At 37.8% G+C, this 144,179-nt stretch overlaps 5 long non-coding RNA genes across 8 annotated transcripts; 3 read left to right on the top strand and 2 right to left on the bottom strand.

Moving 5' to 3' along the window:
- Window positions 1-49,449: 49,449 nt before the first annotated feature.
- LOC127968772 (uncharacterized) lies at window positions 49,450-51,632 on the top strand. 3 transcript variants are annotated; one of them, XR_008156124.1, is made up of 7 exons: window positions 49,450-49,671; window positions 50,185-50,356; window positions 50,443-50,895; window positions 50,992-51,042; window positions 51,208-51,252; window positions 51,326-51,387; window positions 51,609-51,632. It is a non-coding gene; the product is annotated as an uncharacterized LOC127968772 (long non-coding RNA). The 3 variants fall into 3 exon arrangements; XR_008156125.1 differs by lacking the exon at window positions 51,609-51,632 and having other exon boundaries at window positions 50,641-50,895; window positions 51,326-51,602; XR_008156123.1 differs by lacking the exon at window positions 51,609-51,632 and having other exon boundaries at window positions 51,326-51,602.
- Window positions 51,633-51,753: 121 nt separating this feature from the next.
- Window positions 51,754-53,013, top strand: LOC127968773 (uncharacterized). Its single transcript, XR_008156126.1, has 3 exons — window positions 51,754-51,788; window positions 51,886-52,039; window positions 52,665-53,013. It is a non-coding gene; the product is annotated as an uncharacterized LOC127968773 (long non-coding RNA).
- A 28,857-nt stretch (window positions 53,014-81,870) lies between these two features.
- On the bottom strand, window positions 81,871-82,600 carry LOC127969033 (uncharacterized). Its single transcript, XR_008156211.1, has 3 exons — window positions 82,472-82,600; window positions 82,169-82,374; window positions 81,871-82,036 (listed from the first exon to the last, which is right to left on the bottom strand). It is a non-coding gene; the product is annotated as an uncharacterized LOC127969033 (long non-coding RNA).
- A 504-nt stretch (window positions 82,601-83,104) lies between these two features.
- Window positions 83,105-83,683, bottom strand: LOC127969027 (uncharacterized). Its single transcript, XR_008156210.1, has 3 exons — window positions 83,603-83,683; window positions 83,348-83,430; window positions 83,105-83,164 (listed from the first exon to the last, which is right to left on the bottom strand). It is a non-coding gene; the product is annotated as an uncharacterized LOC127969027 (long non-coding RNA).
- A 19,652-nt stretch (window positions 83,684-103,335) lies between these two features.
- Window positions 103,336-127,669, top strand: LOC127969349 (uncharacterized). 2 transcript variants are annotated; one of them, XR_008156251.1, is made up of 3 exons: window positions 103,336-103,729; window positions 113,968-114,355; window positions 126,751-127,669. It is a non-coding gene; the product is annotated as an uncharacterized LOC127969349 (long non-coding RNA). The 2 variants fall into 2 exon arrangements; XR_008156252.1 differs by lacking the exon at window positions 103,336-103,729 and adding an exon at window positions 108,528-108,808 and having other exon boundaries at window positions 113,841-114,355.
- Window positions 127,670-144,179: the final 16,510 nt, after the last annotated feature.

Raw genomic sequence — 144,179 nt, 5'->3', positions numbered from 1 at the left:
AGTTATTTAAAAAAATAAGGTTAATTTTGGAAATGCAATTCCCTTTTTTACCAGTTTGGGTAAAAAGAAAGGTTGTGAAAATGTCCACTCTCCCCCTCTATTGATTGACAGTGGTTTCATGTCTCTGTCTCCGTGCAGTAGAAAGTTATTACAAAAATAAGGTAATTTTGGACATGCAGTTCCCTAATCAGCCACTTGGAGTAAAATGAAAGGTTGTGAAAAATGTCCACTCTCCCCCTCTATTGATTGACACTGGTTTCATGTCTCTGTCTCCCTGCTGTAGAAAGTTATTACAAAAATAAGGTTAATTTTGGACATGCAATTCCCTAATAAGCCACTTGGGGTAAAACGAAAGGTTGTGAACAATGTCCACTCTCCCCCTCTAGTGATTGACACTGGTTTCGTGTCTATTTCTCCCTGATGTAGAAAGTTATTACAAAAAGAATGTCAATTTTGGACATGCAATTCCCTTTTCTACCAGTAGGGGTAAAATTCAGGGTTGTGAAAAATGTCCACTCTCTCCCTCTATTGATTGACACTGGTTTCATGTCTCTGTCTCCCTGCTGTAGAAAGTTATTGCAAAAATAATGTTAATTTTGGACATGCAATTCCCTTTTTTACCAGTAGGGGTAAAAAGAAAGGTTGTGAAAATGTCCATTCTCCCCCTCTATTGATTGACAGTGGTTTCATGTCTCTGTCTCCCTGCTGTAGAAAGTTATTACAAAAATAAGGTTAATTTTGGACATGCAGTACCCTAATCAGCCACTTGGGGTAAAACGAAAGGTTGTGAAAAATGTCCACTCTCGCCCTCTATTGATTGACACTGGTTTCATGTCTCTGTCTCTCTGCTGTAGAAAGTTATTACAAAAAGAAGGTTAGTTTTGGACATGCAATTCCCTTTTTTACCAGTAGGGGTAAAAGGAAAGGTTGTGAAAAATGTCCACTGACCCCTCTATTGAATGACAGTGGTTTCATGTCTCTGTCTCCCTGCTTTAGAAAGTTATTATAAAAAGAAGGTTAATTTTGGACATGCAATTCCCTTTTCTACCTGTAGGGGTAAAATTCAGGGTTGTGAAAAATGTCCACTCTCTCCCGCTACTGACTGACACTGGTTTCATGTACCTGTCTCACTGCTGTAGAAAGTTATTACAAAAACGAAAGGTTGTGAAAAATGTCCACTCTCCCCCTCTATTGATTGACACTGGTTTCATGTCTCTGACTCCCTGCTGTAGAAAGTTATTACAAAAATAAGGTTAATTTTGGACATGCAATTCCCTAATAAGCCACTTGGGGTAAAACGAAAGGTTGTGAAAAATGTCCACTCTCTCCCTCTATTGATTGACACTGGTTTCGTGTCTATTTCTCCCTGATGTAGAAAGTTATTACAAAAAGAGTGTCAATTTTGGACATTCAATTCCCTTTTCTACCAGTAGGGGTAAAAAGATAGGTTGTGAAAAATGTCCACTGTCCCCCTCTATTGATTGACAGTGGTTTCATGTCTCTGTCTCCCTGCTGTAGAAAGTTATTATAAAAAGAAGGTTAATTTTGGACATGCAATTCCCTTTTCTACCATTAGGGGTAAAAAGAAAGGTTGTAAAAATGTCCACTCTCCCCCTCTATTGATTGACAGTGGTTTCATGTCTCTGTCTCCCTGCTGTAGAAAGTTATTACAAAAATAAGTTTAATTTTGGACATGCAGTTCCCTAATCAGCCACTTGGAGTAAAATGAAAGGTTGTGAAAAATGTCCACTCTCTCCCTCTATTGATTGACACTGGTTTCATGTCTCTGTCTCCCTGCTGTAGAAAGTTATTACAAAAACGAAAGGTTGTGAAAAATGTCCACTCTCCCCCTCTATTGATTGACACTGGTTTCATGTCTCTGTCTCCCTGCTGTAGAAAGTTATTACAAAAAGAAGGATTATTTTAGACATGCAGTTCCCTAATCAGCCACTTGGATTAAAATTAAAGGTTGTGAAAAATGTCCACTCTCTCCCTCTATTGACTGACACTGGTTTCATGTCTCTGTCTCCCTGCTGTAGAAAGTTATTACAAAAATAAGGTTAATTTTGGACATGCAATTCCCTAATAAGCCACTTGGGGTAAAACGAAAGGTTGTGAAAAAATGTCCACTCTCCCCCTCTATTGATTGACACTGGTTTGGTGTATATTTCTCCCTGATGTAGAAAGCTATTACAAAAAGAATGTAAATTTTGGACATGCAATTCTCTTTTCTAGCAGTAGGGGTAAAAAGAAAGGTTGTGAAAAATGTCCACTGTCCCCGTCTATTGATTGATAGTGGTTTCATGTCTCTGTCTCCCTGTTGTAGAAAGTTATATCAAAAAGAAGGTTAATTTTGGACATGCAATTCCCTAATAAGCCACTTGGGGTAAAACGAAAGGTTGTGAAAAATGTCCACTCTCTCCCTCTATTGATTGACACTGGTTTCGTGTCTATTTCTCCCTGATGTAGAAAGTTATTACAAAAAGAATGTCAATTTTGGACATTCAATTCCCTTTTCTACCAGTAGGGGTAAAAAGATAGGTTGTGAAAAATGTCCACTGTCCCCCTCTATTGATTGACAGTGGTTTCATGTCTCTGTCTCCCTGCTTTAGAAAGTTATTATAAAAAGAAGGTTAATTTTGGACATGCAATTCCCTTTTCTACCAGTTGGGGTAAAAAGAAAGGTTGTGAAAATGTCCACTCTCCCCCTCTATTGATTGACAGTGGTTTCATGTCTCTGTCTCCCTGCTGTAGAAAGTTATTACAAAAATAAGTTTAATTTTGGACATGCAGTTCCCTAATCAGCCACTTGGAGTAAAATGAAAGGTTGTGAAAAATGTCCACTCTCTCCCTCTATTGATTGACACTGGTTTCATGTCTCTGTCTCACTGCTGTAGAAAGTTATTACAAATAGAAGGTTAATTTTGGACATGCAGTTCCCTAATCAGCCACTTGGGGTAAAACGAAAGGTTGTGAAAAATGTCCACTCTCCCCCTATATTGATTGACAATGGTTTTGTGTCTATGTCTCCCTACTGTAAAAAAAAGTTATTACAAAAAGAAGGTTAATTATGGACATGCAATTCCCTAATAAGCCATTTGGAGTAAAACGAAAGGTTGTGAAAAATGTCCAATGTCCCCTTCTATTGATTGACAGTGGTTTCATGTCTCTGTCTCCTTGCTGTAGAAAGTTATTACAAAAATAAGGTTAATTTTGGACATGCAATTCCCTTTTATACCAGTAGGGGTAAAAAGAAAGGTTGTGAAAAATGTCCACTGTCTCCCTCTATTGAATGACAGTGGTTTCATGTCTCTGTCTCTCTGCTGTAGAAAGTTATTACAAAAAGAAGGTTCATTTTGGACATGCAATTCCCTTTTCTACCAGTAGGGGTAAAAAGAAAGGTTGTGAAAAATGTCCACTCTCTCCCTCTACTGATTGACACAGGTTTCATGTACCTGTCTCACTGCTGTAGAAAGTTATTACAAAAACGATAGGTTGTGAAAAATGTCCACTCTCCCCCTCTATTGATTGACACTGGTTTCATGTCTCTGTCTCCCTGCTGTAGAAAGTTATTACAAAAAGAAGGTTTATTTTGGACATGCAATTCGCTTTTTTACCAGTAGGGGTAAAAAGAAAGGTTGTAAAAAATGTCCACTGTCCCCCTCTATTGATTTTATCAGTGGTTTCATGTCTCTGTCTCCCTGCTGTAGAAAGTTATTACAAAAATAAGGTTAATTTTGGACATGCAATTTCCTTTTCTACCAGTAGGGGTAAAATTCAGGGTTGTGAAAAATGTCCACTCTCTCCCTCTACTGATTGACACTGGTTTCATGTACCTGTCTCCCTGCTGTAGAAAGTTATTACAAAAATAAGGTTAATTTTGGACATGCAATTCCCTAATAAGCCACTTGGGGTAAAATTCAGGGTTGTGAAAAATGTCCACTCTCTCCCTCTATTGATTGACACTGGTTTCGTGTCTATTTCTCCCTGATGTAGAAAGTTATTACAAAAAGAAGGTTTATTTTGGACATGCAATTCGCTTTTTTACCAGTAGGGGTAAAAAGAAAGGTTGTAAAAAATGTCCACTGTCCCCCTCTATTGATTGACAGTGGTTTCATGTCTCTGTCTCCCTGCTGTAGAAAGTTATTTAAAAAAATAAGGTTAATTTTGGACATGCAATTCCCTTTTTTACCAGTTTGGGTAAAAAGAAAGGTTGTGAAAATGTCCACTCTCCCCCTCTATTGATTGACAGTGGTTTCATGTCTCTGTCTCCGTGCAGTAGAAAGTTATTACAAAAATAAGGTAATTTTGGACATGCAGTTCCCTAATCAGCCACTTGGAGTAAAATGAAAGGTTGAGAAAAATGTCCACTCTCCCCCTCTATTGATTGACACTGGTTTCATGTCTCTGTCTCCCTGCTGTAGAAAGTTATTACAAAAAGAAGGTTAGTTTTGGACATGCAATTCCCTTTTTTACCAGTAGGGGTAAAAGGAAAGGTTGTGAAAAATGTCCACTGTCCCCCTCTATTGAATGACAGTGGTTTCATGTCTCTGTCTCCCTGCTTTAGAAAGTTATTATAAAAAGAAGGTTAATTTTGGACATGCAATTCCCTTTTCTACCTGTAGGGGTAAAATTCAGGGTTGTGAAAAATGTCCACTCTCTCCCGCTACTGACTGACACTGGTTTCATGTACCTGTCTCACTGCTGTAGAAAGTTATTACAAAAACGAAAGGTTGTGAAAAATGTCCACTCTCCCCCTCTATTGATTGACACTGGTTTCATGTCTCTGACTCCCTGCTGTAGAAAGTTATTACAAAAATAAGGTTAATTTTGGACATGTAATTCCCTAATAAGCCACTTGGGGTAAAACGAAAGGTTGTGAAAAATGTCCACTCTCTCCCTCTATTGATTGACACTGGTTTCGTGTCTATTTCTCCCTGATGTAGAAAGTTATTACAAAAAGAGTGTCAATTTTGGACATTCAATTCCCTTTTCTACCAGTAGGGGTAAAAAGATAGGTTGTGAAAAATGTCCACTGTCCCCCTCTATTGATTGACAGTGGTTTCATGTCTCTGTCTCCCTGCTGTAGAAAGTTATTATAAAAAGAAGGTTAATTTTGGACATGCAATTCCCTTTTCTACCATTAGGGGTAAAAAGAAAGGTTGTAAAAATGTCCACTCTCCCACTCTATTGATTGACAGTGGTTTCATGTCTCTGTCTCCCTGCTGTAGAAAGTTATTACAAAAATAAGTTTAATTTTGGACATGCAGTTCCCTAATCAGCCACTTGGAGTAAAATGAAAGGTTGTGAAAAATGTCCACTCTCTCCCTCTATTGATTGACACTGGTTTCATGTCTCTGTCTCCCTGCTGTAGAAAGTTATTACAAAAACGAAAGGTTGTGAAAAATGTCCACTCTCCCCCTCTATTGATTGACACTGGTTTCATGTCTCTGTCTCCCTGCTGTAGAAAGTTATTACAAAAAGAAGGATTATTTTAGACATGCAGTTCCCTAATCAGCCACTTGGATTAAAATTAAAGGTTGTGAAAAATGTCCACTCTCTCCCTCTATTGACTGACACTGGTTTCATGTCTCTGTCTCCCTGCTGTAGAAAGTTATTACAAAAATAAGGTTAATTTTGGACATGCAATTCCCTAATAAGCCACTTGGGGTAAAACGAAAGGTTGTGAAAAAATGTCCACTCTCCCCCTCTATTGATTGACACTGGTTTGGTGTATATTTCTCCCTGATGTAGAAAGCTATTACAAAAAGAATGTAAATTTTGGACATGCAATTCTCTTTTCTAGCAGTAGGGGTAAAAAGAAAGGTTGTGAAAAATGTCCACTGTCCCCGTCTATTGATTGATAGTGGTTTCATGTCTCTGTCTCCCTGTTGTAGAAAGTTATATCAAAAAGAAGGTTAATTTTGGACATGCAATTCCCTAATAAGCCACTTGGGGTAAAACGAAAGGTTGTGAAAAATGTCCACTCTCTCCCTCTATTGATTGACACTGGTTTCGTGTCTATTTCTCCCTGATGTAGAAAGTTATTACAAAAAGAATGTCAATTTTGGACATTCAATTCCCTTTTCTACCAGTAGGGGTAAAAAGATAGGTTGTGAAAAATGTCCACTGTCCCCCTCTATTGATTGACAGTGGTTTCATGTCTCTGTCTCCCTGCTTTAGAAAGTTATTATAAAAAGAAGGTTAATTTTGGACATGCAATTCCCTTTTCTACCAGTTGGGGTAAAAAGAAAGGTTGTGAAAATGTCCACTCTCCCCCTCTATTGATTGACAGTGGTTTCATGTCTCTGTCTCCCTGCTGTAGAAAGTTATTACAAAAATAAGTTTAATTTTGGACATGCAGTTCCCTAATCAGCCACTTGGAGTAAAATGAAAGGTTGTGAAAAATGTCCACTCTCTCCCTCTATTGATTGACACTGGTTTCATGTCTCTGTCTCACTGCTGTAGAAAGTTATTACAAATAGAAGGTTAATTTTGGACATGCAGTTCCCTAATCAGCCACTTGGGGTAAAACGAAAGGTTGTGAAAAATGTCCACTCTCCCCCTATATTGATTGACAATGGTTTTGTGTCTATGTCTCCCTACTGTAAAAAAAAGTTATTACAAAAAGAAGGTTAATTATGGACATGCAATTCCCTAATAAGCCATTTGGAGTAAAACGAAAGGTTGTGAAAAATGTCCAATGTCCCCTTCTATTGATTGACAGTGGTTTCATGTCTCTGTCTCCTTGCTGTAGAAAGTTATTACAAAAATAAGGTTAATTTTGGACATGCAATTCCCTTTTATACCAGTAGGGGTAAAAAGAAAGGTTGTGAAAAATGTCCACTGTCTCCCTCTATTGAATGACAGTGGTTTCATGTCTCTGTCTCTCTGCTGTAGAAAGTTATTACAAAAAGAAGGTTCATTTTGGACATGCAATTCCCTTTTCTACCAGTAGGGGTAAAAAGAAAGGTTGTGAAAAATGTCCACTCTCTCCCTCTATTGATTGACACAGGTTTCATGTACCTGTCTCACTGCTGTAGAAAGTTATTACAAAAACGATAGGTTGTGAAAAATGTCCACTCTCCCCCTCTATTGATTGACACTGGTTTCATGTCTCTGTCTCCCTGCTGTAGAAAGTTATTACAAAAAGAAGGTTTATTTTGGACATGCAATTCGCTTTTTTACCAGTAGGGGTAAAAAGAAAGGTTGTAAAAAATGTCCACTGTCCCCCTCTATTGATTTTATCAGTGGTTTCATGTCTCTGTCTCCCTGCTGTAGAAAGTTATTACAAAAATAAGGTTAATTTTGGACATGCAATTTCCTTTTCTACCAGTAGGGGTAAAATTCAGGGTTGTGAAAAATGTCCACTCTCTCCCTCTACTGATTGACACTGGTTTCATGTACCTGTCTCCCTGCTGTAGAAAGTTATTACAAAATTAAAATTAATTTTGGACATGCAATTCCCTAATAAGCCACTTGGGGTAAAATTCAGGGTTGTGAAAAATGTCCACTCTCTCCCTCTATTGATTGACACTGGTTTCGTGTCTATTTCTCCCTGATGTAGAAAGTTATTACAAAAAGAAGGTTTATTTTGGACATGCAATTCGCTTTTTTACCAGTAGGGGTAAAAAGAAAGGTTGTAAAAAATGTCCACTGTCCCCCTCTATTGATTGACAGTGGTTTCATGTCTCTGTCTCCCTGCTGTAGAAAGTTATTTAAAAAAATAAGGTTAATTTTGGACATGCAATTCCCTTTTTTACCAGTTTGGGTAAAAAGAAAGGTTGTGAAAATGTCCACTCTCCCCCTCTATTGATTGACAGTGGTTTCATGTCTCTGTCTCCGTGCAGTAGAAAGTTATTACAAAAATAAGGTAATTTTGGACATGCAGTTCCCTAATCAGCCACTTGGAGTAAAATGAAAGGTTGAGAAAAATGTCCACTCTCCCCCTCTATTGATTGACACTGGTTTCATGTCTCTGTCTCCCTGCTGTAGAAAGTTATTACAAAAATAAGGTTAATTTTGGACATGCAATTCCCTAATAAGCCACTTGGGGTAAAACGAAAGGTTGTGAAAAATGTCCACTCTCCCCCTCTAGTGATTGACACTGGTTTCGTGTCTATTTCTCCCTGATGTAGAAAGTTATTACAAAAAGAATGTCAATTTTGGACATGCAATTCCCTTTTCTACCAGTAGGGGTAAAATTCAGGGTTGTGAAAAATGTCCACTCTCTCCCTCTACTGATTGACACTGGTTTCATATACCTGTCTCACTGCTGTAGAAAGTTATTACAAAAAGAAGGTTTATTTTGGACATGCAATTCCCTTTTTTACCAGTAGGGGTAAAAAAAAAGGTTGTGAAAAATGTCCACTCTCCCCCTCTATTGATTAACAGTGGTTTCATGTCTCTGTCTCCCTGCTGTAGAAAGTTATTACAAAAAGAAGGATAATTTTGGACATGCAGTTCCCTAATCAGCCACTTGGAGTAAAATGAAAGGTTGTGAAAAATGTCCACTCTCTCCCTCTATTGATTGACACTGGTTTCATGTCTCTGTCTCCCTGCTGTAGAAAGTTATTGCAAAAATAATGTTAATTTTGGACATGCAATTCCCTTTTTTACCAGTAGGGGTAAAAAGAAAGGTTGTGAAAATGTCCATTCTCCCCCTCTATTGATTGACAGTGGTTTCATGTCTCTGTCTCCCTGCTGTAGAAAGTTATTACAAAAATAAGGTTAATTTTGGACATGCAATTCCCTTTTTTACCAGTAGGGGTAAAAGGAAAGGTTGTGAAAAATGTCCACTGTCCCCCTCTATTGAATGACAGTGGTTTCATGTCTCTGTCTCCCTGCTGTAGAAAGTTATTACAAAAAGAAGGTTCATTTTGGACATGCAATTCCCTTTTCTACCTGTAGGGGTAAAATTCAGGGTTGTGAAAAATGTCCACTCTCTCCCGCTACTGACTGACACTGGTTTCATGTACCTGTCTCACTGCTGTAGAAAGTTATTACAAAAACGAAAGGTTGTGAAAAATGTCCACTCTCCCCCTCTATTGATTGACACTGGTTTCATGTCTCTGTCTCCCTGCTGTAGAAAGTTATTACAAAAATAAGGTTAATTTTGGACATGCAATTCCCTAATAAGCCACTTGGGGTAAAACGAAAGGTTGTGAAAAATGTCCACTCTCTCCCTCTATTGATTGACACTGGTTTCGTGTCTATTTCTCCCTGATGTAGAAAGTTATTACAAAAAGAATGTCAATTTTGGACATTCAATTCCCTTTTCTACCAGTAGGGGTAAAAAGATAGGTTGTGAAAAATGTCCACTGTCCCCCTCTATTGATTGACAGTGGTTTCATGTCTCTGTCTCCCTGCTGTAGAAAGTTATTATAAAAAGAAGGTTAATTTTGGACATGCAATTCCCTTTTCTACCAGTAGGGGTAAAAAGAAAGGTTGTAAAAATGTCCACTCTCCCCCTCTATTGATTGACAGTGGTTTCATGTCTCTGTCTCCCTGCTGTAGAAAGTTATTACAAAAATAAGTTTAATTTTGGACATGCAGTTCCCTAATCAGCCACTTGGAGTAAAATGAAAGGTTGTGAAAAATGTCCACTCTCTCCCTCTATTGATTGACACTGGTTTCATGTCTCTGTCTCCCTGCTGTAGAAAGTTATTACAAAAACGAAAGGTTGTGAAAAATGTCCACTCTCCCCCTCTATTGATTGACACTGGTTTCATGTCTCTGTCTCCCTGCTGTAGAAAGTTATTACAAAAAGAAGGATTATTTTAGACATGCAGTTCCCTAATCAGCCACTTGGATTAAAATTAAAGGTTGTGAAAAATGTCCACTCTCTCCCTCTATTGACTGACACTGGTTTCATGTCTCTGTCTCCCTGCTGTAGAAAGTTATTACAAAAATAAGGTTAATTTTGGACATGCAATTCCCTAATAAGCCACTTGGGGTAAAACGAAAGGTTGTGAAAAAATGTCCACTCTCCCCCTCTATTGATTCACACTGGTTTGGTGTATATTTCTCCCTGATGTAGAAAGCTATTACAAAAAGAATGTAAATTTTGGACATGCAATTCTCTTTTCTAGCAGTAGGGGTAAAAAGAAAGGTTGTGAAAAATGTCCACTGTCCCCGTCTATTGATTGATAGTGGTTTCATGTGTCTGTCTCCCTGCTGTAGAAAGTTATATCAAAAAGAAGGTTAATTTTGGACATGCAATTCCCTAATAAGCCACTTGGGGTAAAACGAAAGGTTGTGAAAAATGTCCACTCTCTCCCTCTATTGATTGACACTGGTTTCGTGTCTATTTCTCCCTGATGTAGAAAGTTATTACAAAAAGAATGTCAATTTTGGACATGCAATTCCCTTTTCTACCAGTTGGGGTAAAAAGAAAGGTTGTGAAAATGTCCACTCTCCCCCTCTATTGATTGACAGTGGTTTCATGTCTCTGTCTCCCTGCTGTAGAAAGTTATTACAAAAATAAGTTTAATTTTGGACATGCAGTTCCCTAATCAGCCACTTGGAGTAAAATGAAAGGTTGTGAAAAATGTCCACTCTCTCCCTCTATTGATTGACACTGGTTTCATGTCTCTGTCTCCCTGCTGTAGAAAGTTATTACAAAAACGAAAGGTTGTGAAAAATGTCCACTCTCCCCCTCTATTGATTGACACTGGTTTCATGTCTCTGTCTCCCTGCTGTAGAAAGTTATTACAAAAAGAAGGATTATTTTAGACATGCAGTTCCCTAATCAGCCACTTGGATTAAAATTAAAGGTTGTGAAAAATGTCCACTCTCTCCCTCTATTGACTGACACTGGTTTCATGTCTCTGTCTCCCTGCTGTAGAAAGTTATTACAAAAATAAGGTTAATTTTGGACATGCAATTCCCTAATAAGCCACTTGGGGTAAAACGAAAGGTTGTGAAAAAATGTCCACTCTCCCCCTCTATTGATTGACACTGGTTTGGTGTATATTTCTCCCTGATGTAGAAAGCTATTACAAAAAGAATGTAAATTTTGGACATGCAATTCTCTTTTCTAGCAGTAGGGGTAAAAAGAAAGGTTGTGAAAAATGTCCACTGTCCCCGTCTATTGATTGATAGTGGTTTCATGTCTCTGTCTCCCTGCTGTAGAAAGTTATATCAAAAAGAAGGTTAATTTTGGACATGCAATTCCCTAATAAGCCACTTGGGGTAAAACGAAAGGTTGTGAAAAATGTCCACTCTCTCCCTCTATTGATTGACACTGGTTTCGTGTCTATTTCTCCCTGATGTAGAAAGTTATTACAAAAAGAATTTCAATTTTGGACATTCAATTCCCTTTTCTACCAGTAGGGGTAAAAAGATAGGTTGTGAAAAATGTCCACTGTCCCCCTCTATTGATTGACAGTGGTTTCATGTCTCTGTCTCCCTGCTGTAGAAAGTTATTATAAAAAGAAGGTTAATTTTGGACATGCAATTCCCTTTTCTACCAGTTGGGGTAAAAAGAAAGGTTGTGAAAATGTCCACTCTCCCCCTCTATTGATTGACAGTGGTTTCATGTCTCTGTCTCCCTGCTGTAGAAAGTTATTACAAAAATAAGTTTAATTTAGGACATGCAGTTCCCTAATCAGCCACTTGGAGTAAAATGAAAGGTTGTGAAAAATGTCCACTCTCTCCCTCTATTTATTGACACTGGTTTCATGTCTCTGTCTCACTGCTGTAAAAAGTTATTACAAATAGAAGGTTAATTTTGGACATGCAGTTCCCTAATCAGCCACTTGGGGTAAAACGAAAGGTTGTGAAAAATGTCCACTCTCCCCCTGTATTGATTGACACTGGTTTTGTGTCTATGTCTCCCTACTGTAAAAAAAAGTTATTACAAAAAGAAGGTTAATTTTGGACATGCAATTCCCTAATAAGCCATTTGGAGTAAAACGAAAGGTTGTGAAAAATGTCCAATGTCCCCTTCTATTGATTGACAGTGGTTTCATGTCTCTGTCTCCTTGCTGTAGAAAGTTATTACAAAAAGAAGGTTAATTTTGGACATGCAATTCCCTTTTTTACCAGTAGGGGTAAAAAGAAAGGTTGTGAAAAATGTCCACTGTCCCCCTCTATTGATTGACACTGGTTTCATGTCTCTGTCTCCTTGCTGTAGAAAGTTATTACAAAAAGAAGGTTCATTTTGGACATGCAATTCCCTTTTCTACCAGTAGGGGTAAAAAGAAAGGTTGTGAAAAATGTCCCCTCTCCCCCTCTATTGATTGACACTGGTTTCGTGTCTCTGTCTCCCTGCTGTAGAAAGTTATTACAAAAAGAATGTCAATTTTGGACATGCAATTCCCTTTTCTACCAGTAGGGGTAAAATTCAGGGTTGTGAAAAATGTCCACTCTCTCCCTCTACTGATTGACACTGGTTTCATGTACCTGTCTCACTGCTGTAGAAAGTTATTACAAAAAGAAGGTTTATTTTGGACATGCAATTTCCTTTTTTTACCAGTAGGGGTAAAAAGAAAGGTTGTGAAAAATGTCCACTCTCCCCCTCTATTGATTAACAGTGGTTTCATGTCTCTGTCTCCCTGCTGTAGAAAGTTATTACAAAAAGAAAGTTAAATTTGGACATGCAATTCCCTTATCAGCCACTTGGGGTAAAATGAAAGGATGTGAAAAATGTCCATTGTCCGCCATTATTGATTGACACTCGTTTCATGTCTCTGTCTCACTGCTGTAGAAAGTTATTACAAAAAGAAGGTTAAATTTGTACATGCAATTCCCTTCTCAGCTACTTGGGGTAAAACGAAAAGGATGTGAAAAATATCCACTCTCTCCCTCTATTGATTGAAATTGGTTTCATCTCTCTATCTTCCTTCTGTAGAAAGTTATTACAAAAAGAAGGTTAATTTTGGACATGGTTTACCAGTAGGGGTAAAAAAAAAGGTTGTGAAAAATGTCCACTGTCCCCCTCTATTGATTGACAGTGGTTTCATGTCTCTGTCTCCCTGCTGTAGAAAGTTATTACAAAAACAAGGTTCATTTTGGACATGCAATTCCCTTTTTTACCAGTAGGGGTAAATAGAAAGGCTGTGAGAAATGTCCACTGTCTACCACTATTGATTGACACTCGTTTCATGTCTCTGTCTCACTGCTGTAGAAAGTTATTACAAAAAGAATGTTAAATTTGGACATGCAATTCCCTTATCAGCCACTTGGGGTAAAATGAAGCGATGTGAAAAATATCCACTCTCTCCCTCTATTGATTGAAATTGGTTTCATCTCTCTATCTTCCTTCTGTAGAAAGTTATTACAAAAAGAAGGTTAATTTTGGACATGCAATTCCCTTTTCTACCAGTAGTGGTAAAAAGAAAGGTTGTTAAAAATGTCCACTGTCCCCCACTATTGATTGACACTGGTTTCATGTCTATATGCCCTTTATCTAAAAAGCTATTACAAAAACACCTACTGAGCTATAGCAAAATACGAAGAAAGTTTGCACTTTCCCCACTGTCCCTAACTGAAGGCTCTGCTGAGAGCGTTCTCACCTGGCTTTTTGCACATTGCGAAGGCTTGCACGGGGCCGTGCTTATTATATCGAGGGAAAATATAGAAAAAGAAGGATGTGAAACATGATTTTGGCGGTCACACTGCTTAGATTTTTTTATGGCAATTCGTTTTGGAGTTATTGGCGTTTACCGCTGAATGTGTCACGAATATCGAAAACAAAACCAACTTGACCCCGCTTCTTTAGCGGGGTCAAGTTGGTTTTGTTTTCGATATTCGTGACACATTCAGCGGTAAACGCCAATAACTCCAAAACGAATTGCCCTAAAAAAATCTAAGCAGTGTGAACGCCAAAAGGGCAAAGCTGAACATGTTTCACATCCTTCTTTTTTTATATTTTCCCTCGATATAATAAGCACGGCCCCATGCAAGCCGTAGCAATGTGCAAAAAGCCGGGAGAGAACGCTCTCAGCAGAGCCTTCAGTTAGGGACCGTGGGGAAAGTGCAAACTTTCTTCGTTTTTTGCTATAGCTCAGTAGGTGTTTTTGTAATAGCTTTTTAGAAAAAGGGCATATAGACATGAAACCAGTGTCAATCAATAGTGGGGGACAGTGGACATTTTTAACAACCTTTCTTTTTACCACTACTGGTAGAAAAGGGAATTGCATGTCCAAAATTAACCTTCTTTTTGTAATAACTTTCTACAGAAGGAAGATAGAGAGATGAAACCAGTGTCAATCAATAGAGGGAGAGAGTGGATATTTTTCACATCCTTTCATTTTACCCCAAGTGGCTGATAAGGGAATTGCATGTCCAAATTTAACCTTCTTTTTGTAATAACTTTCTACAGCAGTGAAACAGAGACTTGAAACGAGTGTCAATCAATAGTGGCGGACAGTGGACATTTTTCACATCCTTTCATTTTACCCCAAGTGGCTGATAAGGGAATTGCATGTCCAAAATAAACCTTCTTTTTGTAATAACTTTCTACAGCAGTGAGACAGATACATGAAACCAGTGTCAATCAGTAGAAGGAGAGAGTGGACATTTTTCACAACCCTGAATTTTACCCCTACTGGTAAAAAAGGGAATTGCATGTCCAAAATGAACCTTCTTTTTGTAATAACTTTCTACAGCAGGGAGACAGAGACATGAAACCACTGTCAATCAATAGAGCGGGACAGTGGACATTTTTCACAACCTTTATTTTTACCCCTACTGGTAAAAAAGCGAATTACATGTCCAAAATTAACATTCTTTTTGTAATAACTTTCTACAGCAGAGAGACAGAGACATGAAACCACTGTCAATCAATAGAGGGGGAGAGTGGACATTTTTCACAACCTTTCGTTTTACCCCAAGTGGCTTATTAGGGAACTGCATGTCCAAAATTAACCTTATTTTTGTAATAACTTTCTACAGCAGGGAGACAGAGACATGAAACCACTGTCAATCAATAGAGGGGGAGAGTGGACATTTTTCACAACCTTTCTTTTTACCCCTACTGGTAAAAAAGGGAATTGCATGTCTAAAATTAACATTCTTTTTGTAATAACTTTCTACAGCAGGGAGACAGAGACATGAAACCAGTGTCAATCAATAGAGGGGGACAGTGGACATTTTTCTCAAACTTTCATTTTACCCCAAGTGGCTTATTAAGTAATTGCATGTCCAAAATTAACCTTATTTTTGTAATAACTTTCTACAGCAGGGAGACAGAGACATGAAACCAGTGTCAGTCAATAGAGGGAGAGAGTGGACATTTTTCACAACCTTTCATTTTACTCCAAGTGACTGATTAGGGAATTGCATGTACAAAATTAACGTTCTTTTTGTAATAACTTTCTACAGCAAGGAGACAGAGACATGAAACCAGTGTCAATCAATAGCGGGGGACAGTGGACATTTTTCACAACCCTGAATTTTACCCCTACTGGTAGAAAAGGGAATTGCATGTACAAAATTAACCTTCTTTTTGTAATAACTTTCTACAGCAGGGAGACAGAGACATGAAACCAGTGTCAATCAATAGAGGGGGACAGTGGACATTTTTCACAACATTTCATTTTACCCTTACTGGTAGAAAAGGGAATTGCATGTCCAAAATTGACATTCTTTTTGTAATAACTTTCTACAGCAGGGAGACATAGACACGAAACCAGTGTCAGTCAATAGAGGGGGAGAGTGGACATTTTTCACAACCTTTCTTTTTACCCCTACTGGTAAAAAAAGGGAATTGCATGTCCAAAATAAATCTTCTTTTTGTAATAACTTTCTACAGCAGTGAGACAGAGACATGAAACCACTGTCAATCAATAGAGGGGGACAGTGGACATTTTTCACAACCTTTTTTATTACCCCTACTGGTAAAAAAGGGAATTGCATGTCCAAAATTAACATTCTTTTTGTAATAACTTTCTACAGCAGTAAGACAGGTACATGAAACCAGTGTCAATCATTAGAGGGAGAGAGTGGACATTTTTCACATCCCTGAATTTTACTCCTACTGGTAGAAAAGGGAATTGTATGTCCAAAATGAACCTTCATTTTGTAATAACTTTCTACAGCAGGGAGACATAGACACGAAACCAGTGTCAATCAATAGAGGGGGAGAGTGGACATTTTTCACAACCTTTCATTTTACCCCAAGTGGCTTATTAGGGAATTGCATGTCCAAAATAAACATTCTTTTTGTAATAACTTTCTACAGCAGGGAGACATAGACACGAAACCAGTGTCAATCAATAGAGGGGGAGAGTGGACATTTTTCACAACCTTTCTTTTTACCCCTACTGGTAAAAAAGGGAATTGCATGTCCAAAATAAACCTTCTTTTTGTAATAACTTTCTACAGCAGTGAGACAGAGACATGAAACCACTGTCAATCAATAGAGGGGGACAGTGGACATTTTTCACAACCTTTCTTTATACCCCTACTGGTAAAAAAGGGAATTGCATGTCCAAAATAAACATTCTTTTTGTAATAACTTTCTACAGCAGGGAGACAGAGACATGAAACCACTGTCAATCAATAGAGGGGGACAGTGGACATTTTTCACAACCTTTCCTTTTATCCCTACTGGTAGAAAAGGGAATTGTATGTCCAAAATGAACCTTCATTTTGTAATAACTTTCTACAGCAGGGAGACATAGACACGAAACCAGTGTCAATCAATAGAGGGGGAGAGTGGACATTTTTCACAACCTTTCATTTTACCCCAAGTGGCTTATTAGGGAATTGCATGTCCAAAATAAACATTCTTTTTGTAATAACTTTCTACAGCAGGGAGACAGAGACATGAAACCAGTGTCAATCATTAGAGGGAGAGAGTGGACATTTTTCACATCCCTGAATTTTACCCCTACTGGTAGAAAAGGGAATTGTATGTCCAAAATGAACCTTCTTCTTGTAATAACTTTCTACAGCAGGGAGACATAGACACGAAACCAGTGTCAATCAATAAAGGGGGAGAGTGGACCTTTTTCACAACCTTTCATTTTACCCCAAGTGGCTTATTAGGGAATTGCATGTCCAAAATAAACATTCTTTTTGAAATAACTTTCTACAGCAGGGAGACATAGACATGAAACCAGTGTCAATCAATAGAGGGGGAGAGTGGACATTTTTCACAACCTTTCTTTTTACCCCTACTGGTAAAAAAGGGAATTGCATGTCCAAAATAAACCTTCTTTTTGTAATAACTTTCTACAGCAGTGAGACAGAGACATGAAACCACTGTCAATCAATAGAGGGGGACAGTGGACATTTTTCACAACCTTTCTTTTTACCCCTACTGGTAAAAAATGGAATTGCATGTCCAAAATAAACCTTCTTTTTGTAATAACTTTCTACAGCAGTGAGACAGAGACATGAAACCACTGTCAATCAATAGAGGGGGACAGTGGACATTTTTCACAACCTTTCTTTTTACCCCTACTGGTAAAAAAGGGAATTGCATGTCCAAAATAAACCTTCTTTTTGTAATAACTTTCTACAGCAGTGAGACAGAGACATGAAACCACTGTCAATCAATAGAGGGGGACAGTGGACATTTTTCACAACCTTTCTTTATACCCCTACTGGTAAAAAAGGGAATTGCATGTCCAAAATAAACATTCTTTTTGTAATAACTTTCTACAGCAGGGAGACAGAGACATGAAACCACTGTCAATCAATAGAGGGGGACAGTGGACATTTTTCACAACCTTTCCTTTTATCCCTACTGGTAGCAAAGGGAATTGCATGTCCAAAATTGACATTCTTTTTGTAATAACTTTCTACAGCAGGGAGACATAGACACAAAACCAGTGTCAATCAATAGAGGGAGAGAGTGGACATTTTTCACAACCTTTCATTTTACCCCTACTGGTAAAAAAGGGAATTGCATGTCCAAAATATTTTTTTTTTTTTGTAATAACTTTCTACAGCAGTGAGACAGAGACATGAAACCACTGTCAATCAATAGAGGGGGACAGTGGACATTTTTCACAACCTTTCTTTTTACCCCTACTGGTAAAAAAGGGAATTGCATGTCCAAAATAAACCTTCTTTTTGTAATAACTTTCTACAGCAGGGAGACATAGACACGAAACCAGTGTCAATCAATAGAGGGGGCGAGTGGACATTTTTCACAACCTTTCTTTTTACCCCTACTGGTAAAAAAGGGAATTGCATGTCCAAAATAAATCTTCTTTTTGTAATAACTTTCTACAGCAGGGAGACATAGACACGAAACCAGTGTCAATCAATAGAGGGGGAGAGTGGACATTTTTCACAACCTTTCTTTTTACCCTTACTGGTAAAAAAGGGAATTGCATGTCCAAAATAAACCTTCTTTTTGTAATAACTTTCTACAGCAGGGAGACAGAGACATGAAACCAGTGTCAATCAATAGAGGGCGTCAGTGCACATTTTTTACAACCTTTCATTTTACCCCTACTGGTAGAAAAGGCAATTGCATGTCCAAAATTGACATTCTTTTTGTAATAACTTTCTACAGCAGGGAGACATAGACACGAAACCAGTGTCAATCAATAGAGAGGGCGAGTGGACATTTTTCACAACCTTTCTTTTTACCCCTACTGGTAAAAAAGGGAATTGCATGTCCAAAATAAATCTTCTTTTTGTAATAACTTTCTACAGCAGGGAGACATAGACACGAAACCAGTGTCAATCAATAGAGGGGGAGAGTGGACATTTTTCGCAACCTTTCTTTTTACCCTTACTGGTAAAAAAGGAAATTGCATGTCCAAAATAAACCTTCTTTTTGTAATAACTTTCTACAGCAGGGAGACAGAGACATGAAACCAGTGTCAATCAATAGAGGGGGACAGTGCACATTTTTTACAACCTTTCTTTTTACCCCTACTGGTAGAAAAGGGAATTACATGTCCAAAATTGACATTCTTTTTGTAATAACTTTCTACAGCAGGGAGACATAGACACGAAACCAGTGTCAATCAATAGAGGGAGAGAGTGGACATTTTTCACAACCTTTGGTTTTACCCCAAGTGGCTTATTAGGGAATTGCATGTCCAAAATTAACCTTATTTTTGTAATAACTTTCTGCAGCAGGGAGACAGAGACATGAAACCAGTGTCAATCAATAGAGGGAGAGAGTGGACATTTTTCACAACCTTTCATTTTACCCCTACTGGTAGAAAAGGGAATTGCATGTCCAAAATTGACATTCTTTTTGTAATAACTTTCTACAGCAGGGAGACATAGACACGAAACCAGTGTCAATCAATAGAGGGGGAGAGTGGACATTTTTCACAACCTTTCGTTTTGCCCCAAGTGGCTTATTAGGGAATTACATGTCCAAAATTATCCTCCTTTTTGCAATAACTTTCTACAGCAGGGAGACAGAGACATGAAACCAGTGTCAATCAATAGAGGGGGAGAGTGGACATTTTTCACAACCTTTATTTTTACCCCTTAATGACTTTTCTTCAACAGTTTTGATTCAACATACTGGTTGATCAAAACATACTTTAACATTACGACAGAAATTTTTATTTAGTTATATTCATTAACTTTCAGTAGTTTTTTTTTTTTTTTTGCAACACATTATTTGTATTTATTAATTTATTCTCTGGAAAATTGAATTTGTGTGTATGTGTGTGTGTATATGTACATGATAAGATTTCTTTATGTATATGTTTTAAGATTTAAGAGAGAGGGACACATTAATATTTCCTGTTCATAAATGTAGGGGTGTAGTTAAAATCAATCTCGGCCAATACAGGAAAACATTTGCAAATTTACAAATAAAATATAAAAGATAAACACACACACACACATCCACATATTTATATATATTTGAACATCACTATTAAAAGAAAAAAATACAAAATTTGTTTTTAAAATAAAACATTAATTAACATTTAAAATTTATTTTATAATATGAAATTTAGAGGTAACGGTTCGGGGCAGCCACCAGCCATTGGAAAGCACCCAAAAAATTATAATTATGATTATGTTATAATATATGTTTTAAGCTTACTAATATTTTACATTTTATGGGGGGTTTAAATAAATAACACAAGGATCTTGGTAAATATCTAATGTTTGAATACTTAAATGCATTTTTCAATTGTTTTTTGGTTGTGGGACATTACTTGGCACCAATTCTGTGCTGCTCATATTCATATCAGACATTTTAGTTGACAGATGAAGGCTGTGATACTGTAGGTGTTCACTAGATGAATAGGATAAGAAATGTGAGCAAGGTCCTGCTAAATTCAAGAAGATACAATGACCAAAAAATACATAAATTATGTTAGTATGTACTGTAAGTATAGTATTATTCCTGCACTACTAGATCATTAAAATAATTTAAATAATATTTTTACATAATTACAAGTTTTGGTAGTATTTTAAAAATAAGTCTAATTTGTTAACGCTATTTAATGCATTACTATACATTAACTGAATATGAACAATATATATTTTTAGAGCATTTATCAATCTTTTAATGTTTTAATGTTACTTGATTTATTTTTGTTCATGTTGATTCACGGTACATTAACTTATGTTAACAGATACACAAATGAAAATTAATAATGTATTTTTAGTATGTAATTATATAATTAATGCTATAAAACATATTGTTCAAGTTAACATGCACAGTTAAGTACTGTTAACATATTAAAGGAACATTCCACTTTTTTGGAAATAGGCTCATTCTCAAACTCCCAGTTTATACCATTTTTGAATCCATTCAGCCAATATCAGGTTTTGAGACCAGCAGCATGGCATTCAGAAATGACCAAAGAGTATGGGTATTTTTCCTATTTAAAACTTTCCTCTTTTGTAGTTCTATTTTGTACTAAGACCGGTGGAAAATGTAAAGTTGTGATTTTCTAGGGTGATATGATTAAAAACTATACTCATTCTGGTGTAATAATCAAGGAACGGTGCAGCCATAACATGAGTGCAGCCATTGCAGTGATATCACTGCAGTAAAACTCAACTCATTAACTCTGGGGGAGTTGGAGAATGAGCATATTTCCAAAAAAGGGGAGTGTTCCTTTAAACCTTATTGTAAACCATTATCAAAGGTTTATATTTTGTTGTCTGTGTGCATGGTGTTTAACCATTTCATTGCTGTAACCCTTAAAACCAGACTGCCAAACGGTTAATATCAATGCATGCACACCTCTTTCCCAATGACACTAGAGGATGGTGGTTGCACTAGTGACTTGGGCTCGTCATTGCAGCTTGAAGCATTTTGTACTTTAATTTAGTAATGGCATTTTCCACCAGGGAGATGTAAAAGCAGTGTCAGTTAATAGAGGGAGACAGTGATCAACTTACACAACCTCACATTTAATCCTTACTGTTGCACAAGGTAGTTGCATTTACAAATTGTACCTTATTTACATCCTGACAATTACGAAATTTATGTAATGCAGAATGATCCTGTTAATACTGTAAACTAATTTGAAACGACAACAGCCAACAGTACAATAGCCTTTTTGACTGAACTGGTATTTAATACACTGATCATAAATTTATACTGATTTTAAAATTGACTGATTTTAACATTTGTAAGGAGCTGATCAAAACAAAAAACAACAACAACAAAAAAAAAAAACATTCAAGAGTAAACAATATATTTTAACACCTACACTTGTAAAGTACTTTTTACTTATAGAAAACACACAATCACTTTCTCGTCTTCCATTTTTGTACTTTTTTAATCATTCCGAGACAGACAGAGTGGTACCATTTTTCACAGTTGCTGCACTGAATCTAGTGGAAATAAAAATTGTCACAAGTAAACTTAATTTTTAATTATATTGAACATATGTTACGTTCGGGAACCCAGGGAAACACAGGAGACGAGAGATCCAAACACACTGTGAGTTTAATGGGTAATCCAAATTCAGAATCCAACAAGCAGGGGGACAAAACCAAAAATCCATCCAAACAAACAAACAGGAATAGGAACAGGAATAGAACTTGAAACTCGTAAGGCGAGGAAACTGGGTGACAGAAAGAAAGGACTCCATGAAAACAAACAGAAACAGACCGGTTAATATAGGCAGGGTAATGACTATCAAGTGAAGACACCTGAGTGCAATTAACAGAAGTGCAATTACTGTGATGAAGGGACAAGGCTTTGTGGGAATTGTAGTGCCTGCGGTGAGGTGCCTATGGGGAAGTGAGACCACTAGTGGAGACTCAGGGAAACAGAGACCAGACAGCCTGACAACATATTAAGTTAAAAATAAACTGTAATTCATTCTTTTATTACTACATTATTAAGATATTAATAGTAATTTCAGCTTAAAATCATCAAATTGAAATATAGACAATTGAACAAACAGTAAAAATAATAAAACCTTTTGATCTATATTGACCTAATACAAAATACTACTTAATATTTGATTTAGAGTCATTTCTGTATTAACTGCATACTAATTATCGGCATAATAATTATCTATTTAGTTGAAATAATTTAACATTTCAGCTCTACAGATTGTATAATACCTCATCTTCATGGGGAAGTTGTGGCCTAGTCCCAACTGCTCCCCGGGCGCTGCAGCATAAATGGCTGCCCACTGCTCCGGTGTGTGTTCATGGTTTGTGTGTGTGCACCTTGGATGGGTTAAATGCAGAGCACAAATTCTGAGTATGGGTCACCATACTTGGCTGAATGTCATGTCACTTTACTAATTACTAATTTCTCAATGAAGGAGCCATGCTTCCAACTGGACACTCTTTTCCACACAGGGAGCAATGCTGTTCGGGTTGAATACTGAAAATACAATATCACAAATCAAAGTTTTATTTTAACCATTTGGTCAGAAAGACAGACCGACCGACCAGTGTATCGACAAACAGATAGACAGACAGACAGACACTAACCTAAAGGATTATTAGGAACACCATACTAATAATGTGTTTGACCCCCTTTCATCTTCAGAACTGCCTTAATTCTATGTGGCATTGATTCAATAAGGTGCTGAAAGCATTCTTTATAAATGTTGGCCCATATTGATAGGATAGCATCTTACAGTTGATAGAGATTTGTGGGATGCACATCCAGGGCACGAAGCTCTCGTTCCACCACATCCCAAAGATGCTCTATTGGGTTGAGATATGGTGACTGTGGGGGCCATTTTAGTACAGTGAACTCATTTGTCATGTTCAAGAAACCAATTTGAAATGATTCAAGCTTTGTGATATGGTGCATTATCCTGCTGGAAGTAACCAGCAGAGGATGGGTACATGGTGGTCATAAAAGGATGGACATGGTCAGAAACAATGCTCAGGTAGGGCGTGGCATTTAAACGATGCCCAATTGGCACTAAGGGGCCTAAAGTGTGCCAAGAAAACATCCCCCACACCATTACACCACCACCACAAATTGTAGCTTATTTTTTCTATTTGTAGTGGAGATGCGTGGTACCCGGTTGGGTCTTCTGCTGTTGTAGCCCATCCGCCTCAAGGTTGTGCGTGTTGTGGCTTCACCAATGCTTTGCTGCATACCTCGGTTGTAACAAGTCGTTATTTCAGTCAAAGTTGCTCTTCTATCAGCTTGAATCAGTCAGCCCATTCTCCTCTGACCTCTAGCATCAACAAGGCATTTTCGCCCACAGGACAGCCGCATACTGGATGTTTTTCCCTTTTCACACCATTCTTTGTAAACCCTAGAAATGGTTGAACGTGAAAATCCCAGTAACTGACTGGCCCGTCAACAACCATGCCACGCTCAAAATTGCTTAAATCACCTTTCTTTCCCATTCTGACATTCAGTTTGGAGTTCAGGAGATTGTCTTGACCAGGACTACACCCCTAAATGCATTGAAGCAACTGCCATGTGTTTGGTGATTGGATTGTACGCTGAAATTTTCTACTGACAGCTACAGATAAAGACATACTGTAGATTACTGTCTTTAAACAATTTAAAGCTTCTGACAATTATAGTGTTCTAATAATTTTTTCCACCACTGTATAGATGAGCGTATGGTTACAGTAACAGAGGTAGATGGATAGATTTACTAGCAGGAAGATCATAATTCATAAAAAAATGTGCACAGACAGTCAGGTGCCAAATACATCTTTGATCTCAGACAAATACTTTTTTTTAGGTTCTTATAGACCGTTCATTCATTAATCTGTCATGAGAAAATAATTATTAAAACAATGTAGAATTTTAAGCATCAGGAAGTTACTAGTTAATTAAATGGCGATGCGGGATTGCAAGTTGACCTATATGTGCGGAATGCAAAATCCAGGCTTTTAAACATACACCAAAAAACACCACAGTTCTGCCAAAAAGGGAGTGCTAAAAAAATAAATAAATAAATCACTGTAATTTTGCTTCAGTATGATCCATGAACTTTGCAATTATGTCCGCATGAATGCATCTTTTCATCAAACTGAAATGGCCATTAATGACAAGAATACAAAGATTGTCATATCATGATCAAAATAATATCAATAATAAGCTATTTCTTGTCATATATTCTATACCCAGTACTTGAGGAAATAAAATTTTGTAAATAATTGTAATAAGACAATACAGTAATATAGTGATTCGAAATCAATTGCAATATTTAATTTATGATAAAATAGTATCTTAACTGTTAATACGTTAAAAGTGTTCATACAAATAGTGCACAGCAAATCAAAATAGTTCAGTATTCAGTTCAAAGTAGATATATCTTGACATACAGCACGATCTAAGTTAGGTTATGGTTAAGTAGTACTGTTATTTTTAATCTCTACATTGTTAATACATCAAATAAATGTATGAATATATACTTACAGTACAGACCAAAAGTTTGGACACACCTTCTCATTAGAAGAGTTTTCTTTATTTTCATGACTATGAAAATTGTAGAGTCACACTGAAGGCATCAAGGGCTATTTGACCAAGAAGGAGAGTGATGGGGTGCTGCGCCAGATGACCTGGCCTCCACAGTCACCGGACCTGAACCCAATTGAGATGGTTTAGGGGTGAGCTGGACCGCAGACAGAAGGCAAAAGGCCCAACAAGTGCTAAGCATCTCTCGGGGAACTCCTTCAAGACTGTTGGAAGACCATTTCAGGTGACTACCTCTTGAAGCTCATCAAGAGAATGCCAAGAGTGTGCAAAGCAGTAATCAAAGCAAAAGGTGGCTACTTTGAAGAACCTAGAATATGACATATTTTCAGTTGTTTCACAATATTTTGTTATGTATATAATTCCATATATAATTCCACATTTGTTAATTCATAGTTTTGATGCCTTCAGTGTGAATCTTCAATTATCATGAAAATAAAGAAAACTCGTTGAATGAGAAGGTGTGTCCAAACTTTTGGTCTGTACTGTACATTAAATAGATATAAAAATAATTAAAGCTGCAAGCAGCGATGAACGGGCCCTCGCACCCGGGCTCACCGCCATCGTGTTGCTTTAGTAAAAAGGTGAACGTTGAGAAATATGCATTTAATGTCCTAAATATAAGTGGAATATATCAAAGTATATCCCATATATGCGCCAATCTTACCGTTGCCAGCAGGTGGCGCTATCATTATAATGGAATATTGGCCTTCAGATGTGTTCAGGCCAGGACTCTTATCGAACATGTGAAGTTTGGGGAAGATTGAACATTTTATGCTTGAGTTACAACAACTTCTCTTGCTGTGGCAAGACATCAAATTTTGTCATGTCGCCATGGAAATGCCCTTTAACAAAAACTCAAGATCTCCAAAAGTTAACATTGCACAGGCCTTTAGATTAGACTGACCACAAAATATATGTTAATCTCAAAAAAATTATAGGAGTAGTTTGTCGCATTGTAAAACATGTCACTTCCTGTTGCCAATAGGTGGCGCTATGACTATAACTGAATGTGGGCATTTAGATCTGTTAAGGGCAGAAGTTTTATCTAACATGTGAAGTTTGGGGCAGATTGGACATTGTATGTCTGAGTTACAGCAACTTCCTTTTTCATGGCGAAACATCGAAATTTGTCAGGCCGCCATGGACCCGCCCTTTAACGAAACCTCAAGTCCTTCGCAATTTATTATCGCAAAGGGCTTTAGATTACACTGACCAAGTTTGGTGTTGATCTGAATAAATGTCTAGGAGGAGTTCGTTAAAGTACAACCCCTGAAAATGGCAAAAACAACAGCAATTTTGAAGGGAAAATTCAAAATAACCGACTTCCTGTTGGGATCCGGATTTCGTACCAAGAGACTTTTTTGTAGGTATTGGAGTGTTACATGTGTGTACCAATTTTTGTACATGTACGTGAAACATAGCTCGAGGCGCACTCCGTTTAAAGTGTATACGCACTCCGTTGAAAGTGTATAGGTGGCGCTATTGAGCCATTTTGCCACACTCGATGGAATATTGGCCTTCAGATCTGTCCAGGCCAGGACCCTTATCACACAAGTGAAGTTTGGGCAAGATCGGACATTTTATGCCTGAGTTATAACATCTTTTATTCCCATGGCGAGACATTGAACTTCATCACGGCGCCATGGACACACCTTTTAACAAAAACTCAAGATCTTCACAACTAAACATCACACAGGTCTTTAGATTAGACTGACCACAAAAAAGACATTGATGTCATAAAATTTCAAGGAGTAGTTTGTCGCAGTGTAAAATATGTAACTTCCTGTTGCCAATAGGTGGCGCTATGACTATAACTGAATATTGGCATGTAGATCTGTTCAGGTCAAGAGTCTTATCCAACATGTGAAGTTTGGGGCAGATTGGACATTGTATGTCTGAGTTACAGCAACTTCCTTTTTCATGGCGAAACATCGAAATTTGTCAGGCCGCCATGGACCCGCCCTTTAACGAAACCTCAAGTCCTTCGCAATTTATTGTCGCAAAGGGCTTTAGATTACACTGACCAAGTTTGGTGTTGATCTGAATAAATGTCTAGGAGGAGTTCGTTAAAGTACAACCCCTGAAAATGGCAAAAACAACAGAAATTTTGAAGGGGAAATTCAAAATAACCGACTTCCTGTTGGGATCCGGATTTCGTACTTAGAGACTTTTTTGTAGGTATTGGAGTGTTACATGTGTGTACCAATTTTTGTACATGTACGTGAAACATAGCTCGAGGCGCACTCCGTTGAAAGTGTATAGGTGGCGCTATAGAGCCATTCTGCCACACCCGGTGGAATATTGGCCTGAAGATCTGTTCAGGCCAGGACTCTTATCACACATGTGAAGTTTGGGGAAGATCGGACATCTTATGCCTGAGTTATAACATCTTTTATTCGCATGGCGAGACATCGAACTTCGTCGCGGCGCCATGAACAAGCCTTTTAACGAAAACTCAAGATCTTCACAACTGAACATCGCACAGGCCTTTAGATTAGACTGACCACAAAAAAGACATTGATGTCATAAAATTTCTAGGAGTAGTTCGTCGCAGCGTAAAATATGTCACTTCCTGTTGCCAATAGGTGGCGCTATGACTATAACTGAATATGGGCATGTCAATCTGTTCAGGTTCGGAGTCTCATCAAACATGTGAAGTTTGGGGCAGATTGGTCATTGTATGTGTGAGTTATAGCAACTTCATTTTTCATGGCGAATCATCGAAATTCGCCAGGCCGCCACGGACACGCCCTTCAACGAAAAGTCAGGATCTTCGCAATTTAACATCGCAAAGGCCTTTAGATTAGGCATACCAAATTTGGTGTTGATATGAAGAACTCTCTAGGAGGAGTTCGTTAAAATACAACACATGGAAATGACCAAAATTACACAAAATATGCTCATAATATTAAAAATAACCGACTTCCTGTTGGGTTTAGAATTTCGCTCCAAGAGTCTTTTTTGTAGGTATTGGTGTGTTACATATGTGTGCCAATTTTCGTGCATGTACGTGAAACATAGCTGGAAGGCTGTTGATTTTCTTGGTATAGGTGGCGCTGTCGAGCCATTTTGCCACACCCTCTTCTGAATCCTATATCAGACGAAAATTTTCACCAGGTTTGACGAGTGTGCAAAGTTTCATGACTTTTTGAGCATGTTAAAGCCCTCAAAAATGCGATTCATTCGGGAGAAGAAGAAGAAGAAGAAGAAGAAGAATAATAATAATAAAAAACAAAGCAGATACAAGAGGGTCCTCGCACCTCGGTGCTCGGGCCCTAAATATAAAATAGGTACATATAAATAGTGTTCTTTATAAGTGGATAGCATGTTCTATCTACTAAATCAGAAAGATGTATTTTAATGTTGTCTCATAACATTTTTTTCAGGTACCTTTATTTGTAATTGCATAGACATAAAACCATACATTGTTGACAAGGATTGTGCTATATGTAGTGAAGTGAAGTAAAGCAACATGATGGTGAAGTATAATAATAACAAATACTTGGAATTTGTGGAGTTTATCCCATCCACATGCACCTGGCATATACTTTGTATATTTACACATTACTCCTGTCATTGTGTCAACAGTGTATGGTTTATATCTATCCTTTATGTTTTTGTAAGCATAATGAACTCTTAACTCTACTTATCACAGTTTTGTTAGTTTGGACTAAGTCTGTCTTTCATACTTTGTCATTTGACCTATATTTTGTCTCACATTTTGATTACATAAGTTCACCTGTGGTGTTGCTAATTATTTCATTTGTTCTGTCTACGTTACGTTCTTGTCCTTTTAGTTTGACTTTGTCGGGTAATGTTTTAGACCTCATGACTGCTATCTGTGGATACCCTTTTCCTATGTCATGTGGAATAAATACCTTCTGAATCTTCTCCTATTTGCACCTTTTTCTACAACCTAGCTTCAGTGTGAAACTACAAAATATAAGGTTCTTTAAAAGTTTAAGATCTTAAGAACTACCATCACCATGTTTCAAGTAAAACACTTTATTAGTAATATGTAGTAACCAAACCACAATAAAATAAATATTCACTCATGCAAATTAAATACATGCAATTAATTAAAATAATTAGTAACACTATATTTCAGAGTCTATTAATTAACTAGTTGCTTATAAGTATGCATATTTATAGAATATTAGCCATTTATTAGTAGTAAGCACATATTAACAGAGGTGTAAAATACTTGAGTAATTTTACTTGAGGCAGCAAAAGTTTCGTTTCACCCGCAAAAAAAAAAAAAGTTTATTTCTTATTTGTTCCGTTTTGATAGAGCCATTAGCTATGATAAACTATTTGCACAAAATAGTGCAAATAAAATCTGTGATGAAAATTAAAATACTATTAATATTTTTGTGGGACTTTTTTCTCATGAATCTAATTAGTCACAAATAACAATTTATCAATATTTGCTAGGAAAAAACTATAAATGCCCAAAATAAAAATTGAAAAGATTAATTGTCCTTTTAGACAGTGACGCTGAATAGACAACACAAATAAAATGGACTTTAAAAACGTTAACGTTTTTTTGTATTAATTCTATGACTCTACTCATTAATTGAACACATTCTAGTATTCTGTTTCGAATATATTTCTAGCCTCTCCATCACATCTTGCTCTTCTGTCACAGTCTTATGTCTTTCTGTCACTGTCTTCTGTGAGTGTTGTGTTTGTTTGGTGCCATGTGCTCTATCCTGTCTTTTTCTGATCCCACCCACCTTGTTACCTCATTATTGTTTAGTTGCTCCACCTGTGTTTCTCAATTGCTCCCGGACTCATTACCTTCACTCCGCACAGCTGTTTCATCCACTCACACACTTACACAATGTAGCAGAAATGAGTCGAACCAGACAAATTAAAGAGTCTATCAGAGCTGTGTGCATTGAAACGAGAGCCGAACTCCTCAGGAAGTCATAAATCAGTTCTAGTGCCACAAGAACCAAGCAAGATAACCAACCAACCAACTTGTTTCAACATTAACACCAATAGAACAATTATTGACAATTTTAATTCGAAGAAGAGATTGTCAAATTTATTGTTCGTGATTGAAATGCAACGCTGGACATCACATGTAAACCCAGGAAATCATTTTAAATACTTGCATTGACTTCCCCCCACCCAGCAGAACCAGACTGAAATTCCTAAGGGGGAAGGGCTTTAAACCTTTGTCTTCACAGAAAAGTCCCTTTGCCAGAGAATGGCAAAGAAACTGCTTTTTGTACATTATATATGGACCAGAATGAACTCAAAAAGACTTATAAATGAATCGTTCCATTGCTTAACTCCATATTCATTTATGTGTAACCCACACCTTTGACTATCATGTATAATCACTTATTGTGTATGTCTTTTGATAACTATAGGATACATAGTCATGTCTAGAATTGATATAATCAAATTTTCTTGCTTGATATTGTCCTGACAATCATTTATTTGTAAAATATATCATAATCATGTTATAGGAATCATGTCCAAAATTAGACCCTGTGAGGCAAGAACCACATGCTTGGTAAGATAAACAAATGATTTATGATACCCCAGAGCCAAGACCATATCTGATTGGTCAAGGCAACATTTGAGGGGTGGCCAACAAGGAAGTTTAAATACTTTGGACACCATGAAATTTTGCTTTTAGTCTGCTTTTAGTCCCTTGCTGCTGCTATTAGCCATGTCTGTTTCTAGTCTCTAGCTATGCTTCTGCTAGCTTGTAGCTTCTAGCCATGCGGTTTAGTCATCACTGTTTGAGCGCGGTTCCTGCGTGCTTCGGCCTGCCTGCTGCTACTATGCCACGATAAGAAGGAACACAACCTAGTCTCGTCAAACTTTATTTCTTTTCTTTTTCCGTTTGAGAGTTTCATGTTCTGAGTTAAGTTTTGTAACGTCGAGTCTCCGAAGCCTGACCTCGGATGCCCGTTCAACTTCGACCAGCGCACACGACTCTGCACTTTCAGCCAACGCCCAACAACCACGGGCTTCCCAAGACGTCACTTCACTACTGAACTTCCAGCCAATCAGCGACACCGGGATACCCCTTTCAACGGGAGTCCCTTTCACAGAAAACGAAGGCAACGTATCCCCAGATATTTGTTGTGCTGGTGTATCTAATATAATTTTAGTCACATTGAGGAACTCAATGTAAGGGCTAATTACGTGATTGATGGTTGTTCATGTCTATGCAATTTAACGTATTGCTGTAAACTTGGAATTCCATATTTCCATTCTCTTAAACTCCTCTTTTCCTAACTTTCGATCTTCCTGCAACTTGTGTGAAAGTGTGAGTGCGTGCGTTTATGTGTTAGATTAATTTATATGTCTTAGATTTATCTAATAAAGCCTTATTCATATTGAAAAGAGAAGTATCTTGTGTTTTGTGCTTACAAGTTAATGTCTTAAACTGCCGATCTTGTTACTGTTCTAATTAATAGTGTTTTAACTATAGTTTGGATATTAGTATCCAGCGCAGATTTGATGTTAAACGGCTAGTTCACTGAATCGCAGGGCGTCTCCGTGAACAGCCGTGAAACAGTGATTCTGTTCAAATTCCCTTTAAAATCTTAAATGATTCCCTTTGAGCTAAATTGACCTGTTTCCGTTACAACAAACACACCTGGTGCCCATTGTCAATGAGTATATATTCTCCACTCTCTAACCACTCTGTCAGGCTGTATTAATTGTGTAATGTAAATTGTGATTTGTAAATGTTCCTGGATACTCGTGTTTTTGCATCTTGGCTGCGTCTGCTCTTGTCTCCGTGATTTGTTTCTGTTTTGTTTTGCCTTGTTGGCCTTTTTGTTCTCATTTATTAAAAAGTAATTTATTCCCTGCACTTGGACCCAGATCCTGTTTTTTCCACTGCTCCGTTTCTACCACGCCCTGACATCTTCAAAGGGATAGTTCACCCATAAATGAAAATTCTTTCACCATTTACTGACCTCTGTCATCCCAGATGTTTATGACTTTCTTTCTTCACATGAACACAAGCAAATAATTTTTATTTTTATTTTGAAAATGCAATTCTCTGATCAGCCACTAGGGTTAGAATGAAAGGTTGTGAAAAATGTCCACTCTCTCCCTCTATTGATTGACACTGGTTTCATGTCTCTATCTTCCTGCTGTAGAATGTTATTACAGAAAGGAGGTTAATTTTGGACATACAATTCCCTTTCCTAGCAGTAGGGGTAAAAAGAAAGGTTGTGAAAAATTTCAACTGTCCCCCTCTATTGATTGACACTGGTTTCATGTATCTGTCTCTTTGCTGTAGAAAGTTATTACAAAACGAAGGTTAATTTTGGACATGCAATTCCCTTTTTTACCAGTAGGTGTAAAAAGAAAGGTTGTGAAAAATGTCCACTCTCCCCCTCTATTGATTGACACTGGTTTCGCGTCTATGTCTCCCTGCTGTAGAAAGTTATTACAAAAAGAATGTTTATTTTGGACATGCAATTCCCTAATAAGCCACTTGGGGTAAAATGAAAGGTTGTAAAAAATGTCCACTGTCCCCCTCTATTGATTGACAGTGGTTTCATGTCTCTGTCTCACTGCTGTAGAAAGTTATTATAAAAAGGAGGTTAATTTTGGACATGCAATTCCCTTTCCTACCAGTAAGGGTAAAATTCAGGGTTGTGAAAAATGTCCACTCTCTCCCTCTACTGATTGACATTGGTTTCATGTCTCTGTCTCCCTGCTGTAGAAAGTTATTACAAAAATAAGGTTAATTTTGGACATGCAGTTCCCTAATAAGCCACTTGGGGTAAAACGAAAGGTTGTGAAAAACTTCCACTCTCTCCCTCTATTGACTGACACTGGTTTCATGTCTCTGTCTCTCTGCTGTAGAAAGTTATTACAAAAAGAAGGTTCATTTTGTACATGCAATTCCCTTTTCTACCAGTAGGGGTAAAATTAAGGGTTGTGAAAAATGTCCACTGTCCCCTTCTATTGATTGACACTGGTTTCATGTCTCTGTCTCCCTGCTGTAGAAAGTTATTACAAAAAGGTTAATTTTGGACATGCAATTCCCTAATAAGCCACTTGGGGTAAAACGAAAGGTTGTGAAAACTGTCCACTGTCTCCTTCTATTGATTGACAGTGGTTTCATGTCTCTGTCTCCCTGCTGTATAAAGTTATTACAAAAAGAAGGTTAATTTTGGACATGCAATTCCCTTTTTTACCAGTAGGGGTAAAAAGAAAGGTTGTGAAAAATGTCCACTGTCCCCCTCTATTGCTTGACACTGGTTTCATGTCTCTGTCTCACTGCTGTATAAAGTTATTACAAATAGAAAGTTACTTTTGGACATGCAGTTCCCTAATCAGCCACTTGAGGTAAAACGAAAGGTTGTGAAAAATGTCCACTCTCTCTCTCTACTAATTGACACTGGTTTCATGTATCTGTCTCACTGCTGTAGAAAGTTATTACAAAAAGGTTAATTTTGGACATGTAATTCCCTAATAAGCCACTTGGGGTAAAACGAAAGGTTGTGAAAAATGTCCACTCTCCCCCTCTATTGATTGACACTGGTTTTGTGTCGTTGTCTCCCTGCTGTAGAAAGTTATTACAAAAAAAAGGTTAATTTTGGACATGCAATTCCCTTTTCTACCAGTAGGGGTAAAAAGAAATGTTGTGAAAAATGTCCACTCTCTCCCTCTACTGATTGACACTGGTTTCATGTACCTGTCTCACTGCTGTAGAAAGTTATTATAAAAAGAAAGTTTATTTTGAACATGCAATTCCCTTTTTTACCAGTAGGGGTAAAAAGAAATGTTGTGAAAAATGTCCACTCTCCCCCTCTATTGATTGACACTGGTTTCATGTATCTGTCTCTTTGCTGTAGAAAGTTATTACAAAACGAAGGTTAATTTTGGACATGCAATTCCCTTTTTTACCAGTAGGTGTAAAAAGAAAGGTTGTGAAAAATGTCCACTGTCCCCCTCTATTGATTGACACTGGTTTCATGTCTCTGTCTCACTGCTGTAGAAAGTTATTATAAAAAGGAGGTTAATTTTGGACATGCAATTCCCTTTCCTACCAGTAAGGGTAAAATGAAATGTTGTGAAAAATGTCCACTGTCCCCCTCTATTGATTGACACTGGTTTCATGTCTCTGTCTCCCTGCTGTAGAAAGTTATTACAAAAATAAAGTTAATTTTGGACATGCAATTCACTTTTTTTACAAGTAGGGGTAAAAAGAAAGGTTGTGAAAAATGTCCACTCTCCCCCTCTATTGATTGACAGTGGTTTCATGTCTCTGTCTCTCTGCTGTAGAAAGTTATTACAAAAAGAAGGTTCATTTTGTACATGCAATTCCCTTTTCTACCAGTAGGGGTAAAATTCAGGGTTGTGAAAAATGTCCACTGTCCCCTTCTATTGATTGACCGTGGTTTCATGTCTCTGTCTCCCTGCTGTAGAAAGTTATTACAAAAAGGTTAATTTTGGACATGCAATTCCCTAATAAGCCACTTGGGGTAAAACGAAAGGTTGTGAAAACTGTCCACTGTCCCCTTCTATTGATTGACAGTGGTTTCATGTCTCTGTCTCCCTGCTGTAGAATGTTATTACAAAAAGAAGGCTAATTTTGGACATGCAATTCCCTTTTTTACCAGTAGGGGTAAAAAGAAAGGTTGTGAAAAATGTCCACTGTCCCCCTCTATTGCTTGACACTGGTTTCATGTCTCTGTCTCACTGCTGTATAAAGTTATTACAAATAGAAAGTTACTTTTGGACATGCAGTTCCCTAATCAGCCACTTGGGGTAAAATGAAAGGTTGTGAAAAATGTCCACTCTCTCTCTCTACTAATTGACACTGGTTTCATGTATCTGTCTCACTGCTGTAGAAAGTTATTACAAAAAGGTTAATTTTGGACATGTAATTCCCTAATAAGCCACTTGGGGTAAAACGAAAGGTTGTGAAAAATGTCCACTCTCCCCCTCTATTGATTGACACTGGTTTCATGTCTTTGTCTCCCTGCTGTAGAAACTTATTACAAAAAAAAAGGTTAATTTTGGACATGCAATTCCCTTTTCTACCAGTAGGGGTAAAATTCAGGGTTGTGAAAAATGTCCACTCTCTCCCTCTACTGATTGACACTGGTTTCATGTACCTGTCTGACTGCTGTAGAAAGTTATAAAAAGAAAGTTTATTTTGGACATGCAATTCCCTTTTTTAACAGTAGGGGTAAAAAGAAAGGTTGTGAAAAATGTCCACTCTCCCCCTCTATTTATTGACACTGGTTTCATGTCTCTGTCTCCCTGCTGTATAAAGTTATTACAAAAAGAAGGATAATTTTGGACATGCAGTTCCCTAATCAGCCACTTGGGGTGAAATGAAAGGTTGTGAAAAATGTCCACTCTCTCCCTCTATTGATTGACACTGGTTTCATGTCTCTGTCTCACTGCTGTAGAAAGTTATTACAAAAAAGAATGTTAATTTTGGACATGCAATTCCCTTTTTTACCAGTAGGGGTAAAAAAGAAAGGTTGTGAAAAATGTCCACTGTCCCCCTCTATTGATTGACAGTGGTTTCATGTCTCTGTCTCACTGCTGTAGAAAGTTATTACAAAAAGAAGGTTTATTTTGGACATGCAATTCCCTTTTTTACCAGTAGGGGTAAAAAGAAAGGTTGTGAAAAATGTCCACTCTCTCCCTCTATTGATTGACACTGGTTTCGTGTCTATGTCTCCCTGCTGTAGAAAGTTATTACAAAAAGAATGTTTATTTTGGACATGCAATTCCCTAGTAAGCCACTTGGGGTAAAACGAAAGGTTGTGAAAAATGTCCACTGTCCCCCTCTATTGATTGACACTGGTTTCATGTCTATGTCTCCCTGCTGTAGAAAGTTATTACAAAAAGAAGATTTATTTTGGACATGCAATTACCTAATAAGCCACTTGGGGTAAAATGAAAGTTTGAGAAAAATGTCCACTGTCCCCCTCTATTGATTGACACTGGTTTCATGTCTCTGTCTCCCTGCTGTAGAAAGTTATTACAAAAAGAATGTTAATTTTGGACATGCAATTCCCTTTTTTACCAGTAGGGGTAATAAGAAAGGTTGTGAAAAATGTCCACTGTCCCCCTCTATTGATTGACAGTGGTTTTTTGTCTCTGTCTCCCTGCTGTAGAAAGTTATTACAAAAAGAAGGTTCATTTTGGACATACAATTCCCTTTTCTACCAGTAGGGGTAAAATTCAGGGATGTGAAAAATGTCCACTCTCTCCCTCTAATGATTGACACTGGTTTCATGTACCTGTCTTACTGCTGTAGAAAGTTATTACAAAAAGAAGGTTAATTTTGGACATGCAATTCCCTTTTTTACCAGTAGGGGTAAAAAAAAGGTTGTGAAAAATGTCCACTGTCCCCCTCTATTGATTGACAGTGGTTTCATGTCTCTGTCTTACTGCTGTAGAAAGTTATTACAAAAAGAAGGTTCATTTGGACATGCAGTTCCCTTTTTTACCAGTAGGGGTAAAAAGAAAGGTTGTGAAAAATGTCCACTCTCTCCCTCTACTGATTGACACTGGTTTCATGCACCTGTCTCACTGCTGTAGAAAGTTATTACAAAAATAAGGTTAATTTTGGACATGCAATTCCCTAATAAGCCACTTGGGGTAAAACGAAAGGTTGTGAAAAATGTCCACTCTCCCCCTCTATTGATTGACACTGGTTTCATGTCTATGTCTCCCTGCTGTAGAAAGTTATTACAAAAAGGTTAATTTTGGACATGCAATTCCCTAATAAGCCACTTGGGGTAAAAAGAAAGGTTGTGAAAAATGTCCACTGTCCCCCTCTATTGACTGACAGTGGTTTTTTGTCTCTGTCTCCCTGGTGTAGAAAGTTATTACAAAAAGAAGGTTCATTTTGGACATGCAATTCCCTTTTCTACCAGTAAGGGGAAAAAGTAAGGTTGTGAAAAATGTCCACTCTCCTCCTATCTTGATTGACAGTGGTTTCATGTCTCTGTCTCCCTGCTGTAGAAAGTTATTACAAAAAGAAGGATAATTTTGGACATGCAGTTCCCTAATCAGCCACTTGGGGTAAAATGAAAGGTTGTGAAAAATGTCCACTCCTCTCCTTCTACTGATTGACACTTGTTTCATGTCTCTGTCTCCCTGCTGTAGAAAGTTATTACAAAAAGGAGGCTAATTTTGGACATGTAATTCCCTTTTCTACCAGTAGGGGTAAAAAGAAAGGTTGTGAAAAATGTGCACTGTCCCCCTCTATTGATTGACACTGGTTTCATGTCTCTGTCTCACTGCTGTAGAAAGTTATTACAAATAGAAAGTTAATTTTGGACATGCATTTCCCTAATCAGCCACTTGGGGTAAAAAGAGAATATTGTGAAAAATACCCATTGCCCCCCTCTATTGATGGACACTGTCTTTATGTCTCTGTCTCCTTGCTGTAGAAAGTTATTACAAAAAGAATGTTAATTTTGGACATGCAATTCCCGTTTCTGCCCGTAGGGGCAAAAAAAGAGGTTGTGAAAAATGTCCACGGTTCCCCACTATTGATTGACACTGTTATCATGTCTATATGCCCTTTAACTAAAAAGCTATTACAAAAACAACGCCTACTGAGCTATAGCAAAAAACGAAAAAAGTTTGCACTTCCCCCACGGTCCCTAACTGAATGCTCTGCTGAGAGCGTTCTCTCCCGGCTTTCTGCACATTGCGACGGCTTGCACGGGGCCATGCTTATTATATCGAGGGAAAATATAGTAAAAGAAGGCTGTGGAACATGATCAGCTCTTCCCTTTTGGAGGTCACACTGTTTAGATTTTTGTAGGGCAATTCGTTTTGGAGTTATTGGCGTTTACTGCTGAATGTGTCACGAATATCGAAAACAAAACCAACTTAACCCCGCTTAATTCTTTTCGGCTGGACGAAGTGAGCGATAGCGGAGTGGGGGAGGAGTATTATTTTCGATGTTTTTTAAAAACTGGCTTTTCAAAAATATATATTTTCAGCGGTTTTCTAGTTAGGCATTTTGTTTTAGCGTTAAGCTATTTTTTTTTTTTACATTTGTACTTGTATATGTAAAAAAAAAAGCAGTCTTCCTTACTGCTTGTCTGAATATCCCCTTACACAGCTTATTTGTTAGTGATTGAAGCTGTTTTTAACGCTTCTAAGGACGAAAGAGCAGACCGAAGTGTTAATAAAGCTCCAGGGAGAGAACGATGAGCTCTTCACCCGCGTCTTGCTTAGCGCTGTCACGGTTGCTAGGCGACAGGATATGAGCAACGGGTAAGGGAGGGAACTGAAAGAAGGGTAGGCTGTCCAAATTCACAAACACCGACTTCCGGTTTTTGCGGTCGTCGGAGGACCCATCCTCCTTCAACCGGGTAGGAAGGATCCTAAGGAGGATGCAGACCCTGAATTTGGACACAGCTTGCGTTTCCACCATGGTGTAAAGTACCGGGAAGATTAAGCAAATGACTGGTGACGTAGGTCCATGCGCGTTTCTCAATACAAAGTACCGCTGATTTAAAAAGCAAGGACTTTGCAGTTTTTAGTTTTTATGCGTTTTGCACCTCTGCCGTAGACCAAAGCGACCCTTTCCCTGCCATGTTGGTTTTGGAGCGTCGCAAAAACCGTGATGCAAAGCACCCTTTTCCGTAATCCTGCACGGTTAGCGCTCACACTGCATGCGAACCGCGCCCGAGTCCAACTGAACCGTGCCCTGGCCCACCTCTTCCAAGCGGGCCAGGGCCGGCCAATCGAGCCGCACCCGGGCACGATTCGGAGCACTCGCACTAGTCAAACGAACCGCGCTTTGGTGGTCAAACGCACTCGGGCACGGTTCAAACTGGCAGTGTGAGTACACCCTTAGTTCAGGGATATGTGTATATGCAGCCACTACAATGAAACGAAATATTATATAAATTTGCCTTTTTTATTTTCATTTTAACATATGGATAAATTGAATACAGACCAAAGAAAACCTGTTAGATTGACCCCGAAGCTGAATTATATTTTATGTTTAACCACTAAAGACACATCAGAGCCAGCGGCACACATCAGAAGGTCTATCCCAGGAGAGGCTGCTCTCTGCGGATACATGAGGACTGAGCTCCCGCTGATCGAGTCTCTAAGAGAACGACGAAACACATTTTTAAATAGGCGCTGTCTTTATAAATAAACCCCAGATTTGAGTTTTAAACAACTACATTCTCGCCTGAAATACTTTTAAAATTACATTTCATGACACAATAACAGTAGTATTTTGAAAATGTTGATCTGAATAAATGGTGGTTGAACTCAACCAATGCTGCGTGTACTCAACCAATCAGGATGTTTAGCGCCAAAGTCCCGCCCCCGAAAGTTCCTGAACTTTGAAAAAGTACCACCTCGCCAGCAGGGACTTTCTGAGGGGCATTTTTTTTTACCCAGAACTTTATTTAGTTCCTGGTTCCTGCGGTGGAAACACACCAAGTACCAGGCCAAAGTCCCTAGTTCCTGGGTAAAGTTCCTGCGGTGGAAACGCGGATATAGATCCTGTTCTGACTATTATTAATTCCTCATTGTCATTTAGGATATGTCCCCAAAACCTTCAAACTGGCTGTTATTAAGCCTCTCATCAAAAAACAACAACTTGACCCCAAAGAACTAGTTAATTATAGACCATTCTCGAATCTCCCTTTTCTGTCCAAGATACTAGAAAAGGTGGTATCCGCACAATTATATTCCTTCTCAGAGAAAAATGGTATATGTGAGGTTTTCCAGTCAGGATTTAGACCGTATCATAGTACTGAGACTGCTCTGCTTAGAGTTACAAATGATCTGCTCTTATCATCTGATTGTGGTTATATCTCTCTATTAGAAAAGTAATCTATCCTACAGAAAAGCATTAAAAACTGCTAGATCTGATTACTTTTCTTCTCTTTTAGAAGAAAACAAAAATAACACCAGGTATTTATTCAATACAGTGGCTAAATTAATGAAAAATAAAGCCTCAACAAGTGTTGACATTTCCCAACACCACAGCAGTAATGACTTTATGAACTACTTTACTTCTAAAATCGATACTATTAGAGATAAAATTGCAACCATTCAGCCGTCAGCTACAGTATCACACCAGACAGTGCACTATAGACCCTCTGAGGAACAGTTCCATTCATTCTCTACTATAGGAAAGGAAGAATTATATAAACTTTTTAAATCATCTAAACCAACAACATGTATTAGACCCTATATCATCTAAGCTCCTAAAAGAGATGCTTCCAGAAGTCATAGATCCTATTCTTACTATTATTAATTCCTCATTGTCATTAGGACATGTCCCCAAAACCTTCAAACTGGCTGTTATTAAGCCTCTCATCAAAAAACCACAACATGACCCCAAAGAACTAGTTAATTATAGACCAATCTCGAATCTCCCTTTTCTGTCCAAGAAACTAGAAAAGGTGGTATCCTCACAATTATATTCCTTCTTAGAGAAAAATGGTATATGTGAGGATTTCCAGTCAGCATTTAGACCGTATCATAATACTGAGACTGCTCTCCTTAGAGTTACAAATAATTTGCTCTTATCATCTGATCGTGGGTGTATCTCTCTATTAGTTTTATTGGATCTTAGTGCTGCGTTTGACACAATTGACCACAACATTCTTTTGCATAGACATGAACACTTTGTTGGCATTAATGGAAGTGCATTAGCATGGTTTAAATCGTACTTATATGACCACCATAAGTTCGTAGCAGTGAATGAAGATGTATCATATCGATCACAAGTGCAGTATGGAGTACCTCAAGGCTCAGTACTAGGGCGCAGATTCATTCACTGTGAGGAACTGGGACTTTTTTTCTTTTGATTATGACGGGCTATCGGTTTTTCACTGTCAAGTGTTCTTTTAACTGTGAGGAACTGGGACTTTTTTTCTTTTGATTATGACGGGCTATCGGTAAGCTCACATGGACTCTTGTTTCACAGATTCTCGTTTGAATCCTTTGTCTGTTCATCTGTTTTGTATTTAATGTGGTAAATGTGTTAATATTACAAGTGAAGTTTGAAAGCAAATAATACTGCATGGTTTAAAAAAGAGAAACTGTTAACTAAGACTAAAATGCTAGATTGCTATAGTGTTGCTTGTTGCTTGTAAAATGCAAAGTAAAAGACCAAGCTGTGTTGCCTGTTAAATGTATTTGACCTTTCCTGTGTTATTTAAAATTTTTGTATTTTCTTTTTCTTTTATGTATTGAAAGGTTTTTCACCTGTTACATCTGATCCTACTACATCAACTGATCAGAATAAATATTCTTCTGAGTGAAATCCCAAGTCTTGTCCTTTTCAAGTGTGGGCACCTCACAGTTAAAAGAACACTTGACAGTGAAAAACCGCTTGCAAAGCGAAGACTCCACAAAAGCCTGCTACAAAAGGGGAAGATTCCACCTGGGGGCCTGGAGGAAAGCCAACTATCTGCCGTCCAACCGTCCAGCTACCTGTTCGTGTAACAGCCAGAAAAGCAACATGGCTGAGTCCAAGTCACTCGAAGAGCTGAAAATGGAGCGAACAACAATGACGAGACTTCTTTCTCGACTTACCAACCATATAATGAGGACCCACATGGAGATGTCTGTGGAGGAGCTACAAGGGAGTTTCAAAAGACTCACAGCAGAGGGCTCCAAAGTGATGAATGTAAATGAGGAAATTGAGGCTGCATACATTGCACAGTGCGAGGAGACTGATGCAAAGGGCGCACTTGAGTTAAGCGACCAGCAGAGAGCCGACCTTGAGAAGACCGAGAAAGAATGTGAGCAGAAGTTAAAAGAGGTAAAGCATCTAATCCAAGAGACACTATGGGCCTCATTTGGTGAGAGGGAACTGACCCTCGCTCTAGAAACTGCAGAGGCAGAGTGCGAGAATGCCTCTTTCATTCAGCCTGACACACCCCTGGAGGCATATGACTTTATGCTCCATCATGTAGAGAAGCTGGTGCATAAAGCCAAAGAAGCGCACCAGACCTGGAACCGTTGGGCTCCACTAGCCGAGAAGCAAGACTTAAATTGTCGCCTAACGAAGCTAGAAACCCTGCTTCCCAAGCTGGTTTCAGGAAAAGCCACCCTGATTAAAGCAGCAAGAATTAAAGAGGACAGCAACAGAGTACCTGTCACAGCCCATAACACAGCCCCTGTCACTGCCATAAAGCTCAAAGCCACAGCTTTACCAAAGTTTACCGGCAGCCAACGTGAGTATTACAGATGGAGGAAAGAATGGGAGGCTCTGCAGAAGCAAGGCGAACCAACTGGGTCCATGGAGGTGAAGAAATTCCAACTGCTTGATAGTCTCGATGAAAGAGTGGCCAAAGATCTACGCCTGTCTATTTACACCTCAGCAGATGAGATCTTCAGAGCCCTGGAAAACCGTTATGGGAACCAAGCTACTATCGCCATTGAGGTTGTAGAGGAGCTGTACGCTATCCCACCTGTCCATGGTAACCAGCCGAGAAGAATCGTTCTCAAGCTGTTGGAAAAGCCCTCTATGATTTAAATGAATTGAACAATGCAGATGCCATAAAAACCCACTAGTAATAAAATCTATCGAGAGCAAATTGCCAGAGTCCCTGAAAAAAGACTGGCTTACCCACGCTGCTGACCTGAACAATGCTGTAAACCACCAGAACCGTTTTGACAAGTTACTTGCATATCTTCAATCCCAAGAGTCCATCTATGAGCAGTTAGAGCAGTTGAGAGAGATCGAACCTGCCAAGTAGAAGCCCCGGTTTCAAACAAAGTATGCCAGAACAAAGACAACCAACTCCAGCAGTGGATCAGCAGGCTGCATTATCTGTGGAGACCCAAAGCATAAGAGAAAACTCTACTTCTGCAGAAGGTTTAGAACTACCACAAAGCTTCAGGAGAAGAAGGATGCAGTGCAACAGCTCGGAGCTTGCAAGAGGTTCCTCGAAGTCCATGACGAACCCTGCAGAAATACTACTTACCTGTGTGGGAATCCAGAGTGCAGAGACCAACACCACTACCTTCTCTGTCCCTTGCCCAGACAGCTGTCCCAAAGACCCAAGTTCGGTCCAGTGAGAGCTGAGGGGAGAAGATGCACCGAGGCCCAAGAAGAATTCCTCTCTAAACTTCCACCTGAGCTCGCGCAGCAGGGTCGCAATGCCTTTTGCAACATTGCATCCCGAGCATACAACTCCACTGCAGCAAAGAGAGGCCTTCTGGAGGAAATTGGTCTGCATGAGTACCCCGTGATCCTGATGCTCCTTGATGTCACCGCCAATGACGGGCAAAGAATCGGGACATTAATTGATCTGGCATCTGACACGAATAATATAACTCATAAAGCTGAAAGCAAACTGAACCTTCGCAGTGAAGATGTCACACTGGTCGTCCATGGCGTCGGAGGGATGAAGGTGTCTGTTGAAACCAAGCGCTACCTCCTCAAGATCCGTGTCAGCACTTTAAGAGGGACCCTCAAGTCTCACCAACTGATCTGCTACGGACTTGACAGAATTGCAGAAGTGCACAAGCATGTTCCACCTAATGAGCTGCAGGAGATCTTCCCTGATATTCCCCTCAAAGACCTCATTAGACCTAAAGAGATCCAGTTTCTGATCCGCCACAAAGAAGGCCAGCTGGTGCCCCAAAAAGTCCGCTCTATTGGCGACCTGGTGCTCTGGGATGGTCCACTCGGGAAGACAGTCGGGGGCACGCATCCAGATCTCTTCGAAGAAGTCATCCTGATGGCCCACACATCCAAGACTCATTTCGCGAGATCTATTAGAACCGCATCAGTCAAGTATCGAGAGTTTGCAATAGACCCAGCTCCCTGCCATTATCCAGGTCACTCCAAAACTCAGTCTAGCACAGCTATCAGCAGCAGAGACTTTCTGAAGTGGTGGAGGTGGGAAAGTATTGGAGCCCCCTGCCAGCCAAGATGTGGAGGTTGTCGCTGCGGGAAGTGCCAGCCAGCAAGACTTAAATTGTCGCCTAACGAAGCTAGAAACCCTGCTTCCCAAGCTGGTTTCAGGAAAGGCCACCCTGATTAAAGCAGCAAGAATTAAAGAGGACAGCAACAGAGTACCTGTCACAGCCCATAACACAGCCCCTGTCACTGCCATAAAGCTCAAAGCCACAGCTTTACCAAAGTTTACCGGCAGCCAACGTGAGTATTACAGATGGAGGAAAGAATGGGAGGCTCTGCAGAAGCAAGGCGAACCAACTGGGTCCATGGAGGTGAAGAAATTCCAACTGCTTGATAGTCTCGATGAAAGAGTGGCCAAAGATCTACGCCTGTCTATTTACACCTCAGCAGATGAGATCTTCAGAGCCCTGGAAAACCGTTATGGGAACCAAGCTACTATCGCCATTGAGGTTGTCGAGGAGCTGTACGCTATCCCACCTGTCCATGGTAACCAGCCGAGAAGAATCGTTCTCAAGCTGTTGGAAAAGCCCTCTATGATTTAAATGAATTGAACAATGCAGATGCCATAAAAACCCACTAGTAATAAAATCTATCGAGAGCAAATTGCCAGAGTCCCTGAAAAAAGACTGGCTTACCCACGCTGCTGACCTGAACAATGCTGTAAACCACCAGAACCGTTTTGACAAGTTACTTGCATATCTTCAATCCCAAGAGTCCATCTATGAGCAGTTAGAGCAGTTGAGAGAGATCGAACCTGCCAAGTAGAAGCCCCGGTTTCAAACAAAGTATGCCAGAACAAAGACAACCAACTCCAGCAGTGGATCAGCAGGCTGCATTATCTGTGGAGACCCAAAGCATAAGAGAAAACTCTACTTCTGCAGAAGGTTTAGAACTACCACAAAGCTCCAGGAGAAGAAGGATGCAGTGCAACAGCTCGGAGCTTGCAAGAGGTTCCTCGAAGTCCATGACGAACCCTGCAGAAATACTACTTACCTGTGTGGGAATCCAGAGTGCAGAGACCAACACCACTACCTTCTCTGTCCCTTGCCCAGACAGCTGTCCCAAAGACCCAAGTTTGGTCCAGTGAGAGCTGAGGGGAGAAGATGCACCGAGGCCCAAGAAGAGTTCCTCTCTAAACTTCCACCTGAGCTCGCGCAGCAGGGTCGCAATGCCTTTTGCAACATTGCATCCCGAGCATACAACTCCACTGCAGCAAAGAGAGGCCTTCTGGAGGAAATTGGTCTGCATGAGTACCCCGTGATCCTGATGCTCCTTGATGTCACCGCCAATGACGGGCAAAGAATCGGGACATTAATTGATCTGGCATCTGACACGAATAATATAACTCATAAAGCTGAAAGCAAACTGAACCTTCGCAGTGAAGATGTCACACTGGTCGTCCATGGCGTCGGAGGGATGAAGGTGTCTGTTGAAACCAAGCGCTACCTCCTCAAGATCCGTGTCAGCACTTTAAGAGGGACCCTCAAGTCTCACCAACTGATCTGCTACGGACTTGACAGAATTGCAGAAGTGCACAAGCATGTTCCACCTAATGAGCTGCAGGAGATCTTCCCTGATATTCCCCTCAAAGACCTCATTAGACCTAAAGAGATCCAGTTTCTGATCCGCCACAAAGAAGGCCAGCTGGTGCCCCAAAAAGTCCGCTCTATTGGCGACCTGGTGCTCTGGGATGGTCCACTCGGGAAGACAGTCGGGGGCACGCATCCAGATCTCTTCGAAGAAGTCATCCTGATGGCCCACACATCCAAGACTCATTTCGCGAGATCTATTAGAACCGCATCAGTCAAGTATCGAGAGTTTGCAATAGACCCAGCTCCCTGCCATTATCCAGATCACTCCAAAACTCAGTCTAGCACAGCTATCAGCAGCAGAGACTTTCTGAAGTGGTGGAGGTGGGAAAGTATTGGAGCCGCCTGCCAGCCAAGATGAGGAGGTTGTCGCTGCGGGAAGTGCCAGCCAGGAGATAAAGAAATGACGCTTGCAGAGGAGAGGGAGATGGAGCTCGTGAGAAATGGCTTGACATATACAACTGGAGATGATCACAGCACTGAACCACACTGGCACGCCAAGTATCCGTGGACAGAAGATCCAGTAACTCTACCAAAGAACAACAAAGCAGTAGAAGCAACATTCCTCAGAACTGAAAGGCAGCTGTCTAAAGAACCTGAGTGGAAGAAGGCCTATACTGCGCAAATCCATGAGATGGTGAATAACAGGGCTGCAATAAAGCTGTCCGAAGATGTCCTGCAGAATTGGACTGGGCCATTGTGGTACATAAGCCATCTCATTGCGCCAAATCCACACTCAGTCTCCACCTCAGTCAGACTAGTGTGGAACAGCAGCCAAAAGTACAAATGTCTCAGTCTAAACGATATCCTCATCAAAGGTCCTGATGTCCTGAACCCGATCAGAGCTGTCCTGCTGAGGTTCCGAACTGGTGTCTATGCTGCCCTTGGTGACATCCACAAAATGTATAACTCCGTCTGGCTGGAAGATCAAGAGGTCCACCTGCACAGGTTTCTGTGGCGTAACAGTGAAGATAGTAAAATAGAGGATTATGCCATCACACGAGTTAACATCGGAGACAAACCTGCTGGTTGCATAGCCCAAGTCGCCATGCGAGAGACTGCAAACTTGCCTTCATTCAGTTACTTCAAAGGAGAGAGACGCGTGCTGGAAGAAGATGCCTACGTCGATGACATTCTGACTTCACACAACGACCTTGACCATCTGAAATGCCTCACAGCCAACATCGAGCACATCCTGAAAGCTGGAGGATTCTACATGAAGCCCTGGGTCTACTCTTTTCGAAGTGAGAGGAGAGAGCCAAAGAGTGAAATGCCCAGAACAGAGCCAAAGACTATGATCCTGCCAAACCAGCTGATGGAAGATGAAAACAAAGCCCTTGGCCTTGGTTACACCGTCGATGATGACAAGCTTCATGTCATGGTTGCAGTTAACTTTTCAAAGAAAAGGAGGAAGATGCGCCTTAGTCAAAATCTGCTGAGAGAAGAAGTTCGAAATCAAACTCCAGATCCACTCACTAGAAGAGAGCTTCTAAGCCAAGTTTCTGGCCTGTACGACCCACTCGGCCTTGTGACTCCTGTCAAGCAAAAGGGTGCCATTCTGGTTAGGAGAGCTTTCCAAGAATCCAAAGTAAGGTACTGCTTAGAAGACACGTGGGACGCTGCCTTGTCTGAAGGTCTCAGAGAAGACGCCATAAAGCTATTAGAAGAATATGCTGACCTGAGCCAATATCGCTTCACCAGATCTTTGACTCCGCCAGATCTCTGCGCAAAGCCCAGTGCCATCACTTTCTCCGATGGCAGCGAAAACGTGTACGGCGCTGTGATGTATCTTCGCTGGAGCTGCAGCCATGGTGTTGTTGTGAGACTGGTCGAATCCAAAGCCAAGTTGACCCCTCTCGACCACAGTATTTGCAGCCCGTCTCAAGACCTACTTCCAGAGACACTGCCGACTCCAGGTCGAGAAATGGTACCATCTTGTCGACAGTCGGACCATCCTGGGCGCAATACAGCATGAGAGTTATGGCTACCAGACCTTCTTCGCAAACCGTGTTGGCGAGATTCAGAGCAGCACCGACGTCCAGGACTGGTGGTGGATTCCAGGGCTAGCAAACATCGCAGACATCATCACCAGAGGTGCCAATCCAGATGCCCTAACTGAGGACTCCGAGTGGCAGTCGGGTCCAAAGTTCCTACAACTTCCTGATGATGAGTGGCCGAAAAAATCCGCTAAAGACGTTGCAGCCCAAACCCGAGACAAAGTCACAAAGATCCAGAAAAAGACATTTGTAGCAGTACTTACCAGAAGTCGCCTGAAGACTGCACATGATCCAGCCTGGGTAGAGTCCAGAAGACCAGCAGGATTAGCAGTCCGACAGCTCGTCGATAAAAGGCGCTTCAGCAACCTGAGAAAGTTGGTCGGGACTGTGGCGTGGATCTGGAGAGCAGCTAAAAATTTCCTGAGTGCTAAGATCAGAGACCAAGAAAAGTGGGAAGCAGTACCATCCTCCGGTGTCTTTACAGTCAGCGAAAGACGAGACGTGTTCCGAGACCTTTGCCTAGCAGCTCAAGAGGGTGTCAACTTCCCAAGTGCCACAATAAACAGACTAGTCGTTTACAGGGATCAGACAAGTGGACTTCTGGTTTGTGGTGGCAGAGTCCAGACCTTTGGAGATGACCGCAGAGCTGTTCCTCTTCTACCATTCCAAGCTTGGTTATCCACCCTACTAGCCAGAGAAGCACACAGTGAGGGACATGGAGTGGCGGGAACTCTATTGCGGATGAGAAGGAAGGCGTGGGTCATAAGAGGAAGAATTATTGCCCGAAAAGTTGTTGACAAGTGTATCTTCTGCAGGAAAGCAAAAGCAAGAACCTGCAAGCAGATAATGGGAAACTTACCTGAAGAGAGGTCAAGTCCTGCTGCACCATTCGAGTTCACGTCTGTTGACCTATTTAGACCTTACTATGTGAAGGATGATGTCAAGAAGAGAGTAACTATGAAAGTATGGGGTGTCGTATTTTGCTGTATGTCCAGCCGAGCCATCCATGTTGAGTTAGCAAACACATTATCAACAGAGAGCTTTCTGCTTACCTATCAGAGTTTCACCACTGTCCGAGGCCATCCTCGGAAAATCTGGTCTAATCCTGGTACAAACTTTGTCGGAGCAAAACCTGTCCTAAAAGAAATGTATACTTACCTGAATCAACAGGACAAAGAGTAGCTTGAAGAGTATGCTGCCAGAAATGAGACCACCTGGACATGGAAAATCCTCCCTGCCGATTCCCCTCACCGAAACGGGGATGCTGAAGCTGCTGTCAGAGTCACTAAAAGAGCCCTCCAAAGTCTTACCAATGTGGAAGGCCTTACCTTCAGTGAGTTCCTGACTGTGCTCCAGCTAGCTGCTAATCTTGCTAATGAGAGACCCATCGACGCCAGAGTTCAGAGCCGAGAAGAGCGCATACAGTAAATCACGCCGAACAACCTGTTGCTTGGTCGAGCCACACAAAGTGGAGACTTCAAAACTGTTGACTACACCATTTATCCATTCAAAAGACTCGAAGTACAAACTATAGTCAACAATTTCTGGAAGTCCTGGAGCCAACTTGCTGGCCTGAACCTGTTCATTCGCAGTAAGTGGCATACTGCTGAAAGGAACGTTGCCTTTGGAGACATAGTTTGGCTCTGTGACCAGAGCAGAGGGCAGTTCAGACTTGCAAGAGTCGTCGGCGTTAATCCTGATTCCAGAAGTGTTGTTCGAGATGTTGATGTGAGGGTCTCTTTATGCTCCAGCATTTCGGTGAGAAATCCAAAACCGGGTACCAGAGATCCTGAGTTGAGCACTATTCTTCATCGGGACGTCTGGCGCCTTGTGGTCCTCGTGCCGGTGGAAGATCAGGTCGGAGACCAGCCCACTTGAGAGTGCGATCTTTCCAGGCATGGCCATGTAAAAGATCGAGTGGGAGGTGTCGCGCTAACCCGGTGGAGGTATGGCTGTCTTCCGTGTACACTTCTGTAGTTGTGGTTCAACATGTCATTTTCTTTCTCTTGCATGCCACCTTCCCTGTGCGCGATCTGTATACCGGCCCGCACGTGACTGGGCGCGCTCTGGTGCAGGCTCAACCAGGTGATTTTAATTGGGGAAATTAGAAGCTCGCGCCTGGTTTAGTGTTTCAAATAGGCGCATTAGTCATTTGATGAGACACCCGTCGCTGCAGACTGTAGCGCGGTGACGTCACGTACGTACGTCACGTATGTGTTTACTGCGCATGCGCAATGTGACATAAGGTATATGTTTAACACGCATGCGCGTCGTACATATTGGCGTTACCAAGGAGTATAGAAGCGCTATATACCTAGGGTTACTGCGCATGTACAGGTTCATTCACTTCCGGATGTATGGTGGATTCGAGATTCGTTGGCAGTAAGTCAAAAAAATATTAACTTACTTATGTTTTCTTAAAAACAATGTGTGTTTGTGTTAACGGCTTTTAATTGCAACGATGCTTTGGTCATAATCGTATATTGCAATTGCGATTTCAGACATTTATGACATGTGTTATGATATATGTTAGGATTCAAAGTGACAGGGATTCTGCAGCTGGTCTGTTAAAGGGTCTTTAAAAGTATTTTTTCGCCGACAAATTTGCCTTTAGAGATGTATTTAAATAGAGCAGAAAGACTTGCATTAATAAAGTAGGCTAATGTCACTGATTGTTGCATGTGTTGTTTTTGTATTTGTCATCCTTTTCATTAACTAACATTATCAAAGATTAATAGATACTGTAACATCTATTGTTCATTGTTAACTAATATTAACCATTGACAGCTTATTGTAAAGTGTTACCTCTTCAATTTACCTTTGTGTGACTGACAGAGTTCATTTAAATCTGACATATAGAAACCTTAACTTGACTGTAAATGTTCTTTTGTTTAGATGCATACTACAGTCCTCAGAAAAGGAGAAAAGATAACAATAGAACAGTGCATCTCATGCTGTGATAAATATCACTGCCCATTTTGTGAGACCTGGGTCTACAAACCAGTGGACTTGTACAGTGTCACGAAGCATGTGCAGGATCATCTGAAAACAGCTGTTTGTGAAGAAGGTGTGTAGTGTTAGAACATCCATAAACATGGTTTTGTGAGTGGATATGTGTTTTACACTGTTTTTTTTTTTTTTTGTAAATTTCAGATTTTATTATCATAAGATGCAGCTTAAAATGCAGAGATGTTTCTCATTTTCATTGCTGCTATTGTTCTGCTACAATCATACGAAAAGCACAATTTAACATCCATCTTACAAAATGCAAGCAAAAGAAACAAAAGTTTCCATCTCCACAAAGAACTCCATCACCCATGGTTCTGATTGGTAATACACCTCTGCCTGCAGCTTCTGCTCAGACAGCACCCCTTCTTCAACCTCAGCCTTCTCCAAGTGAACCACGCACGTCTGTGTCTCCCACGCCCAGTACTCCACTGTATCAACCCAAAGTATGTAAGGGACCACCACTTCCATCTCCTTTGAGTACCTTCACATCTCTGCCTGCAGCTTCTGCTCAGACAGCACCCCTACTTCAAGCTCAGCCTTCTCCAAGTGAACCACGCACGTCTGTCTGTCAGGGAGTACAGCTGTGATGACATTACAGTAAGCACCACTTATACTAAAGCCTTCCAGTTTTTGATGTTTGAATTTCTTTATACATGTGTAAATTGTTTTTTGTTTTTTTCTTGTAATTTTCAGGGCATACCCAGACAGCACAATTCAAATAACTGCAGAGTGTTTGTGTTGATGGTAAGCCATGCAGTGTTGTAACCTAAGTCACACCAGAAAGTATTATAAATAAAGATTTTGCATTTGATTTTTTTTTTTTAAATTGGTATTATTGAATAGAAAACAAACATTGTGTTTATTTGTATGATTGTACATTGCTAAAATGAGCTTTAATTCATATTGTAGTATGCACTCTACATGGTATTGGAGGGGCATTTTGATTTCAACGAAGTAAGTCTTAAATTCCGAAGTCATTTTAGTAATCCTTAGTTACCATTAGCTTATCAGTGCTCTGTTTTTACAGTGTGACATGCCAACAATTAGAAGGTGGTGGTGTATGCTTCTGCTGAGTAATTACCCATTGACGTAAGTCAAGATCAAGTTGTACTGTATTTGAAATGTTGCCAACTTATCTGTAAACATAAATTTAACAGTTCAAATTAAATGGTACAAAGAAGTGTTTTTATGTGTGCAAATAATTTCATTACATATATCGGATGTAAACCTGTGAATTTCAAGTATTCTTCTGGGGGTGTCATTAAGATCAAACTCTCTTCATAAGCTCTTTATATTTTAAACATTTGAAGGTCAGACACGGAATGAAAACAACTAGAAAGACTAGAAAGAGCAGGTATGGGTTCAGCTTTAATTCTTGTACAGCACAATTAACAGGGTTTTGACATTGATGCTACTCTTATTACTCTCCAATTTAGAGGCAATGGAAGCCCCCCCCCCCCCCCCCCCCACCTGTTGATAACTTGACCAAGGTAAGCACAGTATAAAATCCTGTCAATCCAGCAGTTTCCTTTTTTAATGTCTTATCTACAGTCACATTTTAGACTGACTGTTGGTTATTTTGGACAGATGCCACTGGAGATACTCAGGCAGATCCTTTTGAGAGTGGTCTCAGATGACGGAGACATCGGCTTTATGAGACTTTCTCTCACGTGCAAGCTTTTTAGGGACATTGTCAGAGAGACAAAATTCAAAGAAGAGGCCCACTTCATGTGGCTAGACAGTAAGTTCTTTAACTGTAACGTGTAGTGAGTACTGTAAAAAGTATTTGAGTGTCTGTCTGTTTTTTTTTTTTTTCCTGATAACTGTGTTGCCCATTCTATGATCTTTCTCAAGCCAAACCAACATAAATTTTGACTTGACAAACTTTTTAAAGGTAACTCTTTATTAATTTATTTTACATTTTTCAGTCTAAACCTCTTTTTTGGCTCATTTTATCAGTAAAAGAAAACATGCCTTATAATTCTGCACACCTAAATGTAAGTTTATTTAGAAAAAATTCACTTCCAGCCTTCATGGACAATTATATATCACTTATGAATTATTAAATAAAAAATCAATAGTTGTTATTAAGATTTATGTGGTTTAGAATTAGTAAATAATAATAAAAATAAAATAAAAATCAGCTTGCCTAATAATTATGCACACAGTGTAGTTGATGTTAATGTTGATTTATAAATTAAATCTCTTAGGTACTTTACAGACAAAGCAAATAACACCTTTTGCTAAGACCATCCTATAATACATTTCAAACTATATTAAAAATCTTTACCTTGTATGACTCTTTTGCCTTTCTTCAAAATGATTTGATTTTGTTTAAATATTGTTTTTTCTTTTATGTAAATTAGGTGTCGTGAACTGGAGTGCATTTTCTGTAGGATACAGACAGGAGTTCCGGGTGCCGTATTCACTGACCCAGTGCCTATGGTGCCATGAAACATTCAAAGACTGCCCACCTGGCTATGTTGGGAATGGCAGGAGGGGAGTCCTGCGTGGATTTTATTCCTACAAAGACTTTGAGGGCTACTGCTCAGTTGATTGTTTTATTAAAGATGGAGGTGAATTTTAGAATGTGTAGGTGCAGATGCAGTTTCTTTTTTCTTTCTCATGTGTCATGTTTATAGTTGTAATCTCTCTTTCTCTCTTTCTCTCTCTCTCTCTCTCTCTCTCTCTCTCTCTCAATCATATATGTACACACACACACACACACAATTATATTTTGTTTTGTACTTTGCAATAAAAAAAAGATTACTGTTATCAGTTTGGTTTTTGGAGGCAAGATGCATAAAATGGGAAGCAGACACTGAAAATATAAAGTATGTTGTCAATTTAACTGAAAAATACTTTATTGGCATAAATATTTCACATGCAGAATTGTCAAAGTAACAGAAGCATGTATAAAATTATACTAAATAAATAAACAAGAACCAGGACAGAGGACAGATTAAAAGAAATAAAGAAAGGTTCAATTAAAGTGTAGTGTAATGTTACAATATAGCTACACAGTGAAGTACTGCTCAACAGAATGTATATATGTATATGTATATATATATTACTACACAGATATTAGGCTACAGAATAAACACCGTATATTTTTACCTCAGATGAGACATGATTAAAATCATGGATATGCCCTGTACTACATTTTACTGTTTAGAGTTTTTAAATACTTATCTATTTTATTGGTATGGGCTATTCTGTTAAGAATGCGCATGCGTTTTACTGATGTATTAAGTCACACGACGCGAAAACACCTAACGTCACCACGCAATGCAAATTACACACGCATGCGTGTTAGAGACATACCTGGCCTCACTTTGCGCATGCGCGGGAAACACATACGTGACGTCGATACGTGACGTCACCGCGCTACAATCTGCAGCGAGGACTTCTTGCATTTGGGGGGGGGAGCTGCCAAGATGGCCGCGTGAAATGACGCGTTTACCGAGCTCTTCATCACGAAAGTTAAATAAGTAAGCCCAATTAGTTTAAAATTCTATTCCATCTTTTATAGTGATCTTTATATCACTTGGGAATGGCTGAAAGGAAAAGAAATCGAAATCTGAATGCTGTGTTGAACGAGATGTCTGCTGATAAAGTGCTACTTAACAGTGATCACGATTACAGTCAGTGTTGTACTGAAGGAAGAGATTTGGAAATGATGATATTGGATGAGAAGGAATTCCCAGCATTACCGGTAACCCCGAGTGAACCTGCGGCGAAAAAGAAAACTACTAAATCCGTTAAGGATTCTGATTCTGACATCATTGGCACGTTGTCTCGACTTATCAACGAAAGATCTGATAGCATCGAAAAATTGGTGAGCGGCAACACAGAGAGAATTGATGAGCTGAACAAAAAGATTGACATTGCTTTTGCCGATATCAAAGAGATCGAAGTCAAGATATGTAAAGTGGAGAGCCGTGTGTTAGAACTGGAACAGCCCGTCAAAATACTTGAACGGAGGATGGATGAGTTTGAATCATATTCGAGACGGTGGAACTTGAGATTGTACGGTGTCCCGGAGAATAAGGATGAAAACGTGCGTTTGCAGACCATAAAGATATGTCAATCCATCTTGCCAGAAGAGTCATCGCGGCTGTCCGAAGTAATTGATATCGCACATCGGCTGGGTCAAAAAAGCACAACCGATTCCCGTCCACGGCCTATCATCCTTCAGTTCACTTCACGTATGCTGAGAAATGAAGTGTGGAAGCGAGCTAAGACCTCTACATATCTCAAATCTAATGGATTTCTCTTCAAGGAGGACTTCTCTAAAGGTGATCGAGAGAGGCGCTCCAAGCTCTGGCCGTTCGTGAAGCAGGCGCGGGATGCGGGGAAAACGGCTTTCTTCGCCGGAGCTCGAGCATTTATTCAGGGAGAAGGTGAAATCAAGTTATGAATCTCTCTGGATGTTGCTATTTTTCTTTTCCAGAGCAGGTGCTCGTTCTCTGGGTTTTTTCCTCATTTTGTTTTTTCTTTCGTATTTAGTGATTTAGATTCCAGACTGTTCAAACTGTTACTGCAGTTTTAAGCTGCTGGTTGCATCTTTTTGAGTTTACAACACGATCTATCCAAAGAACTTGTGTGGGCTCGAACTTTACTGTTTCACGTGATGTGGCTCGGGCAAACTACGTGCATCGTTCTCGTTTACACTTTACACTCTAATCTGTTCCATATTTTTTGTGTTATTTTGTTATATGTCGTTGTCTGTAGTTTCACTTAATACTAGGGGATTAAGAGAAAATGTTAAAAGGAAAGCTTTATTTTTATTCGCAAAACAGTTCAAAACTGATTTTGTTTTCTTTCAAGAAACACATTCTGTAGGTAATGATGTGAAATTCTGGAGGTCGCAATGGAATAATGACTTATGGTTTGCTCATGGCTCTGAGAGGTCTGCAGGGGTCGCTACGTTAAAGAACACTTTTTCTGGAAATGTTCTGGAGGTTTTTTCAGATCACTTTGGGCACTTTCTTTCTTTACTTTTAAGTTGGAATAATTCAGTATTTATTTTGGTTAACATTTATGGATATAACCTTAACACTGAAAACACTAAACTGTTTGAATCTTTAGAGGAAAGAATTCTACTCTGGTTTCGTAAACACCCACAGGCATTTTTATTGATTGGTGGGGATTTTAATATTACTATAAATGACTTGGTTGATAGATGGCCCCCAAAGCAGCCATGTTCGTCCAGTGTTACTTTGAAGACTTTTATGCAAAAATATAATCTGATTGATGCATGGAGGGAATTATATCCTAATAAGTGCTCTTACACTTGGAGTAACAAAAACGGCACAAGGCAGTCCCGCATAGATTTCTTTTTGGTTTCTAGGAGCATTTTAATAGAGAATATGTCAGTAAACATAATAATTACTCCCTTAACAGATCACAAGGCAATTTCTATAAATATTAGATCTTCTTCTTTTCTAACTCCATGCCGTACTTCTTTTTGGAAGATGAATATTTCTCATCTAAGGCATGAGGCAGTTAAATCGGAACTTACAAAATTAATTTCCTTTCACTGGGATCTGGCACAAAAGGAAGGTTCTTTCAGTAGGTATTGGGAACTTCTAAAATATGAAGTTGGTAAATATTTAAGGTCTTATGGGAGTTTTCTTTCTAAGCTTAACAGAATTTTGGAGGAACAAGTTGTTTCTGATATTACCTGTCTTTCTATGGTTTCGCCTGATAAACTTTTACCTGAGGAAAAAATTAAACTAAGTGATTTACAGAATAAATTGGATGAGATATACAAACGTAAAACAGAAGGTGCATTTGTCAGGTCTAGAATTAAATGGTTAGAACAGGGGGAACAAAACTCCTCCTACTTCTTTAACCTTGAAAGACAGCGAGGTAAACGTAATACAATTCACCACCTTAATATTAATGGTACTGTTACTAATGACCCAAAAGCTATCTCTCTTTTTTGCTATAATTTTTATGCCAATCTTTATAGATCTAACTATTGTTCTGATTCTGCTACGTCTCTTCTTAACTCTCTTAAAAATACTAATACAATTAGTGATCTGGAGAAAGAATGCTGTGATAAAAATCTGGTTTTAGATGAAGTAATAGATGCTATCAAACTTCTTAAATGTAACAAATCACCTGGCTGTGATGGCATTGCATCAGAATTTTATAAACAATTCTCAGATATTCTTGCCCCTTTTCTTTTAAATGTCTTTACTGAGAGTATCAAAAATCATGAACTCCCTCCTAGTCTATCTCAAGGAATAATAAACCTCATACCTAAACCAAAAAAAGACTTACTTCTGATTGAAAACTGGCGCCCAATAAGTTTATTAAATAACGATTATAAAATTCTGGCTATTATACTGTCTAAAAGAATTAAAAATGTTTTAAATTCTATAATAGATGAGACGCAATCTGGTTTTCTTAACAATAGACACATTTCAAATAATATACGTTTAGTTCTTGATATTATAGATTACTCTAATATGATTAGTGATGATAGCTTTCTTCTATTTCTGGATTTCTACAAAGCGTTCGACACACTGGAACATCATTTTATTTTTCAGTGTCTTGAAAAGTTTGGCTTTGGAACATTTTTTTGTAGTGCCATTAAAACTTTATATATGAACGGTAGTAGTTCAGTTATTTTAAAAAATGGAACAACTCGTCGTTTTGAATTACTGAGGGGCATTCGGCAGGGGTGTCCTATTTCCCCCTACCTTTTTCTTCTTGCTGCTCAGATTCTTTGTTCTCATATAAAAGCCAGCAGTTTAAAAGGGGTGACTATTGCTGAAAGACAGGTCATTATCAGCCAGCTCGCTGACGACACAACCCTTTTTCTTAAAGATGAAAGTCAGATTTCACTTGCAATAAATATTATTGATTCATTCTCTAAAGCCTCAGGTTTATACTTAAATATTAAGAAATGTGAACTTTTTGCTATTAAAGACTGTAATGAATCATCTGTCCAGAATATCCCAGTAAAAGAAAGAATTTGTTATCTAGGTGTTTTAATTACTAAGGATCCAAAAGAAAGATGTAATCTTAATTACCAACCTCTTATTGATAAAACAGAGAAAAGATTTAACCAATGGCTACAAAGGGACCTGTCCTTAAAAGGTAGGGTACTTCTCACAAAAGCTGAAGGTCTTTCAAGGCTTATTTATGTTGCTCAGTCTGTTCCTATGGACCCAAAATTAGGTACTCGTGTTGACAAGCTCCTCTTTAATTTTGTATGGAAGCGATCAATACACTATATAAGGAAATCTGTTGTGATGAACACATATGATAAAGGGGGTCTTAATTTTCTGGATTTCTGTACTTTAAGTTACACCCTCAAGATTAATTGGCTTAAACAATTTAGAAAGAAGCCAGGATCTATATGGAACTTCATTTCCAATTATATTTTCTCTCAGTTTGGTGGCCTTGAATTTCTTCTAATGTGTAACTATAAAATCGATAAACTACCAGCTGCATTATCTGATTTTCATAGGCAAGTTCTCTTGGCTTGGTCACTAATATTCAAGCACAACTTTTCACCTCATAGATCTTTCATTTGGAATAACTGTAATGTTTTATACAAGAATAAGTCCATATTTTTTCAGAGTTGGTTTGATAAAAACATACTGTTGATCAGTCAGTTGATGAACTCTCAAGGGTTGTTATTGTCATATAAAGAGTTTTTAGATTACTTTCAATTTCCTGTTTCTCCAAGAGAATTTTCCATAGTTATGGACTCTATACCATCAGGTGTTATTGCTTTACTGAGAGGTACTCACTCTCTGTCTCAGGTCTCTCTTAATTTGGTTGATACCTTTATTGGTAGATTATGTTTTGCCGCTCCATGCAAAAATAATAATAGGATAATTCGTTCAATATTTCAGCAGAATATTGTTACTCTACCAGCTGTAACTGCGTATTGGAATAATGCAATGGGTGATATTTGCTGGAAGAAAGTGTGGTTGCTTCCTCATACGTATCTACTAACTAACAAAATAAAGGAGATTTCCTACAAAATAATTCATAAGTTCTATCCAGCAAAGCATTATATGAAAAAATTCAAAAGTGATATTTCCTCTAACTGCTCTTTTTGTGATGACTCTGTTGAAACTGTTGTTCATCTATTTTGGTACTGTTCATTTACAAAGAAATTTTGGCAAGAAGTTTTAAGCTTCATTAGGAGTAACATTTATAATGAATGTACTCTTTTCTGGAAGAATGTTGTATTGGGTTTTTTTGAGTATGAACAGTCTAAAAGGAAACAGTTTTATGTGATAAATCTGATTTTGCTTCTTGCAAAATTCCACATCCACAGATGCAAATATTCAAATTCAAGACCTCTTTTTCTTGTCTTTATAAAAGAATTTGAGCAATATCTTTTATTAATCCAGTTATCAAAAAACAAAAAAGCTTCTAAAACCTTATCTGTTTGTAACTCCTTTCCTATTTTTAATGCTATGTAAACCTCGATTTTACTATATTTTTTGTTTGTATTGTTTTAATCCCCCTGCTGTTTTATTTGTATAATTTATTTTTTGTTATTATTGTTCATTTTTATGTTGTTGATTTATATTTTTTGTATACTTTTTGTGAACTGTGAGCTGCAATAAAAAAAAAAAAAAAAAAAAAAAAAAAAACTTCTTGCATTTGGGTTGGTCCAAGATGGCGACCGGTGCGGATGTCTTATTCTGAGCTCCGAGACTCTGATCGAGTACTAATGATTTAGATTAAATTTTTGAGACTCTATTATCGACAAATGAAGGAGTGGAGTGTTGCTCTTGCATCCAGTAAGTTTTTTCACTCGAATAAAAGACCCTTTGCCTAACCAAAGTCTTGCTAAACGAGGACACGTGCCCACTGTGTTGTAAGCTAAAGTTTTGCTAATGAGCCAGGACAAGTGTGCTACGATGTCAAAGAGAGATGCTAAGAAGGTGAGAAAGGAAGGCTTGCTAATGGACATAGATGCTGAAAGTTCGTTCTCGGTTTTATGTAAACCTCTTCCTGATACTCCAACAAAAAGCCCAAATCCTAAAAAAGTCTGCACTAAAGAGGAGGAAGCAGTTTCAAATGCTGATATCCTAAAAGCCATTAACGGCTTAAACGACCGTTTTTTGAAGTTTGAAGAAATGATTATGAAAAATACAGCAGAGATTGCTAAAGTGCAAGAAAAGGTGACAGGGTTGGAGATTCAGTGTAAAGGTACTGAGGATGCAGTAAAAAAGATGAGTGACGAGATGACTATCCTGAGGGAGAAACAAGAAGAGTCGGAGCGGTACAGTAGGAGATGGAATCTTCGTCTTCTGAATCTTCCAGAGAGCAGCAACGAGGACGTGAGGAAGGAGGTGCTGGAGATTATTGCGGAAATCATCCCAGAGGAAAAGAGCAAGCTTGGGTTCATGGTGGACACTGTGCACAGGGTTGGACGCCCGAGAGAGGATAAAAGCACACGTTCAATCATCATTCAGTTCACCATGCGCACCTTCAGATTCAGACTATGGAGAGCTTCTCTCAACGCTGATGTCATGAAGAGAAAGAATCTTCGAATGACGGAAGATCTAACCCAACTGGAGAGACAATGCAGAAATAAACTCTGGCCTCTTGTTCAGAAAGCGCGTGCTGACGGAAAGAAAACGAAATGGCAGGGGTCTGCTGTCATTATTAACGGTGTGAGACACACCGCATAATTTGTTAAACTTACCTTAATGTAAGGTAAAATGTTCAAGTTAATGTCACACGATTAGCTCTTTTGGTAGACAGTTAAAAGAGCAATATGTTCACTCCAATAGTTAAATAAGAATGTTAAGGAGTTTATTGAGGTACTCATGTTCAGAGTTTTCTACTTGGCGGTAAGCTAATACTTTATATTTTCTATCTCAGGTCTTTTTTTTCTCTTTTCCTTTAACTAACTTAGTTCTTATAACTTGAACAGACATCCAGTTCATTATTCTTCTTTTTTTGTATTATGACAGACTTCTGTTTTAGTTCCTTAAAAATAATATCTTTGAATGTAAGAGGTATTCGCGATAGCACCAAGAGGAAATCAATCTTTTTATTCAGTAGACGAAAAGATGCTGATTTAATTTTTTTACAAGAGACTCATTCGGTGGACGATGATGTGAAGTTTTGGAAAGCACAATGGGGAGATATATGTTATTTCTGTCATGCCTCACAACAATCTGCAGGTGTCGCCATTTTACTTAATAAATTTAAAGGAGATATCATTGAATCAATGACCTCAAACGAGGGTAGATGGATAATCTTGGTTCTCAAATTAGACAACTCTTTTTTTATAATTTGTAATTTATACAACTATAACAATACAGCTCAAGCAAAAATAATGTTTTTACAACTTTGTTTGAAACTTGAAGCCTTTAAAAACAAATACAAAGGGGCACATTTAATTATTGGAGGTGACTATAATGATGCTCCAGATGATCTTGTAGATAGAGTACCTGTAAGATTAACTCCACATTCAAGATTCAAAAGTACTGCATATATTTGTGAACAACTAGCAATTATAGATGTTTGGCGTTTTCTAAACCCTGATATTAACGGATTTACCTGGAGCAATGTTAGTAGATCCTCTCAGTCTAGAATTGATCTTTGGCTTATATCTCCCTCTTGTCTGCAATTTGTGGCAGAATCATCACATAGTTATGCTCCATTTTCTGATCATAAATTAATTGCAATCCATTTAGCAGGAACAAAACAACAAAATGGTAATATACGTGGTTATTGGAAACTAAATAATAATTTATTAAAAGATAATGAGTTTTGTGATTTAGTCAAAATAACAGCAAAAAGCATATTTGATAATAAAGATGTGAATCACATACAAAAATGGGAATTTTTCAAATTTAAAATTAGAGAAATAGCAATTAAACGAAGTAAAGCAATTAAAAAAAATAATATAGCAAAAGAAATAAGCATTATGGATAATTTAAATATTTTAATGATGAAGAATAATCTTTCAGAGGAAGAAGAAACTATAATGAAAAAATTAAAAGAGGAAATAGATGATATGTATATTGATATGGCTAAAGGAGCTTTTGTAAGGTCGCGAGCAAAATGGCTAGAGCAAGGAGAAAAAAATTTGAGTTATTTCTTTGCTTTAGAGAAACGAAATCGCAAGAGAAATAATTTAACTACTCTTAAAATTGATAATAACATTACTTCTAATTCTTTAGATATTTCAAGATATGTTGGTACATTTTATAGCAATATATATAAGTCTAATATTCAATTTATTGAGTGTGATAAATTCATTGATTCAGTTAAAGCATTTACACCAACTATATCTGAACAATTTAAGTTAGACTGTGATCGTCCTATTACTAAAGCGGAAATGTCAGAGGCTGTTTGTTCAATGAAAAAAGGTAAATCACCAGGTAATGATGGGCTTTCAGTTGAATTTTATTTGCATTTTTGGGAGATTATTGAAAATCCTTTATTTGAGTTATTTAAAGAATGTATGTTAAAAAAGGAAATGTCTTCGAGCATGAAGCAAGGTTTAATATGTCTTCTCCCTAAGCCTGATAAAGATCATTTATTGATAGAAAATTGGAGACCTATTACACTCTTAAATATTGACTACAAAATTGTATCATTAATTTTTGCTAAAAGATTAAAAAGAGGTCTTCATGAGATAATAAGTGAAACACAAACAGGTTTTATGTCTAAACGTCACATTAGCTCCAATATAAGACTTGTTCTAGACCTGCTGGATTATTCTGATAACATTAATACTGATGCACTAATAGTATTTCTTGATTTTTATAAAGCATTTGATACGGTAGAACACTATTTTTTATTTAAAGCAGATTTTTGATTTTGGACAAAATTTTATATCTATGGTTGAAATGCTTTATAAAAATATTGATAGTTCTGTGATGATATATCCCAACACAACCAAAAGGTTCCCTGTACTGAGATCAGTTCGCCAGGGTTGCCCTATTTCACCATTTTTGTTCCTGCTGGTGGTTGAATTACTATCATTACATATTAAACACAGTCCTATTATTAAGGGATTGTCTATTTTCGGTAAGGAAATTAGAGTAACTCAACTAGCGGATGATACAGCTCTCTTTTTGAATGACAAACATCAAATTGATAAAGCTATAACCCTAATTGACCAATTCTCTGCTGCTTCGGGTTTAATGCTTAACAAATCTAAATGTGAAGTCCTATGCCTGTATCAGACTGAAGAGGAAAAAATGTTTAATTTACCTGTTAAAAAATGTGTAAAATATTTAGGTATTCATATCTGCAAGGATCACAAACAACGTCAACGACTAAATTTTTCATCTAAATTGAAGAAATCCAAAACAATTTTAAATTTATGGCTTCAAAGAGATATTTCTATTCTAGGAAGGATTCTTTTGACTAAAGCAGAAGGGATATCAAGATTTGTTTATCCTGCTCTCTCTCTTAATGTTCATGATTCAATATGTAAAGATATAAATACCATATTTACAAATTTTGTGTGGAAAAACAGACACCATCACCTTAAAAAAGCAGTGCTCTCTGGTTCGAAGGATGAAGGCGGATTTGAATTTTTGGACTTCTGTGACTTAAATTATACCTTTAAGGTGAAATGGTTGAAGGAATGTTTGAGGACACCTGAATCATTATGGTACTTTATCCCCAATAACATCTTTAATAATGTAGGAGGCCTAAAATTTTTATTGAAATGTAACTACAATATTACAAGATTGCCACTAAAACTATCCCAATTTTATCAACAAGCTCTTTTGGCTTGGAAGCTCTGTCATTCTCACAACTTCTCTCCACACAAGTCCATCATTTGGAATAATGAATGCATTACTAAGGGGAACAAGTCACTCTATTTGCAGAAATGGATCGATTGAGATATTATATTTTTAAAAGATCTTTTTGACGATAATAATCAATTATGTAAATATGAAACTTTTCTCAGAGAGAAGGCATTTCCAATAACATTCAAAGAATATAACTCTGTTTTCAAGTCTATACCTAATGGCATATTAGAACTAATGAAAAGTTATAAAAAACAAAACAAAGTTTCTGGTTTAAATACTTCTCTTTATATAAATGGTATGGATATTATGAGTAGCAATTGTACTAATAAGCACATTAAAAAAGGTTTTTCAAGTTTAAAGAAAATAACACCTCGTGGAAAATTTTTCTGGAATTCTCATTTTCCTGAGATCAACTGGCATGAGGCGTGGCTTGTTCCTTTTAAATTTTGTATCACAAATAAAGTTAGGGAATTACATTTGAAAATATTACACAATATATATCCCACAAATTTGTTTATTTCAAAATTCAAACCTGTTGATGATCTTTGTAGTTTTTGTAAGAATGAACAAGAATCTTTATCTCATCTCTTTTATGGTTGTTCATTTTGTATTACATTTTGGAAAAATGTTGAAAGTTATGTGGCATTTAAAACAAAACATACAATAACGCTTGAAGGGAAACAGATTATTACATATTTTGATTGTAGTAATAGAAGTTTATGTAATATTGTAAATCTCTTTATTTTACTAGGTAAATTCCATATTCATAAAGCTAAATTTTCCAAATCAAGACCATGTTTTAAATTTTTCCAAATTGAAATTGATATATATTTTCAGTCTCTTAAATTTGTAAAAAATAAGAAAGCTGTGTCAGTAATTGATATATACTCAAAACTTTTTAATTGAAAATAGAAATTTATTTTATGCATTTTTATTAAAAATGAAGTCTGTAAGTCTCTCTCTCTTTTTATTTATTTATTTTTTTTTTTTTTTTTTTTTTTTTTTTGTATTTATATTATTTATTTATTTATTTTTGTGTAATATTTGTTTACGAACTGTGATGCCTGTATTTTTGTAATTTGAATTACTGTGATCTTTGTATGATGTTTAATTGAACTTTAATAATTAATAAAAAAAAAAAAAAAAAAAAAAAAAAAAAAAAGACTTCTTGCATTTGATTGGGATACAACGGGAAGAGCGGTCGGCAGAGGCGCAAATTAATTCACTGTGAGGAACTGGGACTTTTTTCCTTTTGATTATTACGGGCTATCGGTAAGCTCACATGGACTCTTGTTTCACAGATTCTTGTTTTGTATTTAATGTGGTAAATGTGTTAATATTACAAGTGAAGTTTGAAAGCAAATAATACTGCATGGTTTAAAAAAGAGAAACTGTTAACTAAGACTAAAATGCTACATTGGTATAGTGTTGCTTGTTGCTTGTAAAATGCAAAGTAAAAGACCAAGCTGTGTTGCCTGTAAAATGTATTTGACCTTTCCTGTGTTAGGAAAAATACCTGGTTATTTAAAATGTTTGTATTTTCTTTTTCTTTTATGTATTGAAAGGTTTTTCACCTGTTACATCTGATCCTACTACATCAACTGATCAGAATAAATATTCTTCTGAGTGAAATCCCAAGTCTTGTCCTTTTCAAGTGTGGGCACCTCACAGTTAAAAGAACACTTGACAACAATACTGTACAATACAATACGGTCAGAAGACAAATATACATGTCTAGCGCGGAAAAAATCTCCCGCCTCGTCCCCGCAATGAACATTCCGACCCCTGCAAACATTGTTCACACCTCTTGACATTTGGGAAAGGACCATTTACATTGGGCAAAGGATTCACCGTTTGTGCTTGGTGTAGGGTTATACTTTCACTTTCAGTATCACCGTCATCTTCTGAATACAGTTATTCCCCTTCAGAATCAGTGTCCGCGAATAGAAGTCCCAACACTTAATTGCGGGTTTATTGAAGCTTTATTGATGCCATTAGATAATAATAATAATAATAATAATAATAATAATGATAATAATAATATTCTAATGCCAATACTCGCTGACGTTGACAATATTGGTCAGATAAAATGGCTCACTCTCACACTAGCTCCGCTTTTTTCACACTGATTCAATGCGCTCTAGCTTGAAGATTTTGTACAGGAGCATGAGGTTTTTTTGAGTCAGAGATGAAGTATTACATGTCTGCTATCTGGTGCAGGGGAGGTCGCGTGAAATTTGACATCCTATTTGACAAAATCGGCCGTTTTATTCAGTGCCGCATCTTGTCGAGTAAACTCAACCATGGCACCAAGACGGTTAGAGCTCCTGCCATGAAAACCAAAATGAATCCACACGCTTGCTTTGAGCCCAGATGGAGCTGGGTGGATCGGTTGGTTGCTCGTTCCTGGTTTTTCCATTTTACACACCTGCTCTAGCTGCTTGCTAACTGGAACTGGGCGTGTTCGTGATGTTCAACTCCCGGTATAAAATTTTTTACAAAATAAAATTATGCAAAAAAAAAAAAAAAGATTTTTGAAAATGTATTAATCGATTCATACTCGTCCATAACATACTCGCGATTAATCAATAATCGATTTTTTTCACCACTCCTAGAGCGAGCCAACCAAGATTTAGAGAGGACGTTGCGATGTTTGGTCTCCAAGAATCCTTCTTCCTGGAGTCAACAACTCTCTATGGTGGAGTACGCCCACAATTTGTTGCCAGTGTCAGGTACGGGTCTCTCTCCGTTTCAGTGTAGTGTAGGGTACCAGCCACCAGCGTTTCCCAGTCTGGAATCTGAAGCGAGACTCTGCTCCGGGTGAGGGTGCACAAAGGCCAAGGCCGATCGTCACCGGTCAAAGCCTCCCGTCTACATCGTGGGTCAAAAAGTGTGGCTTTCTACCAGTAACATTCCTCTGCGATCCGTTTCTAATAAATTAGCTCCCAAATTTATCGGCCCGTTCACTATCACCAAAATCATTAGTCTGGTGACAGTCCGCCTCAAACTACCTCCTGTGTACAAGAGGATACACCCTGCCTTTCATGTGTCCAAAATTAAACCCGTGTTTTATGCACGTATTAATCCGCCTACTCCGGTTCCCCTGCCGCCGCGTCTCATAGATGGGGAACCGACATATTCGGTTAATCGTATTCTGGACTCGAGACGAAGGGGACGAGGATTCCAGTATCTGGTGGACTGGGAAGGTTAAGGTCTGGAGGAGAGGAGTTGGGTACCTGCTAGGGACATATTGGATCACTCCCTTATTGATGACTACAATCAGCAGGTAGGCCCTTCTGGGAACTCCAGGAGGAGTTCTTGGGGGCGGGGGGGTACTGTCACGGTTGGTAAACCGTGATCTCGGGGTGTTTACACTTTGTGGTGAATTCTGTATGTCCCACATCTGCACTGATTAATTGTGGGCGTCTCCGTTAATTGTATCAGCAACAGCTAACACTCATTACTCATCCACTATATAATGGCTTGTCTCACGTCTTGTGTTTGAGAGATCGTTGTCTAATGTTTTGATGTGGTTCCCCTGTTCGTTTGGCTCTCAGTGTTGTTTGCGTTTGGATGTCTGTGTTTCCCTAGAACCTCATCCTCTCTCTGCACATTCACTCAGCCACGGACACTTACCTTCGGCTCTATTCCCCGCAGTTCCTGTGCCATCCTCTCCTGCTGCCTCATGCCGTCATCATCCGGATTACTCACCTTCACTCCGCCATCAGCTGGATTCCTCACCTCTTCACCATCCCCTCGGAGTGTTGCTGTCTCATCGTCATTGTTTATGTACTCATTCAATATCTTCTCATTAAATTGCACTGAATGGAGCAACGAGCCAACATGCCCAACAGAGAAACCTTTACCAACACAACTAAGGCAAGCTCAAGTCGTTGCTGCCACAAGAGCAAATCGACACCGCAAACATCAGATTTCTATTGACATCCAGCAAAACAGAGGGCTAACAACCTCCTGCTGCTCTCCTGCCATCATCACTAGGTCAGTCTGAAATTCTCTGCACACTACAGAATCTCCATAGCAAATTCCCTGCAACCCCTGGAACCATCTGCACTCTCACCAGTTAGAGTATAACCGACTGTTCCACATCTCAAGTACCACGGATAGCCTACAGGCTAACAACTTCGACAATGAATAACATGATTTTTCATACTTAACAATTGAGAACCATTTCTGTCGGACGCGTCTGATTTGAGAACCGATGAGCTGATTCTCGTTCTTGAGTCAAGAACCGGTTGCATCACTTTACAAGAGACAGGAGACAGGAGGTAAAACTTACCTTTCGGACACGTCCGATTTGAGAACTGATGAACTGATGATACTGCGCATGCATGTAATTTTGCAAGTATTTTGTTAAACATCGGAAAGTGTGATAAAATAATGTTTTATTTTGCTTTTTTTTTTTTTTAAGATGAATGTTTCTAATCTGTATATTGTAGATTATGTGTAGGCCTAAGGGGTTTTCAGGGAAGTTGGACAATAATTAAGACTCTAGACTCTGTTTAATAGGAATAAGGGATGATTTATGAAATATCTGTACTGTATTTATAGTTAATGATAACACATTCACAAACTGAGTTTGTCGTAAACAGAACATGAACATGAGTAGAGCAGCAGATTAATTGCAAAACTTAATTGTAAACTTTTCATGATTATGAGGTTTTTAACTGACTAAAGTTATGATTACTGACTTTATATATTTGAATGTTTGATAGATTTGAAGCCATTACATCATCGCCAATGACGTCATTACATTGACCCGTTGAACCGTTTTTTGCAATCGGTTTACTGAATCGAAGCGTCCAAAAGAACAGGTTCACGGAAAAGAATCGAACTTCCCATCACTATCTCGTGGTACTTTGATGCCACACGTGATAGTCATGTAGCGTCGGCGCCATCTAATGTCGGACAAAATTTCTAACCAGCATGCTGCTTCAAGTCAGATTGCGATCGGTTTGCGCAGTGCTGCGTCAGGTTGTCAGGAAGAGTTGTACAGTCATGCCCACAATTATTGGCACTCTTGGCAAATATGATCAAATAAGGCTGTGAAAATTAATCTGCATTGTTAATCCTTTTGATGTTTTATTTGAAAAATTCACATTTAAATTGGGGGGAAATATCATTATGAAATAAATGTTTTTTCTCTAATACACATTGGCCACAATTAAGGACAGCCTTTTATTGAATTATTTTTTAAACCTCCATTTGCCAGTTTAACAGCTCAAAAATGTCTCCTATAATGCCTGATGAGGTTAGAGAACACCTGACAAGAGATCAGAGACCATTCCTTCATCCAGAATCACTCCAGACTCATCAGATTCCCAGCTTCTCCTCTTCAGTTCACTCCTCTCATTTCCTGTAAGGTTCAGGTCAGAGGACTGGAATGGCTATAGCAGAAGCTTGGTTTTGAGTTCAGTGACCCATTTCGGTGTTGTTTTTGAGGTTTGTGTTTGTATTATTGTACGGTTGAATGGTCCAAACATGGCCCATTATAAGATTTCTAACAGAGTCAGTCACTTTTTGATTTTTTTATCTGTTGGTATTTAATAGAATCCATGATGCCATGTGTCTAAACAAGATGTCCAGGACCTCCAGCAGAAATATAGGCCCACAACATCAAAAATACAGCTGTATATGTCATTGTACACATGGGTTACATTTTATCCCTGTTTTCACCAAACCCATCTTGAGTGTTTACTGCTAAAAAGCTCATTTTTAGTTTCATCTGATCATAGAAGCCAGTCCCATTTGAAGTTCCAGTCATGTCTGATAACTGAATATGCTTTAGTTTGTTTTTGGATGAGCTTGGAGAATTTTTCTTGAAACCCTCCCAAACAACATGTGTTGATGTAGGTTCTGTTTGACAATTTTTTTTAAAGGTTTTCTGAACCAGAAACTCAACTATTTTCTGCAATTCTCCAGCTGTGATCCTTGGAGAGTCTTAAGCCACTCAAACTGATCTCCTCACCATGCATTAGGACGATATAGACACACGACCTCTTCCAGGCAGTTTTCTAACCTTTTCTGTTGATTGGAAATTCTTAATTATTGTCCTGATGGTGGAAATGGGAATTTTCACTGCTCTAGCTCTTTTCTTAAAGCCACTTCACCAATTTGTGAAGCTCAGTCATCTTTTGCTGCACATCAGAAATATATTCTTTGGTTTTTCTGATTGTGATGGGTGATTAAGGGCATTTGGGCTTTGTTTTCCCTCCACTTTATATTTCTGTGAAACAGGAAGCAATGGCTGGATAATTTCATGTTTATAATCATGCTGGAGCCATCACGGGACTTTGGTTAGGCTAACTGAAACAAACTGAATTTGTCATTATGGCATTTGATGTTGGAAAAGAAACAAATACTTCAAATGTTGCATTTCCAAATGAGAAAGCACATCCGTTGAGCGAGTTCTGTACTCCGTCATTGAAACGGGTATTCGTGTGAGGACCATGAAAGGTCAGTGTCATTGACTTGCGTTGGAGAAATATCCGTGGCCGCGTCACGGAATTTGGGGCAATTCCGTGATGGTTTCACAGATTTTGAGTTAAGGGCCCATGGACATTTCACGGAATTCTGTGAGACCAGGTTGGCAGTCCAGATCTTTCACCCATAGAAGACATTTGGTGCATCATAAAGAGGAAGATGTGACAAAGAAGACCTAAAACTGTAACTTGTCTCCTCAGTCCCAGACGTTTGCAGGCTGTTATAAAAAGAATAGGGGATGCCACACAGTGGTAAACATGGCCTTGTCCCAACTTTTTTGAGATCTGTTAATGCCATGAGATTTAAAGTCAACTTATTTTCCCCATAAAATGATACATTTTCTCAGTTTAAACATTTGATATGTCATCTATTGTTGTATTCTGAATAAAATATTGAAATTTGAAACTTCCACAATTTGTACAGTGTCCTAACTTTTCTGGAATCTGGTTTTTATTTTAATAATAATCAAAACATTACCTCTTTGGAAGTCTCTGACACTTCTTGTGTGAGGTCAGTAGTGTGGTTATTTAAATCAGTAGTGTGGTTATTTTAAACAGTCTGGCTCTGAAGCTCTGACTTTAAAAATATTATCTGAATGCATTGAAAGAATGGTCAGTCTGAGCTTTGATTCTGATTGTAATGTTAAAACAAAAACTTGATTGGCTTTAAACTTAGAAAGAACCAGAGAGATAAAATTTTTTGTTTAAATATGTGTGCTGATTTGTTAAAAATTATCCCAGAAGTGATTCTTTGTGAATAGGTTTAAATGACAAAGAATGATACCATAAGATCTGTTCTAGTTCCATAATTGTTGAAAGAAAAACTGTATAGGCACACAGATTGGCAGTAGCATTTTCGAAAAACTTAGAAGCTTATGTTTTGCTTTAAAAGATAAGATTGCTTTGACTGCAATGAAGCAATTGTTTTTATCTCATGCTGGCCCCCACCATGACTCTGGCTTAAGCAGTAAAAATACCAGAGACATGTTCTGAGTGGAAAATTTGTAATTCCTATATTTACTAATGTTTGGCCAAAAGAGTAATTTTATTGTTGGATTGCAAAATTGTAGCCACGCAGCATCAAAAAAAAAAGAAAAGAAAAAAGAAGATGAGAAAAGAAAATTATTGTTTGTTTATGAGATGATAAAGTTGTTAACAAGTAACATAAACAGGGGTTTCAAAGTAACTTTGAAGACAGCATGCTAGCAAGACCCGAAGTAATATACCTGGGTCAGATAACCTAAGACAGATTTAAAACCAATGTTGAGTTGCGAAAATAAAGTAAAAATACAAATAAAAAAGATGTTTATTTTTAAAATGCATATAATTTCTGACAAGTTTTAAACTGGACTAGAGTAAAATGATAGTACGATGAAATTATGTTAAAAATGAATGAAAATGCATTGTTACGAGTCCTGAATCCCTCAGAGTTCTCTCTCTCATTCAAAGTAAGCTAAAATGTATGGAGTTAGAAATGTGTCTTTATTACATGCGAGGAAATAAAAGATCTGAGAGAAAAAAAAAAGTTTGAGAGAAAAAGTTATCACACTGATAGCAAAAAAACATTTCATGAGAGAAAAAATAATATTTGAGAGAAAAAGTTTTCATGCCAATAGCAAAAAATAATAATATTTGAGACTAAAAAAAGTTTTGAGAGAAAGTATTTTCTCATAGAACATAAAAAAATATACATTTGAAAATTTTGTAATTATTTCTGAAAAAAAAATCTCTCTCAAAATAATTTGAAAAAAACTCTCAAATATATATTTTTTGCTATCAGTGTGAAAATATTTTCTCTAAAAAAAAGTGTTTCTCTCGAAACGCTTTTCTTTGCTCTTGATGCAATTTCTTGCTCTCGTGTCAGGATTTTGCTTTCACTGTGAGAATTGTGTCATGGGCGGGGCCACGTTCCTATTGGCCAGTCAGGTGAGCATCGTCTTGTTTTGGGAGTCGAACTGAATCATTACACCATTATTCGGTTCACCTGCATAGATGCCGCCTCTGCCTTATGGCTAGTTAAATTGAGCACGGACACTCCAATGTTTGGGTAAGATGATGACACACAGCTGGCTGAGCAAGTTCAGTATCACTGAAGATTAAACATAAAAAAATAGCACTCATATTCATGAATGAATGTGTATTATATTATTTGCTTGCTAATCTCTAGTAAAGCGATTAGCAAGCCATCATGCTAGGTAAACTTGCAAACTCACCTGGTTTATACTGTTTAAATCAAATGCCATATTAATGTTTTGATTTAGATAGTTTAACTGCAAGTTAAGTTTTCACTAGTTTCGTAGTTCACTGACAACCGGGACCCTCTTGCGTTCCCCTGAACTGAGGTCCAACCATCATTGTATCTGAAAGTTCTGAGGGAAACACTGCTTACATAGTTACATTATAATTATAATCAACGTTAATGGCAGATCTGGGACTAAATGGTTCCCATAAATAGAGGAAATGTACATGTTTACATAAAATAAAAAGTTACTTTCAATGTGCATTCATGCTGCTTTTTATTTCCAGCATGGAAAATCACCGCAGTGACCGCACACAACCTCCGGTAGTGCCTGGTTCAGATTTTTTGTCCAGGCTCTGCTTTCCAACACTCCCGTCACCCCTTTAGTTGACAATGTAGCTGTAGTCGAGTGGAATGGAAGTGTGGGGCAACCTAGACTGAGTATCAGTAGGGATGTTATTGAAAGTCTTTTAAGCACCAACCTACCATTGACCACTCTGGCTAATGCTCATGGTATTTCAAGATCCACCCTGTGTAGGAGGATGAGAGAGTATGGTCTGTCAGTCAGAAGCAGCTACTCTGACATTCCCGATTCTGTCCTTGATATGAAGGCAAGTATGACAGCAAATTTCATGATGTCATAAAAAACAATCTTTGTCATTGATCCATTAGGCCAGTTACATTTTTACTTTAAAGATGGATAAATCTTCAACCAGAGCTTTTGCCACCATGTCTCCTAAATGGGCATGGTCAAAATAATAAGACAATGGCAACATTTTCCAAAGTGGGTGTGTCATGATATGAGACTATGGATTGGGGCTGCCTTGTTTGAAATTCCACCATCTTTGCTTAGGCCCCACTAGAATCTGTGATGGTGTTTATCTACTGAGCATCTCCCGTCTGGCAGTATTTTGTTATTCATTCTTGTTATCAACAGTTCTTCTGTGGGGTAGGGATGGAGGATGGAATTGGATAAACCAATCACAGAGTGGCCATATGTGACTTAATATCTTTTAAACTCTATCTTTAAGGTGAGATCCATAAAGGCCAGAATGCCTGATGCTGGATATAGGCTGGTGAAAGGGGCTCTACTGGCCATGGGACACCGTGTCACATGGAGTAGAGTCAAGTCATCCTTGCAGCGTGTTGATGGAGCAGGCATCATCTCAAGAATAATCCAGTTGACATGCATTGCCAGACGGACATACTCTGTCCCAGCTCCATTGTCTCTTGTCCACGTTGACACCAATCACAAGTTGATCAGGTAGTGTTTTGTTTATGAGGTTGTCTCCATTTTTACTGCACAAATATGATTTCAAGCCTTATGAAGTTAATGTTCGGTTTATGAGGGTTATGTCAGTGTTCCCCACAGAACAGGTAGCAATTTGTGGTGCCCCTCTGGCACTGGTGGGGGAATCGAGTGTCATGGTGTCATGGCAGTCAATGGAGTCTGTCATCAGGGTCAGAGTGTGTGCAGCAGACGGCATTCAAACACATACTTTCTGAAGCTGCCACGTTAAATATACACCTGTATGCTTATCTATTGTTCTTCAGTCACCTGCTGAGACAATTTTAAAGCTGCAAGAAGCATTTGGAATTACTCAGCTCAATCTTAGTTCTTTAAATAAGTTATTTAAGAGAAGACAACTAAAAACATTTTTAACAGAACCCTGCCTGGTTTCATTCCTCAGCCCAACTCCATACATTACAGGGCAGGCCAGTAGAATTAGTTTGCTCATACAAATACCTGGACTTTATGTTGGAGGAAGACCTGTCTTTTAAGTTTCATGTTGAGAATTACTCATCGATATGAATGAATGTAATAATATATATATTTCAAAATTGCGTTGGGGGAAAAAATCGGAATCAATTTGTAGCCCTTGATGTTGATTCTGTGGTGCTGCACCACACACTGGTCTATGGATGGATAGAAACACTTTAGTTAGGTTTATGATGTGTTGGATGGGGTGATGTTCAAATAGCATATTATGGTGGATATTAGAAAATTGCACATTATCAGTGGTTGCCTGTTACAGAGATAATATCCAATCTGATAATTTTAAGGTACAACATAGTGGTGTTCGGAGGTGTCGATGGCTTTTCTCGGAAGGTACAGTTGACTATCATTTTTAAATTGAACTACTGGTTTACATGTTATTTACATTTTTAGTTTTGCTTGGAATCTAACATTTTCAATTTCTATCCTGAATCAGGTTTTGTAGCTCAATGCGGCTGGGAATAATAAGGCAGAGACTGGTTTGAGGTTTTTCATGGAGAGTGTGCAGAAACATGCATGGCCATCAAGGTAAGTAAGGACTTTCTCCCTCCTTCCAGTTTCAAATAGTATTGTTTTCAAATTAATCTCACAGTGCTTTTTTCATTCAGAGTACGCGGTGACCAAGGCGTAAAAAATGTGGAGATAGCAAGATTCATGTTCACTGTGCGAGGAACAGGTCATGGCAGCTTTATAGCTGGGAAAAGTGTGCACAACCAAAGGTGAAGATGGTCTATGTTATTACTTTCCTCTCAATCCAGGGTTTACATTGCATCCTACCTACAGTTAGCTACATCCATCCCAACAATTAGCTTGATTATGCTTGACACCCAATAGTAACCTGATTGCAAGTCCCCCAAACTAATGGGGTATTACATATACATCCTGGGGGGAGCCTTGTCTGTTATTTTTAGGCATGATGAACTGCTCTACAGATATCGTTTGAGGTATTGCCTGTAGTAGACTGGTATCTAGCGGAATAGACAAGAAGCCACAGGCACCACAGCTGATACTAGGCCAGACTACAGTTTTGAAAAAAGCATTACTTCTGCCCTCGATGTCGATTGGCTAATCATTACAATTCATGGCGCTGATTAGTCTATTAAAATTTTGAGTGGAAAAGATGATTTCCCTTACACTAGACCAACCGTCAGTCAATTGGATTCTAACTTTTGTAGCCAGACTAATATAATTTTGTACATAGTGTTTTTTTTTTTCTCAATGCAACTGACCACTTTACCATGTAAATTATTTGCAGAGTGGAATGACTATGGAGAGATGTGTGGAATGCTGTAACATCTCAGTACTACAACATGCTTCACACCTTGGAGGAAGAGGGGTTTGTAGACCTCTCAAATGCTGTTCACCTCTTCTGTCTTGGGTATTTTTTCATTCCACGTCTACAAGCAGACCTTCAAAACTTTGTAGAGACATGGAATTGTCACCCCTTGAGGACCGAGGCAAACCTGACCCCTAATCAGCTTTGGAGAATTGGGAGGATGCAAGTACCGGTGCAAGAGCCAGATCTGTCTGAGGTTTGTCCCAAACATTGCAGCATGCAGTACATTAGTTTTTAAAGCGGGTTACATGTACATGAAGTATCTAGATAACTACGACCTAACATAGCATGAATATTCCATCTCACAGTATGTTAGAAGACAATTGTTATAATAGTATTTAGTTTGACTTTCTATTTTCTATTACAGATAGAATACTTGCATGACCAGGAAGCTTGTGGTGCTGATCCAGAACATACATTTACATTTACATTTAATCATTTAGCAGACGCTTTCATCCAAAGCGACTTACAAATGAGTACAATAGAAGCAGTCAGGTCAACAAGAGAACAACAACAGAATACAAGTGCCATGACAAGTCTCAGTTAGTCTAGTATAGAACGCATAGCCAGGTGTATATAATTATTATTTTTTTTTTTTTTATTAAATGAAAAAGACAAGAAAAGGAAAAGTACTGGTGTTAGTAGGTTAAGTGCAGGCGAAAAAGATGAGTCTTTAGATGTTTCTTGAAAATGAGTAAAGACTCAGCTGTACGAATTGAGATTGGGAGGTCATTCCAACAGCTGGGCACAGTCCAGGAAAAGGTCCGTGAGAGTGATTTTGAATTTCTTTGGGATGGCACCACAAGGCGTTGTTCACTTGCAGAGCGCAAACTTCTGGAGGGCACATAGGATTTAACCAGTGAGTTTAGGTAAGTTGGTGCCGTGCCAGTGGTCGTCTTGTAGGCAAGCATCAGTACCTTGAATTTGATGCGAGCAGCTACTGGAGTAACATGAGCTTTTTTTTTGGCTCATTGAAGACAACCCTCGCTGCTGCATTCTGGATCATTTGCAGAGGCTTGACAGTACATGCAGGAAGGCCCGCCAGGAGAGCATTACAATAGTCCAGTCTGGAGAGAACAAGAGCTTGGACAAGAAGTTGGGTTGCTTGCTCTGACAGGAAGGGTCTAATCTTCCTAATGTTGTATAAGGCAAACCTGCAGGACCGGGTCATTGTAGCAATGTGGTCAGTGAAGCTTAATTGATGATCCATCACAACTCCTAGGTTTCTGGCTGTCCTCGAAGGAGTTATGGTTGACGAGCCCAGCTGTATAGAGAAGTTGTGATTAATCAATGGGTTAGCTGGAATCACCAGTAGTTCAGTCTTTGTAAGGTTAAGCTGAAGGTGATGGCCATTCATCCAGCTAGAAATGTCACTCAGACAGGCTGAAATGCGAGCAGCTACCGTCGGGTCATCAGGCTGGAATGAGAAGTAGAGTTGGGTGTCATCAGCATAGCAGTGATAAGAAAAGCCATGCTTCTGAATGACAGATCCTAAAGATGTCATGTAGATGGAGAAGAGAAGTGGTCCAAGTACTGAGCCTTGAGGAACCCCAGTAGCAAGGTGGTGTGACTTTGAAACATCACCCCTCCAAGACACACTGAAGGATCTGTCAGAGAGGTAGGACTTAACCCACAGGAGAGCAGTTCCAGAGATTCCCATCTTTCTGAGGGTGGACAGGAGAATCTGGTGATTAACAGTGTCAAAAGCAGCAGACAGGTCCAGTAAGATGAGTACCGAGGATTTTGAAGCTGCTCTTGCTAGTCGCAGGGCTTCAGTAACCGAGAGCAGAGCAGTCTCAGTTGAGTGGCCACTTTTGAAGCCAGATTGGTTGCTGTCCAGGAGGTTGTTCTGTCCAAGGAACATAGAAAGCTGGTTGAACACAGTCCGCTCAAGTGTCTTTGCAATGAATGGAAGAAGGGATACCGGTCTGTAATTTTCAAGAAGCGCTGGATTTAGAGATGGTTTCTTGAGCAGTGGGCTTACCCGAGCCTGCTTGAATGCTAAGGGAAATGTTCCAGATTGAAGAGAGGAGTTGATAATGTGAGTAAGTGAAGGTATGACTGAAGAAGAGATCGCTTGAAGGAGGTGAGTGGGGATAGGATCAAGTAGACAAGTAGTAGGATGATTGGACAGGAGAATTTTGGAGACGTCCATCTCTGAGAGTGGGGAGGAGGAGGATAAAGAGTGTGCATCAGTCATTGTGAAGTTTTCCTCAGTCTGCAGTGTGGAGAATTGTTCACTGATGGATCTCGTCTTATTTGTGAAGAAAGCTGCAAAGTCGTCCGCTGTAAGAGTCGATGGAGGAGGTGGAGGCGGCGGATTAAGAAGAGAAGAGAAAGTCTTGAATAGTGTCCGAGCGTCACAGCAGCTGTTAATTTTGTTTTGGTAGTAGGATGTTTTAGCTGTGAAAACATGTGCAGAGAAGGAAGAGAGGAGAGATTGATACACACTGAGGTCCGTAGAGTTTTTTGATTTCTGCCATTTCCTCTCTGCAGCCCTGAGTTTAGAGCAATGTTCACGGAGAACCTTGGACAGCCAGGGGGCAGATGGGGCAGTGCGTGCTGGTCTAGACAACAGTGGGCAAAAGTTGTCCAAGCAAGATGTTAAAGTGGAGCAAAGAGTGTCCGTAGCACTATTCGTGTCCAGAGCAGAAAACTGAGAGAATGGTGGAAGAGAGGATGAAACCACAGCAGATAGGCGAGATGGAGAGAGTGAGCATAGGTTCCGTCGAAAGGTGACCTGTGTTGGAGTGTGTGCCACTTCAGGAGTAAGTGCTAGGTTAGCAGTAATGAGGAAGTGATCAGAGGTGTGCAGTGGAGCAACTGAAGAGGTGTCCACGGAGCAACCGCGCGTGTAGATGAGGTCAAGTTGGTTGCCCGATTTGTGAATCGCTGTAGTGGACACTAGCTTGAGATCAAATGAGGTGAGCAGAGTTTTGAAGTCAGCAGCCTGGGGTTTATCTAAGTGGATGTTGAAGTCACCAAGCAGTACCAGAGGAGTACCATCTTCAGGAAAGTTTGATAGCAAGGAAAGTTTGATAGCATGGAACCATAGTACCAGAAACTGCATGTCCCTTGTCAGCTGAGGCTCTTGCTGCGTTACAAGATATTAACCCCACTGCAGAGTCCTCTTCTCTTGGGTGGGATATCTATATGTATGCTCTTCAATTGGTCTCATTCCTTATGTGAGAGCTGGATAAGCGGTTTACAAAACATAGCATTTGTTTGTTTTGTAATATTGAACTCTGTATTTGACCTCTTTGGAGTTTCTTGTAAGCCCATATGGGCTGGGATTTTTGAAGCATGACACTTAAATTCAATAAATCAATCATATCTATTTGATGGAACCCTTCCCTCCAGAAAACCCAATGATGGCCAGTGATCCAAACTGTTTATTATACATATTTATCCATTTTCTCTATTAGAAACAAAGATATGTATGGTTTTGCAGACAAAAGGCAAATATGTGTAGTAACATTGTGGTTTCATGAATGTCAGAGGACAGCCTTGCACGAGAACAGAAAATGTGCTGGCATAACTTCAAGTCAACTACATTACTCAAACCTCACTCACACAGTAACATCAACTATAATGATCTTTAAAATCTATCAAAAGACCATAAGTCTAGGAATGATAAAATACTTCCCAAACGAATAGAAGCATATCTGGAACAATACATTAAACTGTAAATCACCAAGAACAGATTTCCAAAAAATCCTCAAGGTTTGCTGATGTCACAATTTTTTCTCGTTAATTAATTTCTCTTGTGAATGAAATTTTAAACAAAAACCAACGTGGGTGTCTTACAATATGACAACTAAAAACAATAGATTATAGGTTGTATCAGTGATTTCAGGCCCAAACATAAATGATCACATTCACCTAATCTTTCCTAACGATCCGCTAGCTGCCTGCCCCATAAGCATGCCGTCAAAAAAACACGTCTCTGTAGGCAGACTAGGCTCTGAGATCTGCACACATGCATGTGCGCTCGTGCACGGCTGCCTATGACAGCTTGTTACGAACCCATTTAGCTAAATATAAAGATGGGTAAGCAACATAAGAAAGCCCAGGAGTCAGAGTTAAAACAAAATGTAAACTGATTTATTTTCTGATTTGAACAACAGGTTTATACAACAATCAGCTTGACTTCAATCAGTGGTGACAAAACCAAAAAAAATATAGCCCTGTCAGATTACCTTCTCTTATAAATATATACAAAACTACCCTACCTCCTCGAAGAAAAGGAAAATATATGGGAGTCTTCCGCAAGCTTCCTGCTGCACTGTTATATTCTGCTCTAAAGTGCAAAAACAAATGAAATCGAAGTCCAGTGTCTCTTTTCCCAAGGCTCTCAAAATTTTGCCAAAACAAATAGGAAAAAGAGGAAAACAGAACAGCAAAGCTGTATAAGTAGTTGCCCCGTATTTTAGACGGTAAACATCTATGCCCAACGAAACAGCAATGTCACGCGCCAAGGTGCCAGAGGGCATGAGCTGTTGTCCTGATGTAACGGGCGTCTTTTAATAGCAGGTCCAATCCGCTTCGTCAGCACACAATCAGGGACAACTGCACACAATTAGAGACGGTGAAATGGCAGGAGAAAAACACAGCATCAGTCAATCCCAGGGGAAACCTCAAGGCCACGTAACACAGCTGCACGCGAAAACCTCACAACACACACCCCTGTCGGTGATTGGTTGGAACACTATTTGTTTTGGTTTTGAGTGGTTGGTGAAACCAATTGTTTTTGTGTGCAGATCTCAGAGCCTAGGCTGCCTACAGAGACGCGTTTTTTTTTTGACGGCATGCTTATGGGGCGGGCAACTAGTGGATCGTTAGGAAAGATAAGATGAATGTGATCATTTATGTTTGGGCCTGAAATCATTGATACAACCTTTAACCCTCACAAATGTTAAAATTGGTCAAATTTTACCCCGAACAGTATGTTAAGACCATGCTATGCAAGTTCACAACTCCCCTGTGGAATCCGGACATATTCAAGGATATAACATGTGGGCTTACACACATGAAACACAATGCATCATGCTCTATAAAATCCTGCACCGTATTTAATGGCTGTTGTCATGACGTTTTTGAAAGACACATAGTCTGACATGTGTGCAACAGGGAATGTTATGGTGTCTGTGCAAGCGCTAACTGTTGGATAACAGATTGTGTGGTTAGGCATCTTGTGACAGTCATGGTCAAACTTCACTGTGATCTTGAAGTTCTGGCGATCAGAAAGAAGATGTCTGTGGGCTTGACCCGTAATCCACTGCATCACTGAGGGTACAGTTGTGATGTCTTCAGACATGGCATCTGGTTCAGCAACTAGAAAAAAAAACTCAAGTGAGTATATAGGCTTATATATGATGTAATGCTCATTAAAGCATTTTAACACCGTAACTAAAACACCAGACTGGGTTGCTGTGGAGTCACAAACACTCATGCCAAAATTAAACTAAACACCGTCTGGAGTGGCGGCCCAAATATGACTACCCTATGGAATCCAGACATATTTGAAATGTGGCGGGACCGGGAATTGAATCCTGGTCTCTGGTGGGCAGCTGCATCAGACACCTGATACTTAGATCACCACACCACTGCAGACCCCTAGAGTGGAAATCTTAAAATCACAATCAACACTTTCAATGACTAGTTGTAGACATACCTTCCAGCTCGTGCAGGAAGTCTTGAAAGTGTTCAAGGATCTGGGTCTCCTTGTGGTGCTTGTTGCAGCCCCTTTCGCTCATCACCGGCGCCAGATGGGAAGTGATGTAATGAGAGTCCACCTACGATCAAAACATAATGAAACTCAATACATTCTTCTAAAAGTACCCGAAGAAGCAGCAGAAGGAAGAAAGGACATACCATGGTATAATAAAGAGATGGTCCAAGGCAGCTCTTCAAGAAAGTGTATAATGCTTTAATTTCATGTGGCTTACATCATCAAATCATCAACATGTTTCAGCCTGATGTCGGCTTTTAAGCCGCCTGAAATAAAGCCATTTTAAACATTCTTGAAGAGCTGCCTTGGACCATATTTTTCTTATTCACCTTGGATACCTCCCCGTGACTCTAATGAGCAACTTAATTGTTTTCCGTTAATTTTACCTGAGGAAGGAATGCAGCAGTCTCTTTCCTCTTTTTTCATGAAGGAAATACCATGACCTACAACTATGCTATAGAACACTATTGGACAGCATACCGACTCATCGTCTCCGGTGACGAACAGACTGCGGCACTCTTCTGTCTTTGCCTGCATCACTTGGGAGAAGCCGTAGATGTCCAAGCCCTCACGGAGTTGCTGAAGCATGGGCATTCTTTTTGTCATGACATGCAGACCGATTGCTCTGAATACAAAGAAATCAAAAATTATTAATCTCCAAGTGCAAGCAAACGTTCCCTTTGCCAGACAGTTATATCCACATAACTATTCTTTAGAGTGCACCTACCTTAGAATGTTCTCTTTGTGTTCCATGTCGATCTTGCCAGTATAGCCACAATCCATAATGTCTGCAATGTAGTCAGTCATGTCGGACACCTCTGCAAACTTAAATCAGATTAAGAAAAAAAGTTTACAAAGAGCTGATTCAACTGTAATATCATTATCGAGGATAGTTTGGTGAACTTTAATTGTATAACACAATAATCAAAACATCTAAAACGGTTTTATACTCCAGTCAGTCCTAAAATTTAAACACACTGTTATTAGCGGTGATAAGCTCGGGTCCAGGACTTGATCCAATGAGAGCTTGCCAGATACTAGAAAGTTGTAGCACCACCGCTGGAGGAAACGTGGTGCAGGTCCACCTTGGGCAATGCTTGTAGCAAAGATTTAACCCGCAATCCTATAAAAGAGAACATGGGAGTTAATACAGAAAGACAAATAATTTCCAGCTTTTTTAATCACTAGGCTAAAGATTTTAACAAAGGCTACAAATTCATGAAAAAAGCAATGTATAACTCATTGCCCCCACCCTCCCTTCCATCAAATCCCATCACTGCAAATCACCTACCTGAAGAGCTCTTCATCAAAGTCATTCACAGAATATTTGGGCATTTTGGACTTCACACCTTCAAAAAGGCGCTGCTCAATCCCAGATACCATTGCTTAAAATCAACAACAAAACAATTAAAATCATTAGACAAGACACCACAAATGTTATACTGTATAATATCATCAAATTGGTTTTTAAATGCATTTCCCTTTTTAAAAGTAACTAATGAATGGCCACTACTCACTGGTCAGAAACTCTTTTCTAAGGGCCCCTGTATCAATCCCCGCCTCTCCAAGGAATTTGATCCGCAAGGGATTAATTGGTGTAGCCTTTTTGTTGCGCTTCCATAGCTTCAGACCTCTTTCAAACATATGATCTCGAGACACACAGAGCTCAAAGGTCTTGCTGGTATCCACTTTTGATTTGAGCCACATGATCACATCTTCTTTACTGTGAAAAATACCACATCTGATTAACCCTCTCATTGTATACAAATACAGTAAGGTAGAGCTCTCACCAAATTAAAATTCAACCATTATCTAGTTACCCTTGTGTAGCGTATCTGACCCGAACCAGACAAATGAAAGATTCGATCGGGAGAATGGTTGAAACATGAGGAGCCGAATTCCACAGAAAGGCAACAGGATGTTGTAAATCAACTCCTAGCACCACAGTCTGAAACAAGATAACCAACCAACTCTTTCACAGAACAGCTTTCAACATTAACACCATTAGAACAATTATTGACAATTTCAATTCAGAGAAGAGATTGTCAAATTTGGGACAAGTAATCAAGATTGATAGTCAAAGAGATGCACAGCCTGACCATCACATCTAAACCCATGAGAGTTAACAAGATCATTAGATTGACTTCCCCCACCTAGCAGAACTTTATTATACTTTGGATAATAATATCCAGTGCAGATTTTATGTTAAACGGCTCGTTCAGTGAATCGCTGGCCGTCTCAGTGATCAGCCGTGAAACAGTGATTCTGTTCAAATCCCCTTTAAAATCTTAAATTATTCCCTTTGAGCTAAATTGACCTGTTTCCCTTACATTGTGTCCATGGAAAGGCAGGTTAAGGCAGTTCCATTCGCACAAGGGTGTCTAGGTAGTGGGTGCATTTTCATTTTTAAGTGAACAATCCCTTACAAGCTACATGAATAAAAACGGACTTACCATGAGATATCATCTGTCTCAGGATGGAGTTCCCTCTCAGGTGAGGTTGTGTCCTCAGTTCTATAAGAATAAAGGCATTAATGTATTTACAAATCAAGTACATATCAGCTATCCCCATATCATTCAACAAAAATAATTAAATAATTAAAGCAATACATACAACATCCTGAGTGCACACAGCAAGACACCCCACCCCTCTCCCCGCAGAAGAAGACAGAGCTTGAAGAAATAGGTAACCATTACCTTTGGCCACAATGGCTAGCATGTTCCTCGATAAGCAGGACTGGGAAGGATATGCCACATATAGGACACTGGACATCCCCTTTCTGAATGGACAGAGAGACACCGTATTTATCTCTGTGAAGAAATTCTAGTATCTTGCTACTTACAATCACAGGACAGTTCAGTACAAACAAAAGGAATAAATACAAGGCATTAACATCTCCTACATAGGAGACAACGTCTCAAAAATGGTTAGATATGTAACAGTAACTCCACCTGCTGAGGGCAGTGGTCCTCTTCAGTCATCTGCACTGGCACTGGAGTTTGCAAAACTTCAGGAAATTGGACATCATCGTCGTCATCATCAGAGATAATCTATACGATTAAAGCACATTTCAAGTTTAAGATATCCATACAAAGGTAATTTTAGACATTTAATAATATCCCAAATTCTAGAAAAAAAGTTCACCTCCAAGTCTGGGCTGGTGTGGCTAGCACATTTACAGTCATGTAGAGCCAACATTTGGAGAGGCATCTCTGCAAAACAGTGCTTGCAGCTGGCCTTGGGCATCAAAGCAAACTCTGGAGCATTTGCTGGGAGTGGTGAGAGGTCCAACTCATCCTGAAGAGGCACTATGTAAAGAGTGCCTTTCCCACCACCTGAAACTTTCCGGAGCATAGCACCAGTGTAGCCCTCAGCCTCCAAGGGGATTGCGGACATTTTTCTCCTCCCATTTCCACCTGGTAAAATTAAACATGATTGAAAAAATGGATATGTGGAATAACAAATAATATAGCATTTATATAGTGTTCCATCAATAAGAAGTTTGAGGTGCTCAAGACGAGGGGGGTGGCACATCACAACCAATGTGTAGCTCCCACCTGGATGAATGCTCACCACACATCAGCTAGTGATGAGGTGAAGGAGAGGTAATAAGGGAGTTGAGGACCCAGATCTATGTTACCATTCTCTGTTGCATTACCTATTTTACATAAATGAAGTGTCAATTTAAGTATTTTTACATTACCTCCTGCTTTGTAAAGCAGCCACCGGTCCTGCAGCTCCACCATTTTTGGGTAGGTGGCCTGCAATAGCCTTGACAACTACATAATAAATAAAATATTATTTAGACAGCGATTGAATTTAGTTAAACAGTGAGGACATTTTCAATGTCACCCTGAACACAGTGTCCACATTAAAGGGACAAAAATTATATTTAGTACTACAGAACTACAATGTGATCACCTCAGCATACCTCTACATGCGTTAGATCACGGTCAAGAGAAACCGTCCTCTTTCCCAATCCAGCCTGCATGAAGGCCAATTCATCTGATGGAAGTGGAGTCAGTTCGTCATTGGACGAAAGTAGAAAAATGCTCAAATCAAAAGGTTTCCATTTTTTGTTACTCAATGATGCAAAGCGGGATGATATACTGGTTGATGGCCGTTTTCTACCATTCCGGAACAATCCAGGGAAGGACCTGTATAATTGTAAAAACAACGATTAAAGGTACTTCAGACATTACTAAAAAAAAACAATAAAAACTGAAAAATAATTGCCAACATACAAATATATCAAATGAAAGAACAGACCCTCTGATATCAAACAAATAAACAAACAAAATGGGAAAAAAACATTTCATCCTATATATATATATATATATATATATATATATATATATATATATATATATCATCATCATCATCATCATATATATATATATATATATATATATATATATATATATATATATATATATATATATATATATATATATATATATATATATAACCTCTTAAAATGGCTATTTTTATTCAAAAATAAAAAATTTTAAGCAAAAAGCTGATGAAATGATCACATTCATCTAAACAAAACAATTGGTTTCACCAACCACTCAAAACCAAAATCCAACCAATCACTGACAGGGGCTCGTGCACGGCTGCACGCGAAGCCGGAGAACACGAGCGCAAAACCTCACAACACCCTCCCCCTGTCTGCGGAGCTAGCAGATTGTTAGGAAAGATTAGATGTATGTGATCATATCGCTGATACAACCTTTAATTAAATCATTTTTTGCTTCAGTTATTTATAAATTGGGGTAAGAGCGCCATCTAGTGGATAAGTGGTTACTTTTATCCACTTAAAATTTATTACAGCTTACCATTTAAACTTGTCAGAAAAGTGTCTTTATCAGGTAAATATTTACTCATAATTGATGAGATTACTCGTCAATGGCGGCGAAAGAGTTAAAAGTCTTGTGTAGCCAGACTATTCCAGCTTTGCCTCCCGAATCAAACGATACAAGGGTTTGGGGTCTGAGGTGGTGTAGCAAAATAATCATCAGGCTTCTGATGCAACTTTCCACTGGAGATAAGGGTTAAATTCCCAGTCTGGCCAGATACTGCATATGGCAGTAGCACACAGGGGAAAGGCATATTAGGCAGTCACTCCTGAGGGTGGTTAGTATAATTTTGGCATAAGGCTATCTGGACTGAATGTTTAAATTATTTGTGTAGGCTTTGTATAATCGTCGTCAGTGTAACCATTGCCTAGAACATTTTATATTTTCCCACGCCAAAACCAGTCCAGATTATGTCATCTGGACTGGTTTCTCAATGGTACTATAACTAATAAGTTAATTAAAAAACATAGATTTAGTGTTCTAATAATAACAATTAGTGTTCTAAATCTATGGTGTCAAATTAACTAATCGGTTCTAGAACCAACAAAATGTCTGATGGCAGGTCTGTGTCTGTCAGACGTCTACCTGGCCATTTCATACTGGACGGAGCTGCGCTCAATCTGACTTCCTGTGGGCCTAGAGGAATTGGCCATTTCACACTGGCTGCCCTGTCGCTGTTCTTGTGGAGGAATTACTGACGAAATCAGGGCGAGTAGCTGCCGTGCCCTCTCCTGTGTCTCAGCTGAATTTAACTGGAAAGGGATTTTAGTTTAGATGTACAAACATATTTAAAATAACTATCTTGCTCCAATGTACTTAACTAAAAATAATTTCCAATGGCTTACCTGTGGTTGGTTTTCCATGCTGGGATTTAAAAGAAAAAATAATTACCATGACCATACAGGCACAAACATATTTGTGGGTTGCTAATGTAAGAATTAGTCCTAGACCTGCAATTTACCTTGTCAGCTCTAGACCTCGGCTAGATGGTAAAAAATATTTAGAATAAGCCCCGTGTAGCTGAGTTTGTGAGCTATACATGCAGTGTAGCTAAACATGTAGTGCAACAACAACAAAGACTACAAAGACTATTTTAAACAAAACTAGGTGGGACACTTTCAAACGGTATATCAATCACTGTCTAACGTTAGCTAGTTGTAGGGTTGCCACCTTCCATGCATACTAACGTTAGTTGAAAGTTGTACGGGAGGTTGTATGAACAAGCAGTTACTCTTCAGGTGCTTTGAGGCTAGCAAGTGCAAAGGTAGAAACTAGCTCACAACTCACTAAATAAGGTGTGAAACTATCTAAATCAAAACATTAATTTGGCATTTGATTTAAACATAGTATAAACCAGGTGAGTTTGCAAGTTTACCTAGCATGATGGCTGGTTAGCTTTACTAGTGATTAGCAAGCAAATAATATAATACACATTCAATCATGAATATGAGTGCTATTTTTTAATGTTTAATCTTCAGTGATACTGAACTTGCTCAGCCAGCTGTGTGTCATCATCTTACCCAAACATTGGAGTGTCCGTGCTCAACTTAACTAGCCATAAGGCAGAGGCGGCATCAATGCAGGTGAACCGAACAATGGTGTAATGATTCAGTTCGACTCCCAAGACAAGACGATGCTCACCCGACTGGCCAATAGGAACGTGGCCCCGCCCATGACACAATTCTCACAGTGAAAGCAAAATCCTGACACTAGAGCAAGAAATTGCTTTAAGAGCAAAGAAAAGCGTTTCGAGAGAAACACTTTTTTTTAGAGAAAATATTTTCACACTGATAGCAAAAAATATATATTTGAGAGTTTTTTGAGAGAGATTTTTTTTTCTCAGAAATAAATTTAAAAATTTCTATGAGAAAATACTTTCTCTCAAAACTTTTTTTAGTCTCAAATATTATTATTTTTTGCTATTGGCATGAAAACTTTTTCTCTCAAATATTCTTTTTTCTCTCATGAAATGTTTTTTTTGCTATCAGTGTGCTAACTTTTTTTCTCAAACTTTTTTTTCTCTCAGATCTTTTATTTTCTCGCATGTAATGAAGACTCAATTCTAACTCCATAAAATGCCATTATCTGAGCCTGTGATAAGCTCAGATAATGATGACATGACATGATAAAAAGAGTTCAGATTTAATGCATTAAGAGGGCAATTGGTAGTTAAATTTTCAACTGCCCAATGCATGTAAGAAATAAGAGATTATAAAAATAATGAATAACAATTTAGGAGCAATTGTTGAAGAGACATGAGGTCTTTAAAATCATAATACAGACCCTGAGCTATAGATGTAATAATTTTGAATAGTTAAACAGTTGTATTGCTATTTGTTCTATGACCTGTAACTTATCTGTCTTATTTTTAGTCTCCACCATCATACAGGGCCTGATGGCTGCAGCTACAGAAGCAACAGAAAATTACAATGAATGGACGGGTGTGAAAAATAAATTCACTGAGTAATCTCAGCATGATAGTTTGGAGGTATCCAATTGATTTTAGCGATTCAATAATAGTTTGATTAACTCTTTTACATGTTTTAACAGTAGTAGGTGCTGTCAATGGCTCTCATGGCTCTTGAGTGCACCTTTCCTAAGCTGCAGGAAATACTGGATTCTGGAAGCAGACTGTCGAGGATGTTGCAACGGGAAACCACCAGTGTGCATGAGGTGATTTCTCAATGACGGGTAAGATCCTCTTCTGGCCAATAGGGGACAACCTAAGGCAGGGGGTCACCCCCACTGGGCACCTGCCCAGAAGGGAGGTGTTATATGTGAGATGGTAGTGGAGTTGAGCGGATGCATGATAGGCCTAGAGCATCATTAAGAGTGGAACTGTAGGAAGTACAGCAATCCACCTCAAAATGTGAGCTCCTCCAGACCTGATCACCAGCAACCGTATTCCTTGACCGATTGTTGTGACAAGCGTCCACAACTTGATGCCACTATGCCAGGGGATCACACCCTGAGGAAAAGAGGCTTATTTATAAAGAGTTAATGGCAATGGGCTATCAAGAACCATCTGAGACCATGTGATGACAGACATTATTTTGAGACAAAATTTCTCATTGGGCTAAAATGATATTGAACTAATATGTCTATATCATAGTCTTTACTCATGCAGGTCATTAGGCATGGCATAAGATGATTACAAGATATGGTGGTGGCTAAAAATGAGGACTGCTTTTGCTGAATCAAGAGATGGTTTAGATAACAAAGGTTAAGGGAATTAATCATGTAAGGTAAAAATAATTTTAAAGAAATGTTCCTAGCATTATGTATTTTAAACAGTATAAACTGAGATTTGAGATATAGAAACTCTGAAATTTTTAACCTATTTGAATGATTAAGGGTTATATGTTGTAATGAATTTGATATTATAGTCTAAGTTTAAGTTTGGTGAAAACTGTCAAATAAATAACTAATATTTTGCACAGTAAGAGAGAGAGAGAGTGCTTGAGTGGATGCAGGGATGGTGCTCTGCTTCTCTTATCTGCCTGCTAAGCAAGAGTAACCAAAACAAAGCAATAATTTTAAGAGCAAAACAACCCAGCTGATTTTTCTCAAAATAAAAATCATTAATGAACAGGCAAACTTTGAGATTAGATAAGAGACAAGGTACAAACTAGGTAAAACGCACAGACAATGTTTAAGTTTAAATCCTTCCGATTTAACACCAAAAGCAAACCTTGAATATGAGATGTTAAATATTTATGTTAAGTATGTGCACGCATGAGGATGACTACTGTGTATTTTGGAGGACAATTCTGATTCTGCTTTGTGCATATTGAGTCAATAACCTCTGGAATGAGTGTTTTATCATTACAGATGTTTTAAGTGAAATTACTTTACAGAAGTCGATAATTCTGACTGAAACCAATGAAGAGACAATGCCGAACATGGAATTTGTCTTTTATAATGCTGATTTAAATCACTCTCTGGATTAATATGTTTAAGAGTGTTTATATGATTGGATTTGTGAAATTTAAGTTTGCCGTCCAAAATGGGTTTAAAATCCATGCCTAAATTTAAATGAGGGTCTAAATTTTAACAAGTTAACACTATGTTGATTGAATAGTAAAGGTAAATATTTTGGACTTGACGGCAGAAAAACAGTGACAGATTGGCTAAGTCACTAACCAAATTATCCAGAGAGCACCCTCACATAAAGAACCCTGGTGGGAAAACAAAGGAGTGAATCCTGTTTATGTAATATAGTGCAAAAGCAAAAGCAGCCGTAAGGCTTTGTGGCTCCTCAAGGTCTGAATGACGCAATAGTTTGGTTTATGTAGAACAGAGATAAGTTGAACAAAAACGTGTGGATCTCCTGGGATAGCCCCTTAACGGAGGAATACCATAACAAAAGGTTTGAATTAATTGAAATAGCACAGCAAAAAAAAAAAAAAAAAAAAAAAAAAAAGTTTAAACAACACAATTGTTTAAACTTGTTTAAATTAAACTTTAAACAAATTAAACTTGCTCTATGGAGCTGCTTATGAACACCTGTCAAGTCAAATCAAATTAATGTTGTGAACACTGACAGGGCTTTTTGATAATGTATACTGTTTCAATACAGATTTACAGAAACTGAGGATGTCTCTTTAATAAATATTTGGGCCCGGTTCCCCAAAACGTTCTTATCGCTAAGTAGTTCTTAACCTATTCCTTAACCTCTCTCTTAACCTTATGGCACGATTCCCAACACGTTCGTACGCTATATCTTCTGTAAGTCACACTTTCGTAAGGTTGATCTGGACCATTCGTAACCTCTCTCTTAGCGTTGTTTGAGCTCAAGACGCTACTGTACAGCAGTCTTTAGAAACCAGCGCAGCGAAGTACAAGTCAAACTACGGTATGTTGACAATGTTGTGGCTCAACAATGATTTTATGTTATTTTTTAAGACTCATAATAAATTATGTTCGCAATGGATACAGGCCTATTTATAAAGTTGACTTTATGTGGTATCAGAACTAATATGGTGGTAATTAGCCTAGGCTTTTTCGTAATGTAATTAAAGCGAATTGGAAATAATTTTTTTGATAATTAAAATCTGGCAAAAATTTGGATCCAAATGGCTAAGATCTATAAATGGGGAATCATGGTTGTGTCCAGTAAGCGACCATAGCAGCGATCCAATGTCCTGAAACTTTATCATGTATTGTTTAAGTGGATAGTAGGCCTACATCAAACTGTAAATTAAGTGAGAATATGCAAAATATTGTATGAAGTCAGTTTATAGCTTTATGAATATTATAGTATAAATAGCTTTAAACAGTAGCTACACCTAGTGTAGAAATAAAATAAGGTTTGCAAAAAAAAAAAAAAAAAAATTCTTAAACACACAACATGAGCTTCATGTTCTATGCATTTTTAAAATAAATTGTAAATATATTATTTAACAGTGTTTCACATATGTATTACCATTCCGTATGGGTATAGTCTGATTAGAGGATTAAGCGTGCTAATAATAATAAAAATAAACCGTCCCAGCATTTTGTAAATAACTCCCTTATACGCAGGACAAAGTCGCAAATGTTCAAATAGGCACAATCTTTATTTGCATAGTATCCTTCTGCCTCCTCACGACCCGTCCGCTCAACCCATAATTCCCAGCGTCGACACAACATGGAAGAGGACAACAGCTGCAAGAGAACAATGTTTTGCCTGTAAAGCAGTTAAAAAAAATAAAGCGTTTTAGCCAATTCATTTAAATGCTGCGAGTTGGCCGTGGTAATGTAACGTTACAAGTAAGTGGGATTGCATTTGTAATATTTATGTGTGCCCGAGGTTGTAAAGATGAGTGATTGTGCACGGCTGAGAGCTCCAAATGAAATCACAGCCGTTGAAGCGAGAGATGCGTTTTACCGGCCAGCATCATTGTTTCTGCTGCTTGAGACTGAGAAGATTAAGGCGCTTTTATCAAAACATTTAATCTACCTTTGCAGGCTTACCGTTACATATATTCCAGTCTCAGTGTGGTCTTTACATCGCATTTATCGTCGCATATTCACGCCGGATTGTGTTACTGTGTGTGGTCTATAATTAGTGATGGTGTCGAATGGATGAATGTTCACGATACAATCACACTCGTGTAACGTTACAGGGCAAGCACGGGAAAGGCGAAAAAAATTAAGTACTTCAGTTCTTCTGAATTCTCAGTTTGACTTCGTTTGTTGTAATGGGAGCATTCTAGTGCGTCGCCTGAGGTGTGGGAGGGCTGTTAGCAGTAAGTTAATGTAGCTCTTTCATCTGCATGCTATTGCTGGCTAGCCCCGTTCGTCACGTAGTTCAATAAAACATTTATTTTTGCTTGTGTCCTATAGGTTTTAGATTTTCTTATGTAGCGTATTCGTGTCGAGAGGTATATAACAGTTATATGCACAAAAATTATTTTGTTTAAAATCTTATTATAGTTCTCATGTTTTACTCTTTCAGTTTAGCTAGCCGTTAGCTGCTAATGAAGTAATTTAGACGGAGATGTGTTTGGTAACGTAATTGTGATGAACGACAAACGTTAGATTAGCCGGATTTGATTAAACGGGTTACATTTTACACAGTTCAGCTCTGCAAACGTATTAAGTAACGTTAAACATACCAATAAAGAAATTAAACTACATAACCACTTTAATGTGATATAATAATAATAATAATAATAATAATAACAATAGTAATAATAATAATAATAATTAAAGCTGCAAGCAGCATTTTACCGGGGTTCCCTTACGAAAAATAACCATGGTTTTATTATAGTAAAACTGTAGTAACCCATGGTTTTTTGGCGTATTGACTGCCATTTGTAAAACCACAGATTTACTACAAATACCATGGTTAAACTATGGTTAATATAGCAAAACCATGGTTAATTTGTGGTTACCATGGTTTAACTACAGTAACCATGGTTTTTTGGTTTTATCTGTAGTAAAACCATGGTTAATTTTCGTAAGCACATTAAGGCATCTGAGGTGGTCTCAGCCAACCTGGATGTAAATGGAGAACAGACTGGCAATCAGACACAAACACTGAAATGAAATGATTAAACTAATATATTAATTCTATATAAACATGTGCACACACACGCACACAAAGACAAAGACACACATTTACATGCACACACATTTTGTTGCAGATATAGGTATTTGACATAAGTGATAGGTGACAATAAACTTATTGCAAGTCTTCTCTTTTTTAGAGTTTAGATGTCATTTTCAGGTTAAACTGTAATCATAATGTGGCAAAATTGTAAAAACTGATACATCTGTATGAACAAAATGGAAAACATCAAATCAATGAGATTTAAAATGTTATAACAGTTAATTTATTTATGTTTTGCCATGAATTCATAAAAACAGTACTAGCTGAATGAGCCCATTAGTGGTCTTCCGCTGCCATCTAGTGGTTATAAATTGCATTTACTCAAACAACACTGTGTTTTTAAACAGAACTGTTAAAGTGTTGTTGTTGTTTTTTTTTTTTTTGCCTTATCTCTCTTAAATTTTGCATGCTTATTTAGAATGAAATTATGCATTACTTTACACAGTTTTGATAATTTGTGGGATTTCTGTTTGTATTAATAGGCCTTTGTGTACACTCGGCCAACCAGGATGTATGGATGACATCTAAACACATCCAAAAGACAGACACACACACACACTGAAATTAAATGATTAAACTAGTTTTTAAACGTTTAGATGTCATTCAGGTTTCACTGTAATCATAATGTGGCAAAATTGTAAAAAATGATGTGTCTGTATGAACAAAATGGAAAACATTGATTCAATGAGATTTAAAATGTTATAACAGTTAATTTATTAATGTTTTGGCAAGAATTCATGAAAACAGTGCTGTTCAACTTAGCTGAATGAGCCCATTAGTGGTCTTCCGCTGCCATCTAGTGGTTATAAATTGCATTTACTCAAAAAACACTGTTTTTAAACATAACTGTTATAGTGTTGTTATTTTTTTTTTTTTGCCCAATCTCTCTTAAATTTTGCACGCTTGTTTAGAATGAAATTATGCATTATTTTACACAGTTTTGATAATTTGTGGGCTTTCTGTTTGTATTAATAGGCCTTTGTGTACACTATGCAAATAACATATTATAAAATTACTGGTTTATAGTTATCCAAATGCAATTGTTCAACATGTTTTTGATAATTATTGACCTTCAGAGTCTAGCGAATTGTACTTCAGTGGTTTTATTGATTTTCATCATAAACCCTATCACTAGTATGCCAAAGTAACTTTTTTAAATAATCTTGAATATTTAATTAACAGCTTTATTGACAACATTGGTCCCAGAGGCAAAGTTGTTCAGAATGAGGAGATCTATCATATGATATGAATATCTAGTGTTTTTGAGTGAATATATGAGCATTTTCAAACAATTTGAGGCCATTTACCATCTAAATCTTGTGTTTTGAGACCTGTTGAACTGTTATAGCGCCACCTATGGTTCGATCTCCATGAAACTTTGCATGCTTGTTAAGAGTCACCAGTTACATGTTCTCACCGAGTTTCATAAAGTTTTGAGTTTTCGTTTAGGTTTTATAGGCTTTGGGGTATGTCTGGCCACACCCCTTTTCTAAATGACTGATTTAAAGCTAACCAAAAGACAAAATACAACATTTTTTTGATAATTATTGATCTAGAGAGTCCACAGAACATTACTACAGTGGTTTGGTTCCGATCGGGCAAAAAACCTAGGACTAGTTCGCAAAAGTAGGTTTTAACATATTTGTGAATAACAATTGAACGATTTGATTGACAGCAATGGTTCTTGAGGCAAAGTTGTGCATTATGAGGAGATCTATCAAATGATATGCATATTGTGTTGATATGTGAAACACCACGTGATATAATTATGATAATTATTGATATTGAGTGTCCAGGGAATATTTATGAAGTGGTTTGGTTCTGATTCGCAAAAGTAGCTTTCGGATATAGCTCGATTTTGCGAGAAAACGGTGCGTCGTAGACCCCAAAAAGGCGTGCACTTTTTTCGGGCTAACCCAAGGATTGCAACAATGCCATGTTTTTGAGTCTACGGCTAACGGTTTACGATTTACGGCCAAAAATGTCCAAAATTTTTGTTTTTTGCGCTGTAGCGCCCCCGTTAGGCCGATTGGGCCGGTTCTTTGTATCTGAGTAGCGAGCAAGACTACTACCATCTGACCAAGTTTCAGCTCTCTAGGCCTTACAGTTTGAGCTGCACGTTCAGTTTTAAGGCGGAAGAATAATAATAATAATAATAATTAAAGCTGCAAGCAGCATTTATCGGGGTTCAAGCATTTTAGGTCTCTGGGGTGGTCTCGGCCAACCTGGATGTACGGATGACAGTTAAACACATCCAAAATGGAGATTAGGCTCACAGACAGACACACGCACTGAAATTAAATGATTGAACTAGTTTTTAATAGTTTAGATGTCATTTTCAGCTTTCACTGTAATCAAAAAGTGGCAGAAGTGTAAAAACTGACGTTTACATTTATCTGACGCTTTTATCCAAAGCGACTTACACTTGCTATATATGTCAGAGGTCACATGCTTCTGGACCAACTTGGGGTTAAGTGTCTTGCTAAGCGACACATCGGTGTCTCACAGTGGATTCGAACCCGGGTCGCTCGCACCAATGGCATGTGTCTTATCCACTGCACCAACAACACCACTACGTCTGTTGGATATGTCTGTTTGAACAAAATGGAAAACTGTGACTCAATGAGATTTAAAATGTAACTGTGTTTTATATTTTTTAGGCATGAATTCACTTAAATTTTGCATGCTTGTTTAGAATGAGATTATGCATTATTTTACACAGTTTTGATAATTTGTGGGCTTTCTGTTTGTATTAACAGGTCTTTGGGTACACTATGTAAATAACTTATTTTAAAATAACTGGTTTATAGTTGTCCAAATACAATTGTTCAACATTTTTTTGATAATTATTGACCTTCAGAGTCTAGAGAATTGTACATCAGTGGTTTTATTGATTTTCAGCTTAAACCCTTGGACTAGTTTGCCAAAGTAACTTTTTAAAATAATCTTGAATATTTAATTAGGAGTTTTATCGACAACATTGATCCAAGAGGCAAAGTTGTTCAGAATGAGGAGATCTATCATATGATCTAGTGTTTGTGTGAATATATGAGTATTTTTAACCAATTTGAGGCCATTTACCATATAAATCTTGTGTTTTTGAGACCTTTTCTACTGTTATAGCGCCACCTATTGTCCGATCTCCATGAAACTTTGCATGATTGTTCAGAGACATCTGCTCCATGTTTTCTCCTAGTTTGTAAAGTTTTGAGTTTCTGTTGAGGTTTTATAGGCTTTTGTTTGTATGTGGCCACGCCCGTTTTATTAATGACCTGGTTACAGCTAACCAAAGGACAAAATTCAACATTTTTTTGATAACTATTGATCTAGAGAGTCCAGAGAATATTACCGCAGTGGTTTGGTCCTGATTGGGTGAAAAACCTATGACTAGTTCGCAAAAGTAGGTTTTTAACATATTTGTGAATAATTAATGAACTATTTGATTGACAGCCATGGTTCTTGAGGCAAAGTTGTGCATCATGAGGAGATCTATCAAATGATATGCATATTGTGTGAATCTATGTCACACCACGTGATTACTGAGCCAAAAAATCTCATTAGCGCCAACTAGTGGCCGATTTCTTTCAAAATTCTTACAGACCTTTAGGGCCCTGAGTCGAACGTGCCTACCGAGTTTCGTTCCGATTGACCTCTGTTAACATTGTCAAAAACGTGCTTACATTTCATTGGCCAATGGCGGCCATGTTTTTTTAGATACGCCAATTTCCTCATAGACTCTTGTGTCACATGAGACAATGACATGGCATACAAATTTTGAAGTCGTTCAGGCGAACAGTTGTTTAGTTATAGCCATTTCTATGTTTTTACCTCTTATAGCGCCACCAAGTGGCAGAGCTGTGCAATTATTTTTTATTTGACCAAAGTTTTAGCTCATCAAAATGTGTACCAAGTTTGGTTAAGATATCTAATTTCGTTCACGAGTTCTGGCCTTTTGAATGAAATTGGTCCTCGACTTGTGAAGGTATTAGCGCCCCCTTGCAGCAGTGAGTGAAAATTTCTAATTGTTTTTGATAATTATTGATAATGACTGTCCATAGAACATTTCTGCACTGGTTTTGTTACGATTGGCTGAAAAACCTAGGACTAGTTTGCAAAAGTAGGTTTTGGCTATAGGTCGATTTTACGGGAAAACGGTGCGTCCTAGAGTAAAAAAAGGCGCAGAGCAATTTTGTTCCTATTAACCCAAGGATGCAAAATATATAACGTTTTTGAGTCTACGTAAAGTGGTTTAGGAGCTATGGCCAAAAATGTCTGAAAATTTAGTTTTTTGTGCTGTAGCGCCCCCGTTAGGCCGATTGGGCCGGGTCTTTGCGCCTGAGTAGCGAGCTAGACTACTACAATCTGGCCAAGTTTCAGCTCTCTAGCCCTTACGGTTTGGGCTGCGCGATCAGTTTTAGGGAAGAATAATAATAATAATTAAAGCTGCAAGCAGCATTTATCGGGGTTCAAGCATTTTAGGTCTCTGGGGTGGTCTCGGCCAACCTGGATGTACGGATGACAGTTAAACACATCCAAAATGGAGATTAGGCTCACAGACAGACACACGCACTGAAATTAAATGATTGAACTAGTTTTTAATAGTTTAGATGTCATTTTCAGCTTTCACTGTAATCATAAAGTGGCAGAAGTGTAAAAACTGACGTCTACATTTATCTGACGCTTTTATCCAAAGCGACTTACACTTGCTATATATGTCAGTGGTCACATGCTTCTGGACCAACTTGGGGTTAAGTGTCTTGCTCAGTGAAACATCGGTGTCTCACGGTGGATTCGAACCCGGGTCGCTCGCACTGATGGCGTGTGTCTTATCCACTGCGCCAACAACACCACTACATCTGTTGCAAATGTCTGTTTGAACAAAATGGAAAACTTTGACTCAATGAGATTTAAAATGTAACTTTGTTTTTTATTTTTTAGGCATGAATTCGCTTAAATTTTGCATGCTTGTTTAGAATGAGATTATGCATTATTTTACACAGTTTTGATAATTTGCGGGCTTTCTGTTTGTATTAACAGGTCTTTGGGTACACTATGTAAAGAACGTATTTTAAAATAACTGGTTTATAGTTGTTCAAATACAATTGTTCAATATTTTTTTGATAATTATTGACCTTCAGAGTCTAGAGAATTGTACTTAATTGGTTTTATTGATTTTCAGCTTAAAACCTTGGACTAGTTTGCCAAAGTAACTTTTTTAAATAATCTTGAATATTTAATTAGGAGTTTTATCGACAACATTGATCCAAGAGGCAAAGTTGTTCAGAATGAGGAGATCTATCATATGATCTAGTGTTTGCGTGAATATATGAGTATTTTTAACCAATTTGAGGCCATTTACCATATAAATCTTGTGTTTTTGAGACCTTTTCTACTGTTATAGCGCCACCTATTGTCCGATCTCCATGAAACTTTGCATGATTGTTCAGAGACATCTGCTCCATGTTTTCTCCTAGTTTTGTAAAGTTTTGAGTTTCTGTTGAGGTTTTATAGGCTTTTGTTTGTATGTGGCCACGCCCGTTTTATTAATGACCTGGTTACAGCTAACCAAAGGACAAAATTCAACATTTTTTTGATAACTATTGATCTAGAGAGTCCTGAGAATATTACTGCAGTGGTTTGGTTCTGATTGGGTGAAAAACCTAGGACTAGTTCGCAAAAGTAGGTTTTTAACATATTTGTGAATAATTAATGAACAATTTGATTGACAGCCATGGTTCTTGAGGCAAAGTTGTGCAACATGAGGAGATCTATCAAATGATATGCATATTGTGTGAATCTATGTCCCACCACGTGATTACTGAGCCAAAAAATCTCATTAGCGCCAACTAGTGGCCGATTTCTTTCAAAATTCTTACAGACCTTTAGGGCCCTAAGTCGAACGTGCCTACCGAGTTTCGTTCCGATTGACCTCTGTTAACCTTGTCGAAAAGGGGTTTACATTTCATTGGCCAATGGCGGCCATGTTTTTTTAGATACGCCAATTTCCTCATAGACCCTTGTGTCATATGGGACAATGACATGGCATACAAATTTTCAAGTCGATCAGGCTAACGGTTGTGTAGTTATAGCCATTTTATGTTTTTACCTCTTATAGCGCCACCAAGTGGCAGAGCTGTGCAATTCTTTTTTATTTGACCAAAGTTTCAGCTCATCAAAATGTGTACCAAGTTTGGTTAAGATATCTCATTTCGTTCACGAGTTCTGGCCTTTTGAATGAAATTGGTCCTCGACTTGTGAAGGTATTAGCGCCCCTTTGAAGCAGTGAGTGAAAATTTCAATTTTTTTTTGATAATTATTGATAATGACTGTCCATAGAACATTTCTGCACTGGTTTTGTTCCGATTGGCTGAAAAACCTAGGACTAGTTTGCAAAAGTAGGTTTGGGCTATAGGTCGATTTTACGGGAAAACGGTGCATCGTAGAGTAAAAAAAGGCGCAGAGCAATTTTGTTACTATTAACCCAAGGATGCAAAATATATAAAGTTTTTGAGTCTACGTCAAGTGGTTTAGGAGCTATGGCCAAAAATGTCTGAAAATTTAGTTTTTTGTGCTGTAGCGCCCCCGTTAGGCCGATTGGGCCGGGTCTTTGCGCCTGAGTAGCGAGCCAGACTACTACAATCTGGCCAAGTTTCAGCTCTCTAGCCCTTACGGTTTGGGCTGCACGATCAGTTTTAGGGAAGAATAATAATAATAATAATAATAATTAAAGCTGCAAGCAGCATTTTACCGGGGTTCAAGCATTTAAGGCATCTGAGGTGGTCAGAGCCAACCTGGATGTTTGGATGACATTTAAACACATCCAAAATGGAAAACAGGTTGACAGACAGACACACACACTGAAAGTAAATGATTAGACTAATATATGTATACTCTATAAGCATATGCACACACACACACACAAAGACACACATATACATGCACAAACATTTTGTTGCAGATATAGGTATTTGAAATAAGTGATAGGTGACAATAAACTTATTGCAAGTCTTCTCTTTTTTAGAGTTTAGATGTCATTTTCAGGTTAAACTGTAATCATAATGTGGCAAAATTGTTAAAACTGCTACATCTGTATGAACAAAATGGAAAACATCAATTCAATGAGATTTAAAATGTTATAACAGTTAATTTATTAATGTTTTGGCATGAATTCATAAAAACAGTACTAGCTGAATGAGCCCATTAGTGGTCTTCCGCTGCCATCTAGTGGTTATAAATTACATTTACTCAAAACAACACTGTGTTTTTAAACATAACTATTAATGTGTTGTTGTTGTTGTTGTTTTGCCCTATCTCTCTTAAATTTTGCATGCTTGTTTAGAATTAAAATATGCATTACCTTACACAGTTTTGATAATTTGTGGGATTTCTGTTTGTATTAATAAGGCCTTTGTGCCTCTGGGGTGGTCTCGGCCAACCAGGATGAATGGATGACAATTAAACACATCCAAAAGTCAGACACACACACACACTGAAATTAAATGATTAAACTAGTTTTTAAGAGTTTAGATGTCATTCAGGTTTCACTGTAATCACACTGTGGCAAAATTGTAAAAAATTATGTGTCTGTATAAACAAAATGGAAAACATCAATTCAATGAGATTTAAAATGTTATAACAGTTAATTTATTAATGTTGTGGCATGAATTCATAAAAACAGTACTAGCTGAATGAGCCCATTAGTGGTCTTCCGCTGCCATCTAGTGGTTATAAATTGCATTTACTCAAGCAACACTGTGTTTTTAAACATAACTGTTATAGTGTTGTTATTTTTTTTTGCCCAATCTCTCTTAAATTTTGCATGCTTGTTTAGAATGAAATTATGCATTATTTTTCACAGTTTTGATAATTTGTGGGCTTTCTGTTTGTATTAATAGGCCTTTATGTGCACTATGCAAACAACATATTATAACATTACTGGTTTATAGTTGTCCAAATGCAATTGTTCAACATATTTTTGATAATTATTGACCTTCAGAGTCTAGAGAATTGTACTTCAGTGGTTTTATTGATTTTCATCTTAAACCCTATCACAAGTATGCCAAAGTAACTTTTTTAAATAATCTTGAATATTTAATTAACAGCTCTATTGACAACATTGGTCCCAGAGGCAAAGTTGTTCAGAATGAGGAGATTTATCATATGATATGAAGATTTAGTGTTTTTGAGTGAATATATGAACATTTTCAAACAATTTGAGGCCATTTACCATATAAATCTTGTGTTTTGAGACATTTTCTACTGTTATAGCACCACCTATGGTCTGATCTCCATAAAACTTTGCATGCTTGTTAAGAGTCACCTGTTACATGATTTCACTGAGTTTCATAAAGTTTTGAGTTTTCCTTTAGGTTTTATAGGCTTCGGGGTATGTTTGGCCACACCCCTTTTTCTAAATTACCCCGTTACAGCTAACCAAAGGACAAAATTCAACATTTTTTTAATAATTATTGATCTAGAGAGTCCACAGAATATTACTGCAGTGGTTTGGTTCCGATCGGGCAAAAAACCTAGGACTAGTTCGCAAAAGTAGGTTTTTAACATATTTGTGAATAACAATTGAACGATTTGATTGACAGCAATGGTTCTTGAGGCAAAGTTGTGCATTATGAGGAGATCTATCAAATGATATGCATATTGTGTTGATATGTGAAACACCACGTGATTACAGAGCCATAAAACTCGTTAGCGCCAACTAGTGGCCGATTTCTTTCAAAATTCTTGCATTCCTTTAGGGCTATGAGTCAAACATGCCCACCGAGTTTCGTTCCGATTGACATCCGTTAACCTTGTTAAATAGGTGCTCAAACTTCTTTGGCCAATGGCGGCCATGTTTTTTGAGATACGCGAATGTCCTCATAGATACTTGTGCCACTTCTGACAAAGACATGACATGCCAATTTTCAAGTCGATCGGACCAACGGTTGCTTAGTTATAGCCATTTATGTGTTTTTTCTGTCTTATAGCGCCCCCAAGGGGCAGAGGTGTGCAATTTTTTTTATTTGACCAAAGTTTTTGCTCTTACAAGTGTCCAGCAAGTTTGGTTAAGATATCTCATTTCATTCATGAGTTATAGCCTGTTGCGTAAAATTGGTCCTCGACTTTAGAACATTTTCGCATCCCATTACGACAGTGATTCGAAATTTCAACTTTTTTTTGATAATTATTGATATTCACTGGCCAGAGAACATTTCTGCAGTTGTTTGGTTCAGATTGGTTGAAAATCCTAGGACTAGTTCGCAAAAGTAGGTTTTGGACATACGTCAAGTTTGCGAAAAAACGAGGCCTCCTAGACCCAAAATCAGAGTGACCGTTTTTAATTTCGCTTGACCCAAGGATTCCAGAAATGTTAAATTTTTGAGTCTACGATAAGCGGTTTAGGAGCTATTAGCAAAAACGCATATTTGATCGCTGTAGCGCCCCCCACTGGCCGAATGGGCTGGATCTTTGTATCTGAGTAGCGAGCAAGACTACTACCTTTTGACCAAGTTTCAGCTCTCTAGGCCTTACGGTTTGGGCTGCCCGTTCAGTTTTAAGGCGGAAGAATAATAATAATAATAATAATTAAAGCTGCAAGCAGCATTTTACGGGGTTCAAGCATTTAAGGCCTCTGAGGTGGTCTTGGCTAACCTGGATGCATGGATGACAGTTAAAGACATCCAAAATGAAGAATAGGCTGGCAGACAGACACAAACACTGAAATTAAATGATTAAACTAGTTTTTAACAGTTTAGATGTCATTTTCAGGTTAAACTGTAATCACAATGTGGCAAAATTGTAAAAACTGATATATCTGTATGAACAAAATGGAAAACATTGACTCAATGAGATTTAAAATGTTATAACAGTTAATTTTTTTTATGTTTTGGCATGAATTAATGAATCCTTTCAACAGTACTGTTCAACTTTGCTGAATGAGCCCATTAGTGGTCTCCCGCTGCCATCTAGTGGTTCTAAATTGCATTTACTCAAGCAACACTGTGTTTTTAAATATAACTGTTAAAGTGTTGTTATTTTTTTTGACCAATCTCTCTTAAATTTTGCATGCTTGTTTAGAATGAAATTATGCATTATTTTACACAGTTTTGATAATTTGTGGGCTTTCTGTTTGTATTAATAGGCCTTAGTGTACACTATGCAAATAACATATTATAAAATTACTGGTTTATAGTTGTCCAAATGCAACTGTTCAACATGTTTTTGATAATTATTGACCTTCAGAGTCTAGAGAATTGTACTTCAGTGGTTTTATTGATTTTCAGCTTATACCCTATCACTAGTTTGCCAAAGTAACTTTTTGAAATAATCTTGAATATTTAATTAACAGCTTTATTGACAACATTGGTCCCAGAGGCAAAGTTGTTCAGAATGAGGAGATCTATCATATGATATGAAGATCTAGTGTTTTTGAGTGAATATATGAGCATTTTCAAACAATTTGAGGCCATTTACCATATAAATCTTGTGTTTTGAGACCTTTTCTACTGTTATAGCACCACCTATGGTGCGATCTCCATGAAACTTTGCATGCTTGTTAAGAGTTACCTGTTACATGTTCTCACCACGTTTCATAAAGTTTTGAGTTTTCGTTTAGGTTTTATAGGCTTTGGGGTATGTTTGGCCACACTCCTTTTTCTATATTACCCCTTTACAGCTAACCAAAGGACAAAATTCAACATTTTTTTAATAATTATTGATCTACAGAGTCCACAGAATATTACTGCAGTGGTTTGGTTCCGATCGGACAAAAAACCTAGGACTAGTTCGCAAAAGTAGGTTTTTAACATATTTGTGAATAACAATTGAACGATTTGATTGACAGCAATGGTTCTTGAGGCAAAGTTGTGCATTACGAGGAGATCTATCAAATGATATGCATATTGTGTTGATATGTGAAACACCACGTGATTACAGAGCCATAAAACTCGTTAGCGCCAACTAGTGGCCGATTTCTTTCAAAATTCTTACATACCTTAAGGTTCATGAGTCGAACGTACCCAGCGAGTTTCGTTCCGATCAACATCCGTTAACCCTTTCAAATAGGTGCTTAAATTTGTTTGGCCAATGGCGGCCATGTTTTTTGAGATATGCAAATGTCCTCATAGGTACTTGTGCCCCTTCAGACCAAGACACTGCATACCGATTTTCAAGTCGATCGAGCCAACGGTTGCCTAGTTATAGCAATTTATGTGTTTTTTCTATCTTATAGCGCCCCCAAGTGGCAGAGATGTGCAATTTTTTTGATTTGACCAAAGATTGAGCTTATACATATGTGTACCGAGTTTGGTGAAGATATCTCATTCCGTTCAAGAGTTATAGTCAAAATAGCATTTGGCTAACGTTAGCATAGACGCTTTTTGGTGTACTGTTTCGCGTAAGAATTGAAATTTCAACTTTTTTTTGATAATTATTGATATTGAGTGTCCAGGGAATATTTATGAATTGGTTTGGTTCTGATTGGTTGAAAATCCTAGGACTAGTTCGCAAAAGTAGGTTTCGGATATAGCTCGATTTTGCGAGAAAACGGTGCGTCGTAGACCCCAAAAAGGCGCCGTGCACTTTTGTTCGGGCTAACCCAAGGATTGCAACAATGCCATGTTTTTGAGTCTACGGCTAACGGTTTACGATTTACGGCCAAAAATGTCCAAAATTTTAGTTTTTTGCGCTGTAGCGCCCCCGTTAGGCCGATTGGGTCGAGACTCGGTATCTGACAAGAAGGCCGGACTACTACATTCTGACCAAATTTCAGCTTTCTAGGCCTTACGGTTTGGGCTGCACGAACAGTTTGAGTGGAGAATAATAATAATAATAATAATAATTAAAGCTGCAAGCAGCATTTACGGGGTTCAAGCATTTAAGGCATCTGAGGTGGTCTGAGCCAAGCTGGATGCATGGATGACAGTTAAACACATCCAAAATGGAGAACAGGCTAACAGACAGACACACACACTGAAATTCACTGATTAAACTAATATATTAATACTCTATAAGCATATGCACACACACACACACACACACACACACACACATATACATGCACAAACATGTTGTTGCAGATATAGGTATCTGAAATAAGTGATAGGTGACAATAAACTTATTGCAAGTCTTCTCTTTTTAAGAGTTTAGATGTCATTTTCAGGTTAAACTGTAATCATAATGTGGAAAAATTGTAAAAACTGATACATCTGTATGAACCAAATGGAAAACATCAATTCAATGAGATTTAAAATGTTATAACAGTTAATTTATTAATGTTTTGCTTGAATTTATGAAAACAGTACTGTTTAACTTAACTGAATGAGCCCATTAGTGGTCTTCCGCTGCCATCTAGAGGTTATAAATTGCATTTACTCAAACAACAGTGTTTTTAAACATAACTGTTATAGTGTTATTTTTTTTGCCCAATCTCTCTTAAATTTTGCATGCTTGTTAAGAATGAAATTATGCATTATTTTACACAGTTTTGATAATTTGTGGGCTTTCTGTTTGTATTAATAGGCCTTTGTGTACACTATGCAAATAACATATTATAAAATCAGTGGTTTATAGTTGTCCAAATGCAATTGTTCAACGTTTTTGATAATTATTGACCTTCAGAGTCTACAGAATTGTACTTCAGTGGTTTTATTGATTTTCAGCTTAAAGCCTTGGAATACTTTGCCAAAGTAACTTTTTAAAATAATCTTGAATATTTAATTAACAGATTTATTGACAAAATTGGTCCCAGAGGCAAAGTTTTTCAGAATGAGGAGATCTATCATATGATATGAAGATTTAGTGTTTTTGAGTGAATATATGAGCATTTTCAAACAATTTGAGGCCATTTACCATATAAATCTTGTCTTTTGAGACCTTTTCTACTGTTATAGCGCCACCTATAGTCCGATCTCCATGAAACTTTGCATGCTTGTTAAGAGTCACCTTTTACATGATTTCACCAATTTTCATAAAGTTTAGAGTTTTCGTTTACGTTTTATAGGCTTTGGGGTATGTTTGGCCACACCCCTTTTCTTAATTACCCCTTTACAGCTAACCAAAGTACAAAATTCAACATTTTTTTGATAATTATTGATCTAGAGAGTCCACAGAATATTACTGCAGTAGTTTGGTTCCGATCAGACAAAAAACCTAGGACTAGTTCGCAAAAGTAGCTTTTTAACATATTTGTGAATAACAATTGAACGATTTGATTGACAGCAATGGTTCTTGAGGCGAAGTTGTGCATTATGAGGAGATCTATCATATGATATTAAGATCTAGTGTTTGTTTGAATGTATGAACATGTCCTACAAATTGTGATCATTTTCTATTGAAAATGTGTGTTTTTGAGGCTTTTTCAACTGTTATAGCGCCATCTATGGTCCGATCTCCATGAAACATTGCATGCTTGTTAAGAGTCACCTGTTACATGTTTTCACCAAGTTTCATAAAGTTTTGAGTTTTCCTTTAGGTTTTATAGGCTTTGGGGTATGTTTGGCCACACCCCTTTTCTTAATTACCCCTTTAACGCTAACCAAAGTACAAAATTCAACATTTTTTTGATAATTATTGATCTAGAGAGTCCACAGATTATTACTGCAGTGGTTTGGTTCCGATCGGACAAAAATCCTATGACTAGTTCGCAAAAGTAGGTTTTTAACATATTTGTGAATAATTAATGAACGATTTGATTGACAGCAATGGTTCTTGAGGCAAAGTTGTGCATTATGAGGAGATCTATCAAATGATATGGATATTGTGTTGATATGTGAAACACCACGTGATTACAAAGCCATAAAACTCGTTAGCGCCAACTAGTGTCCGATTTCTTTCAAAATTCTTACAGACCTTAAGGTTCATGAGTCGAACGTACCCAGTGAGTTTCGTTCCGATCAACATCCGTTAACCCTTTCAAATAGGTGCTTAAAATTGTTTGGCCAATGGCGGCCATGTTTTTTGAGATATGCAAATGTCCTCATAGGTACTTGTGCCCCTTCAGACCAAGACACTGCATACCAATTTTCAAGTCGATCGAGCCAACGGTTGCCTAGTTATAGACATCTATGTGTTTTTTCTATCTTATTGCGCCCCCAAGTGGCAGAGATGCGCAATTTTTTTTATTTGACCAAAGATTGAGCTCATACATATGTGTACCATGTTTGGTGAAGATATCTCATTTCATTAATGAGTTATAGCCTGTTGCGTAAAATTGGTCCTCGACTTTCGAATGTTTTGGCATCCCATCACGACAGTGAGTCGAAATTTCTACTTTTTTTTGATAATTATTGATATTCACTGGACAGAGAACATTTCTGCAGTGGTTTGGTTCAGATTGGGTGAAAAACCTAGGACTAGTTCGCAAAAGTAGGTTTTGGACATACGTCAAATTTGCGAAAAAATGAGGCCTCCTAGACCCAAAATCAGAGTGACCGTTTATAATTTCGCATGACCCACGGATTCCAGAAATGTTAAATTTTTGGCTCTATCACAAGCGGTTTAGGAGCTATTAGCAAAAACGCATTTTTGATCACTGTAGCGCCCCCCACTGGCCGATTGGGCCGGATCTTTGCGCCTGAGTAGCGAGCAAGACTACTACCTTTTGACCAAGTTTCAGCTCTCTAGGCCTTACGGTTTGGGCTGCCCGTTCAGTTTTAAGGCGGAAAAATAATAATAATAATAATAATTAAAGCTGCAAGCAGCATTTACGGGGTTCAAGCATTTAAGGGATCTGAGGTGGTCTGAGCCAACCTGGATGCATGGATGACAGTTAAACACATCCAAAATGGAGAACAGGCTAACAGAAACACACACACTGAAATTCAATGATTAAACTAATATATTAATACTCTATAAGCATATGCACACACACACACACACATATATATGCACAAACATTTTGTTGCAGATATAGGTATCTGAAATAAGTGATAGGTGACAATAAACTTATTGCAAGTCTTCTCTTTTTAAGAGTTTAGATGTCATTTTCAGATTAAACTGTAATCATAATGTGGCAAAATTGGAAAAACTGATACATCTGTATGAACAAAATGGAAAACATCAATTCAATGAGATTTAAAATGTTATAACAGTTAATTTATTAATGTTTAGCTTGAATTCATTAAAACAGTGCTGTTTAACTTAGCTGAATGAACACATTAGTGGTCTTCCGCTGCCATCTAGAGGTTATAAATTGTATTTACTCAAACAACAGTGTTTTTAAACATAACTGGTATAGTGTTATTTTTTTGCCCAATCTCTCTTAAATTTTGCATGCTTGCTTAGAATTAAATTATGCATTATTTTACACAGTTTTGATAATTTGTGGGCTTTCTGTTTGTATTAATAGGCCTTTGTGTACACTATGTAAAATAACATATTATAAAACCACTGGTTTATAGTGGTCCAAATGCAATTGTTCAACATGTTTTTGATAATTACTGACCTTCAGAGACTACAGAATTGTACTTCAGTGGTTTTATTGATTTTCAGCTTAAAGCCTTGGAATACTTTGCCAAAGTAACTTTTTAAAATAATCTTGAATATTTAATTAACAGCTTTATTGACAACGTTGGTCCCAGAGGCAAAGTTGTTCAGAATGACAATATTTATCAAATTATATGAAGATCTAGTGTTTTTGAGTGAATATATGAGCATTTACAACCAATTTGAGGCCATTTACCATATAAATCTTGTGTTTTGAGACCTTTTCTACTGTTATAGCGCCACCTATGGTCCGATCTCCATGAAACTTTGCATGCTTGTTAAGAGTCACATGTTACATGATTTCACCGACTTTGATAAAGTTTTGAGTTTTCGTTTAGGTTTTATAGGCTTTGGGGTATGTTTGGCCACACCTCTTTTTCTAAATTACCCCTTTACAGCTAACCAAAGGACAAAATTCAACATTTGTTGGATAATTATTGATCTAGAGAGTCCACAGAATATTACTGCAGTGGTTTGGTTCCGATCGGACAAAAAACCTAGGACTAGTTCGCAAAAGTAGGTTTTTAACATATTTGTGAATAACAATTGAACGATTTGATTGACAGCAATGGTTCTAGAGGCAAAGTTGTGCATTATGAGGAGATCTATCAAATGATATGCATATTGTGTTGATATGTGAAACACCACGTGATTACAGAACCATAAAACTCGTTAGCGCCAACTAGTGGCCGATTTCTTTCAAAATTCTTACAGACCTTAAGGTTCATGAGTCGAACGTACCCAGCGAGTTTCGTTCCGATCAACATCCGTTAACCCTTTGAAATAGGTGCTTAAATTTGTTTGGCCAATGGCGGCCATGTTTTTTGAGATATGCTAATGTCCTCATATGTACTTGTGCCCCTTCAGACCAAGACACTGCAAACCAATTTTCAAGTCGATCGAGCCAACGGTTGCCTAGTTATAGCAATTTATGTGTTTTTTCTATCTTATAGCGCCCCCAAGTGGCAGAGATGCGCAATTTTTTTGATTTGACCAAAGATTGAGCTCTTACATCTGTATACCGAGTTTGGTGAAGATATCTCATTCCGTTCAAGAGTTATAGTCAAAATAGCATTTGGCTAACGTTACCCTAGACGCTTTTTGGCGTACTGTTTCGCGTAAGAATCGAAATTTCAACTTTTTTTTGATAATTTTTGATATTGAGTGGACAGTGGATATTTCTGCAGTGGTTTGATTCCGATTGGTTGAAAATCCTAGGACTAGTTCGCAAAAGTAGGTTTCGGATATAGCTCGATTTTGCGAGAAAACGGTGCGTCGTAGACCCCAAAAAGGCGCCATACACTTTTGTTCGGTCTAACCCAAGGATTGCAACAATGCCATGTTTTTGAGTTTACGGGTAACGGTTTAAGATTTACGGCCAAAAATGTAAAAATTTTTTGTTTTTTGCACTGTAGCGCCCCCGTTTGGCCGATTGGGGTGAGACTTTGTCAGAATGTCCCCTCGGGGAGCTCTACAATCTGGCCAAGTTTCAGCTCTCTAGGCCTTACGGTTTGGTCTGCACAATCAGTTTTAGCGGAGAAAAATAATAATAATAAAAAAAATCCTTACAATTACAATAGGGTTTCAGCACTGCGTGCTTGAACCCCTAAAAATCCTAACAATTACAATAGGGTTTCAGCACTGCGTGCTTGAACCCCTAATAATAATAATAATAAAAATCCTAACAAAAACAATAGGGTTTCAGCACTTCGTGCTTGAACCCCTAATTAAAGCTGCAAGCAGCATTTTACCGGGGTTCAAGCATTTAAGGCATCTGAGGTGGTCAGAGCCAACCTGGATGCATGGATGACAGTTAAACACATCCAAAATGGAGAACAGGCTAACAGACAGACACACACACTGAAAGTAAATGATTAGACTAATATATTAATACTCTATAAGCATATGCACACACACACACACCAAGACACACATATACATGGACACACATTTTGTTGCAGATATAGGTATTTGAAATAAGTGATAGGTGACAATAAACTTATTGCAAGTCTTCTCTTTTTTAGAGTTTAGATGTCATTTTCAGGTTAAACTGTAATCATAATGTGGCAAAATTGTAAAAACTGATACATCTGTATGAACAAAATGGAAAACATTGATTCAGTAAGATTTAAAATGTTATAACAGTTAATTTATTAATGTTTTGGCAAGAATTCATGAAAACAGTGCTGTTCAACTTAGCTGAATGAGCCCATTAGTGGTCTTCCGCTGCCATCTAGTGGTTATAAATTGCATTTACTCAAACAACCCTGGTTTTAAACATAACTGTTATAGTGTTGTTATTTTTTTTTGCCCAATCTCTCTTAAATTTTGCATGCTTGTTTAGAATGAAATTATGCATTATTTTACACAGTTTTGATAATTTGTGGGCTTTCTGTTTGTATTAATAGGCCTTTGTGTACACTATGCAAATAACATATTATAAAATTACTGGTTTATAGTTGCCCAAATGCAATTGTTCAACATGTTTTTGATAATTATTGACCTTCAGAGTCTAGAGAATTGTACTTCAGTGGTTTTATTGATTTTCAGCTTAAACCGTATCACAAGTATGCCAAAGTAACTTTTTTAAATAATCTTGAATATTTAATTAACAGCTTTATTGACAACATTGGTCCCAGAGGCAAAGTTGTTCAGAATGAGGAGATTTATCATATGATATGAAGATCTAGTGTTTTTGAGTGAATATATGAGCATTTTCAAACAATTTTGAGGCCATTTACCATAAAAATCTTGTGTTTTGAGACCTTTTCTACTGTTATAGCGCCACCTATGGTCTGATCTCCTTAAAACTTTGCATGCTTGTTAAGAGTCACCTGTTACATGATTTCACTGAGTATCATAAAGTTTTGAGTTTTCGTTTAGGTTTTATAGGCTTTGGGGTATGTTTGGCCACACCCCTTTTACTAAATTACCCCTTTACAGCTAACCAAAGGACAAAATTCAACATTTTTTTGATAATTATTGATCTAGAGAGTCTACAGAATATTACTGCAGTGGTTTGGTTCCGATCGGACAAAAAACCTAGGACTAGTTCGCAAAAGTAGGTTTTTAACATATTTGTGAATAACAATTGAACGATTTGATTGACAGCAATGGTTCTTGAGGCAAAGTTGTGCATTATGAGGAGGTCTATCAAATGATATGGATATTGTGTTGATATGTGAAACACCATGTGATTACAGAGCCATAAAACTCGTTAGCGCCAACTAGTGGCCGATTTCTTTCAAAATTCTTACAGACCTTGAGGTTCAAGAGTCGAACGTACCCAGCGAGTTTCATTCCGATCAACATCCGTTAACCCTTTCAAATAGGTGCTTAAATTTGTTTGGCCAATGGCGGCCATGTTTTTTGAGATATGCAAATGTCCTCATAGGTACTTGTGCCCCTTCAGACCAAGACACTGCATACCAATTTTCAAGTCGATCGAGCCAACGGTTGCCTAGTTATATCCATTTATGTGTTTTTTCTATCTTATTGCGCCCCCAAGTGGCAGAGATGCGCAATTTTTTTTGTTTGACCAAAGATTGAGCTCATACATATGTGTACCAAGTTTGGTGAAGATATCTCATTCCGTTCAAGAGTTATAGTCAAAATAGCATTTGGCTAACGTTAGCATAGACGCTTCTTGGCGTACTGTTTCGCGTAAGAATCGAAATTTCAACTTTTTTTTGATAATTATTGATATTGAGTGTCCAGGGAATATTTCTGAAGTGGTTTGGTTCCGATTGGTTGAAAATCCTAGGACTAGTTCGCAAAAGTAGGTTTCGGACATAGCTCGATTTTGTGAGAAAACGGTGCGTCGTAGAGCAAAAAATGAAGTTGTGCACTTTTGTTCGGACTAACCCAAGGATTGCAACGATGCCTTGTTTTTGAGTCTACGGCTAACGGTTTACGATCTGCGGCCAAAAATGTCAAAAAATTTTGTTTTTTGCGCTGTAGCGCCCCCGTTAGGCCGATTGGGCTGAGACTTTGATAAGTTCTCCCCAAAATGAGCTCTACGATCTGTCCAAATTTCAGCTCTCTAGGCCTTACGGTTTGGGCTGCACGTTCAGTTCTAGGGCGGAAGAATAATAATAATAATAAAAATCCTAACAATTACAAGAGGGTTTCAGCACTGCGTGCTTGAACCCCTAATAATAATAAAAATCCTAACAATTACAATAGGGTTTCAGCACTGCGTGCTTGAACCCCTAATTAAAGCTGCAAGCAGCATTTACCGGGGTTCAAGCATTTAAGGCATCTGAGGTGGTTAGAGCCAACCTGGACGTATGGATGACCGCTAAACACATCCAAAATGGAGAATAGGCTAACAAACAGACACACACACTGAAAGTAAATTATTAGACTAATATATTCATACTCTATAAGCATACGGATACACACAAAGACAAAGACACACATATACATGCACACACATTTTGTTGCAGATGTTGGGATTTGAAATAAGTGATAGGTGACAATAAATGTATTGCAAGTCTTCTCTTTTTAAGAGTTTAGATGTCATTTTCAGTTTAAACTGTAATCATAATGTGGCAAAATTGTAAAAACTGATATATCTGTATTAACAAAATGGAAAACATCAATTCAATGAGATTTAAAATGTTATAACAGTTAATTTATTAATGTTTTGGCATGAATTCATGAAAACAGTACTGTTTAACAAGCTGAATGAGCCCATTAGTGGTCTTCCGCTGCCATCTAGTGGTTATAAATTGCATTTACTCAAACAACACTGTGTTTTAAAACATAACTGTTATAGTGTTGTAATTTTTTTTTGCCCAATCTCTCTTAAATTTTGCATGCTTGTTTAGAATGAAATCATGCATTATTTTACACAGTTTTAATAATTTGTGGGCTTTCTGTTTGTATAAATAGGCCTTTGTGTACACTATGCAAATAACATATTATAAAATTATTGGTTTATAGTTGCCCAAATGCAATTGTTCAACATGTTTTTGATAATTATTGACCTTCAGAGTCTAGAGAATTGTACTTCAGTGGTTTTATTGATTTTCAGCTTAAACCGTATCACAAGTATGCCAAAGTAACTTTTTAAAATAATCTTGAATATTTAATTAACAGCTTTATTGACAACATTGGTCCCAGAGGCAAAGTTGTTCAGAATGAGGAGATTTATCATATGATATGAAGATTTAGTGTTTTTGAGTGAATATATGAACATTTTCAAACAATTTGAGGCCATTTACCATATAAATCTTGTGTTTTGAGACATTTTCTACTGTTATAGCGCCACCTATGGTCTGATCTCCATGAAACTTTGCATGCTTGTTAAGAGTCACCTGATACATGATTTCACTGAGTGTCATAAAGTTTTGAGTTTTCCTTTAGGTTTTATAGGCTTTGGGGTATGTTTGGCCACACCCCTTTTTCTAAATTACCCAGTTACAGCTAACCAAAGGACAAAATTCAACATTTTTTTAATAATTATTGATCTAGAGAGTCCACAGAATATTACTGCAGTGGTTTGGTTCCGATCGGGCAAAAAACCTAGGACTAGTTCGCAAAAGTAGGTTTTTAACATATTTGTGAATAACAATTGAACGATTTGATTGACAGCAATGGTTCTTGAGGCAAAGTTGTGCAATACGAGGAGATCTATCAAATGATATGCATATTGTGTTGATATGTGAAACACCACGTGATTACAGAGCCATAAAACTCGTTAGCGCCAACTAGTGGCCGATTTCTTTCAAAATTCTGACAGACCTTAAGGTTCATGAGTCGAACGTACCCAGCGAGTTTCGTTCCGATCAACATCCGTTAACCCTTTCAAATAGGTGCTTAAATTTGTTTGGCCAATGGCGGCCATGTTTTTTTAGATATGCAAATGTCCTCATAGGTACTTGTGCCCCTTCAGACCAAGACACTGCATACCGATTTTCAAGTCGATCGAGCCAACGGTTGCCTAGTTATAGCCATTTATGTGTTTTTTCTATCTTATAGCGCCCCCAAGTGGCAGAGATGCGCAATTTTTTTGATTTGACCAAAGATTGAGCTCATACATATGTATACCGAGTTTGGTGAAGATATCTCATTCTGTTCAAGAGTTATAGTCAAAATAGCATTTGGCTAACGTTAGCATAGACGCTTTTTGGTGTACTGTTTCGCGTAAGAATTGAAATTTCAACTTTTTTTTGATAATTATTGATATTGAGTGTCCAGGGAATATTTATGAAGTGGTTTGGTTCTGATTGGTTGAAAATCCTAGGACTAGTTCGCAAAAGTAGGTTTCGGATATAGCTCGATTTTGCGAGAAAACGGTGCGTCGTAGACCCCAAAAAGGCGCCATACACTTTTGTTCGGGCTAACCCAAGGATTGCAACAATGCCATGTTTTTGAGTCTACGGCTAACGGTATACGATTTACGGCCAAAAATGTCCAAAATTTTTGTTTTTTGCGCTGTAGCGCCCCCGTTAGGCCGATTGGGTCGAGACTCGGTATCTGACAAGAAGGCCGGACTACTACATTCTGACCAAATTTCAGCTTTCTAGGCCTTACGGTTTGGGCTGCACGAACAGTTTGAGTGGAGAATAATAATAATAATAATTAAAGCTGCAAGCAGCATTTACGGGGTTCAAGCATTTAAGGCATCTGAGGTGGTCTGAGCCAACCTGGATGCATGGATGACAGTTAAACACATCCAAAATGGAGAACAGGCTAACAGAAACACACACACTGAAATTCAATGATTAAACTAATATATTAATACTCTATAAGCATATGCACACACACACACACATATATATGCACAAACATTTTGTTGCAGATATAGGTATCTGAAATAAGTGATAGGTGACAATAAACGTATTGCAAGTCTTCTCTTTTTAAGAGTTTAGATGTCATTTTCAGATTAAACTGTAATCATAATGTGGCAAAATTGGAAAAACTGATACATCTGTATGAACAAAATGGAAAACATCAATTCAATGAGATTTAAAATGTTATAACAGTTAATTTATTAATGTTTAGCTTGAATTCATGAAAACAGTGCTGTTTAACTTAGCTGAATGAACACATTAGTGGTCTTCCTCTGCCATCTAGAGGTTATAAATTGTATTTACTCAAACAACAGTGTTTTTAAACATAACTGGTATAGTGTTATTTTTTTGCCCAATCTCTCTTAAATTTTGCATGCTTGCTTAGAATGAAATTATGCATTATTTTACACAGTTTTGATAATTTGTGGGCTTTCTGTTTGTATTAATAGGCCTTTGTGTACACTATGTAAAATAACATATTATAAAACCACTGGTTTATAGTGGTCCAAATGCAATTGTTCAACATGTTTTTGATAATTATTGACCTTCAGAGTCTACAGAATTGTACTTCAGTGGTTTTATTGATTTTCAGCTTAAAGCCTTGGAATACTTTGCCAAAGTAACTTTTTAAAATAATCTTGAATATTTAATTAACAGCTTTATTGACAACGTTGGTCCCAGAGGCAAAGTTGTTCAGAATGAGAATATTTATCAAATTATATGAAGATCTAGTGTTTTTGAGTGAATATATGAGCATTTACAACCAATTTGAGGCCATTTACCATATAAATCTTGTGTTTTGAGACCTTTTCTACTGTTATAGCGCCACCTATGGTCCGATCTCCATGAAACTTTGCACGCTTGTTAAGAGTCACATGTTACATGATTTCACCGAGTTTGATAAAGTTTTGAGTTTTCGTTTAGGTTTTATAGGCTTTGGGGTATGTTTGGCCACACCCCTTTTTCTAAATTACCCCTTTACAGCTAACCAAAGGACAAAATTCAACATTTTTTTGATAATTATTGATCTAGAGAGTCCACAGAATATTACTGCAGTGGTTTGGTTCCGATCGGACAAAAAACCTAGGACTAGTTTGCAAAAGTAGGTTTTTAACATATTTGTGAATAACAATTGAACGATTTGATTGACAGCAATGGTTCTAGAGGCAAAGTTGTGCATTATGAGGAGATCTATCAAATGATATGCATATTGTGTTGATATGTGAAACACCACGTGATTACAGAGCCATAAAACTCGGTAGCGCCAACTAGTGGCCGATTTCTTTCAAAATTCTTACAGACCTTAAGGTTCATGAGTCGAACGTACCCAGCGAGTTTCGTTCTGATCAACATCCGTTAACCCTTTCAAATAGGTGCTTAAATTTGTTTGGCCAATGGCGGCCATGTTTTTTGAGATATGCTAATGTCCTCATATGTACTTGTGCCCCTTCAGACCAAGACACTGCATACCGATTTTCAAGTCGATCGAGCCAACGGTTGCCTAGTTATAGCAATTTATGTGTTTTTTTATATCTTATAGCGCCCCCAAGTGGCAGAGATGCGCAATTTTTTTGATTTGACCAAAGATTGAGCTCATACATATGTATACCGAGTTTGGTGAAGATATCTCATTCCGTTCAAGAGTTATAGTTAAAATAGCATTTGGCTAACGTTAGCATAGACGATTTTTGGTGTACTGTTTCGCGTATGAATTGAAATTTCAACTTTTTTTTGATAATTATTGATATTGAGTGTCCAGGGAATATTTATGAAGTGGTTTGGTTCTGATTGGTTGAAAATCCTAGGACTAGTTCGCAAAAGTAGGTTTCGGATATAGCTCGATTTTGCGAGAAAACGGTGCGTCGTAGACCCCAAAAAGGCGCCGTGCACTTTTGTTCGGGCTAACCCAAGGATTGCAACAATGCCATGTTTTTGAGTCTAATGCTAACGGTTTACACTTTACGGCCAAAACTGTCCAAAATTTTTGCTTTTTGCGCTGTAGCGCCCCCGTTAGGCCGATTGGGCCGGTTCTTTGTATCTGAGTAGCGAGCCAGACTACTACGATCTGACCAAGTTTCAGCTCTCTAGGCCTTACGGTTTGGGCTGCACGTTCAGTTTTAAGGCGGAAGAATAATAATAATAATTAAAGCTGCAAGCAGCATTTACGGGGTTCAAGCACATTAAGGCCTCTGAGGTGGTCTGAGCCAACCTGGATGTATGGATGACAGTTAAACACATCCAAAATGGAGAATAGGCTGACAGACTGACACACGCACTGAATTTAAATGATTAAACTAGTTTGTAAGAGTTTGGATGTCATTTTCAGGTTTCACTGTAATCACAATGTGGCCAAATTTTAAAAACTGATAAGTCTGTATGAACAAAATGGAAAACTTTAACTCAGTGAGATTTAAAATGTTGTAACAGTGTTTTTTATTGTTTAGGCATGAATTCATAAATCTTTTCAAAAGTACGATTTCAATTTGCTGAATCAGCCCATTAGTGGTCTTCCGCTGCCATCTAGTGGTTATGAATTGCTTTTACTCAAACAACACTGTTTTTAAACATAACTGTTATAGTGTTATGTTTTTTGCCCAATCTCTCTTAAATTTTGCATGCTTGTTTAGAATGAAATTAGGCATTATTTTACACAGTTTTGATAATTTGTGGGCTTTCTGTTTGTATTAATACAATTTGTGTACACTGTGAAAAGAACATATTATACAATCACTGGTTTATAGTTGTCCAAATGCAATTGTAATTATTGACCTTCAGAGTCTATAGAATTGTACTTCAGTGGTTTTATTGATTTTCAGCTTAAAGCCTTGGACTACTTTACCAAAGTAACTTTTTTAAATAATCTTGAATATTTAATTAACAGCTTTATTGACAACATTGGTCCCAGAGGCAAAGTTGTTCAGAATGAGGAGATTTATCATATGATATGAAGATTTAGTGTTTTTGAGTGAATATATGAACATTTTCAAACAATTTGAGGCCATTTACCATATAAATCTTGTGTTTTGAGACCTTTTCTACTGTTATAGCGCCACCTATAGTCTGATCTCCATGAAACTTTGCATGCTTGTTAAGAGTCACCTTTTACATGATTTCACTGAGTTTCATAAAGTTTTGAGTTTTCCTTTAGGTTTTATAGGCTTTGGGGTATGTTTGGCCACACCCCTTTTTCTAAATTACCCCGTTACAGCTAACCAAAGGACAAAATTCAACATATTTTTAATAATTATTGATCTAGAGAGTCCACAGAATATTACTGCAGTGGTTTGGTTCCGATCGGGCAAAAAACCTAGGACTAGTTTGCAAAAGTAGGTTTTTAACATATTTGTGAATAACAATTGAACGATTTGATTGACAGCAATGGTTCTTGAGGCAAAGTTGTGCATTACGAGGAGATCTATCAAATGATATGCATATTGTGTTGATATGTGAAACACCACGTGATTACAGAGCCATAAAACTCGTTAGCGCCAACTAGTGGCCGATTTCTTTCAAAATTCTTGCAGACCTTAAGGTTCATGAGTCGAACGTACCCAGCAAGTTTCGTTCCGATCAACATCCGTTAACCCTTTCAAATAGGTGCTTAAATTTGTTTGGCCAATGACGGCCATGTTTTTTGAGATATGCAAATGTCCTCATAAGTACTTGTGCCCCTTCAGACCAAGACACTGCATACCGATTTTCAAGTTGATCGAGCCAACGGTTGCCTAGTTATAGCAATTTATATGTTTTTTCTATCTTATAGCGCCTCCAAGTGGCAGAGATGCGCAATGTTTTTGATTTGACCAAAGATTGAGCTCATACATATGTGTACCGAGTTTGGTGAAGATATCTCATTCCGTTCAAGAGTTATAGTCAAAATAGTATTTGGCTAACGTTAGCATAGACGCTTTTTGGCGTACTGTTTCGCGTAAGAATTGAAATTTCAACTTTTTTTTAATAATTATTGATATTGAGTGTCCAGGGAATATTTATGAAGTGGTTTGGTTCTGATTGGTTGAAAATCCTAGGACTAGTTCGCAAAAGTAGGTTTCGGATATAGCTCGATTTTGCGAGAAAACGGTGCGTCGTAGACCCCAAAAAGGCGCCGTGCACTTTTGTTCGGGCTAACCCAAGGATTGCAACAATGCCATGTTTTTGAGTCTATGGCTAACGGTTTACGATTTACGGCCAAAAATGTCCAAAATTTTAGTTTTTTGCGCTGTAGCGCCCCCGTTAGGCCGATTGGGTCGAGACTCGGTATCTGACAAGAAGGCCGGACTACTACATTCTGACCAAATTTCAGCTTTCTAGGCCTTACGGTTTGGGCTGCACGAACAGTTTGAGTGGAGAATAATAATAATAATAATAATAATAATAATAAAAATCCTAACAAATACAATAGGGTTTCAGCACTGCGTGCTTGAACCCCTAAAAATCCTAACAATTACAATAGGGTTTCAGCACTGCGTGCTTGAACCCCTAATTAAAGCTGCAAGCAGCATTTACGGGGTTCAAGCACATTAAGGCCTCTGAGGTGGTCTGAGCCAACCTGGATGTACGGATGACAGTTAAACACATCCAAAACGGAGAATAGGCTGACAGACAGACACACGCACTGAAATTAAATGATTAAACTAGTTTTAAGAGTTTGGATGTCATTTTCAGGTTTCACTGTAATCATAATGTGGCAAAATTTTAAAAACTGGTAAGTCTGTATGAACAAAATGGAAAACTTTAACTCAGTGAGATTTAAAATGTTGTAACAGTGTTTTTTTTTATTGTTTAGGCATGAATTCATAAATCTTCTCAAAAGTACTGTTTCAATTTGCTGAATGAGCCCATTAGTGGTCTTCCGCTGCCATCTAGTGGTTGCATTTACTCAACACTGTTTTTAAACATAACTGTTATAGTGTAAAGTTTTTTGCCCAATCTCTCTTAAATTTTGCATGCTTGTTTAGAATGAAATTAGGCTTTATTTTACACAGTTTTGATAGTTTGTGGGCTTTCTGTTTGTATAAATAGGCCTTTGTGTACACTGTGAAAAGAACATATTATACAATCACTGGTTTATAGTTGTCCAAATGCAATTTTTCAACATGTTTTTAATTATTATTGACCTTCAGAGTCTAGAGAATTGTACTTCAGTGGTTTTATTGATTATCAGCTTAAAGCCTTGGACTACTTTGCCAAAGTAACTTTTTAAAATAATCTTCAATATTTAATTAACAGCTTTATTGACAACATTGGTCCCAAAAGTTGTTCAGAATGAGGAGATCTATCATATGATATGAAGATCTAGTGTTTATGTGAATATATGAGCATTTTCAGACAATTTGAGGCCATTTACCATATCAATCTTATGTTTTGAGACCTTTTCTACTGTCATAGCGCCACCTGTGGTCCGATCTCCATGAAAATTTGCATGCTTGTTAAGAGTCACCTGTTACATGTTTTCACCAAGTTTCATAAAGTTTTGAGTTTTCGTTTAGGTTTTATATGCTTTTGGGTATTTTGGTCACGCCCCTTTTCTAATTTAGCCAGTTAAAGCTAACCAAAGGACAAAATTCAACATTTTTTTGATAATTATTGATCTAGAGAGTCCAGATAAAATTACTGCAGTGGTTTGGTTTCGATCAGGTAAAAAATCTGGGACTAGTTCGCAAAAGTAAGTTTTTAACATATTTGTGAATAACAATTGAACGATTTGATTGACATCTTCGTTCCTTGAGGCAAAGTTGTTCACAAAGAGGAGATCTATCATATGATATGAAGATCTAGTGTTTGTGTGAATGTATGAACATGTCCTACAAATTGTGATCATTTTCTATTGAAAATGTGTGTTTTTGAGGCTTTTTCAACTGTTATAGCGCCACCTATGATCCGATCTCCATGAAACTTTGCATGCTTGTTAAGAGTCACCTGATACATGATTCCACGAAGTTTCATAAAGTTTTGAGTTTTCGTTTAGGTTTTATAGGCTTTGGGGTATGTTTGGCCACACCCCTTTTACTAAATTACCCCTTTACAGCTAACCAAAGGACAAAATTCAACATTTTTTTGATAATTATTGATCTAGAGAGTCGACAGAATATTACTGCAGTGGTTTGGTTCCGATCGGACAAAAAACCTAGGACTAGTTCGTAAAAGTAGGTTTTTACCATATTTGTGAATAACATTTGAACAATTTGATTGACAGCAATGGTTCTTGAGGCAAAGTTGTGCATTATGAGGAGATCTATCCAATGATATGCATATTGTGTTGATAAGTGAAACACCACGTGATTACAGAGCCAATAAACTCGTTAGCGCCAACTAGTGGCCGATTTCTTTCAAAATTCTTACAGACCTTAAGGTTCATGAGTCGAACGCACCCAGCGAGTTTCGTTCCGATCAACATCCGTTAACCCTTTCAAATAGGTGCTTAAAATTGTTTGGCCAATGGCGGCCATGTTTTTTGAGATATGCAAATGTCCTCATAGGTACTTGTGCCCCTTCAAACAAAGACACTGCATACCAATTTTTAGGTCGATCGAGCCAACGGTAGCCTAGTTATAGCCATTTATGTGTTTTTTCTTTTTATAGCGCCCCCAAGTGGCAGAGGTGTGCAATTTTTTTTATTTGACCAAAGTTTTAGGTCTTACAAATGTGTAGCAAGTTTGGTGAAGATATCTTATTTCTTTCACGAGTTATAGCCTGTTGCGTAAAATTGCTCCTCGACTTTCGAACGTTTTGGCATCCCATTACGACAGCGAGTCGAAATTTCAACTTTTTTTTGATAATTATTGATATTCCCTGGCCAGAGAACATTTCTGCAGTGGTTTGGTTCAGATTGGGCGAAAAACCTAGGACTAGTTCGCAAAAGTAGGTTTTGGACATACGTCAAATTTGCGAAAAAACGAGGCCTCCTAGACCCAAAATCAGAGTGACCGTTTTTAATTTCGCATGACCCACGGATTCCGGAAATGTAAAATTTTTGGCTCTATGATAAGCGGTTTAGGAGTTATTAGCACTAACGCATTTTTGATCACTGTAGCGCCCCCTTTAGGCCGATTGGGGCGAGCCTTTGGATCTGACAAGAAGGCCGGACTTCTACCATCTGACCAAGTTTCAGCTCTCTAGGCCTTACGGTTTGGGCTGCACGATCAGTTTGAGTGGAGAATAATAATAATAATAATAATAAAAATCCTAACAGATACAATAGGGTTTCAGCACTGCGTGCTTGAACCCCTAATTAAAGCTGCAAGCAGCATTTACCGGGGTTCAAGCACATTAAGGCCTCTGAGGTGGTCTGAGCCAACCTGGATGCATGGATGACAGTTAAACACATCCAAAATGGAGAACAGGCTAACAGACAGACACACACACTGAAAGTAAATGATTAGACTAATATATGTATACTCTATAAGCATATGCTCACACACACACACACACACACACACACACACAAACAAAGACACACATATACATGCACAAACATTTTGTTGCAGATATAGGTATTTGAAATAAGTGATAGGTGATAATAAACTTATTGCAAGTCTTTTCTTTTTAAGAGTTTAGATGTCATTTTCAGGTTAAACTGTAATCATAATGTGGCAAAATTTTAAAAACTGATATATCTGTATGAACAAAATGGAAAACATTGACTCAATGAGATTTAAAATGTTATAACAGTTCATTTTTTAATGTTTTGGCATGAATTCATGAATCCTTTCAACAGTACTGTTCAACTTTACTGAATGAGCCCATTAGTGGTCTTCCGCTGCCATCTAGTGGTTATAAATTGCATTTACTCAAACAACCCTGGTTTTAAACATAACTGTTATAAGTGTTGTAATTTTTTTTTGCCCAATCTCTCTTAAACTTTGCATGCTTGTTTAGAATGAAATCATGCATTATTTTACACAGTTTTGATAATTTGTGGGCTTTCTGATTGTATTAATAGGCCTTTGTGTGCACTATGAAAAGAACATATTATGAAATGACTGGTTTATAGTTGCCCAAATGCAATTGTTCAACATGTTTTTGATAATTATTGACCTTCAGAGTCTAGAGAATTGTACTTCAGTGGTTTTATTGATTTTCATCTTAAACTGTATCACAAGTATGCCAAAGTAACTTTTTTAAATAATCTTGAATATTTAATTAACAGCTTTATTGACAACATTGGTCCCAGAGGCAAAGTTGTTCAGAATGAGGAGATATATCATATGATATGAAGATTTGGTGTTTTTGAGTGAATATATGAGCATTTTCAAACAATTTGAGGCCATTTACCATAGAAATCTTGTGTTTTGAGACCTTTTCTACTGTTATAGCGCCACCTATGGTCTGATCTCCATGAAACTTTGCATGCTTGTTAAGAGTAACGTGTTACATGATTTCAATGAGTTTCATAAAGTTTTGAGTTTTCGTTTAGGTTTTATAGGCTTTGGGGTATGTTTGGCCACACCCCTTTTTCTATATTACCGCTTTACAGCTAACCAAAGGACAAAATTCAACATTTTTTTAATAATTATTGATCTACAGAGTCCACAGAATATTACTGCAGTGGTTTGGTTCCGATCGGACAAAAAACCTAGGACTAGTTCGCAAAAGTAGGTTTTTAACATATTTGTGAATAACACTTGAACGATTTGATTGACAGCAATGGTTCTTGAGGCAAAGTTGTGCATTACGAGGAGATCTATCAAATGATATGCATATTGTGTTGATATGTGAAACACCACGTGATTACAGAGCCATAAAACTCGTTAGCGCCAACTAGTGGCCGATTTCTTTCAAAATTCTTACAGACCTTAAGGTTCATGAGTCGAACGTACCCAGCGAGTTTCGTTCCGATCAACATCCGTTAACCCTTTCAAATAGGTGCTTAAAATTGTTTGGCCAATGGCGGCCATGTTTTTTGAGATATGCAAATGTCCTCATAGGTACTTGTGCCCCTTCAAACAAAGACACTGCATACCAATTTTTAGGTCGATCGAGCCAACGGTAGCCTAGTTATAGCCATTTATGTGTTTTTTCTTTTTATAGCGCCCCCAAGTGGCAGAGGTGTGCAATTTTTTTTATTTGACCAAAGTTTTAGGTCTTACAAATGTGTAGCAAGTTTGGTTAAGATATCTTATTTCTTTCACGAGTTATAGCCTGTTGCGTAAAATTGGTCCTCGACTTTCGAACGTTTTGGCATCCCATTACGACAGCGAGTCGAAATTTCAACCTTTTTTTGATAATTATTGATATTCTCTGGCCAGAGAACATTTCTGCAGTGGTTTGGTTCAGATTGGGCGAAAAACCTAGGACTAGTTCGCAGAAGTAGGTTTTGGACATACGTCAAATTTGCGAAAAAACGAGGCCTCCTAGACCCAAAATCAGAGTGACCGTTTTTAATTTCGCATGACCCACGGATTCCGGAAATGTAAAATTATTGGCTCTATGATAAGCGGTTTAGGAGTTATTAGCACTAACGCATTTTTGATCACTGTAGCGCCCCCTTTAGGCCGATTGGGGCGAGCCTTTGGATCTGACAAGAAGGCCGGACTTCTACAATCTGACCAAGTTTCAGCTCTCTAGGCCTTACGGTTTGGGCTGCACGATCAGTTTGAGTGGAGAATAATAATAATAATAATAATAAAAATCCTAACAGATACAATAGGGTTTCAGCACTGCGTGCTTGAACCCCTAATAATAATAAAAATCCTAACAAATACAATAGGGTTTCAGCACTGCGTGCTTGAACCCCTAAAAATCCTAACAATTACAATAGGGTTTCAGCACTGCGTGCTTGAACCCCTAATTAAAGCTGCAAGCAGCATTTACCGGGGTTCAAGCACATTAAGGCCTCTGAGGTGGTCTGAGCCAACCTGGATGCATGGATGACATTTAAACACATCCAAAATGGAGAACAGGCTAACAGACAGACACACACACTGAAAGTAAATGATTAGACTAATATATGTATACTCTATAAGCATATGCACACACACACACACACACACACACAGAAAGACACACATATACATGCACAAACATTTTGTTGCAGATATAGGTATTTGAAATAAGTGATAGGTGACAATAAACTTATTGCAAGTCTTCTCTTTTTAAGAGTTTAGATGTCATTTTCAGGTTAAACTGTAATCACAATGTGGCAAAATAGTAAAAACTGATATATCTGTAAGAACAAAATGGAAAACATTGACTCAATGAGATTTAAAATGTTATAACAGTTACATTTTTAATGTTTTGGGATGAATTCATGAATCCTTTCAACAGTGCTGTTCAACTTAACTGAATGAGCCCATTAGTGGTCTTCCACTGCCATCTAGAGGTTATAAATTGCATTTACTCAAGCAACACTGTTTTTAAACATAACTGTTATAGTGTTTTTTTTTTTTTTTTGCCCAATCTCTCTTAAATTTTGCATGCTTGTTTAGAATGAAATTATGCATTGTTTTACACAGTTTTGATAATTTGTGGGCTTTCTGTTTGTATTAATAGGCCTTTGTGTACACTATGAAAAGAACATATTATAAAATTACTGGTTTATAGTTGTCCAAATGCAGTTGTTCAACATGTTTTTGATAATTATTGACCTTCAGAGTCTACAGAATTGTACTTCAGTGGTTTTATTGATTTTCATCTTAAACCGTATCACAAGTATGCCAAAGTAACTTTTTAAAATAATCTTGAATATTTAATTAACAGCTTTATTGACAACATTGGTCCCAGAGGCAAAGTTGTTCAGAATGAGGAGATCTATCATATGATATGAAGATTTAGTGTTTTTGAGTGAATATATGAGCATTTTCAAACAATTTGGGGCCATTTACCATATAAATCTTGTGTTTTGAGACCTTTTCTACTGTTACAGCGCCACCTATGGTCTGATCTCCATGAAACTTTGCATGCTTGTTAAGAGTCACCTGATACATGATTTCACTGAGTTTCATACAGGTTTGAGTTTTCCTTTAGGTTTTATAGGCTTTGGGGTATGTTTGGCCACACCCCTTTTTCTAAATTACCCGGTTACAGCTAACCAAAGGACAAAATTCAACATTTTTTTAATAATTATTGATCTAGAGAGTCCACAGAATATTACTGCAGTGGTTTGGTTCCGATCAGGCAAAAAACCTAGGACTAGTTCGCAAAAGTAGGTTTTTAACATATTTGTGAATAACAATTGAACGATTTGATTGACAGCAATGGTTCTTGAGGCAAAGTTGTGCATTACGAGGAGATCTATCAAATGATATGCATATTGTGTTGATATGTGAAACACGACGTGATTACAGAGCCATAAAACTCGTTAGCGCCAACTAGTGGCCGATTTCTTTCAAAATTCTTACAGACCTTAAGGTTCATGAGTCGAACGTACCCAGCGAGTTTCGTTCCGATCAACATCCGTTAACCCTTTCAAATAGGTGCTTAAATTTGTTTGGCCAATGGCGGCCATGTTTTTGGAGATATGCAAATGTCCTCATAGGTACTTGTGCCCCTTCAGACCAAGACACTGCATACCGATTTTCAAGTCGATCGAGCCAACGGTTGCCTAGTTATAGCAATTTATGTGTTTTTTCTATCTTATAGCGCCCCCAAGTGGCAGAGATGCGCAATTTTTTTGATTTGACCAAAGATTGAGCTCATACATATGTGTACCGAGTTTGGTGAAGATATCTCATTTCGTACAAGAGTTATAGTCAAAATAGCATTTGGCTAACGTTAGCATAGACGCTTTTTGGTGTACTGTTTCGCGTAAGAATTGAAATTTCAACTTTTTTTTGATAATTATTGATATTGAGTGTCCAGGGAATATTTATGAATTGGTTTGGTTCTGATTGGTTGAAAATCCTAGGACTAGTTCGCAAAAGTAGGTTTCGGATATAGCTCGATTTTGCGAGAAAACGGTGCGTCGTAGACCCCAAAAAGGCGCCGTGCACTTTTGTTCGGGCTAACCCAAGGATTGCAACAATGCCATGTTTTTGAGTCTACGGCTAACGGTTTACGATTTACGGCCAAAAATGTCAAAAATTTTAGTTTTTTGCGCTGTAGCGCCCCCGTTAGGCCGATTGGGTCGAGACTCGGTATCTGACAAGAAGGCCGGACTACTACATTCTGACCAAATTTCAGCTTTCTAGGCCTTACGGTTTGGGCTGCACGAACAGTTTGAGTGGAGAATAATAATAATAATTAAAGCTGCAAGCAGCATTTACCGGGGTTCAAGCACATTAAGGCCTCTGAGGTGGTCTGAGCCAACCTGGATGCATGGATGACAGTTAAACACATCCAAAATGGAGAACAGGCTAACAGACAGACACACACACTGAAAGTAAATGATTAGACTAATATATGTATACTCTATAAGCATATGCACACACACAAAGACAAAGACACACATATACATGCACACACATTTTGTTGCAGATGTTGGGATTTGAAATAAGTGATAGGTGACATAAAATTATTGCAAGTCTTCTCTTTTTCAGACTTTAGATGTCATTTTCAGGTTAAACTGTAATCATAATGTGGCAAAATTGTAAAAACTGATATATCTGTATAAACAAAATGGAAAACATCAATTCAATGAGATTTAAAATGTTATAACAGTTAATTTATTAATGTTTTGGCATGAATTCATGAAAACAGTACTGTTTAACTAGCTGAATGAGCCCATTAGTGGTCTTCCGCTGCCATCTAGTGGTTATAAATTGCATTTACTCAAACAACACTGTGTTTTAAAACATAACTGTTATAGTGTTGTAATTTTTTTTTGCCCAATCTGTCTTAAATTTTGCATGCTTGTTTAGAATGAAATCATGCATTATTTTACACAGTTTTAATAATTTGTGGGCTTTCTGTTTGTATAAATAGGCATTTGTGTACACTATGCAAATAACATATTATAAAATAATTGGTTTATAGTTGCCCAAATGCAATTGTTCAACATGTTTTTGATAATTATTGACCTTCAGAGTCTAGAGAATTGTACTTCAGTGGTTTTATTGATTTTCATCTTAAACCGTATCACAAGTATGCCAAAGTAACTTTTTAAAATAATCTTGAATATTTAATTAACAGCTTTATTGACAACATTGGTCCCAGAGGCAAAGTTGTTCAGAATGAGGAGATCTATCATATGATATGAAGATTTAGTGTTTTTGAGTGAATATATGAGCATTTTCAAACAATTTGGGGCCATTTACCATATAAATCTTGTGTTTTGAGACCTTTTCTACTGTTACAGCGCCACCTATGGTCTGATCTCCATGAAACTTTGCATGCTTGTTAAGAGTCACCTGTTACATGATTTCACCAAGGCTCATAAAGTTTTGAGTTTTCGTTTAGGTTTTATAGGCTTTGGGGTATATTTGGCCACACCCCTTTTCCTAAATTATCCCCTTACAGCTAACCAAAGGACAAAATTCAACATTTTTTTAATAATTATTGATCTAGAGAGTCCACAGAATATTACTGCAGTGGTTTGGTTCCGATCGGGCAAAAAACCTAGGACTAGTTCGCAAAAGTAGGTTTTTAACATATTTGTGAATAACAATTGAACGATTTGATTGACAGCAATCGTTCTTGAGGCAAAGTTGTGCATTACGAGGAGATCTATCAAATGATATGCATATTGTGTTGATATGTGAAACACCACGTGATTACAGAGCCATAAAACTCGTTAGCGCCAACTAGTGGCCGATTTCTTTCAAAATTCTTAAAAACCTTAAGGTTCATGAGTCGAACGTACCCAGCGAGTTTCGTTCCGATCAACATCCGTTAACCCTTTCAAATAGGTGCTTAAATTTGTTTGGCCAATGGCGGCCATGTTTTTTGAGATATGCAAATGTCCTCATAGGTACTTGTGCCCCTTCAGACCAAGACACTGCATACCGATTTTCAAGTCGATCGAGCCAACGGTTGCCTAGTTATAGCAATTTATGTGTTTTTTCTATCTTATAGCGCCCCCAAGTGGCAGAGATGCGCAATTTTTTTGATTTGACCAAAGATTGAGCTCGTACATATGTGTACCGAGTTTGGTGAAGATATCTCATTCCGTTCAAGAGTTATAGTCAAAATAGCATTTGGCTAACGTTAGCATAGACGCTTTTTGGTGTACTGTTTCGCGTAAGAATTGAAATTTCAACTTTTTTTTTATAATTATTGATATTGAGTGTCCAGGGAATATTTCTGAAGTGGTTTGGTTCTGATTGGTTGAAAATCCTAGGACTAGTTCGCAAAAGTAGTTTTCGGATATAGCTCGATTTTGCGAGAAAACGGTGCGTCGTAGACCCCAAAAAGGCGCCGTGCACTTTTGTTCGGGCTAATCCAAGGATTGCAACAATGCCATGTTTTTGGGTCTACGGCTAACGGTTTACGATTTACGGCCAAAAAAGTCAAAAATTTTAGTTTTTTGCGCTGTAGCGCCCCCGTTAGGCCGATTGGGTCGAGACTCGGTATCTGACAAGAAGGCGGGACTACTACATTCTGACCAAATTTCAGCTTTCTAGGCCTTACGGTTTGGGCTGCACGAACAGTTTGAGTGGAGAATAATAATAATAATAATAATAATAATAATAAAAATCCTAACAAATACAATAGGGTTTCAGCACTGCGTGCTTGAACCCCTAATAATAATTAAAGCTGCAAGCAGCATTTACGGGGTTCAAGCATTTAAGGCATCTGAGGTGGTCTGAGCCAACCTGGATGCTCGGATGACAGTTAAACACATCCAAAATGGAGAACAGGCTAACAGACAGACACACACACTGAAATTCAATGATTAAACTAATATATTAATACTCTATAAGCATATGCACACACACACACACAAAGACACACATATACATGCACAAACATTTTGTTGCAGATATAGGTATCTGAAATAAGTGATAGGTGACAATAAACTTATTGCAAGTCTTCTCTTTTTAAGAGTTTAGATGTCATTTTCAGGTTAAATTGTAATCATAATGTGGCAAAATTGTAAAAACTGATACATCTGTATGAACAAAATGGAAAACATCAATTCAATGAGATTTAAAATGTTATAACAGTTAATTTATTAATGTTTAGCTTGAATTCATGAAAACAGTACTGTTTAACCTTAACTGAATGAGCCCATTAGTGGTCTTCCGCTGCCATCTAGAGGTTATAAATTGCATTTACTCAAACAACAGTGTTTTTAAACATAACTGTTATAGTGTTATTTTTTTGCCCAATCTCTCTTGAATTTTGCATGCTTGTTAAGAATGAAATTATGCATTATTTTACACAGTTTTGATCATTTGTGGGCTTTCTGTTTGTATTAATAGGCCTTTGTGTACACTATGCAAATAACATATTATAAAATCACTGGTTTATAGTGGTCCAAATGAAATTGTTCAACATGTTTTTGATAATTATTGACCTTCAGAGTCTACAGAATTGCACTTCAGTGGTTTTGTTGATTTTCAGCTTAAAGCCTTGGAATACTTTGCCAAAGTAACTTTTTAAAATAATCTTGAATATTTAATTAACAGATTTATTGACAAAATTGGTCCCAGAGGTAAAGTTTTTCAGAATGAGGAGATCTATCATATGATATGAAGATTTAGTGTTTTTGAGTCAATATATGAGCATGTTCAAACAATTTGAGGCCATTTACCATATAAATCTTGTGTTTTGAGACCTTTTCTACTGTTATAGCGCCACCTATGGATCGATCTCCATGAAACTTTGCAGCCTTGTTAAGAGTCACCTGTTACATGATTTCACCTAGTTTCATAAAGTTTTGAGTTTTCCTTTAGGTTTTATAGGCTTTGGGGTATGTTTGGCCACACCCTTTTTTCTAAATTACCCCTTTACAGCTAACCAAAGGACAAAATTCTACATTTTTTTGATAATTATTGATCTAGAGAGTCCACAGAATATTACTGCAGTGGTTTGGTTCCGATCGGGCAAAAAATCTAGGACTAGTTCGCAAAAGTAGGTTTTTAACATATTTGTGAATAACAATTGAACGATTTAATTGACAGCAATAGTTCTTGAGGCAAAGTTGTGCATTATGAGGAGATCTATCAAATGATATGCATATTGTGTTGATATGTGAAACACCACGTGATTACAGAGCCATAAAACTCGTTAGCGCCAACTAGTGGCCGATTTCTTTCAAAATTCTTACAGACCTTAAGGTTCATGAGTCGAACGTACCCAGCGAGTTTCATTCTGATCAACATCCGTTAACCCTTTCAAATAGGTGCTTAAAATTGTTTGGCCAATGGCGGCCATGTTTTTTGAGATATGCAAATGTCCTCATAGGTACTTGTGCCCCTTCAGACCAAGACACTGCATACCAATTTTCAAGTCTATCGAGCCAACGGTTGCCTAGTTATAGCCATTTATGTGTTTTTTCTATCTTATAGCGCCCCCAAGTGGCAGAGATGCGCAATTTTTTTGATTTGACCAAAGATTGAGCTCATACATATGTATACCGAGTTTGGTGAAGATATATCGTTCCGTTCAAGAGTTATAGTCAAAATACCATTTGGCTAACGTTAGCATAGACGCTTCTTGGCGTACTGTTTCGCGTAAGAATCGAAATTTCAACTTTTTTTTGATAATTATTGATATTGAGTGTCCAGGGAATATTTCTGAAGTGGTTTGGTTCCGATTGGTTGAAAATCCTAGGACTAGTTCGCAAAAGTAGGTTTCGGACATAGCTCGATTTTACGAGAAAACGGTGCGTCGTAGAGCAAAAAATGCAGCTGTGCACTTTTGTTCGGACTAACCCAAGGATTGCAACGATGCCTTGTTTTTGAGTCTACGGCTAACGGTTTACGATCTGCGGCCAAAAATGTCCAAAATTTTTGTTTTTTGCGCTGTAGCGCCCCCGTTAGGCCGATTGGGCTGAGACTTTGATAAGTTCTCCCCAAATTGAGCTCTACGATCTGTCCAAATTTCAGCTCTCTAGGCCTTACGGTTTGGGCTGCACGTTCAGTTCTAGGGCGGAAGAATAATAATAATAATTAAAGCTGCAAGCAGCATTTACGGGGTTCAAGCACATTAAGGCCTCTGAGGTGGTCTGAGCCAACCTGGACGTATGGATGACAGTTAAACACATCCAAAACGGAGAATAGGCTGACAGACAGACACACGCACTGAAATTAAATGATTAAACTAGTTTTTAAGAGTTTGGATGTCATTTTCAGGTTTCACTGTAATCATAATGTGGCAAAATTTTAAAAACTGATGAGTCTGTATGAACAAAATGGAAAACTTTAACTCAGTGAGATTTAAAATGTTGTAACAGTGTTTTTTTATTTATTGTTTAGGCATGAATTCATAAATCTTCTCAAAAGTACTGTTTCAATTTGCTTAATGAGCCCATTAGTGGTCTTCTGCTGCCATCTAGTGGTTATAAATTGCATTTACTCAAACAACACTGTTTTTAAACATAACTGTTATAGTGTAATGTTTTTTGCCCAATCTCTCTTAAATTTTGAATGCTTGTTTAGAATGAAATTAGGCATTATTTTACACAGTTTTGATAATTTGTGGGCTTTCTGTTTGTATTAATAGGCCTTTGTGTACACTGTGAAAATAACATATTATAAAATTACTGGTTTATAGTTGTCCAAATGCAATTGTTCAACATGTTTTTGATAATTATTGACCTTCAGAGTCTAGAGAATTGTACTTCAGTGGTTTTATTGATTTTCAGCTTAAAGCCTTGGACTACTTTGGCAAAGTAACTTTTTTAAATAATCTTGAATATTTAATTAACAGCTTTATTGACAACATTGGTCCCAGAGGCAAAGTTGTTCAGAATGAGGAGATCTATCATTTGATGTGAAGATCTAGTGTTTTTGAGAGAATATATTAGCATTTTCAAACAATTTGAGGCCATTTACCATCTAAATCTTGTGTTTTGAGACCTTTTCTACTGTTATAGCGCCACCTATGGTCCGATCTCCATGAAACTTTGCATGCTTGTTAAGAGTCACCTGTTACATGTTTTTCCCTAGTTTCATAAAGTTTAGAATTTTTGTTTAGGTTTTATAGGCTTTGGGGTATGTTTGGCCACACCACTTTTCTTAATTACCCCTTTAACGCTAACCAAAGTACAAAATTTAACATTTTTTTGATAATTATTGATCTAGAGAGTCCACAGATTATTACTGCAGTGGTTTGGTTCCGATCGGACAAAAAACCTAGGACTAGTTCGCAAAAGTAGGTTTTTAACATATTTGTGAATAACAATTGAACGATTTGATTGACAGCAATGGTTCTTGAGGCAAAGTTGTGCATTATGAGGAGATCTATCAAATGATATGCATATTGTGTTGATATGTGAAACACCACGTGATTACAGAGCCATAAAACCCGTTAGCGCCAACTAGTGGCCAATTTCTTTCAAAATTCTTACAGACCTTAAGGTTCATGAGTCGAACGTACCCAGCGAGTTTCGTTCCGATGAACATCCGTTAACCCTTTCAAATAGGTGCTTAAATTTGTTTGGCCAATGGCGGCCATGTTTTTTGAGATATGCAAATGTCCTCATAGGTACTTGTGCCCCTTCAGACCAAGACACTGCATACCAATTTTCAAGTCGATCGAGCCAACGGTTGCCTGGTTATAGCCATTTATGTGTTTTTTTAATCTTATTGCGCCCCCAAGTGGCAGAGATATGCAATTTTTTTTATTTGACCAAAGATTGAGCTCATACATATGTGTACCAATTTTGGTGAAGATATCTCATTCCGTTCAAGAGTTATAGTCAAAATAGTATTTGGCTAACGTTAGCATAGACGCTTTTTTGTGTACTGTTTCGCGTAAGAATTGAAATTTCAACTTTTTTTTGATAATTATTGATATTGAGTGTCCAGGGAATATTTATGAAGTGGTTTGGTTCTGATTGGTTGAAAATCCTAGGACTAGTTCGCAAAAGTAGGTTTCGGATATAGCTCGATTTTGCGAGAAAACGGTGCGTCGTAGACCCCAAAAAGGCGCCGTGCACTTTTGTTCGGGCTAACCCAAGGATTGCTATGATGCCATGTTTTTGAGTTTATGGCTAACGGTTTACGATTCACGGCCAAAAACGTCCAAAATTTTTGTTTTTTGCGCTATAGCGCCCCCGTTTGGCCGATTGGGCTGAGACTTTGATAAGTTCTCCCCAAAATGAGCTCTACGATCTGTCCAAATTTCAGCTCTCTAGGCCTTACGGTTTGGGCTGCACGTTCAGTTCTAGGGCGGAAGAATAATAATAATAATAATAATAATAATTAAAGCTGCAAGCAGCATTTACGGGGTTCAAGCACATTAAGGCCTCTGAGGTGGTCTGAGCCAACCTGGATGTACGGATGACAGTTAAACACATCCAAAACGGAGAATAGGCTGACAGACAGACACACGCACTGAAATTAAATGATTAAACTAGTTTTAAGAGTTTGGATGTCATTTTCAGGTTTCACTGTAATCATAATGTGGCAAAATTTTAAAAACTGGTAAGTCTGTATGAACAAAATGGAAAACTTTAACTCAGTGAGATTTAAAATGTTTTTTTTTATTGTTTAGGCATGAATTCATAAATCTTCTCAAAAGTACTGTTTCAATTTGCTGAATGAGCCCATTAGTGGTCTTCCGCTGCCATCTAGTGGTTGCATTTACTCAAACAACACTGTTTTTAAACATAACTGTTATAGTGTAAAGTTTTTTGCCCAATCTCTCTTAAATTTTGCATGCTTGTTTAGAATGAAATTAGGCTTTATTTTACACAGTTTTGATAGTTTGTGGGCTTTCTGTTTGTATAAATAGGCCTTTGTGTACACTGTGAAAATAACATATTATACAATCACTGGTTTATAGTTGTCCAAATGCAATTTTTCAACATGTTTTTCATTATTATTGACCTTCAGAGTCTAGAGAATTGTACTTCAGTGGTTTTATTGATTTTCAGCTTAAAGCCTTGGACTACTTTGCCAAAGTAACTTTTTTAAATAATCTTCAATATTTAATTAACAGCTTTATTGACAACATTGGTCCCAAAAGTTGTTCAGAATGAGGAGATCTATCATATGATATGAAGATCTAGTGTTTATGTGAATATATGAGCATTTTCAGACAATTTGAGGCCATTTACCATATCAATCTTATGTTTTGAGACCTTTTCTACTGTCATAGCGCCACCTGTGGTCCGATCTCCATGAAAATTTGCATGCTTGTTAAGAGTCACCTGTTACATGTTTTCACCAAGTTTCATAAAGTTTTGAGTTTTCGTTTAGGTTTTATATGCTTTTGGGTATTTTGGTCACGCCCCTTTTCTAATTTAGCCAGTTAAAGCTAACCAAAGGACAAAATTCAACATTTTTTTGATAATTATTGATCTAGAGAGTCCAGAGAAAATTACTGCAGTGGTTTGGTTTCGATCGGGTAAAAAATCTGGGACTAGTTCGCAAAAGTAAGTTTTTAACATATTTGTGAATAACAATTGAACGATTTGATTGACATCTTCGCTCCTTGAGGCAAAGTTGTTCACAAAGAGGAGATCTATCATATGATATGAAGATCTAGTGTTTGTGTGAATGTATGAACATGTCCTACAAATTGTGATCATTTTCTATTGAAAATGTTTGTTTTTGAGGCTTTTTCAACTGTTATAGCGCCACCTATGATCCGATCTCCATGAAACTTTGCATGCTTGTTAAGAGTCACCTGATACATGATTCCACGAAGTTTCATAAAGTTTTGAGTTTTCGTTTAGGTTTTATAGGCTTTGGGGTATGTTTGGCCACACCCCTTTTACTAAATTACCCCTTTACAGCTAACCAAAGGACAAAATTCAACATTTTTTTGATAATTATTGATCTAGAGAGTCCACAGAATATTACTGCAGTGGTTTGGTTCCGATCGGACAAAAAACCTAGGACTAGTTCGTAAAAGTAGGTTTTTAACATATTTGTGAATAACATTTGAACAATTTGATTGACAGCAATGGTTCTTGAGGCAAAGTTGTGCACTATGAGGAGATCTATCAAATGATATGCATATTGTGTTGATATGTGAAACACCACGTGATTACAGAGCCATAAAACTCGTTAGCGCCAACTAGTGGCCGATTTCTTTCAAAATTCTTACAGACCTTAAGGTTCATGAGTCGAACGTACCCAGTGAGTTTTGTTCCGATCAACATCCGTTAACCCTTTCAAATAGGTGCTTAAAATTGTTTGGCCAATGGCGGCCATGTTTTTTTAGATATGCAAATGTCCTCATAGGTACTTGTGCCCCTTCAGACCAAGACACTACATACCAATTTTCAACTCCATCGAGCCAACGGTTGCCTAGTTATAGCCATTTATGTGTTTTTTCTATCTTATAGCGCCCCCAAGTGGCAGAGATGCGCAATTTTTTTTATTTGACCAAAGATTGAGCTCATACATATGTGTACCAAGTTTGGTGAAGATATCTCATTCTGTTCAAGAGTTATAGTTAAAATAACATTTTGCTAACGTTAGGATAGATGCTTTTTGGCGTACTGTTTCGCGTAAGAAACGAAATTTCAACTTTTTTTTGATAATTATTGATATTGAGTGTCCAGGGAATATTTCAGAAGTGGTTTGGTTCTGATTGGTTGAAAATCCTAGGACTAGTTCGCAAAAGTAGGTTTCGGATATAGCTCGATTTTGCGAGAAAACGGTGCGTCGTAGAGCAAAAAAAGCAGCTGTGCACTTTTGTTCGGGCTAACCCAAGGATTGCAACGATGCCATGTTTTTGAGTCTACGGCTAACGGTTTACGACCTGCGGCCAAAAATGTCAAAAATTTTAGTTTTTTGCGCTGTAGCGCCCCCGTTAGGCCGATTGGGCTGAGACTTTGATAAGTTCTCCCCAAAATGAGCTCTACGATCTGTCCAAATTTCAGCTCTCTAGGCCTTATGGTTTGGGCTGCACGTTCAGTTCTAGGGCGGAAGAATAATAATAATAATAAAAATCCTAACAATTACAAGAGGGTTTCAGCACTGCGTGCTTGAACCCCTAAAAATCCTAACAATTACAATAGGGTTTCAGCACTGCGTGCTTGAACCCCTAATTAAAGCTGCAAGCAGCATTTTACCGGGGTTCAAGCACATTAAGGCCTCTGAGGTGGTCAGAGCCAACCTGGATGTTTGGATGACATTTAAACACATCCAAAATGGAGAACAGGCTAACAGACAGACACACACACTGACAGCAAATGATTAGACTAATATATGTATACTCTATAAGCATATGCACACACAAACACACACACAAAGACACACATATACATGGACACACATTTTGTTGCAGATATAGGTATTTGACATAAGTGATAGGTGACAATAAACTTATTGCAAGTCTTCTCTTTTTTAGAGTTTAGATGTCATTTTCAGGTTAAACTGTAATCATAATGTGGCAAAATTGTAAAAACTGATACATCTGTATGAACAAAATGGAAAACATTGACTCAATGAGATTTAAAATGTTATAAAAGTTCATTTTTTAATGTGTTGGCATGAATTCATGAATCCTTTCAACAGTACTGTTCAACTTTACTGAATGAGCCCATTAGTGTTCTTCCGCTGCCATCTAGTGGTTATAAATTGTATTTACTCAAACAACACTGTGTTTTAAACATAAATGTTATAGTGTTGTTATTTTTTTTTTTTGCCCAATCTCTCTTAAATTTTGCATGCTTGTTTAGAATGAAATCATGCGTTATTTTACACAGTTTTGATAATTTGTGGGCTTTCTGTTTGTATTAATAGGCCTTTGTGTACACTATGCAAATAACATATTATAAAATTACTGGTTTATAGTTGTCTAAATGCAATTGTTCAACATGTTTTTGATAATTATTGACCTTCAGAGTCTAGAGAATTGTACTTCAGTGGTTTTATTGATTTTCATCTTAAACCCTTTCACTAGTATGCCAAAGTAACTTTTTAAAATAATCTTGAATATTTAATTAACAGCTTTATTGACAACATTGGTCCCAAAGGCAAAGTTGTTCAGAATGAGGAGATCTATCATATGATATGAATATCTAGTGTTTTTGAGTGAATATATGATCATTTTCAAACAATTTGAGGCCATTTACCATCTAAATATTGTGTTTTGAGACCTGTTGTACTGTTTTAGCGCCACCTATGCTTCGATCTCCATGAAACTTTGCAAGCTTGTTAAGAGTCACCTGTTACATGTTCTCACCGAGTTTCATAAAGTTTTGAGTTTTCGTTTAGGTTTTATAGACTTTGGAGTATGTTTGGCCACACCCCTTTTTCTAAATTATCCCTTAACAGCTAACCAAAGGACAAAATTCAACATTTTTTTAATAATTATTGATCTAGAGAGTCCACAGAATATTACTGCAGTGGTTTGGTTCTGATCGGACAAAAAACCTAGGACTAGTTCGCAAAAGTAGGTTTTTAACAAATTTGTTAATAACAATTGAACGATTTGATTGACAGCAATGGTTCTTGAGGCAAAGTTGTGCATTATGAGGAGATCTATCAAATGATATGCATATTGTGTTGATAGGTAAAACACCACGTGATTACAGAGCCATAAAACTCGTTAGCGCCAACTAGTGGCCGATTTCTTTCAAAATTCTTACAGACCTTAAGGTTCATGAGTCGAACGTACCCAGCGAGTTTCGTTCCGATCAACATCCGTTAACCCTTTCAAATAGGTGCTTAAATTTGTTTGGCCAATGGCGGCCATGTTTTTTTTAGATATGCAAATGTCCTCATAGGTACTTGTGCCCCATCAGACCAAGACACTGCATACCAATTTTCAAGTCGATCGAGCCAACGGTTGCCTAGTTATAGCCATTTATGTGTTTTTTCTATCTTATTGCGCCCCCAAGTGGCAGAGATGCGCAATTTTTTTTATTTGACCCAAAATTGAGCTCATACATATGTGTACCAAGTTTGGTGAAGTTATCTCATTCTGTTCAAGAGTTATAGTTAAAATAGCATTTGGCCAACGTTAGCATAGACACTTTTTGGCGTACTGTTTCGCGTAAGAATTGAAATTTCAACTTTTTTTTGATAATTATTGATATTGAGTGTCCAGGGAATATTTCTGAAGTGGTTTGGTTCTGATTGGTTGAAAATCCTAGGACTAGTTCGCAAAAGTAGGTTTCGGATATAGCTCGATTTTGCGAGAAAACGGTGCGTCGCAGACCCCAAAAAGGCGCCGTGCACTTTTGTTCGGGCTAACCCAAGGATTGCTACGATGCCATGTTTTTGAGTTTATGGCTAACGGTTTACGATTCACGGCCAAAAATGTCCAAAATTTTTGTTTTTTGCGCTGTAGCGCCCCCGTTTGGCCGATTGGGCTGAGACTTTGATAAGTTCTCCCCAAATTGAGCTCTACGATCTGTCCAAATTTCAGCTCTCTAGGCCTTACGGTTTGGGCTGCACGTTCAGTTCTAGGGCGGAAGAATAATAATAATAATTAAAGCTGCAAGCAGCATTTACGGGGTTCAAGCACTTAAGGGATCTTAGGTGGTCAGAGCCAACCTGGACATATATGGATGGCCGTTAAACACATCCAAAATGGAGAATAGGCTAACAGACAGACACACACACTGAAATTAAATGATTAAACTCGTTTTTAAGATTTTAGATGTCATTTTCAGGTTTCACTGTAATCATAATGTGGTAAAATTTTAAAAACTGATATGTCTGAATGAACAAAATGGAAAACTTTAACTCAATGAGATTTGAAATGTTGTAAGAGTGTTTTTTGTATTGTTTAGGCATTACATCCTTTCAACTGTACAGTTTAAGTTAGCTGATTGAGCCCATTAGTGGTTTTCCGCTGCCATCTAGTGGTTATAAATGGCAATTTCTCATACATCAATGTGTTAATCCTTTTAACTCTTAGTGTTTTTTGCCCAATATCTCTTAAATATGGCATGCTCGTTTAGAATGAAATTATGCATTATTTTACACAGTTTTGATAATTTGTGGGCTTTCTGTTTGTATTAATAGGCCTTTGTGTACACTATGCAAATAACATATTATAAAATTACTGGTTTATAGTTGTCCAAATGCAATTGTTCAACATGTTTTTGATAATTATTGACCTTCTGAGTCTAGAGAATTGTACTTCAGTGGTTTTATTGATTTTCAGCTTAAAGCCTTGGAATACTTTGCCAAAGTAACTTTTTCAAATAATCTTGAATATTTAATTAACAGATTTATTGACAAAATTGGTCCCAGAGGCAACGTTTTTCAGAATGAGGAGATCTATCATATGATATGAAGATTTTGTGTTTTTGAGTGAATATATGTGCATTTTCAAACAGTTTGAGGCCATTTACCATCTAAATCTTGTGTTATGAGACCTTTTCTACTGTTATAGCGCCACCTATGGATCAATCTCCATGAAACTTTGCAGCCTTGTTGAGAGTCACCTGTTACATGATTTCACCTAGTTTCATAAAGTTTTGAGTTTTCGTTTAGGTTTTATAGGCTTTGGGGTATGTTTGGCCACACCCCTTTTTCTAAATTACCCCTTTACAGCTAACCAAAGGACAAAATTCAACATTTTTTTGATAATTATTGATCTAGAGAGTCCACAGAATATTACTGCAGTGGTTTGGTTCTGATCGGGCAAAAAATCTAGGACTAGTTCGCAAAAGTAAGTTTTTAACATATTTGTGAATAACAATTGAACGATTTGATTGACAGCAATGGTTCTTGAGGCAAAGTTGTGCATTATGAGGAGATCTATCAAATGATATGCATATTGTGTTGATATGTGAAACACCACGTGATTACAGAGCCATACAACTCGTTAGCGCCAACTAGTGGCCGATTTCTTTCAAAATTCTTACAGACCTTAAGGTTCATGAGTCGAACGTACCCAGCGAGTTTCGTTCCGATCAACATCCGTTAACCCTTTCAAATAGGTGCTTAAAATTGTTTGGCCAATGGCGGCTATGTTTTTTGAGATATGCAAATGTCCTCATAGGTACTTGTGCCCCTTCAGACCAAGACACTGCATACCAATTTTCAAGTCGATCGAGCCAACGGTTGCCTAGTTATAGCCATTTATGTGTTTTTTCTATCTTATTGCGCCCCCAAGTGGCAGAGATGCGCAATTTTTTTTATTTTACCCAAAATTGAGCTCGTACATATGTGTACCAAGTTTGGTGAAGTTATCTCATTCCGTTCAAGAGTTATAGTTAAAATAGCATTTGGCCAACGTTACTATAGACGCTTTTTGGCATACTGTTTCGCGTAAAAATTGAAATTTCAACTTTTTTTTGATAATTATTGATATTGAGTGTCCAGGGAATATTTCTGAAGTGGTTTGGTTCTGATTGGTTGAAAATCCTAGGACTAGTTCGCAAAAGTAGGTTTCGGATATAGCTCGATTTTGCGAGAAAACGGTGTGTCGTAGACCCCAAAAAGGCGCCGTGCACTTTTGTTCGGGCTAACCCAAGGATTGGAACGATGCCTTGTTTTTGAGTCTACGGCTAACGGTTTACGATCTGCGGCCAAAAATGTCCAAAATTTTTGTTTTTTGCGCTGTAGCGCCCCCGTTAGGCCGATTGGGCTGAGACTTTGATAAGTTCTCCCCAAAATGAGCTCTACGATCTGTCCAAATTTCAGCTCTCTAGGCCTTACGGTTTGGGCTGCACGTTCAGTTCTAGGGCAGAAGAATAATAATAATAATTAAAGCTGCAAGCAGCATTTTACGGGGTTCAAGCATTTAAGGCCTCTGAGGTGGTCTTGGCTAACCTGGATGCATGGATGACAGTTAAAGACATCCAAAATGAAGAATAGGCTGGCAGACAGACACAAACACTGAAATTAAATGATTAAACTAGTTTTTAACAGTTTAGATGTCATTTTCAGGTTAAACTGTAATCACAATGTGGCAAAATTGTAAAAACTGATATATCTGTATGAACAAAATGGAAAACATTGACTCAATGAGATTTAAAATGTTATAACAGTTAATTTTTTTTATGTTTTGGCATGAATTAATGAATCCTTTCAACAGTACTGTTCAACTTTGCTGAATGAGCCCATTAGTGGTCTCCCGCTGCCATCTAGTGGTTCTAAATTGCATTTACTCAAGCAACACTGTGTTTTTAAATATAACTGTTATAGTGTTGTTATTTTTTTTGACCAATCTCTCTTAAATTTTGCATGCTTGTTTAGAATGAAATTATGCATTATTTTACACAGTTTTGATAATTTGTGGGCTTTCTGTTTGTATTAACAGGCCTTAGTGTACACTATGCAAATAACATATTATAAAATTACTGGTTTATAGTTGTCCAAATGCAACTGTTCAACATGTTTTTGATAATTATTGACCTTCAGAGTCTAGAGAATTGTACTTCAGTGGTTTTATTGATTTTCAGCTTATACCCTATCACTAGTTTGCCAAAGTAACTTTTTGAAATAATCTTGAATATTTAATTAACAGCTTTATTGACAACATTGGTCCCAGAGGCAAAGTTGTTCAGAATGAGGAGATCTATCATATGATATGAAGATCTAGTGTTTTTGAGTGAATATATGAGCATTTTCAAACAATTTGAGGCCATTTACCATATAAATCTTGTGTTTTGAGACCTTTTCTACTGTTATAGCGCCACCTATGGTGCGATCTCCATGAAACTTTGCATGCTTGTTAAGAGTTACCTGTTACATGTTCTCACCACGTTTCATAAAGTTTTGAGTTTTCGTTTAGGTTTTATAGGCTTTGGGGTATGTTTGGCCACACCCCTTTTCTTAATTACCCATTTAACGCTAACCAAAGTACAAAATTGAACATTTTTTTGATAATTATTGATCTAGACAGTCCACAGAATATTACTGCAGTGGTTTGGTTCCGATCGGACAAAAAACCTAGGACTAGTTCGCAAAAGTAGTTTTTTAACATATTTGTGAATAACAATTGAACGATTTGATTGACAGCAATGGTTCTTGAGGCAAAGTTGTGCATTATGAGGAGATCTATCAAATGATATGCATATTGTGTTGATATGTGAAACACCACGTGATTACAGAGCCATAAAACTCGTTAGCGCCAACTAGTGGCCGATTTCTTTCAAAATTCTTACAGACCTTAAGGTTCATGAGTCGAACGTACCCAGGGAGTTTCGTTCCGAACAACATCCGTTAACCCTTTCAAATAGGTGCTTAAAATTGTTTGGCCAATGGCAGCCATGTTTTTTGAGATATGCAAATGTCCTCATAGGTACTTGTGCCCCTTCAGACCAAGACACTGCATACCAATTTTCAAGTCGATCGAGCCAACGGTTGCCTAGTTATAGCCATTTATGTGTTTTTTAAATCTTATTGCGCCCCCAAGTGGCAGAGATGCGCAATTTTTTTTTATTTGACCAAAGATTGAGCTCATACATATGTGTACCAAGTTTGGTCAAGATATCTCATTCCGTTCAAGAGTTATAGTCAAAATAACATTTGGCTAACGTTAGCATAGACGCTTTTTGGCGTACTGTTTCGCGTAAGAATCGAAATTTCAACTTTTTTTTGATAATTATTTATATTGAGTGTCCAGGGAATATTTCTGCAGTGGTTTCGTTCCGATTGGTTGAAAATCCTAGGACTAGTTCGCAAAAGTAGGTTTCGGATATAGCTCGATTTTGCGAGAAAACGGTGCGTCGTAGAGCAAAAAATGCAGTTGTGCACTTTTGTTCGGGCTAACCCAAGGATTGCAACGATGCCTTGTTTTTGAGTCTACGGCTAACGGTTTACGACCTGCGGCCAAAAATGTCAAAAATTTTAGTTTTTTGCGCTGTAGCGCCCCCGTTAGGCCGATTGGGCCGGTTCTTTGTATCTGAGTAGCGAGCAAGACTACTACCATCTGACCAAGTTTCAGCTCTCTAGGCCTTACGGTTTGGGCTGCACGTTCAGTTTTAAGGCGGAAAAATAATAATAATAATAAAAATCTTAACAATTACAATAGGGTTTCAGCACTGCGTGCTTGAACCCCTAATAAAAATCCTAACAATTACAATAGGGTTTCAGCACTGCGTGCTTGAACCCCTAATAAAAATCCTAACAATTACAATAGGGTTTCAGCACTGCGTGCTTGAACCCCTAATAATAATATTAAATCTGCAAGCAGCATTTTACCGGGGTTCAAGCATTTAAGGCATCTGAGGTGGTCAGAGCCAACCTGGACGTATGGATGACCGCTAAACACATCCAAAATGGAGAATAGGCTAACAAACAGACACACACACTGAAAGTAAATTATTAGACTAATATATTCATACTCTATAAGCATATGCACACACACACACACACACACAAAG

The sequence above is a fragment of the Carassius gibelio genome, chromosome B12 (assembly GCF_023724105.1).
Source record: "Carassius gibelio isolate Cgi1373 ecotype wild population from Czech Republic chromosome B12, carGib1.2-hapl.c, whole genome shotgun sequence".
In the NCBI taxonomy this organism is placed as follows: domain Eukaryota; kingdom Metazoa; phylum Chordata; class Actinopteri; order Cypriniformes; family Cyprinidae; genus Carassius; species Carassius gibelio.
The sequence above is the reverse complement of the archived record's forward strand: the minus strand, read 5'-3'. Positions and strand labels throughout refer to the sequence as shown.